Source organism: Motacilla alba, chromosome 12 (assembly GCF_015832195.1).
Source record: "Motacilla alba alba isolate MOTALB_02 chromosome 12, Motacilla_alba_V1.0_pri, whole genome shotgun sequence".
Classification (NCBI taxonomy): domain Eukaryota; kingdom Metazoa; phylum Chordata; class Aves; order Passeriformes; family Motacillidae; genus Motacilla; species Motacilla alba.
The window spans coordinates 18,173,913-18,318,091 of record NC_052027.1 but is presented as its reverse complement, the minus strand read 5'-3'; the positions used below and the strand labels follow the sequence as shown (position 1 = coordinate 18,318,091).

The window sequence follows — 144,179 nt, the reverse complement described above, 5'->3', positions numbered from 1 at the left end:
AGCAGCACAAATCCAGGCACACCAAGTGGATTCTTTGTAGGTGACAGAGCAAGAGCAGGAATCATCAGTTTAGCTGTGCTGGAGAGGAGTCAGGCTGGTGACAGGACCCAGGGCTGGATCCGCTCCATTAGCAGTCTGACAAGCACAGCCTTACAGCCCCTGGAAGGATCCTTATTTATTCCTTTCTGAAGCAAATGCAATGAAGACTTTGAGGCTGCAGGGGATGGGATGGCTGCAGGCTGCTGTAACAAAGCTCAGGGCTTGTTCCTGACATGTTCCCTGCAACTGAACCTTCCCTCCTCCCAAGGATATCCAGAGTTCCATGCTCTGACTCAGTCTGGAGCAATCGCACGTTCTCCTGGGATGGCTGGTGGCACTCTCATTAAAGAGCCCCGGGAGCAAGCTGGCCGTGGAGCTGTGCCACAGCCCCCTGGCCAAGCCAGGCAGGCTCTCTGCAGCCCTCACTGCAAAGAGAGAGCAAAGAGGGCACCAGGTGTTCCTGCTGCTCTCCTGAAAAAGGAATGGAGTCAGAAATCACCTTTGATTCAGTCTGTGCTGTTTGAGAGGGGACTCTGTGCCCAGCCCTGCAGGGACTCTGGGTCCATGGATTGCCAGGCAGGGAATGATGCCTCAGGTTTTGGCTTTTCTATTTTCAGATTCTGTGCTGCTTTAGTGTGTGGGTCTGGGCTTCACATCAGGGGATGCTGAGCTCTCTGCACAGAGCAGGGAGACAAAACAATTCCTGCTCCAGCTGGGCACCAAGGACAAATGATCCAAAGCTCAGCCCAGGAGCACAAACAGCGTGGGCTGCAGAGAGACAAACAAGCAGGGTGGGAGTGCCTGGGCTAAAGCTGGAACGGGACAATGAACTGCAAGGTGCAAATGGAGCAGAGCTGATCCCAGGGAGAGCCCCCGGGAGCGCTCGGGCACTTTGGGACCATTTTGGTTCCTCTTGGGTGCAGCCCTGGCTGGGCTCTTGTGCTGCCCAAGGTGCATCCATGGAGGAGATCCTTTCAATAAATCCCTGCTTTATTCTTTAATTCCATGCAGCCTCTGTTCTAGGGCAGCCCTAGAACAAGGCATCAGGAGCAAAAGGTTCCTTATTCCACCAGGGAAAGCTCTGTCTCTGCAGGGGAAGAGATTGCAGCTCCTCTTCACTGGAGCAATGATTTCCAATCTCATTTCAAAGACCTGGAGTTAAAAGGATGAAGAAGAAAATACCTTAAGTATTCCCACGTGCTCTTTTTTGTCACCTGTAACTCAAATCCTCTGTCCTGCCCATGGGTCCCAGGCCTCACCACAGGTACCCAGAGGCTGGCACACAATCTTCTTCTCTATATTGCAGCAGGAATTTTATTACTCTTCCAAGACAAGACTTCCCAGAGCTTTCCTAACCAGCTGAGAATGACATTTTTGTGGGATTAACAGTTGCAATAAAATGCAGCCCTGGCTCTAAAACTCAGTTAAGAGCACAGCATAAACGAGATGTGACAGAAGAAAAGATGAGATATTAAAAAGATGAAGAAAAGCTTCAACTTCAGCCTCCCATAGCTCCATTAAACACAGAGAGCCGTGTGATACTCAGTCTCCTGTCCCACAGCACACCAACAAACCTGTTTGGCAGAGGTTTTTTACCACATCACCTTTGATTTCCATCCCAGTCCTATCCTTTGAGGGCTTCAAAGCCAGCATCAAGGGTTGCCTAGTGACGGCCCTGAGCCTGGTGGGACCATCCTGCTACTGATTTTTGCACTGATAGTTTGGTTCCAAAGGATGCTTTGGAACAATAAAGGACACTAATAACCCTCTTTTCTTAATTAATGCTTTTGCTGGTGTGAAAGTCACTGCTTTCCAAAAATCCTAACTATTTTTCAGCTCTCTCAGGGAATTTGGGAGCAGCACATGGCACCAAGTCCAGCAAAAGAACCACAGGTTTCAAACAAACAGTGTCTGGAGATCTCTAAATCCACACAAAAGTCACTATTTGCCATGAATTATTGCTGGGTGTGACTTCCGAGGCCAAAGGAAAAAAGCATTTCAGGTTCAGGAGATGACTCCAACACCACCTCAGCTCACTGAAGGTCTTTTTAATTAATTCTATTCCACTCTTGCAATCAGTGTAAGGCCCAGGAGCTGTTTATTACATATAAATGGATTACTTTTAATCCAGACCAAAGACAAAGGCAGCAATGATTTGTGTCTTTAAGAAAACACAATAATACTCTTGGGCTGAGAGGCGAATTCGTGTTCCATCCTGCCCCAGCCCCAAGGCATCACCAGCTCAAAGATACAAATAAAAAGCCTTCAATGATTAAGGACAGGACTTTATTCCCCTTTGTTTCTGCTAATCTGAACAGAGAAGTCATAGCTGTTGCTACAGTAAATGTTTTTCTTCTATTAATATTAAAGTGCAAAATTTGGGCAAGAAAATCCTGGGGCTCTTAAATCCCTTGGGCAGCACAGTAAGAGTCAATGAGACAGAGAATTTATAGACCTGCAAATAAATCAGCAAGGTGTGAAGTACATACTAGAAATCGGTCTTAATTTGCCTTTGGGGAAAGTTTTAGGATATTCCTACTCCTTCATCTTCTGGTGACTGCTCAGGTAAGAGGAACTTTCATTTCAGGAGTTGGAGGATTCTTCTTCCAGAAGAAAAAAAAATCGGAAATGTGCTGATGTGCAGCTCACACCAAACAGGATTTTTAAGCCCCTGATCTGTGAAGCCTCTGTACCTGAGCAGGTGCTTGGACACAAGGACAGAGAGGGGCTGGGAGCTGGCTGTGTGATCTGAGGAGAGTGGCAGGGACAGGATGGCTCCTTCCCGCGCAGTGGGCCAGAGGTCAGTCCTGTTCACAGCATTTGTGCTCCTGTCGTGCAGCTCCGGGTGAGAACCACACTCCTGACCCCAGACCAAAGCCCAGACTAAAGTCTAAACCTCGCCCAGATGCTCCTGTACAAGCTGGTGTCAGACTGTAGCATTTCAAGGGTACTCCATACCAAAACCCCCAAAGATCCAGCCCAGGCTGGCTTTGCAGTAGCAGTGATGGAAGCATGCCAAGTTTGATGGGAAGCAGGATTCCACTAATTCCACATGGGAATGGATTCATTCCCACTGAAGATTGCTGGTTCTTGGTTTCTTTTCTGCCTCTGTCCAGGCCGGGATTGAAGTGCTTGAGACAATATTTGGTGTTCAGACTCAGGTGTTTATTAGTTTTTATCTATATCACAGTCTCACACACCCTGAGTTCTACAGCATTCTACTAACAAGCCACAAAGTGGGTCACTATCTATCTCTAAAAGGCCTTTTAAGGTTAAACTGCCCAATTAAGAAATGACACCTTAATTATTTTCACTTTTAACCCAATAACCAACCACCCGTGCCCACAATGGGGACTTTTTTATCCAACCACACAAAACCACCCAAACTGTGGAGAAGAAGGAGAAGAAGAAGGTGAAGAAGAAGGACCAACCTCAGCTCTAAAACTTCCATCTTGCTTTATACATATATTACTATATTCTAAAACCCCAAACTCTGTTTTCCACCCTGTGATATTACACACTTACTCCACACCCACAATCCCAGTTCCATCATTCAATTTTGGAATCCTTCTCCAGGGCCTCAGGTCAAATGCAGCGTGCTCTTGTGCGTCTGTGCCTTTCTGCCCAGAAAGTTTAAAATTCTCAGCAGCCAGGGTTCCAACAGAAAATGACTGTCCATCCGTGCTCTCAAACCTGAATTTCAGCCATCAAGCTCTGCAGAGCTCTCCACACACAGATTTCTGCCGCCTCTCCTCAAATTCAACTTTTCCTCTCTGCCTCGGCTCTGGCTGCGAGGAAACTGCAATGGGACCTCAGCTGGCTTCGGGGAAGGCTTCAACCTTCATCCCAAAGAAATCAGCTGGCACCATTCCCTCTATTTTCATGGCAGAGGCAGCTCTCTTTAACAAGCGAATCCCAAACAGAACGAGCGCTTTGACAATTATCATTTTGAACAAATATTTCCAGCTCCACGCAAAACACCGTGGCACAAAAAAAAGCAAACTTTCAATAAACAGAAAATAGATGATTGTTCTCAAATGACAGCTTTCATGCTGTTTATCCCAAAGGATCCTCAGCGCCTATGGAGTGTGAAATAAATTTGCCACTGGTTAAAAATGTAAATTCTTTAAATACATAAAACCCTAATGAAAAGGCTTGTAACATTTCCCTTTTCCTGATTCCCACTTTTCTCTTTTTATCTTCCTAGAAGAAGACGTTGATTATAATTACAGTGGGAACTAAAATGTAGGCTTGATTTTGTGCTTAAAAAAAATTTGGGAAGTAAAAGGAGCTCTTGGTGTGATTGGGTGTGTGTGTGTGCTTCCACACATGCATGTGTGGCTGAATAGAGTCATGGCATTAAAAAATACATAAAAGACCTGATAAATTCCATATTTAAATGCACATAATTTATGGAGAGCACACAGAAGAGAGGCTCTGCTGATGGAGATGAGAGAGAAAAGCTGCTCTGAGCTTCCAGCCCCTCTTTAGAGCTTGCAGAATGCACAGGGATGCAGAAGGCAGGGGCTGACACTGCTGTCCTTGGGCAGAGCGAGGATGGAGGGACCAGATCCCTTCATTGAGGAAGAGCTCAAGTTTTGCTCTGGAGTTTGCAACCCAGATCCTCCTCTGCTTCTTTATCTCTTAGTGAGAAGAGCACAGACACAAGAACCCCCCCAACAGTGGGTTGTTTGTATTTTTAGTGAAATATCTTGCAAACACTTTCTGCCTTTTACCTAAAAAATTACTGTTTTTACAATCAAACAAACAAACAGTGGGAAAAAAATGTACCATCAGCTCCCTTTAGTTGTGACAGAGACAGAAGTACAAAAGGAGCTCTCATGTTCATGTGGGCTTGAATTCAGATTCAAATTGTGCTTTATATAAAATTTAGGCATTCTTCAGATTTTTATAAGTTCTTCACAAGGGAACTTTGACTTACTGGGTTGTCTAAATTTGCTCTGAGCATGAAGCTCACGCTGACTCTGGGACTAAATCAGGCAGCCCAGGTAAATCCTCAGTCAGGTGTCACCCCAGGGTCATGGCAGGGGAAACCAAAGTTTCCCTTGAAAATGAAAACCCACAGTCACGTTCCTGTGCTAGATGGGGCATTTTTCACAGCACTGTTTAATGATATGAAATTCATTCCATTTTCCATTGCATTAATGACAAAGGAGTTGGGAAAAGTTAAAAACAGTCTGAAGCAGACTAAAATATTCATTGCTCCCTTCACATTTTTATGTATCCCTTTTTTATTAGAGCTGGAGATGCTGAGAAGTTTGTTTGGTTTTTTGTTTTTTGTTTTTTTTTTTTTCTCTAAGTGATTTATTTATGTGAAGAATAATTCCCACTCTCCCGCTAATACTATTTCACAGATTGAAAACAGTGGGAAATTGTCATAGAAGAGCTACTAAAAAGATTTTAGCAATTCCAGGGCTGTGATTTCCAAAGGCCTTGTTCCAGCTTTAACTACTTTGAGACCACAAAAGGATTCCAGAGTTTTCCCTGACTGGAAGTTTTCCACACCTTCCTTCCATGTCAATTTTCTTCTGTCAAAAGATGACAGGGCAGCTTTTCCCTCTAGGAGAAGAGAGATTCAATTCCTTTAACTGCAGCACCTTTCATAGGTTGGCTCTTCTCTCCTTGGCCACATATTTCCAGAAACCTTTCAGTAATTCCTTGTCTCAAGCCCTCTGTTCCCTTCTCTTACCCACTGGAGCTTTACCAAGCACAGAGATGCCTGAGGGCACGAGGAGGAATGAGTGTCATAACCTCCCAAGATGCATTTCCTCAGGAACCCACCATGAAGATCAATCAGCTCTCAGATATTTTCAGATGAACCCCTGGCTGGAGAATTTGGGAGGATGTGACTTTCCAGCCTTGCCTGTGAGCTCTGCTGGGAGCAGTGCATGTGGAGTTTCTCAGGCTCCTTCTCATCCCACATCTCATTGTTCTTGTGCCAAAAGAAAAGAGACAGAGGTCTATTTTTAGAGTAGGTTGTTCCAGCTAAATGCATCCATCATCCTCTGAAGTTATTGTACGTGGGTGAACCTTCTCTTTTCATTCCAAACTGGGCTAAATTTTACAAATACAGGCTGCAACTCAGGCAGGGAGCAGCAGATCTGACTGTTCAGAGAGGGATTTGCACAGGCTGGACCCATGGGCTGAGCACCTTTGCGAGGGTCCTGCCCTTGGGTCTGCTGCACCTGGGCATGAGGAGCTGGAAGAGGCCCTGGGGGTGCTGGGGACAACAGCTGGACACGAGCCCAGGGGTGCCCAGGGGTGCCCAGGGGTGCCCAGGTGGCAAGAGGCCAGTGGTGGGCTGTGCCAGCCCCGGGGTGGCAGCAGGACCAGGGCAGGGATTGTCCCCTGAGCTGGCCCTGCTGAGGCACCACCCCAAACCCTGGGGCAGTGCTGGGCCCCTCACAAGAGGGACCTGGAGGGGGTCCAGGGGGTCCAGGGCAGGGAACGGAGCTGGGAAGGGGCTGCAGCACCAGGAGGGGCTGAGGGAGCTGGGAAGGGGCTCAGGCTGGAGAAAGGGAGGCTCAGGGGGGACCTTGTGGCTCTGCACAGCTCCTGACAGGAGGGGATGTAGTAAAGTGGAAGGTGATGTCCTCTCTCAGGGAACAAGGGGCAGGACAAAAAACGGCCTCAAGTTGTACCAGGAAAAATTTCTTCACTGAAAGGGTGGTCAGACATTGGAAGGAGCTGCTCAGGGCACTGGTGGAATTGTGGAATCACAATCCCTGGAAATTTTCAAAAGACACCTGGATGTGGCACTTGTGGCTATGGTTTGGTGGTGCTGGATTCATGACTGGACATTCAGCCCTCAAGTCTTCCCCACCCTTCCCCATGCCATGTTCCATCCCCAGCACACCCCTGGAGCTGCACACAGGATCCTCACAGGTCCTCAATTACCTGATTTGCCCTTCCAATTTCTGTTGTGGATTCACAGAAAAGAAGCAAAGGGGACATTGCACCCTGCTGCTGCTGCTGCTGCTTGGAAGTCTCTGCACGATGGATTTGTCCAAGTTATTTCTGTTAAAGGCAGCTATAAATAACCTGCATAATGCCTCAAGAGTGTTACAGAATTATTGGGAGTTTTGCCTGATTAGAAGAAGTAAGAAATAAAAAAATCTCTGAGGAAGGAGCTCAGGATTTTACACAGCAATAAAGAACAGAAAGTGAAGGGCCATATATCTATTTGTGGGCTTAAAAATTAAGAATATACTCAAGTGTTTTGCTCAGCTGGAGATAATTTAGGAAATAATATTGTTCCTTATTTAGCCAATACAAAAATGGCCACGAGATGTCTTATGTCACACCATGTGTGAGTTTCATTTGAACTTTTAATTGTTATGAAATAATTTATTCAGTTTTCTCACCAAAACCTTGTTTATTCCCTGTGTTTGGGTTTCACTTTTCATGCCCATGATCCAGAAGCAATTTCTCAGGAGCTGTCTAGAGAAAAAAGAAAAGGCAGTTTTAAGGTGGAGAATAAACTGCCAGAGATTGGCCTTGGGCACTGCCAGGGATCCAGGGGCAGCCACAGCTTCTCTGGGCACCTGTGCCAGGGCCTGCCCACCCTGCCAGGGAAGAGTTCTGTCCTAATATTTAATCTAAACCCACTCTCTGTCAGTTTGAAGCCATTCCCCCTTACCCTGTCACTACAGGCCCCTGTAAATATTATAAAATGCACTAAGGAAGTCTGTGTATTTTTTTCTGGTGCCATCATTTTGCTCGAGTTGGTTGTCTCCATCCTTCCCAGTGCTTTTTTATGGATTCATGGAAAGATGTGCTTGTCCACCTCCTCACTCTCATGTGAGTTTTCTTTGGAAATCCAAGTTGCAGGTGGGACAAGCATGCTCACGTGGTTCTTAGGCTACCACATCCACTGCTGGTTTATTTGATAAACAGAAATTTAGGGCTGGACTCACATCTCTGAAAACCTCTTGGAGTTTCTTTTCCCAGCACAGAGTTAAAGCTCCTCACATCCCTCCTTTTTTTCACCTGAGTGGTGTTGCAGAGTGATTTCAGTCTGTGATAACAGGATCAGAAGAATCTCTCTCTTTTTCACAAAACCTTTAATTCTCTTTTGCTGCAAAGTCAGGGCGGTGGGAGAAGCTTTTATTACCCGGGCAGTGAGCTGCTGCTCTGCTTGGAATCTAAATTATAGATTTATCTATAGATAAAGGATAAATAAATCTAAATAAACTATAAATAAATTATGTAAATTATATTACATTGGATTTTGGGTAGGTGGCTACTTACTGGAATAGTTTCCAAAAAGAGTTTTTCATTCCTGTGCTAGAAACCCAGAAATTTTCCTCAGCTGAAAAGCTTCCTGCTAAAACCCAGGTTTCCACTACCTCCTGGAAATGGGGATTCTTGGGAAGAGCTGACCTGGGGCCCTCTGGAGACACTGAGCTGGACCTGTGCCTTCAGTGGGTATTTGATGAGATTCACAACCACCCAGGTGTCCTGCAGAGACACAGATTCCAGCTCAGGCACTGATGCCCCATTCTCATGGATAACGTGGTGGTTTTAATGTGGCCAAAAATGTTACAATTTATTATCCATCTAAGCCAACCAAGAGCATCAATGGCATAAAAGATTATGATCTCTAGTTTACTCAGTTTTCTGAGATGGCCATTGCTCAACCACAGCCTGGTGAACATTTTTATGTTTAAATTTGAACAGTTTATCTCCCATCAACACTGCAAGTCAGAATTCTCCTGTTTTGTCTGACTGAAGGGCAGAGATCAGGAGCTGAGGGACAAGGGAGCACCAAGTTCACCTTCCCAGCCTTCAGAACTGCCCAAAAAATGCCTAGACAGTGATGTCTCAGGTTTAGCTTTTATATTTTCAGATTCTGTGCTGCTTTAGTGTGTGGGTCTGGGTTCACATCAGGGGATGCTGAGCTCTCTGCACAGAGCAGGGAGACAAAACAATTCCTGCTCCAGCTGGGCACCAAGGACAAATGATCCAAAGCTCAGCCCAGGAGCACAAACAGCGTGGGCTGGAGAGAGACAAACAAGCAGGGTGGGAGTGCCTGGGCTAAAGCTGGAACTGGACAATGAACTGCAAGGTGCAAATGGAGCAGAGCTGATCCCAGGGAGAGCCCCCGGGAGCGCTTGTGCATTTTGGGACCATTTGGGTTCCTCTTGGGTGCAGCCCTGGCTGGGCTCTTGTGCTGCCCAAGGTGCATCCATGGAGGAGATCCTTTCAATAAATCCCTGCTTTATTCTGTAGCTCTGTCCAGCCTCTATTCCAGGTCAGCCTTCCCAAGGCATCAAGAGAACAAACTCCACAAGCACCAGTGTCCCCTGAACCCAAAACTTGGAATAGTGAGGACTATATAAAATATCTCATTTCCAAAGAGAGGTTTGGTTTCCTCACTATGGAAGCTCCAGGAAGGCTGCCCAAGGACACAGCCACACAATCCCAGTGCTCCCAGTCCCTCGGGAGCTCAGCATCTCTTACCAAGCAACTGGGAAAGCAATCTGGGAGCAGGCAGCACCCTCAGCATTTGCAAACCTGTCCCAGCCCCAGCCACTCAGTGCAAGTAATCCCCTGCACAAAGGCCCGAGGTCGATGTAAGAAGATTATACATTTCCAGAAATAAAACTGCTTCAACAGTGCTCTAATCTATAGTTAGGGGATGTTCAGTGTATAATTTTCCTCACAACCACGGGATACTTAATGTAACAACTGATCAGGCCAGAGCTGTTTCTAGGTCAGAGACACAGTTTTGGGGAAAACTTTTCAGTTGAATTCCCCTCTTGGTCAGCAGTTGTTGTTCTTGTTGCCACAGCTCCGACTTGGCTGCAGGAGGGCTTTGTCCTGCTTGAGAAACTCCCAAAGATCTCAAAAGTTACTCCTAAGCACACATTATGTGGATCTCCATGCTAGATATTGATGGATTTAATTGAACAATTGGGTCACTCTGCACCAGTCTTTGAAGATATTATTCAATTTACTGGGGGAAATAGCTGGTTTGTGGTGGGCAGAGGCCACAGGCTTTTTATGGGGAGCTACTGGAATATTTACTATGAGAAGGGAAGAAACTCCTCAAGTATTGAAAGTGAAACTCAAGTATTGCCAGTGAAAACTGCTTGTAAAACAGCTGGAATTTAGGCACTAACATTAAAAAAATGATATTAAAGATCTGATGGCGCTCTGGTCAATGCACTGGCTCAGACAAGTGAAAAACCAAAAGACTTTGGGTCATTAGACAAGTGACCTTTCACTGCTCAAACACCCTTTCACCTGAGCAAAAGTTACATATCTTCTAAAGGAGACTGGCTAAGCATCTTTTGCTATCTATTTACTATTAATTTACTATTTTTCACTATTTGTTGCCAATTTTCAATGGTTGGGTGTGCTCAGACATGCAGACATTTAACCAGGTCAGCACTCAGGCAGTGAGAAGAGCCTAAAGGAACAATTGCCAGCAGGAAAATTTCAAATTACAGGGTGGTAGGGGCTTCAGACAGCAAGCAGAAATCAGCTGAGCATCTCAATTTTACCACCAGGCACAGTCAGTCAAGGTTTTGGAGGCTTTCACTTAAGAAGTGTCAGGAAAGGACAAGAGGTGGCTCCAATCTGCTTCCTCCTCTCAAGAGAAGCTGCTGTAATTGGAAGTGTTCAACAGGATTCCAGCAACACCAAGTGCTCTCCCAAAACCAATATTTGTGCTCTGCAAGAGCTCCCTGTGCTGCTTGTTGCCGCCAGCCTCTCGCTGATAAGAGCTGCAGGAAATCTTTATCTAAACCCACAGATAACTGGGCACTTGTAATGCAGAAATTAAACAATCAGGCAGGCAAGGCCTAATCTTGCCTGGCCTTGAGTTTAGACTGAAAACCCCTCTCATTTACTGAGCTGTGTCTCCCATCAGTGACAGCATAATTCCATGTGAGCAAACCACAGGAGGAAAAAACCAGCCCAAACTTTCCACCTGTGCCTAAGCTTTGAGTGATGCTCAGGAAGATTTAAAAAGGATGATGTGTGTTTCCGTAGGGACCTAAAAAAGGGATATCTCTGCTCCTAATGCTGATAATTTTCTGCTTTTAACAGGAAATGGCTGTCCAAACACAACAGGGCTGTCCCGGGGTGGGTTGGAGCTAACTCAGAAGTGTTCCCGAATTTTTCTTTTCATGAGGGTGCTGTGACACCAGATTGCCCAGAGGTTGCAGAGGCTTTGATTGCTGGGAACATCCCAGAGCAGGCTGGATGAGCTCTGATGGAAGCTGTCCCTGCCCATGGCAGAAATGACCTTTAGAGCCCCCAGGATTCCTTGTGCACAACAGGCTCTGGGGCTGTGGATCTGCCCGGACTTCTGACACTATAATGCACATTTAATTATGAAAAACCTCCATCTGCATGAGTTTAAATAGGCACAAGAATACAAAAATCTTTTGACCACATCAGGTTGAGGACAAAATTTGCAGCTCCAGGAGAGCATCCAGGAGAGCTCTTACAAACCCTCCTCACTCCACTGCCGATACAGAATTAAACTTAGCCCAGGAGCACCATCTCCCCACTTCAGGAGCTCTGCTGAATTAAGCAGGAATATTCCCATGAAATCTCTTAAGCAGATTTTCCTAAAGTCGCCAGAAACTTTCCACAGAAAGCCTTTTCCAGACCGCTCACCCTGCAAATTTCCCTTTTGGATGTGTTCATCTGGATTTCTGGGGGTTATGACACACCCCAAGTGCAGCAGGACCGTCCTCACCTAGTGGGAACCTCGCCCCAATCCTGGTTTTGTTTGGAATCCCAGCTCAGGGGGTGTTTCTATGAGCTGCAAAGCTGTTTAGGTGGAGCTGGGGGGGGATTTAAGGTTTGGTGTGACATTCACAGAGCAGACTTGAGGAGGCCAAGCTTTAGACAAAGCCTCTCAAGTCCCTGCAGCAGGTCCCATGAAGAACCACCCCACGCCCTCTAAGGTTTTTGCATGGCAAGAATGCCAAAATACTGCAAGGATTGATCCTAAAAGGACTTCCAGCAAGGGCTTCCATGGCTGCTTCAGGCATGTAAATGATGTTTAGGGCCGTGGAGCTAGCTGTGCTTGGTAAAACTTGCAGTAAAATGCACCAACAATCAGCCAGTGTAATCAAGCTCCTAATCAACCAAAATAGCTTGAAGTGCACCACAGCTACCTGCAAGAAATCAGTTTTTGTTTTATTTTTATTGCTGTTTTACACAAACCTTGGGGAGGTGCAGTAAAAGAAAGACAGAACCAGACAGGGAGCTGCCAAAGCAAGGCCAGGTGTAAATGTATTTATGGCTAATGAGGCCAACATTGCTTGGTGAATAAAACAAGACACATGAATAAACAATTGGTGTTAAAACAACCAATAATCCCATGCAAAAAAGGGAATAAAACCCTTTCACTGTGACACCATTTCCTCACAAGGATTTTTATTTCCCACCCCCACCTCCCCAGCAGTTAAGCATTAATAAATAATTGATACATTTAAGAATAAATAAATAATTAATAAATGAAAGAGTATCAGAGAACACCAAAAAAAGTATCACTGGTGTTGGGCTCCTTTCAGAGGAGTTTGCAGCAGCCTTTCATCTCTGCAGGTTCAGTTTTGGGGCAGAAGGTGGAAGCACATCAAAGCCCCAGTCCCATTTCCTCTCTGGCTCTGCAGGGCTGTGGAGCTGGCTCTGATCTCTGCAGCCTTTTCTCCCCACAAACCTGGGTTTGAAACTGAGCTGAGCACATCCAGCCCTCCTAAAAGGGTGAACATGGGGCTCTGGCTGTGGCCACACGAACCCACGGAGCCTCTGTAAGGGGCACCTCATGGCCATGAGCCGGCACAACCTCAAAAATAAGAAATAAACTTGGTGGGAATATTTTCAGAATAACAGGCATGTCCCCGCTTTGATGGCCACCCTCACACATGGACAGAAAGAGAGAAGATTTGTTGTTTTGTTTTTTTTTCCTGGGAAGGAGGTCTGTGCATCTTGCATTTTGTATTAATGAGCCTTTGGAAACATCCAAGGGCTGCATTTTTCTGCCCATTTACATGAACGATAAAGAGGCACACGGGGGAAATGAAGGCCCTTTCCTGACACTTGTTTAAAGGGCTGAGCTATTTATGTGTCACTGGGGAAGCATTCATTGATTTCCCAGAGATGAGCTGGGAAATGGAATTCAGAGATTCTCACTTGGAGTCACTGAGTCAACTGCAGGTCATTACCGACTCAAAAGAATCAGCCCTTTGCAGCAGGAGCTGTCTGACATCTCTGATCTCACCTCATCTTGTTTCTCCTCTCCCAGAAGAGCCCCAGATTACAATTCCTAGGAGGGTCCCTCTGAGATTTCTGCTGTCATCAAAATTCCAGAGGAACCTCCACCAGGAAACAGCTTCCTGCCTGCCAAACCCCTCTGCAGCAGGGCTCCAGTTAAAAGACAAACTCGTGTGACTCAGTCAACTCATTATGTAATTAAAATTTTGTACAGTGCCCTGACATTCCATTCTGTTGTAATAGATGGGGAAAGGATCCAGCTTGCCACAGAACTTACATTTTGAACAGCATTTACTGGATTTTCCAGCTATCTGTATCTGGTATTAAATACGTTTTAGGAGTAATTAGCAAGTCTATTTAGATTTTAAGCACTGTCTGCAGCCTCTGTGCAATTATTTCAGCACCTTTTCTTACACTGGGAGCAAAAGGATGTGGAAGAGGGAGGGAGAACCAGCCCAGGCTGTGTGACAGTGAATGTGACCAGTGGTTTATAAAAGTTAATCAAGGTGGGAAGGGCAGGAGAATCACAGCAACTCTGCTCAGCACAGGTCAAGATGTCACACCTGGAAAATTTAAAATGTATTATCCAAGTTATTCCTGCAGTAGTCTGTGAATGGAGAGGCTCCTCTGGGGCCCTTAACGCTTGTCCAGCCTCCCAAGCACCTGAAAGGATGATTCTCTATCTTTTTAGGAGCACCCACACTCAATTTATAATTTTTGGCTGATTTGTGGCTCAGGTTCTCTGTGCAGCAGCTCAACCCTGTCACTTGTTGTCCTCAGGAAAGTCACTTCTCTGCAGAGACATTTCATACTTGAATTGTGTAATGGCACCATTCATGGTCCCTGAGCTAAATTAACTTCTGCCTTCTTGTCACTCTTTGAAAATGGGAAGTTGAGGACAGGGTTAGATTTTATTGATTTTTGATTTGATTTGAACACACAACTTCCACACTGCTCAGAAACCCCCAAACATTTAAGGAAATGGGACAGAAAAACAGTCAGAGCTGACATTTTCCTTCTTTCTACACCCCACACAACCCCTGCAGCACTGTGAGGCTCTAGAAAGAAATCCTGAAACATCCAAGATGATACAAAAACCCAGGATGAAACCTGGAATACTTTTGCCTGACACAATGCTTGAGTTATCCACGGGTTCTACGTGGGAACTTCTGGATTATTTCACCCCACTTTTGCTGAGGAGCCCGGATTTACAAGGGAAATGTAAAGATTTGGATTGCCAAAGCACTTTGAGCTTTGTTAGAGTGACATCCAGTGGCATTGAAAGTTTCCTTGCTGGTGGCAGCTTAAAGCAGAGGAATCTCTATTTGAGCAGCAGCAGCTGTGCAAACATTTCTGCTCAGGATCAGGGCAGTGCCCAGGACAGGAGAAGCAAATGCATCAGCTGAACGCTCCAGATTAAAATAGGGCATGGAAACTGATAAAATATTTATACAAATTACCTGGTGGTGTTGGGAAAAGCAGAACCCTCTGCTTGATTATGGAATTTATGGGAATTTCTGAAGAGCAGAATCTGCAAATCCCAGCTCACTGAGTTCAAAGGCACCTCTAAAAGATCACCTCAGCAAACCCCATGAATGCAATAACCACACACTCTGCTGGCACCTGCAGCTAAACCTGGGGAAGCCTTCTCTCTTCTGGCACAGCTTTGTAATCCAGCTGTGCTGACAGAAAAGGCATCAGAACCTCAGAACCGGATCCCTGTGCACATCTGGGCCCCAAGCCCTGCAGAAAGGAACCCACCTCAATTACTTCTTAAGTGGTCAAAAGACCAACAGGGAGATGAAACACTTCTCCACCCAGGACACACGAAAAGCAGGAAAGGCTCCAATCTGAGGCAGATGCCACAGGCCAGAAATGAGGTATTGGGACAACTTGGACAAGTTTTACCACTCCAATATCAATTCTAACCTGTTCTACTGCCTGCTGCTTCTGCAGGGTTCCAGATTAATTCACTGTTTCATTTATTTTATGTGATCATGCAAGTCTACACCTAGTCCAAGCAGGATGGCAGCACCAAGCTCTATCCAGCAAATATCTTTATTTAAAACAAAATTTGCATGGATGTGGAGAATCCACTCCCATCTGAGTCCAGCTCCTTGGTGCAATCTGATGCTCCAAAGGACAGCACAAGAGGGGAAAAGGGGAGGATGTGGCTCAGGGAAAGCCTGGCAGAGGGGAGCCCACGTTCAGGTTTCAGACATTGCCACCTTCTCTGATCTTTGTAGCTGAGCTCCCACCGAGGAGGTGCTCAATCAGATCCCATCCTTCCCAGGCCGATGGGCTGTGCTTCCTGCACAGCCTGGCCCTAAATCCTCCAAAGAGCACCTTCAGCAGCAGCCAGAGCAGCCAGAGTGAGCCCCAGCCCGGGAGGAAGGGGCCAGTTTGGAGGTCAGGGTGGAAGGGGAGGTGGAGCCAATGCAGGGGCCCTTGGCAGCAGCTGGAGGCTCCCTCTGCCACAGCTGGGGCTGATCCAGCTGTGGGGCTGATCCAGCTGTGTGTGCCAGAGCCAGCTGTGGGGCTGATCCAGCTGTGGGGCTGTCAGAGCCAGCACCAAGGGAACAATTCCTGAGGCAATTCCTGCTGTAGAGGGGAGAGAAGGGGTCATCCCCAGGCCAGAGGAAATTCAGTGTTTTGAGCACCAACTTTTCCAAGAAAGGAGGCACTGGAGTGGAGAACCAGAGCTGAGGTCAACAATGGGTGAGACAAAAGCTGGAAATTAGCAGCAGAAGAGGCCAATGGATTTCCTTCTGTCCCCTCCTTCCTTTCCCACACAGTTCTTGGCAAAACAAGGAGAAAAACATAGAAAAGGTATTGAGGGATGGCAGAATTATCACAGAATCATTTAGGTTGGAAATGCCCCCTAAGACTGAGCCCAGCCACTAAGCCAGCACTGTTGGCACATCCAGGCACAAGTGACAGCAGAATTTAGGCTCAGCCTCCATCAGTCTGCTGGGATGCACAAGAAAAGAAATTATTTCTGGTTTAACTGTCCTCCAGCTGGTGCTTCAGACACTCTTTGTCCTGCAAGTTTAATGGTGCTGAAGAGCCAAAAGCACCACACAGACACAGCTTAACCAATGCAAAATCTGCTTCAAAAGACAAAATTGCTGAAGCAATTTCCAACATTTGTCCGAAGCAAATGTTGCTCAGACAGACAAATCTGGTTCTGACATGCTCCCCAAAATAGCCATGTCAGACTCAGAATTTACATCTACATAAAGAAGGTTAATGAACCAGGCAAATTGTACTGCACAGGAAACAAATGCCAAATATTGCTCTTAGCTTTTTCTTGTGAGTCAGTGGCTGCTCTGGGAATGGGGGCACTGAAATAAATAGTACCACAAAATCCTCAGTGCAGTTGGAACATTCCAAAATGCCATGGAGCTGTCAGTCTGCATGTCAGAATCGATGTGCAAGCTTGTCAGGAGAAAAGCAGGGGGATTGGGGGCTTGAAATAGTCACCAGCTTCTAGGGTTTAGTTTAAAAGTTATATTAGTTTAAAAGGTAGAATATATATAAAAGACTGAAACCCATTAAATAAAAATATTTATATTTTTATAATATTAATAATATCCATGATACAACAAAATTCAGTAAAGGTAATAAATCACACACACAAAAATAAACCCTATAACAACAACTATCTATTAGTTTAGAAAGTTATATATTACCTAATAACAAAGAAACTTGTAACTACTCTTAACCTATAACCAATTACTTACTCCTTTAAAATCTCACAACCTCTAAAATGAATATTTATCTAAACAATAAATCATTCTTGACCTAAAAATAATCCCATCCCTTCATTGAAAGCAACAACAATAATAGGTTTACTAGTAGTAATGGAAGCAAGGCCACCTCAGGATTGTAAATCAGACTCTTTGTTCAGAACTGTGCTGTAGGAATTAATTTTTCATGTGAAATGGCAAGACATACATATTTATTCCTGTCTGAAAAAGAAATATTCCCGTCAGAGGTGATGAGACAAATCAGATTATTTGAGGATGTTCAGGGCTCCAATCCAAGACTAGACTTGGGAGCATTAACAAGGTTTGGGAAAAGAAGGGCTTTGAGAAAGCAGAATTTCCACTGCTATTGACAGAATCTCAGCAATGCAGCTCCTTTGCAGCATCCCAGAATTCCCAGGGCAAAGCCTGAGGGTCCACGCTGGGGATTTCAAAGAATTCCCAGAAATTGGAGCTGAAGGGCCTCGAGAATGAGAAGCCTCCCAGTAACCATGCTGGTCTCCCAGCTGAAGCCTCAGTGTGAATTATTCCTCATTTTCCCCCTTTCAGCCATGTCCTGGCCCATCTCAGGTGCTTTTTCCTCTCACACAGCTCTGGTCACACAGAACACGTAGAGATCGGGAAGGCTGTGCTTAAAATTCAAGCACCAACACAATTAAATACAAATTTCTGCTCCCATTTTCCTTTGCCTGCTGGTTTTCACCTGCACCTCATCACCTCACACCTGGATACTGTCTGTGGGTGTTAATTACAGCTGCTTCTAATTAAATAGGAGGTTTGCTTCAACTGTTAATGCTCTGATTCCCAGACATTCAACGAGGAGCCTCAGAACCGTGGCTGAGGATGGGCTGACAGTGGGGACATTTTAGTTGTGCAGACTGGATGTTCTGAGATGGTCTTCAGAACTATTGGGCAGGGTTCAGACAGAGCAAGAATAAAGTGAGGAGAGAAGAAAAGAAAAGTCAAATTTGAATTTGACTTTCCAGGTTCATGTAACCTGACCTGAGCAACAAACCCAGACATTAAATCTATGGCCTTTCCCACAGGATGCCTTGTCATCGTTTTCCCTCACACCACATGGTATTCCCCATAATTTAAACACCTATACCACTCTCAGTGGCAGCTTCAGCCTGAAGTTTTATGGATATGTAAGAAAGAAATTTCATTTTATCTTCTTGTAAAGACCCACTGCATTTTTTTGCATCATGATTCAGATCCAAGGAAACCTCTCCTGAGCCTCTGTCTTCCAGCTCTGGGGACAAACAGATTTTGTGTTGGCATGTGCTGCCACCTAATGATATGGAAACCAAGACTTTGGAAGGAAAAACCTCTGAATTGCATTAAAAAAAAAAAAAAAGAAAAAAAGAAAAAAAAAAAAAGGCAACTACAGAAGGGATTTGTAAATTTTATCACCTGGAAGAGGGAAGGGCACGTCCATGTATGAAAAGCTGAGGGTAGAACTGGGTGTGAGGTGGGGATTGGATCCAAACCCAGGTTCAGACTGCTTTCTAACCAAAAGGTGTCCCCACAGCACCGCAGAAATCCTGTCCAAAGGTCTTTGTGGAGCACCTGCAGCCCGGGGTGAGGTTACCCTGCCTCTCAGAGCAGCACAGGAACCTTCCCCAGGGAGCTGCTGCCTCCTGCACTGCACAGGGCAGCAGCACAAGCAGCTTCCTACAATTCCTGTTCTGAAACGGGACTTTCAGCTGGGAGAAATCTGATTTCCAAGTCAGATTTCACTCACTATGCCCTTGATAAGAAGAAAAAATCTGTCTTGGATAGTTCCATGTAAACGCAGAGTGGTGGCTGCTGCAGGAAGCTGAATTCCAGTGTGCAGAGCTCCCTGAGTTTCAGGGCTCCTCAGACAGTTCTATCAGCCCACCAAGTATCCACATTTATTTAAAAAACAAGCCCAGAGAAGCAGAACCACATTTCCTGCTCCCAGTGCTGCCTCTTCACTCCATCCTGCCTGCAGATTCCTCCCAAAAATGGAGCTAACACAGCTTCCCACAGATTAGATCACTTCACAAAAAAAACCAAAACCAAGCTCTATAAAAATACAGCTGGATTGAACTCCTGCAGCTGAATAGATAAAAATTTGTTTCACCTTGCTGCAACACCTCAAAGGACACTTAGGATGCACAATAGGATTAGTCCAGACTATGTGTTACAATCCCAAAAAAAAACCACACATGGCTTTGTCAACATCTGCTGAAAAAACTCCTTTAATTCCAACAATTTTAAACCACTTTACTTGAATTAGCAAAATAATTAGGACTTTTTTTAATTAGCAACAGCGCTGTACTACGCAGAGCAGGGTTACAATTCAACCTGCAGGGGTGGGATGGATAAAACAGGGGTTTGAGGAGGCTGAGCTTGCCAAAAATAGGAATAATTAAGGAAAAACTTTAGATTCACATTCTGTGAATCTAAAACTTGAAAAAAATTTGTCAATTCACATCACAAAATTACCTCTGAAAACACCCAGAAACACCAAATAAATGAAAAAAACCACAAACTCCAGAAGCAACAACACTAGAAAACTAGTTGAAAAATAAAGCTACCCCTGCTCCTTGCTCCATGCTCAAGGAAAGAAGAGACCACAGCTCTCCTTCCAGCTTCTTCCCAAAAATCCAGCTTCTTCCTGCCTTCTCTCCCTATCACTTCACTCTTCTCCCCCGTCATGGTCATCATGTGCAGCCAAGTTCTTTTAATTAATCCAATTAGCTAATAGCCTCTAATAGGCTCCAACAGCCCTTCCCCTGCTGTTCCAGGAGCAGGGGCTGCAGTGGCAGCTGAAGATGTTGGAGGGGAAGCTCAGATGTAGAAAAGGGGAAGGAGAAAAGTGGTGCTCACAGGAGGTGAGAGGGGAGGAATCTGTGCCCCAAGAACCCAAAAAGTTTCCTGTGAAGTCTCAGGAAAGAGCTTGGCAAACGTGCAGAGACCTTTAAGCGTAACCTGGGCTGGTTTGCTGGAAATAATATCTAAGGATAAGCAGGAAAAATGAAAAGCTGATTTCAGTGTCCCTTGTACCACATCATGCTTTCATCCCTGCAAACAGCACGCAGAGGTTCCCTGTTCTGATCTTGATGGCCTATTCTGCTCTTATTTCTGTTTCCTGAGCTGTTATTTTCTGGTTTTCTGACCTGAATTTTAGGTTCCAAGGTCTTTAGTCTGTGATTTTTGCCTCCATTTCAATCCAGACAAAAAAAAAAAAAAAAGCTGATTTCACTGGAAAAGGAAACCAAAACCAGGCAAAGTGCTGAAGCACAGAAGAATTCCTGGGCAGGTTTCTGTTGGAGTTCACACATTTGCCCTTCAAAGGTGATGTGGGGGCATGCTGGGGGGAGACCTGGGTGTCTCCAGAGCAGCCAGAGCTCAGCTCCTGCTGCTCCAGCCAGGCTCTGCTGCTCCACAGAGGGCTGTGAGCACAAACACAGTGAATAACCCACAGAAAGCCTGTTCTTGTCAGGAAAATGAATCCTCAAACACCAGAGGTTTGTGTCCAAAAAGGAGGCAGAGGAGTCCTGTAACTTTATTCAAATAAAGGGAGAGGCCATGGGCATTTCCTATGGGGTGTCTCAAATTGTTAGAGGATGCAGCCTCCTTTTTATCCCAGTTTCCTGGCTGCATTTCCCTCTCTCTTCCCACATTGGCTGAGATATGTGACAGGTACAGACTTCCCAAATCACCTAAGACAGACCCCTTCTAATGTATACTCCCCCCCTTTTTCTTTTCCTAAGGAATTTCTGGTTCCTCCCATTGCTTCTTTCATCTCTCAGCATCCAGCTTTGCCCACTGTTTGTGTGTACAGACAGACTCCTCTCATCCCTTTCACTGATCAGTGGAATCCTTCCTGTTGTTCTTTCACCTCCCAGTACCCAGCTTTATTTACCAGACCCCCAGTTTGTTTGTACAGACAGACCCCTCTCATTCCTTTCACTGATCAGTGGAATCCTTCCCGTTGTTTCTTTCACCTCCCAGCACCCAGCTTTATTCACCAGCAGATCCCCAGTTTGTTTTTAAAGCCAGATCTCTCTCATTCCTTCTGTTCTGAGCACCGGTGGAGGCACGAGGGGCCACGGCTTGGCTGTGCCCCTGCTCCCTGCCCTGCTGGGCTCCAGCCTTGCCCTCCCCCTGCGTGTGGGTGCCAGGGCTGTGACACCAGCGCTGAGCAGTCCCACGTCACTGCTGCTGCCAAACTTAGCCCTGGCCCTGGAGGTGTCTGCCCAAATAGCTGCTGTTTGCTCTTCTGAGCATGGCATGCCTCAACTGCAGACAGCTTCCAGCCCTTTGGGAAGAGGGCAGGGATGATTCATCCTGAGGAGCAGGGGATGGTGTCAGCCCCGGCTCTCAGTGCTCCTCAGAAGATGTTTTACAACAATATTGAAGGAAAACTGCAGTGTCTCTTCCAGCGTGGAATGGAGGGGCGATTGAGAGCCTGGATTAACCAGCACACTCCAGCATTTTGTCATTAATCACTGCTAGCAAGGAATTCTTGACTGTCCTCAGGCTTCTCTTCTTGTTTAATTGGAATACCACAAGGACCCTAATTCTAAAAGCCATGGAGCCAATCACAGTGTGGAAGGAGCCTCTCCATCAGCTGAGAGCAGCACCTTGGGAGAAACAGGGGCCTGGCTGTGGCTTCTGGCACAGAGTAAAACAGCACAGAAGCACCAGGAGGGGCACAGTCAGAGAGGAGTTGAAAGGTTTTGTCAAAATCCATCGCACGTTGTCCTTATTAGAGCCAGGGTTGCATAGTCAAGATGAGAAAGAGCCTTTAAGAAAAGAATTTCATTTCCTGTGTTGCAGGCTGCTGTACAAGAGGGTGCCTCAGGGGCAAGAGCAGAATTTTTCATGAGTGTGTTGTGTATTGAAGCAAGAATTTCTCCTTGCATGTGGGACAGAGATATAAAAAAGGATCATAGAAAAATTTAGGCTGGAAGGGACCTTAAAACTCACCCAGTGCCACCCCCTGCCATGGGCACCTTCCACTGTCCCAGGCTGCTCCCAGCCCCAATGTCCAGCCTGGCCTTGGGCACTGCCAGGGATCCAGGGGCAGCCCCAGCTGCTCTGGGCACCCTGTGCCAGGGCCTGCCACCCTCCCAGGAACAATCCCTTCCCAATCTCCCATCCATCCCTGCCCCCTGGCAGTGGCAGCCATTCCTGGGTCCTGTCCCTCCATCCCTTGTCCCCAGTCCCTCTGCAGCTCTCCTGGAGCCCCTTCAGGCCCTGGCAGGGGCTCTGAGCTCTCCCTGGAGCCTTCTCCCCTCCAGGTGAGCACCCCCAGCTCTCCCAGCCTGGCTCCAGAGCAGAGGGGTCCAGCCCTCTCATCACTTTTGTGGCCTCCTTTTGACTTATTCCAACAGCTCCAGACCCTTTTGATGTTGGAGGCTCCAGGGCTGAGCACTCCAGGCACCCAGCAGAGCACAAAAGCATGAAATCAGAGCCCTGCCTGCGACTGAGGCCGTGGCTGGGAGGTTCTTTCATTTCATTTCATTTCATTTCATTTCATTTCAGCAGCTGGAAGATGCAATTCCCCTCGCTGTGGCATCTCCTTCCAGCACCAGCCTCTGGCTGGGCAGGGAGCTGGAGGCACTGGGAGCTCGGCTCAGGCGGGGTTTTTCATCCCCAGCAGTTGCTGGAGGCACTGCCTGCATGGCTCTGACTGTGCCAGTGACACCAAGGGACCCAGCAAACCAGCCATGAGGGTGAGGGAAGGGCCAGCAGCAGGGAAGTGGTGGCTGGTCAGCATTATATTTATATTTATATTTATATTTATATTTATATTTATATTTATATTTATATTTATATTTATATTTATATTTATATCTATGTTTATATTTATATCTGTATTTATATATTTATATATTTATATTTTTATATTTTTATTTTTTATATTTTTATATTTTTATCTATACTTATATCTATGTTTATATTTATATCTATATTTATATCTACCTATATTTATATATTTATATATTTATATATATTTATATTATTTATATTTATATCTGTACTTATATCTATATCTATGTTTCTATTTATATCTATATTTATATAATTTATATTATTTATATTATTTATATTTATATTTATATTTATAGGGTTATAATATTTATATTTATGATTTGTAGTTTATATAGTAAATGTTTACAATTTAAAAATATTTTTACATTTATATTTTATATTATAATTTATATAAAATAATCCTTATATTTATATTTACTTTTGCTTTATATTATATCTCGATTTACTTATATCTATATTTTATATAGATATTTAGATATAAATACATATAGATATATTTAGATAGTGAAATTTATTAATATAATAAATATATTATATAATATAATATAATATAATATAATATAATATAATATAATAATATAATATAATATAATATAATATAATATAATATAATATAATATAATATAATATAATATAATATAATATAATGTAATGTAATATAATTAATACATATGGCTGAAAGAAACTGAAGTTCCCTGGGGTCTTTATCTATATCTATATTTTATATAGATATTTATATATTTATAGATACATCTATATAAATATGTATATATCTATTTATATCTAAATATATATATCTAAATATATATATCTAAATATATATATATATCTAAATATATATATAATATAGATATAAATAAATATGGATATAGACCCCAGGGAACTTCAGTTTCTCTCAGCCACAGATTTGCTGCATGACCTCAAACAAGTTGCTAAGCCTCCTCTTGTTTCTCAGTTCCCCACCTCACATCAGGGGACATTTGTTTGCTCTGCTGGGATTATTTAATTCATTAGGGGAGTGTCATGTCCAGTGCATCGATATAAACTAAAATACACAGAATGGGGTTTGCCCATTTCCTTTAATTTTTGAGAACAAAGTCAGCAGACGAAATTTTGTGCCCTTCAAAACCAAGCAGAATCTTTCTGTGTGTAAAATGTTACATAAACCTTAGTGGTTGTTCATTTTTATTGTATTATTTTTAATAATTCTGCAAATATTTCAGAAAAAGGCAGTTTGTTCCTACTGCATAAAAAAATCATCATACAGAGCTGGGTTTTTTACATTTCCCCCTTATATAATTTCAAAAATCCCCCGACCACAATTAGGAAATTTACCCTCCCATTTCCCTCCCCACAAAAAGAAGAAAAAAAACCTGTTTTACTTTTTAAATCAGTAAAGTGTTAAACAAATCAGCGATTAGGAGCACACAGAGCTGAGCACAGCAGGAACACCGGGGATGCTTTAGGGCACAGGTGAAATGTTCATAGCAGCACAGGGGAGCAGCTCCTGGGCACAGCCCAGCCTTCCTGCAGGGCTTGGGAAGCACCAAAGGACTCGCACCAAGCACAGGGAACCCTTTATGTCCTACAGCAGCATTTATCCTGATCCCAACCCATGGGTTTTAGCTTTTGTGTTGTTCCATTCCTGTGCTGCATTAGTGCATAATCTAAACTCCATCCAGGGTGCTGGTTACTGCCTTCACATTTTGGTCAGACACAGCAATTCCCCTCTGGGCCTGGAACTCAAGGACACCTCACTGCCTCAGGCCCCAAAAAGTACAACCAAAAGGGACTGGGGGAGCAAACAGGGGGTGAATGGCTGCATGACCTGCAGCTGGAATTGGAGCATCAACCCCTGCTATGGGAATGCCCAAACTGATAATTGTGTGAGGAACTCGTGCCCATCGCCCGCCTTGGGAGCAGCCTCTGGAGGCCGTGGCTGCCCGAGCTGTGCCTGCTGAAGGCTTTCAGAAATCCCCGCTTTATTCTCTGAACCTTGCCTGCCCTCTGCTCCGGGGGCCCCCAAAGGCAGCAGTTTCTTGACCCATCTGGGGTGCCAAAAACACCAAGGCATCACCTCAGCCCCTGTGGGGTCACTTTGTGCCCGTGGATGGCCCCAGGAGCAGGGGCTGCACAGAACCTCTTGGCACTTCTTCAAAATCCTGACTGCTGAGGGAATGACACTGAAATCCAGGCTGAGCACAACCTAAAGGTTCTCAGGAGTCCCAAAATCCAGGCCCAGCACGACCTAAAGGTGCATCTCCCTTCACTGATCAGAAGATATCATTTGGGACCATAACCCACCCCAGGGCCCACGTGTGGCTTTGGGGACTTGGTTCTGCAGCCTGGGTGGTTAGAGAGAAAGCCCAGGAAGGGTGACTGGGTCACAAATATTCCTGACTTGTTGGGACTTCCAAAAATGTGAATTCCTAGATTTTGGAGTGTCAATGTCAATTCAGTTTCTTCTCCATATGTAAATTAATCTGTGGTTTCAATTCTGGGAACATTTCTCTCCCAGTTTTCCCATGGGACTGAGTTTTGGCTCCCTCTGAGGGAGGCACAAAACAATGGTTCTGTGCCTTCCTAAATCCAAGTTTCTTCCAAATGTCCTGCCCCAAGCACCTCACAATGGAGACATGCAAACAAGACTTAGAGAATTTGAAGTCCCCTGCTAGGCTTCCACCCTGCCACACACAAAATAAACCCCTAAAAATAAGATAAAGTAAAAATGAAATGGCTCTATAAGATTTAATGAAGTGACTCGAGACAAAGCAGTTCCATAAAAATGCTTTTTTAAAGAAGTAACAGCAAGAGCTCAGAGAAGTGCTGACTGCAGGTACAGTTCTAGCCAATATTAAGATATATTTAGTGATTTCTGGGGAAATATTTCCCTGGGAGAAGGTCAGGAGCCATTTCTGTTTCTTACAACTCCAGGTGCTGTGTCTGAGCTCCAGTGGGCTGGAGTTGCAGAGAAGGCAGCAGGTTTTAGGACATTTCTTCTGGGCTGTCTCGTCTCTGCCCCCAAATCCCGTGCAGTGCAGGATGCTGTTCCTCCACAGGTTTCTCACACAACCATCAAATAACAAAAACAAGCCAAGAAACAATTATCCAGAACAAATAATAGCGTTTGGAATTTTATCAGGTAAAAAACCCACATGCCAAGACAGAGTTTAGGAGTTTTCGTACTGGGGCATCTGCACACCTCCTGGAACAACCATCCAGCAGCTGGATCCACGTACAAAACCAGCTTTAAACCCAGGGAGCCAGTCCAGAGCAAGGCCTGGCTGACACACGCAGCACTGCTCCCTCTGTGCCACCGAGGGGTCACGAGAGCCCTGTGTGGACCCCCTCCCTGCAGCACACAGAAATGACCTCCTGGGGCTCCTGCGCGGACAAAGGGCATCACCCCAACCTTCTGCTAAAGAAATCCCTGCTCTGACTTCAAACTCCATCCCACCCAGGGCAGAGGAAGCAGTGCTCGATCTAAGGGGACCCGGGAAGGAGCTTGAAGAGGAATCAGAACCCCCTGAATTGCAGGGATCATCCATTCCAGCTCCTGGCCCTGCACAGGACACCCCAAACCCCACCCTGTGCCAGCAGAGGAGCTGTGTAGGGCTACACATTGGCACTGTAGGATCCTGGATTCCTTTGGAGGGGAATGAGCTGTCCAGACAGAGAGAGCCCTAAACCTGGCCCTAAACCTGTTCTTTTCCCCTCAGGACATCTCCAGCTCAGTGAAATAACCTTGATGTCCTGTTGGAGGAGCACACACAAACACAGGTCACTCCAGGGAGTGGGAAGTGCCGGCCAAACTTCAGGAGCAGCCACCCACAGGGGAAAATGGAAAGGTTTGGGAGCACATCCTGACAGAGACCAGGAACTTACAGCAGCAAAATTCAGAGCCCTTCAGAACCAGCCTCTATCCAATCTTCAGGAAAACAGTGGCTCAGGATGGGCCCATTCCACATTTCCAGCCCTGCTGAAGCCAGTGGAGGATGGAGGGAAGGAGATGGGAGCAGCTGAGGCGCCGTCAGCATCACCAAACTTGCCCTGAAAGGAGATTTCTTCCCAAGCAAACCACAGGACAGGCTGGTCCCCTTTATATACACGCATGGACAGCTGAAATGGGCTGAAATGCTTACAGATTAGAAGGTCTATACAACATTACACCTGCCACAAATCAAAGTAGAAAAGTTTTACAGCACATTATACAGGTCCCTCTAAAGTCTAAAAAAAAAAAAAAAACATTGACTGGAATCACCATATTACAAGAAGTCATCACTAACAGACCATATAATACTATTTCTTTTTCTTTTACAGAATCATTATGGATAGAGTAATTTAAAAAAATCACTTTTTAAACAAGTATACAATTTTCACTTTAAAATTAACTGGTTAATAAAATTCTGTGCAAAACAAGCCAGCCTCTATAATTAAGTGAATTTATTTATTTCTTTATACAAAAAAAATAAAACAAGAAAAAAAGTTCTTTCAGAAATGTGTCTCCTTTTCTGTGATGGTGGAAATGGTGCCATCTCCTTTCAGTTTGGCATCGCAGTCATTTATTGCTGCAATGTAGGCTCCTCCTCCGAGCTTGCCCCGCATTTTCAGGTCTGAGCTAGGTGTAATCAGCTTCCTGAATTTCTAGAAAATTGGAGAAATTGGAAATCATTACGTTTTTCTTGGCCACCGATACACCTCTCTTTAACAGATCCATTAGAAAAGGCTTTTCTCCTGCATGTCTGCCTCTCATTTATTTCCCTGTTGTGGGGACACCCTCAGACCTGCAGGCTGCACAATTCTGGATAAATCCTGCCAGACCAAAGAAGGCAAAGCTCAAACCAAAGTGAATTCTTATGCTGATTTAATCATCCCCTTTCATGAAGACTCTCAGCACTGTGTCTGTTCTACAGGTACATTTTGTTTCTCATTTTATCATCAATGATGTCCACTGGAAAAAGCAAATAAACCAGAGACAGCTAAGGTGTATTGAGCTGTGATAAAGCAAAATCGGCTTTCTCTTTTCTAGCAATGACATCCACAGCAAGGTTGCTGCTCACAGCAGGAAGTTGGCTCCTCAAGAAGCTCCCAGCTGTGATTCAAAGAATGCTCTTGTCATCCTGGCAGGGAAAAGATAACGACCTGTCTGCAATGCTGCAGCTCCAGCAAAGTCTGCTCACCTGCAGGGACAGGTGGGGCTGGTGCATTGAGGAAATATTTAATGTTGAGATTTGTGCAGGCTTCCTTTTTCGACTGCCTGAGACAACTAAATGATGGACAATTCAGTGTTACTTTATAGACCCAGTAAAGATTTCCTAGGCAGTCTCCAGGCTGTGTTTAATCAGCTGAACAGAGTCTGCAGTGTGGACAAAATGAGGCTGTTCTGCAATGTTGGAATCCCAAATGGCTGAAAAAGGTTTGCATTTTTGTTTCTTTCACTATTGCTTCCTTCACTGCCTTTCTTTGGAGCTCCCACAGAAACGAGCAACCTTCCAAGCTTAAATTTGATAATAACCTCAGCCTAGACCTGAGCTAGCCTGACACCAAATGTCAGAAAATTCCACTGAATCTCTTTATTTGCCTTTCTCATTTAGAGAACTGAAATTAGGAAAACTGTCCAAAAAATGGGCATGTGGGCAACCCAGCTCCTGGAGAAAATCCTGGCAGCACAAACGAAAACCATGGAAAAAAGGGAATGGCTGGTACAAACCTTGACGGATTTGGGTGATATTATAGACATTTTAAGCTACAAATTGTGCTGGGACAGAGCACCTTAAATTGGTTAGTTTACCACTGGCAGCAGAAAACCCAACAGGAATTCAGAATAAAGCAGAGAAAGTTCAGAATTCTCTTTCCAGCAGCAGCTGAGAGCCCTAACGCAGGGAACAGGGATGTGGCACTGCTGTTGTGATCAAAGGATGCAGGTGAGGAGTCCCACCCCCTTCCCAGCTCTTTTTCCAGCATCACTGCTCTGCAGCTCTCTCTCACCTCCATGAAGGTGCCTTCTGTCTTCCAGAGCTTGATGCAGATCCACAGCGGGATGCAGACCATGGAGGAGAGTGCCATCATCCACCCGATGCCGTAGCCCCAGTCAGGGTAGATGTACACATTGTTGTATTTCAGGGGCTTGTATTTCACCAGGAAAAAGATGAAGATTCCCTGAAACAAGCAGAGATATTGTCAGAGGTGTTGGGGCAAACCCTGCGTGTGTAACAAGGATTTGGCTGAGTGTTTAGGCCAGGCCAGGCTCCCCGAGGAGGAAGAGCAGAGGGAAGCTCTTCACTCAGAGCAAAAAACCCACCAGCAACATCCTCTTTTCTGTACAGCTTAAATAACACATCTCAGAGGCTCCTGCAGAAACGAGCAACCTTTCAAGTTTAATCCTATTTACCTCTTGATGACAATAAACCCAGCACTTTGATGGCAAACAGCACCTGGGCAGGAAAGATTAAGTTTTGCTACAGTGAACCAGCTGTGATTAAATAACATGAGCTGGGTTCTCTCCAGCCTGTCAGGATGAAAAATGAAAGCCAAAATTTTTGAAGTTGCTTTAATCCACTGTGTGTGTCTGCAGTTCCAATGCTTTCATCCTGCCAAAAACCCTAAAAAATCTGTCTCAATTTCTAATCAGGCAGCTTGGACCATTTCAATGTATGAAATAGAGAAAAGCTACCATGAAATTTTCTCCAAAGTGGTGAAACGAGTGCACAAGAGCAAATGGTACAGAGGTCATTTCAGATTTGGTGCAAATGGGTCAGAAATTTTCCGAAGTTTGCAAATGAGAGCCTGGATCTCGAGGTACCCCAGCTGCTGTGGTTTGCAGTTGCCATCCCTGGAGTCTTACACAGCTGGAAGGGCTGTTGGCATCTCATCCTCAATTTTAAGGGCAATCAGATCATGCTGCTTTTGGAACTTTGTCTCTGGGATGCTGCCACAGCTCTGCAGAGCTGGCACCAGCTTCCTTCCCCTCCTTTGCGCCCGTGGGATGGGCTTTTGGCTCTCCTACTACTTTTAAAAGGAAAAAAATGTCTTGTCTCCTTTGGACAATGTCCGCTCCCCACAAAGAGAGAGGAGAAGGGAGGAGAAAGCAGCAATGGACCCAGCACAAGTCTGGAGGAGCTCGGGCTGTGTGTTGGCACACAAGGTGCACCAGCTACAGGGAAAAACATCTCTCTTGTTCTGGCAAATGTTCATTTAGGGCACTGGCATTACCTTTGTTCCTATGATTGTACAAACTAAGATTTTTCACAGAATATTTAACAACTTTTACATATATTTAACAATTTTACAGATCCTACAGAGTGCTTTTTATTTGAAATACTACATGCTACAAAACAATAGGCGTTTCTCTCAACTATTAGCAGCAGCAAAAATAGAAAAAACATTTACAGAACCCCCTCTTCATATCTGGAACAAGTGTTTTGGACATTCTGTACTTACTGCACAAATACCTGGAGTTAGGACCATCCAGCACCACTTAATCAACGACACAGGTTTGTACCCAATCATGTCTTCAATGTTCTCATAAAAGCGATTGCTGCCTGCCCAAAAACAAAGGAAAAGCAGATGTAGAGTGCACATGGAAGGGGTTGTCCAGGTCAGGATTTAAAGCAGTGAAAGACAGACAGGGGAAGGCTGAAGCTGCTCCTCTTTCCCTGGAAAACTCCTCCCTGCCATCTGCCCTGTGCTCGTGGAGGGGTCGATCTACAATTCCTGCTGCTATAAAACTTCTGGGACTATAAAACTTTTATTTCATACAGATCATTGTATCACTTATCAGAGAGGGAGATTTCATTAGTGTGGCACAAGCTGTCACAAAAATATGAGCATTTCATTTATTCCTACTCTCCTTTTTGCTCCATACCTTGAGTTTTGCTTTCCTTCAGAGCAAGTATAAACCTAATCTATTCTGCTTAGTTGGTTTATTCTCTTTATTGTGGGATCAGGCTGTAAACCACCCCAGTCAAAGAGTACCTATTTTATATATCAATGTATTTGGATGCTCATGTGTGAACCCAAGGATAGCTGGGCACATGTGATCTGCAGTTCTGTGGTGCTTCACAAAGTGAAATTATCCAGTGTGCATCTTTGTGGAGAAAAAGGCATTTATGATTTTTTTGGGGGGGGAATGGGAATGTGGAAGGTCCCATTTCCATAAGGGTACAAGGTTCTCACTTTGCTTTTATGCAAATAGAAAATTTTGACAAGTAAAACAGAGCAATTTTCATCACTCACCGTACACCCAGCCTATACAGACACACTCAAATATGGCCACAAAGAGCAGGCACATCCCACTGGCTGCATAGGAGTCAAAGAGCTGGAAGACATACATCCCACCCTGGAAGAGAAAATAGGAAAGGGGAAAAAAATTGGGTTGGCACTGGTGGGAATATTTCATAGCAAATCTCTTTTAATTACACTGTCAAACTGTTGGCTCCCTGGCAAGCTTCCTACTCAAGTTGGTTCCTTCTTGAACAAAGACTATTAATTTCTTGGGGTTTTTTTTTACCTCTGCACTTCTTTAAGAGTGGTAAATCTGGAGTGGAGAGGAATAAATTTGATTTTTTTTTTCCAAAAATGCTCTCCCACCTCCCTGCTTTTACCTCTGTTTTTTTTATCATCACATCAAGCTGTAGCTATTCCAAGGTGAGTCTGACCTCCAGATCCTGGTTCTGTGTCTTTGTTATTAATAAGTAAAATAATTAATTAAAATGTGGGGAAAGAAGGTAAAATCTGTAGCTGCCAAAATCCCTCTCTGATGGTGTAGGGATTACAAAATGAGTAAAGTGACTGAAAAAGAGTGAATGCAGCTCACAGACTTGAAGCCACATGACTGAAACAAGTTTTTATTATTTGTCACAAAGAAAAAGAAATAAGAATCATCCAATCAATAACATTACGGTTAAAATAATTAAAATTATATGGATAATATTAAATTTTTTATGTGAGACAATAATTTATCACATCTGTATTTAATATTGAAATAATGAGGAGGAGGAGTTCACAAGAGAGCATTTCACTGGAAAGGAATTCTGAGGAAAGAAAGAGGGGCTTGAGATGAGCTCCTCAGTTGGAATGTAATGGTTTTTGGGGAGTTCATGTGACCCATTACATCTCAGACAACTTTCTGCAGATGGAAGAGAATCCTAAAAATAGGGAAAAAAAAAGAAATTTCTACTGCAAAGTCATCATGGTGAGGCTCAGCAAATACCTGAGCAAAATGCAAATTCAGAAATCAACCAACACAATACAAGGTGAGGAGAGCAAAACCCCCACATGGATATTCCTGCTGTTTGCACAACTTGCTTCCCTTTCACTCCTCAGGTTTATATTTCTTTTAGCCTGTATATCTTAATATCCCTCAGTGCTCTGCTCAACATGTGCCCTCTGGAGGGGTTATTCCAAGATTTCCCATCTTGCATAGCAAAGGTGATTTATTTCACTGAGAATAAGAATGACTTACAGGTAAATATGAAGTCAATAAGTATATAAAATTTCTGTTCAATGCATTATTTCACACAGAGCATCATATCTCTTATCAGAGAGGGAGATTTGATTAGTGTAATTAAATATTAATGTTTCAAATTCCAGATAATTCCAAGTTGGAAGGGACAAAAAATTTCTGCTCAGAGGTTGGCTGCACTAAAACTAAAGATGGTTTGATTTTCTCTTTTCAATCCTTCTTTATTGTTCTTTCCATCCAAAATGTGGCTGTTCCTGCCCAGGGTAAGCAAGCAGAACCCATGATCAGTGTGTCAATCAGCTGCACTGATCGACATGGCCTGGTGATCTGGAAACCAAAGATTGTTTGATTTTCTCTTTTCACTTTACTTCATCTTCCTTATTGTTCTTTCCATGCAAAATGTGGTTGTTCCTGCCCAGGGCAAGCAAGCAGAAACCACAATCGGTGTGTGTGGCTGGCTGGTGCAAAGCAGATGGAATTTCCTTGCCTGGGCTGTGTATTTTTGATTAAAACATCTCCCGAGCTCAGCTGATAAAACAAGGCCACTTCTCCCGTTTCAGTTGCTACACAGGAGCTGAGAACAGTCTCTCAAGTATTTTGTTGCCACATTCCTGACAGGGAAATGTGTCTGTGGCAAAGGTTCTTGTGCTTTATCTGTGGTGGTTGTAACCACAAGTCCTTTCCCTCTGAGCAGTGTAGGAAAGCAGGGCAGCCCCGACAATGGGGGGGAGAAAGTGATGCGTCTGCCTCCATTGATATCAAGGGCTAATTAATTACTTTATTATACTATATTATTCTATATTATATTACACTACATCTAAACTGAATATGCACAAGCACCCAGCTCAACTCAGTCACCCAGAATCTCGTGACTGTCTGCTGGCAGTCCCGACACACGCACGCGCTTGGCCCTGACAGGCCAAGGACACAAAACCCCCTCGCTCTGGGTAAACAACCTCCACATTGCACTCCAGCTCAACTAGGAGCAGCAAATGAGAGAGGAATTGTTCTGATCACTCTTTTCTCTGCGAGAATGTGAATCCCACCGAGCAGGGCAGCTCTCACCTCAGTTAACATGATGAGGCCGAGGAAGTAGGACACGACGGAGAGGCCGAGGATGAGCAGCTCCCTCCTGTAGCCCCTGCGGAACACCTTGGGGTACATGTCCACCACAGCTGTCACAATGCTTTCCACACACACAAACTGCAACAAATGACAGCAAAGATCCAGTCAAATCTCTCTCCTCTGCTGCTGGCATTGGGATTTGCCACCTAAAATTTTAAATATCCTCCTGTGTTTTCATCACAGAGGGTGGGTGATCCCTGGGGATGCTCCATAAGCAGAAGCTAAAGCTAAGAGGAACATCTCCCAATGAAAAAGTCCAAAGTTATGGATTTCCACCAAATTCAAACAATTGGATGTTCTAATATTATCCCAGACTGCATTTGCCCTGTAGCAGGTGGACTAAATGAAAATTAAACCTTTCAAATGTGGCTTGAATGGGAATTAAATATTGTACAAACCCTTCATGGGATCATGTCACTCCAGGCACTTTTGCCAATTTTGCCATGCATCCTCCAACCTGCTAAAGGAGCAGCAGGGTTTGGGGGAAGTTCTCTCCATTTACCAGAAGAGAGAAGTTCCCCAGAGCTGTTGAGTGCCCAAGCCAGATACCTTTAACAAAGGAGGGCAGGAACATGCTCAGTGTCTTTAAACACCAAAAAAAGCAAAAGGCCTGAGCTTCTGACTCAGGGCTCTGGACCAAGGTTTCTAAAACAGGCCCCAAATTAATGGCCCTAAACAGACACTGGAATAGTCAAGAGCAGAATCCAGGAACTGCTCATTCAAAAAAAAAGAAAAAAATAAAAGACTTTTAAGAACCTGTTAGACCATTAAAAAGAGCAGTTATTAAAACATTAAATTTAAGGATTGGAAATGTCACGCAGAACGAGCACTGCTGAGCTGTAGCATCATAAACTCTCTGCACCCAGTCATGCCAAGGGCTGAGCTGCATGCTAAAAATCCCAGGCACGTCACGTTTTTTCTTCGAGCAGCTTTTGTAATCTTTACAGTCACACAGGGACAACGACTTCTGTGCTGCCCCTTTGCTGCAGGATATGACTACACGTTCCTTGCTATGGTATCTTGCAGTAAAAATATACCACGGAAAATTACATTATCCTTATCTGATATTCAGCTTCAAAATTCAATGCCAAGTGCTTTAAAAATGGGCTGGTATTTTACTGAAGCGTGAATTTTAATCAGCCCTGTTGAAGTTCAGACTGATTTCCATGTTAATAATGAAAGCTGGAGTCAGGCTGAACCAGCCTTTGCGGTGAATCATGAAGGAATATCCAGCATCACAACTAAGATTTAAAATAGCAAAGAATCAAGTTAGGGTTCAGTCTTTCATCAGGTTGAGGCTGTTTAGGTGTGATTTCCACCTGTTGGGGAGGCTAAAAGATCACTGCCATGGGGTTTGTTCCATACCTGACTGTCCAAGCCCAGGAAGATGAGCATCATGAAGAACAGAGCTGCCCACAGAGGAGACAGAGGCATCATGGTGACAGCTTTAGGGTAAGCAATGAATGCAAGTCCTGGTCCTGAAAAGGAAGAAAGAAAAGGAAAGTTTATACTTGTGTGGGAGTTTGAGATGGAGTTCAGCTCTGCCAGAGCAGCCTGAGCTGTGGGAGAACAGCATTGCTGACACCAAAAGCGTGGCTCTGGCTGAGCAGGGCTCACTCAGCATCACTTTTGAGACTGTTTTATCTGGACAAAGCCATTTTCTCACCTTTCCTCTTCCTGCTCCCTTCCCCTTCCCCTGTGGAAGCTGTGAGAGTGCACAGCAGTGTGGATGCCCAGCTGCTGCTCAGGGTCACCCACCACAACCTGATTCTTCTGCCATGGCAGATAAGAGGAACTAAACCCAAGACTGAACTCCTTGACAAAGTCTACATCTCTCATAGTCTAAACAATTGGTGATGAGGCTTATCAGAGATGGCACAACCCTGCCTGCACCCTGGCCAAAGGATGCTCAGCTTCTCTTCAGGCATCCCTGTGCTTTCTGTTCCCCTTTTTTGTGTGGATGTGCAGCTCTACAAACATCCCTGAATAAATCATAGCGTGTGCTCCTGTGATTGCCTTATATAACTTAGGAACATATCCTGGAGTCTTTATTTTTCTCCTTGTATTTTGCCTCCTTTTTTTTCCTTTGTATTTTGGTACAAGGCAAAGGTTGGTTCCCATCCTGCTCTGTGTTTTGTGGTGCTGCTGCTGCTGTGTGACATTGGCTACATATTTAGAGAAATCTTCAAAACAGAACATTTTTGTAACAGCACTGATAACTTCTCAGATCTGCTAAGATACCTTCTCACCTTGCTCATGTTTTTCTGGTTTTATTTATCAGCTGCTTTTTATGAAGCCAGCCAGCTTTCAAAGCAGGGGCACAAAGGCCCTCTCCCAGCCACTAAAGCAGAACTCTGTGCTCGTGCTGCAGTAACTTCAGTGCAGATCTGTCACCCTCTGCTGCTTCTTCACTTAGAGCAGCATTTATAAGCTCCTATAATGAAGTACAAGCCAGTTGCATGGAATTTGGGAAAAGATAAATATTTTCCATGAGAGCATCAGTGAAACCCTGCTTGTTTTGCAGTTTTCCTGGGATTAACTCGATGAGAGACAGTTCTCCTCCTCAGCAGCTCAGCATTATATTGGGTTTTTTTGAGGGGTGCAGCCTCCTGTTCTTTTTCTTCTGCTTGAGAATGTTACAGCCACAAAGGTGTGGAGTAACTTCCATTGGATGCCCAGCACCAACGGTGGTTGTAGATGGTTATGTTTTCATAAATCTGGGCCTGTGTGCCCTTCTGATTTCTCATTTTAACAGCTGCAGCTTTTTTTATTTAATATCCTTTTTCATTCTTTTTCCCAGAAGGAATAAATATTTGTGGATTTCAGTCTGTCTCATTGAAAGAAGGTGGAATGCAGATGAGGATTAACACTCACAACTGAGTTTATCTCTGCTAAACAACATTCTGGACACTCAGCTGGAGAAAGCTGGAGAATTTTTGACTCCCTGAATTCATGAATTTGGTTCTATGCACAGCAACATTCATCTTTTTCACACACAAATATATGGCTGTAAAAATAGTTCAGAACCTTTCCTGCAGCAGTTATTCCATTGAGTCATCTCATCCACAGGCCATGGCACAGACTGTGAACTCTGGCCTCACCCTCTGGGCCAGAGGTTAATTTCTTGTTAACTCAGAAATCTGCTTTTGGAACTCACCTGATTCTGCAACTTCTGCAATGGGCACGCCTTGTTCATAAGCCATAAATCCAAGAACTGAAAAGATAGCAAAACCAGCAACAAAGCTTGTGCCACTGTTCAAGCAGCAGAGCATGATGCAGTCTCTGAAAATATAAATAAAAAACACTGCAGTTGATCTCCAGAGCTGGGGTTTCTTCCATCCCCTGAGCCAGAGGACTGACAGAACCCTGGGCTGCAGGAATGGAAAGCAAGTTGTTCAATTAACAGTGAGGTCCCAACTCAGATTATTCCTGAGAGCAACCAGGAATTAGCTCATGCAGGAGGACACCATCAGAATATCTTTGCTTGTGTTTTAACTGCTGGAGTTCACTTGTTGCAAGTCACCTGCTGTTTTCCAGTAAAATCTTTTAAAAATATGTAAAACTATGCCAAACATGTAATAATTGTTAAGAAAAATTTCTCCATAATAATTATACTAATAGATTCCAGAGGGTATGAACTCATTAATAAACTCTATAAAATGGTAATGTTTGTTTGCTGGGGAAAAAAAACCAAAACCAGCCCTGTGGTCAGATCTTAGCTCCTTCTATCCCTGTTAAAGAACATTGGAAAAATATATCCATGTAATATATTGGCAAAATACATCCATGCAGTTTGGTTTCCAGACATATTTAAGAAATGAAAAGTACTGTGCATAATCTGGAAGTGTGTGCATGCCTAAAAAGGTGTCTAAAAAGAGGCAAAGGCAGTGCAGGGACAGAGATGTCTCAGACGAACACATCCCACACTTCAAACCTCAACAAGGACAAGGCCAAGGTCAAGAAGGATTTCTTTGCCCAGGCTGGAAACATCACAAGAGTAAATCACTTTACAGAAAGGGAAGATCCTCCTGCAGAAAGGTGTGATTTCCCCCAGAGCCCAGGGAAATACTGTTGTTCCTGCTGCTCTGACAGCTCTCCAGGCGTGACAGATGATTGATGCTGACAGACACTCCTTGGAGACTGTTTGCAGAGACAGCGGTGTGCTTGAGACAGTGATAATCTAACCTGGATGTCTGGGGTAAATTAGGGTGCTAACCCACTGAAACACAAGCCAAGCCTGGAGATGTCTCGAGCCCATCCCTTAATCTGCCTTATCCCCATCCCACTGTGGCTCTGAAGCAAATTTTTGTGCAAGCTATCAATAAGAAGAAAGGACCCTGTAAAATCCAGCAGATTCCTCATTCACAGCTTCAGTAATTCAGTAAAGGATCACATCTTTGTCACAGTTTTGCTGTTGAGAATCAGAGACAATTCCTACTTCCAAGTCCTGGCAATTATTCCCTCCAAACTCCTCTGCCAATCCCCCTCTTTGCTGTTTGTCTCATTTAGTGTTTTTACCCTGTAATATCTCATCCATTTTCGGAGCTCAAAGTGAGGTGAGCAGTTCCAGCAACTTGTTCCTTCACTGATGAGCCTGGCAGTGTCTCCCAGATGTGCCCAAAGCTCTTCTGACTCCCCTAGGACTCACCTGAGCACCAGGCACACACATTGCCCTGGCAGGGAGCACCTGGACATTCCTGAGCTGCAAAGCCAAGGACCAGCTCAGCCTCTGGGCCATGGGAGGCTTTGGCTCCCTCTCATCACCTCAGCTACACTTCATTTTAACTATTATTTTGGGAAGGTTTTATGTTTTCACAACAATTTCAAAGTAAAAATAATCTCTGGGGCACAACATCTACAAATTGCTAAAATGTGCCCAGCAATGAAAGAGAATGAAGATTCTCATTTGTAATGGAGACTCAGACATGGACAAGTGCAGTGATGTTCATACTTCTTTCATGCCTGGACTCTCTCTAACACTGTTCATTTGCAGTGAAATACTTGCTGAAAATACAATTCTAACCTTTATTAATTTGCTTTTCATATGAAATTCTCCCCGTAGTTATGCCCAGCTAGGCCAGTTCTGCATTTTGGATGTTTTAAAGCAAAATAGCAATCCAAAATAAAGGACTGAGGAGCACAGAGGCCGTTGTCCTTAGCAGAGATACAAAAAAAAAAAAAAAAAAAGAAAAACCAGCTCCTTCCTGACCTTCTCAGTGAATTTCAGCCCTGAAGAGCTCTGGAGGGACTCTCACCCCACCTCTCTCACCTCAGGAACTGGTGAGTTCAACACCAAGAAATTGAAACTGAGTGTGATGAAACCCTGTTGATAACAGAGGTCAGAAATAAGAATTTTATAATCCTCTGGGGGGAAAAGAGAGCTCCTGCTTTGGGGGGATGAAGCCAGATGATGCCTCCACTGGACACAGGCTATTTTCTTCAGATAAGATTTGGTTTAGATAATTCCCTGCTCCAAATGCAGTCTGGACAAGACATTTCCTTCTGAGGAATGCAGTGGCACATTTGAGAGCTGCTGGTTCCTGAGTGGGAGATAAAGGCTGAAGTCCCTGGCAGTGATGCCTCAGGTTTAGCTTTTATATTTTTCAGATTCTGTGCTGCTTTAGTGTGTGGGTCTGGGTTCATATCAGGGGATGCTGAGCTCTCTGCACAGAGCAGGGAGACAAAACAATTCCTGCTCCAGCTGGGCACCAAGGACAAATGATCCAAAGCTCAGCCCAGGAGCACAAACAGCGTGGGCTGCAGAGAGACAAACAAGCAGGGTGGGAGTGCCTGGGCTAAAGCTGGAATGGGACAATGAACTGCAAGGTGCAAATGGAGCAGAGCTGAGCCAAGGGAGAGCCCCCGGGAGCGCTCGTGCATTTTGGGACCATTTGGGTTCATCTTGGGGGCAGCCCTGGCTGGGCTCTTGTGCTGCCCAAGGTGCATCCATGGAGGAGATCCTTTCAATAAATCCCTGCTTTATTCTGTAGCTCTGTCTGGCCTCTGCTCTAGGGCAGCCTGCACATGGTATCAGCAGGGGCTGCTGCTCCCTCCTGAAGCAGGGGCAGAGCCCAGCTGGAGAACCCCACAGAACAAGGGATCTGCTCTCTCAGGGAAGTCTGGCAAACCGCAGCAGCATGGTACAAATTATCAGCAGGACAGGTACACATTTCTCCAAGGAAATAGGAAAACGGGGATTTTCATCCCCCCGGCCAGTGAGTTCCTGTTCATTTCAGATAACCCCACCCCAGCTGAATGGTTTCATCCCCAGGGAGGCAGTTGCAGACTGAACAGAGCTTCTCTGGGGACCCTCACAAAAATATAACCTCCAGTTTCCCTTCCCTTGGCTTTGCAGGAGTTCTACCAACCCCTCAGCTCCTGGTTTTTATCCCATAGGCAGAAGTACCCTGTAGTTCAGGGGTTTTTTTCTGCTATGGGAAGAAAAACCAGAAGGGGGATCTGGATGCATTGATTGTGAAACCGATGAGTTTTAAAACACAAATGCTCAGGATCCATGGGAAGGGCAGCATGAATTTTTTATGTGCACCCTTGGCAGGAGGACATCAGAGCCTGACTGAAGCCCAGACTGATTTCAAGTGAAAGGAAAACTTCAAATTTTTATGAAAACTTCACATTCTTCCAAATTAAACTCCTGCCAATCACCTGAATAATTCAAGATGTGCATCACTTCTCCTCTCCCTGCCTGACAGACAGGACACTTCTGAAAATTCATCCTGCCTTCCTAAGGAGCTTCTCTCAGCTCACAGAGCCCCTGGCATCCCTCCAGTCCCTTCCTTGCCTTTATGGATTCCTCAAGACCCAAATGAGAAATTCCCATTTCTCTTTTGCTCCTAGACCAGAAACTTGACAAAGGACAAATCTTCAAGTCTTAAAAGTTTTGTCCATGTGTGAAATCACTCCTTTATCTCCTGCTCCACAGTGGGAACGGGGGAGCTGACCCTGGACTTGTACCTGGGAATGGATTTGTGATTTCTGAGGTGGATAAAGATCAGAGGAAACATCAGTACACCTGTCTGGGATCCCTGTGGGGAAACACTGCCAGGGTTTCACCTTCTCAGAGGAGTCACTTGGGATCCAAACTCTGGGACATCCAGGGAGGGGCAATTTTTATGTTTTTCAATGAAAGATTCGTAAGGATGATAAAAATTCATTTCCTATTCAAAGACATGAAGTGACTTCTGCACTTCATTTACCACATTAATGAATTAAATCAGGTTTAAATCTTTAAATTCTTTAAATTAAAATCTTTAAATTCACAAGGCCCACGTGCAGTTCAGACTTTCCCATTTCCCACTGAAATACCTCTTGCCATTATTTTCCTTACAGAAAAAATAAATGTAGTAAAAAAGAGCAGAAAATGTTGATGTTATGATCAGACTGTGGGAATTGCAGGAGAAAACCCCCCCCCTCAACTTGATTTTATTATTTTAAGGAGCTGGTTAGAATACAAAATTGTGGTTCTCACATCAGAACTCTGTTTATGTCTTGCCCTGCCCTGCCCAGCCCAGCCCAGCCACGTTCTGCTCTTCACTGCTGTCCTACCCCTTCCCTCAGACTCATTAAAAATCACATTTCAGGACACATTAACCTCTGTTTCCTAGCTGGGAAATTTGGGAAATGTTTTGTGAGAGGAATTGTGGAACCTGGATGGAGTAAAAGGTGTTTGGCTGCAGCATCCTGCTCTGGAGCTTCAGAGCAGAGTTTTACCAGCAAAGGAAAGAAAATTCCATAAATCCAAATTCCTGCTTTTTGTAAAAAAAAAAAAGAAACCTCAGGAAAAGCATCCCTGCACTCCTTGAGGCACTGACAGTTTCTAGCTGGGACACAGCTGGAAAGAATATAAATAAAACTGAGTAAGAGAGGAGTGGTGTCTTTGCTAAAGCTTGTGCTAATTGGGGAAAAGGTTCATTAGCAGCAGCTCAGAAGGTTGTAGGGCACTCACACCACTTTCTGCAGAAAACATTTTGTCTTGCTAAGACATGGAAAGAAGGAGCATTTCCTAAAACTGCCTCCTGAGGTCTCCAAGTCAAACTGTAATTTACAATTTAAATAAATTTGGGGTGTTGGGGGTGGTTTGTTTAGGATTCTTTCACTTTTGGACTGTGTTATTTCCTTTACAGAAAAATGAAATGTTAATTCTCTGTCTAGAGATCTCAATGGAGTCACTGCAACCAAACTGTCCTTGTAGGAATTTTAGGAGAACTAATTCAATAACCATGAATTCCACAAGAAAAGACTAGTGCTCATATTGCTGCCCATGCCAGAAATGTGGAACAGGGATTTTGTGCAAATCAATCCTTTGGGCATTGACTCAGGAGAGATGAAAACCTCCTGAAGTCATTGACACGTCCCTCCTTGGGAATACAGAGATAAGCCATGAAATGTCCCCCATTCCCTCTGGGCTGGGGACTGCAAGCTTCCCAAAAAATGGGGAAAGTGGCAGTCAGAGCATAGACCAAACTGAGGTGATTTTTAATGACAATTTCTGGTCGTACTTTTTAAAAAGCAGCTTAAGCAATGAACACACAGTCAATGAAACCTGTCTGAAATCCTGCATTTTTACGTGGAATTTCTATCTCTGTGTGTACTGAGGGGTTGTGGAAGGCTCAGATTTGACCAAAAGGGATGAAACCACCACATTTTGGATCAGAGCTCCTCTGGAGCCATTCCAAGAAACATTACAGGTCTTTGTCCTACAAAAACACATGTGTGTGCTAATGGTTATCCACAGCAAAAGGGGAAGTGATTCCAAATGCCACCCCAGGAGCAGAATTCCAGGGTGGAGGGCGTTACCTGTAGCAGTTGTTGTTGTAGTTGTTGTAACTCCCCAGGGCTGTCAGGCACCCCAAGCAGATGGCGTAGGAGAAAAAGATCTGTGTGCCAGCATCCACCCACACCTGGAGACAGAGAGCAGGGAGAGCTTCAGAAAGCAGCCAGGAGAAATCACCCTCCTGCCAAATGCGGGCTGCAAATCTGCACAGGTGGCTCTGCAGGTTAAGAGGGTCTGGCAGAGCTTTTACAAATCATAACCTTAAAAAAATAATGTGCTGAGAGGGAAGTTCCCTTCCCCATCCCAGCTGGTCTTTACAGGCTCAGCCTAAAGGGAAACAGAATTCCTAGAAGGAAAAGGGAGACAGAATTTCCATTCCTAGAACGGTAAGGGAGACAGACTTCCTAGAGAAGAACCTCATCCATTACATTCATTAATTGCTTTTTGATAGTTTTAGTAATTACAGCCTAAATAGAATCACCTGCATTTATCTCACTCCCACTGGACAGTTATTTATTCAAATTTAAAAATTTAGTGCAAATAAATGCTCTAAAGACAAAATGTGCTATTCCTAGATAATCCATAAATTAAGCTGGGGAAAGATGGGATAACTTATCCAGGGAAAGGATGTTTTCAGCAAAATTTAATGGATCCAACAGGCACAAAGTTACAGTTCTGGTCACTGTACAATCAACAAATAAAAGTTCTGTAGAGCTTAACGAGTCAGTAGCTTTGTAGTGCCATTGTGGGAATATTTGTATCCTACAGTGATGCAAACAATTTTAAATCAGAGAAAAGGAAGCCTGAGTTGCCACAGTGAAATTCTTCTCCTCAGAGCAGCCTCAGAACACTAATGAGCAGGTTCATTTTATTTAAAATACTGCACCAAAGCCATTTATTTCACTTGACCAGTGTGGGTGTGTTCCCACTGGAGCTGAGAGTACCCCTTGAAGTCCTGGATATGGAGATGTGGAGAACCCAAACCCACAGAGCTGCCATCCAATAAAATCCTGCTCCTGTTTGCCTGGCATAAATGATCTCTTTAAGTCCTTTGTCAAAGCAGAGCAACCAAAACACCAAACCCTGAGAGATGATCAGAGGCTAACATGAGAGGGACATGGAGAACCCAAACCCACACAGCTGCCATCCAATAAAGTCCTGCTTTCCTGGGACAAATGATCTCTTTAAGTCCTTTGTTAAAGCAGAGCAACCAAAACACCAAAGCCTGAGTGTTGGTCAGAGGCAGTGGCTGTGCAGCCATTCCCTGCTGAAGTTGGAGCCAGGGAAGAGGGAGCACAGGAATGATTTCAGTACTAATAACAGCCATCAAATCCTCCTAAACACACAAAGGGGATGTGTTTGTTTTACAGCTGATCAAGTGAGACCTTGCTCTCTGGAGCTGTTGAGTGTTTCTGTTTAGAAATAACATTAAGATCACATTTGATTTACATCAGAGGCTTAAAGGGTTTCGTTGCTGTCACCCCGAATAAGACACAGCTGGTTACATCCCAGAGCTTCACCAGGAAAAGCTGCACACAGAGAGGCTTTTGACAGACAGGCTCTTTAACAAGACTGGAAGCTCCCAAAAAGCTGTGAGGAGCGTGGGTCAGCTGAAAATGCTCTGTCTGCTGGGGCCCAGACAAAAGCTGGGAAAGTGGATCAGCACATGGATCCTTCCCTTCCCTCCCTGCCCTCCCACAGCTGCAGGGCAGGGCACTGAGAGGAGCAGCAGCCCTTGTGCTGGCACAGCCCCACAGGGTGATTGTCCCTGGAGTGCCAGTCCTGCTGGACATGGGGCCCAAGGAGAGCTGTGTGGGGAGGGAGCAGCTCCCGAGCTGCTCGAGCACAGGAGCAGAGAGCACATCCCTCTGGACCCCCTGCGCCCAGACAGAAAAGCAGATCAAACTCTGGCCACAAGTGATGCTGTGTCCTTCAAAGGAAAAAAAAAAAAAGACCATCACATCCCACAGGGAGTCAGCCTAAAAAGTGGCAAACACTCTGAGAAACCTCTTCTGCAAGGAAACAGACACATATTCCCTAAAACTGGAATCAGACTGAAGAGAGGTTTTGTTGCACCCTATGACATCAGTCTAGAAATTCCCTCAGAACTTAGGGCTGATGCTTAAATAGGAATGGAGAAGCAATTTTATTTGCTGAATGGAATAATGCAATCTGTATAGCTTCTTTTGGATTGTATGCTCAGAGGACAAGTGACATTTAATTCTTTCTGGTTTCTAAAATGGCAAGAAGTGATCAGCAAAGTGGCAAACAGGAAGATAAATTCAGAAACCACAGGTAGATTTTCTGTGGCTGGAAAACCCGAGAGCTGGAAGAACCCTGGTGTAAACTGCCAGACACACCAACACTTTCAAGCCCTTGAAGGTGACATTTCAGATCAGTTCTCCTTCCTCATTGTGGGGTTTCCACCCCCGGATTGGGGTGACCCCAAAAGATGGAAAAGTCTCTCCTCCAACCCGTGCCTTTAAAGAAAGACTCAGTAGTTTTCTGTTGTCTGTTCTCAAGGTTGTTTATTGTTGGTTATCTAAAAGATTCTTCTCCTGAGCTGCTGTGGCCCGTTCAGCAGGTCAGACAAAGGCACACTGCCCTCCCAGGGGCTGCTGCCATCTTTTATATCATATATTACGTACTACATGTTTATACCTTTTCCCCAATGCCTACTATCCATATTGAATGGTGACTTTCTACTCTAAACCAATCTGTGAGTGCCAACATATCCAAAGACATGGAGGCTAGGAAGGAGAAAGAAGGAGGACAGGGCACACCCAAATCCTTCCATCTTAGATCCCCTGACCCCCATGTACAAAACTCGGACCCCTGCGTACAAGGCTTAAAACCCCCCTGTACAGCACTCAAAAACCCTTCCTTTCACTTCGTGACTACTTCTACTACAACACCTAAACTTGTGTGTGTGGCTTGTAATTCTTCATACAGAGTTGGTAATTTGCTCCATGGGCTAAGGTCAAAACCCCACGTGTGTCTTTGGCTGCATGCCAGGGTCTCAGAGCCCCCTGCCAGCGGCTCTGGCCATCCAGGGCACCCAGAGGGATGTCCTGGATTCTGACACCCCAGCAGCCAGGGACCATCTGACATTTAGCCTCAGACTGCAGTGCTCAGTTCGTGGCGGGAGGATTCGGTGAGGTCTCAAGCTGTTCATTAGTCTGATTGTTCATTAGTCTGTGTCACCACGGTTGGGTCACTCCCAAAGGGCACCTCAGGGGAAGCTGTTCTCATTCCAACTTGAGGGGCTCCTGTAGACACCAATCCCAAATCCAGGTGCCATCCAGGTGCCACCCACCCAGTTTACCAAAACCATTATGGGATATTTCTGAGAGTGTTGAGTCTGCCTTAAACCAGAAGTTGTTCCCCTTTCCATGCAGAGCAATGACATTCTGAAGGGCAGGGACACAGAGGAGGACCTGGGGCAGCAGCTGGGACCAAAGAGCACATTTGCCTGAAAGGTGACACAGCTCAATACTTCTCTACCATGAGGAAAGGACCTGAGAACACCAGAGAGCACCCCGTGGGTGCCTCATGAACTTTGGGCCTTGAAAACCCTTAGGTCAGTGATAATAAATTCAATTTAGCCCGCACAAACTTGGGATTGGAACAGTTTTCTAGTTTCTATCAACTCCTACCTTAAAGGGTGGAAATAGACTTTTTAAGCTTTTTTCAACTCATTTAAAAGTTTCCATGCCAAAACAAGATTAAAATTAAAGCTCAAAAACTTTGATAACTAACCCTAATATTTGAAAAATCACAATTTCAAAGGACAGAACCTTACAAAACAAAAAAACAGGAGCATTTTCTACTAAAAATGGAAAGTGCTGCTCCGCAACATCCAACTCTCAGGTTTGGCAATGCACCCATTTTAAGTCTGTCTGGGTAACCTCAATTTGGCCTTCTTGTGGCAGGTCTAGGGCACAATCTCCATTTCCATGGGTGTTTTCTCAGCCCAGGGAGATGAATTGAGCTGGTCAAACACAGGATGCTGCTGTCTGGAGGATGCCCTGCCTCCTTTGCAGCTCATGCAATGAAAGCAGGAGAAGGAAGAAAGAAGAGGGATGTGCTGTAGTGCAGACAACAGAGCCCTGCTCTGGAGAATTAGGTTCTTTTCATGTCCCTGCCATAAAGTTTCTATGGGATGTTATGTCCATAAATCACTTCAAGCAACCTTTTCTCACATGCTCCTTGACTTGGCTGTCCCTTAATGGGTGTCCAAAGCAAAGGAGAAAGTTACTGCTGCAGATAAAGTGAATTAAAGTCGCTTCTTGAACAACTAAAAAACCCCACAGTTTAACAAACCAAACTGAACATCCCCAGAAGAGTGACAGCCCCTCATTTTAGTCTCAATATAAATGCCTTTCTGTCAGTAAGATGGGGTCATGCCATACACCGAAAATAAAATAAATGAGGTGTCTGAAGCACACAGCCAGTGCAGAAATAAGTCCCTTTGCAAGGCTGAGCCAGATTTTTGTGATGATCAAGCCTTATGCAGTGAATTTAGAGGGCCAAGTAAGGGGTGAGAGGGATAAAACAAAATATTGCATAACTGTCCTGAGATGAGCTCAGTGCCTGAGCAAAGCAGAGACCTCAGGGACAACCTGTGATGTGTTGATGCTGATTATTTCCATCATGCATGGAATAAAACCCAATTCCTTCAGGTGGAATAAAAAAAAAATATGGAATTGTTGTTTCTTTTGGAAAAAAAACAAAATCACGGCATAAAAACCAATTCCTTCAGGTGCTCGCCTGAAGGAATAGCTCAAATTCCAGGGCTTTCTCTAACTTTGCACCTTCCCTTTGCTTTCAGTGCTCTCTGTATATATTTTGAACAAGCCACAGTACAGCTGTTATGAAATCCCCCTGTGGATACAGGAAGCATCTCCCAGGACACTCTGACTTTAACTGGCACTTCCTCCATGACAAACGGCTGAATAACTCAACAATTCATTTCTAGTTGTGTAAAAATACTTTGTGTACAATTGCTCCATGTCTGGGCAACATGGGAAAATCAGGCAGCTATTTTCAGTCTGATCCTCCCAAAAGATAGGCAGGGCTTTTTTAAAAAAGGAAAATAGATTCTGTTGTCACCTGAGAAGGTTCATTTTACAGCCCAGGGGCTGACGTGCAGTTTCTCTCGTGGGGGTAAAGCAGCACACACATCCCCCTCTTCTCTTTTGGCAGCACTCTAAATTCCATTTCACAGATCCCTGGGACACTGCTCTGGTGACAGTCTGGGGGTCCAGTGCCATGGCTGAGCTGAGGGAGCTGCCACATCCAAGGGTCTCCATGCAAACAGGAACAACAGTGGAGCACCAGGAGGGTTCTCCCAGAAAATAAAATCCATATATTGGTTTTATGTCTGTCCCTGGCCTTTCCTACAGCCCACACAGCTCTGTTTGCTCCCTTGAGATTTGCTGTCAAAATCAAGGATATTAATTTCACATTGAAGCCCAAGCACTGGCTGGGATCTGCATAAATAGCCACTTTTTTTTTTTTTCTTCTCATTCTTAACAGCGAGGTTGAACACCAAAGCTGAAAGCATCCTTAATTCTAGAGTGTAAGTGACAGTCCCATCACAAAGCACTGCCTGAGAATATGGGGGAGCTCACAGATCAGTTAAAACCTGTGCTTGCTCTTTAAAACACGATGTTCCAAATGTTGACAGTCATTTATTTCCCATTTTGTTATCAGAGAACAAGCAATCACTCCAGGTTTTCTTTTTGTTTAAATTATTCATTACTTTTTGATGAACCTCAGCAGTGTTTGTATTTTAAAAAGCAGTTTGCCTTCAGTTTCAAATGAGAATTTTAAAAATAAAGCCGTGGCTGTCAGGAGACAATAAATGAAATTTCAAGGTTAGGGCATAGAATAACTGCAGAATTTTATCACAAATGCCTGAATAAAACAACCTGTTGCCAGATAGGTTTAAGTATGACAGGACTGTAGGAAACCATCAAAATGTGAAGTCTTGACCTTGAGGTAACACCTGCACTTAAAGAGTGACCCCCATCAGACATGGGGCAATTAGCAACGGGTTTAATTAAGAGCACTAACAGAATCAAAGCATTTCAAAAGCACCTGCCAGACCTCTCCCTACCAAAGGCTTCCTTCCTCTCCTGAGGAATGAGGTGGGAGAGGTTCAGGGAGTGCTGCCTTTAGCAGCTCCAAGCACTGCCGGAAGAGCTCGGAACAATTTCTGACATAAACTATAGGAAACCCCCAAAATAAATGCTAAAAAAATAAAAATATTTTAAAAATGCAGTCTCTAATAGCTTTGGGAAGAAGACAAAGTCCCAATTCCACCCTGTGCTTTCATCTCCAGCATCCTGGGACGTTCTTGTCCATCAGTGGATCATTGAAGCTGCTTTCAGTGCCCAGCTGGCATTGAAAACCAGGGGGAATTGCTGTTTCCACCCCACAGAAACATGGGCTGTAAACTTGTAAACCTCCCCAAAAATTCAGGCTTCACTCACATGGAGGAACAGATCCCGCCTTGCTGAAGCTACCCACACAGTGAGCTTTAATATTTCCTATTTACAGCACTCCTTTTTCCAGCCTTACATCCCAGGTCTCTCCAATAAGGGACAATTTTATCCCCAAGCTGAACTTTTGGTGACACCAGGGAACTAAGAGTTATTCTGCTGTAATGTGCAATGAAAAAGCCATTCCCTAAATTGCATTTTATTACACTCCTCTGCTACAAGTCCCATCTTTATGTATATATATAAATATATTTCCAGGAATAATACTAAAATAGAGAGCAGTGGAGGACTGAGCAGTTTACCTCTGTTCTTATTCCAATAAAGTGATTTTTTTTCCTGGCTTTTTCATTATAAAGAACATCCAGCCACATCACAGCCTCCTCTGTTGGGCCTGGTGTGGCAGCAGCGGGGAGAGAGGGAGCTGCACACACTGGGAGGGAGACAACAGATCTACACCTGGCTGCTTCCTTTAACACTTCCCGTGTTCCTCGGGCTGAAATAATGTTATATATTCCCATGACACCCCACGAAGGCAGGCAGAGATGCAGTTTGGGTATTTTCAGTGCAGAGTGCTTTGGGGAAGGGATGGAGGGGAGGCTGAGGCACCACATCTGCCCAGCTGAGCAGGAAGGTGCAGCACCTTTGGATTCTGCACAAAGAACAAACCACAATTCACGGCCAGCAACCCAAATCCCTGTGCAAAGGCAGGAAAATGGAACCAAGAGTTTGCATTTACTCTCCAGTCACTCTCCTGCAATCAAGAGAAATTTTTTCTTAAATAGCAGCGAACACAGAAAGCAGCTGAGTGTCTGGGCTGTGCAGCTGCCAAAATACAGAACGCAGAGGTCAAGGTTCTGTTCTATTCACAAAACAACCCAAACACTTGGGGGATGCAGACGTTCAAAGGGAGTAAATCCATTCCTTGCATGCATCCTGCTGTTCCCTGACTAGCAGCACACTGATTATACCTCATTCCTATCAATCCTGCAGGCAAATTCAAACAGGGAAGAATAAACTTTATTATTTTCATTTTCCCACATTGTCAACACAGTTGTTGTTCCTGTATAGTTTATCATATTTGACTAAAAAATAGTCAAATATGAAAATTTGTCTATAAAATAGTCTTGGTATATGTTTAATTAAAAAAAAAAAGACAAATCTTCTGAACAGAGTTAATTAAAGAGACACTTTGTGTTTAAAAATCAGACAAAAGAAGTTATTCCATAAAATTAAACCAGTTAATCCCTGGGGTCCCCATGAAAACCTTTTTGCTGAGTATGAAAATACAGTTTTCCACTTGGAACTAGACCCTCGAAACACCCAGTCAGTAAAACAGACTGTTATAATATGATTTCAAAGTGAATATTACTTTAGCTACAGGCACAGGTTAAAGCCCTGAGAATTTTTAGGATGCTCTTCACAATAAACAACTCGGGATGTCACTGCCTCAACAAATGCAATCTCTGATAAAACTTATTTCTGATATATTTATTTTCCAATAAATATAGCCCTTTAAAAGATAGCTTTCAACTTCTTTTATCCTCTCTGCATTTATTGAACCTCTGCTAGGAGTGTGAATATGGAAAAATAAGGATATAAATCAGACTATCCACTGAAGATGTGCCTGGGGCTGCTTGAAGTGGCAGCATTGTGACAGCCATCCATGTAGAAATGTTTGGTGTGATGTTGGCCAAGTGAAGCTCAGCTCCTCCAGGCTCCTCCAGATGGCAAGAACAGCACAAAAATATCCCTCAGTTATCTCCAAGCAGCCTCAGCTCCAAGGAGTTGTGGCTGAGGGCAAAGCTGGGGTGCCTGGCTGAAGAAAATAAAGGAAAAAAACCAACTGGATCCAAGCAGCCTGGCACCAACCACGTTACCTAAAATAAATTAAGCTCCTTAGCCCCTGCCCCTGTCCCCAAATGCCTTCTTGGAAAAAAAAAAAAATTATCTCTCCCAACTCAGTGGGAAATGCCATTAAATGGGGAATTAAACCCAAACAAAATATGAGCTGTGCATTGTGGGGAAGCAGCAACAGAAATGGTGAGTTTTGGATGCAGGAGTGAGTTTGTGGCTGAAGTTTACTACCCAGGGCTTTCTAAACAACACAGCTTCTGAAAGCAGAGCCTTCATTAGAGCAGGAAAACAGCACTTAAACGGCCAGGCAGAAAATGGCTGAATTAAGCCCTTTTTCCCTCTCTTTAATGGTAGTGATTCTCAAAAGATTCAAAGTAGGTTAGGGGAAGAATAAAACAGCTATGTTTCTAGTGTCTACCTGACAGCAGCTTTTGTAGGGGTGAATAATTACATGAAAATCACTTCCTTTCCACCTCTCTTTGGGGTTTCTGTGGGTTGCTAGGCAGTCTCTCTGCTACCTTCTGCTAATGTCACTTCCAGAGGGCTGAATACAGTAAATTCATTGGGAGAATGGAAACTGGGGAGAAGAAGGACCTAAATACTCGGAGGAGTTTTGTTTATTCATTGCTGCCTTTGGAGGCCAGCACTATAGCTGGGATCACTTTACAGGTATTGAAATGCTAATTTCCCAGGGGGTGTTGTCAGCCAAGTACCACCCAGTTAAAATGGGACAGGACCTTCCTCCATACTGGAGCCACACCAGTTGCATGTTCCTGTGGCAGCATCCAATTTGGAAAATCAAGTACTGGAGCACAGCAGGCTTTGAGGATCCTTCAGGGACTCACAGCAGCATTTCTTTTCCTTCCTCTCACTGCTTTTCATGAGTAAAATATTCCTACACTCCTTAACCCAAAATGTAGGGGTATCTTGGTTGTCTTGGTGTGATTCCAGGAGGAGCAGCCACAAGGTGCAGTTGTACTCCCCTGAGTAAATCATGAGGGTGTTTATCACTGAAGGGGTATCAGCTAAAGATGATACAGACTCCATCATCAGAAGGCATGAAAAGACACTTTATTATTAGAAACCTACAGTTCTTATAGAAACAACGGTGGACCTAAGACCTGATTGGCCTTTAGGAATCATCTCTCACACTACTGGTGAACTATAGCACACTTTAGGGACCCACATCTATAAACAATGGTTACAGAAAGAGAAATAATAATTGTTTGAATTCTTTCCTCTAAGTTTCTTACAGTTTCTTTCCTCTAAGTTTCTTACAGCTGCTACACAGCTCCCCAGGATTTTCCTGGGAGAAGCATGTGTCTCTCTATCCAGAGGATATGTAATTACTACAGGTGTTCACAGAGAGGAGGGGGCAGAAATTCCTGACACAGGTTCCCAGAGCAGCTGTGGCTGCCCCTGGAAGTGTCCAAGGCCAGGCTGGATGGAGTTTTGGAGCAACCTGGGACAGTGGAAAGTGTCCTGCCCATGAACAGGGGGTGGCACTGGATGATCTGTAAGATCCCTTCCAACCCAAACCACTCTGTGATTGTGCCTAGGTTAAAAAAGGAAATAAACTTTATCCAAAGATCCCTCTCCAGTGCAGAGTGCTGGCTGAGCAAAGAAGGGCTGGAATGCTCCCTCCAGAGAGCAGGGATGAGTGCCCGTGGGAAGGGCAGCAACCAGACCCAGAGCAGGGTCCTGAGGGGTCTGAAAGTGTCTTTGATTTCCACTTTCACTCTCCTGAGCCTGGGATTCTCTTTGATTCATTTTCCTCCTCAAAGTTACCTCACTCAGCCTGGCACAACAGAAGACAGGGAAATCCAGAGGCTTTGAATTCACTTCCCTGTCAGCATTTTCTCAGGGCAGGATTCAAATCCCTTGAAATATGTACCAGCTTTCCATTAATTTAGTTCTGGAGCACATGGAAGGAGATACCTGCCAGTATAAAGCACACAGAATATCCCAGAGATATTATTCATCTAAAATAATTTATATCCTTGTGATAACATGATTTGGTGGGGGGGAAAGGTATCCAGAACAATTTTGTGTCTGAGTGATGGGAAACAAAAATTGTCTTTGGTGGATTGGTAGCTTGACTTTGGGAAACTGGCAAGCTGGCAACATTTTTAGAAAGGTATTGATATTTAATCACAATATCTCCTTTTAAAAGGCACTGATAAGAGGCCAAGTATCATTAAATCCCAATATCTCTTGGGAGCAGCACCTTTTTCTTCACTTCTTCATTTCTCTGAAGTGCAAAGGTTCAGGGCAGGAGGATGCTTTGCATTATTGTTCTGGGGTGTTTTGGGTATGGAAAACCATCCCACCCTCTGGGAAGGTAAAATCTCTGACTGCTGAGCCTCCCCATGGTCCAGTTTGCCGGGGAGCCCTCTTGCCTTAAAAGCATCAAAAGTTCTGCCTTTTCCTACACTTTCACTCTATAAAGCTTCAGGCATTTGGAAACAAAAGAATTTTTTATTTTCATTCTGTATATGGTAAGGAAAAAGCACAAAGAATAACCATTGCCTTTCTTTCTCTTTTCATATTTCATTTATTCCACGTATATTTCATATATTTTCAGTCCCAAAGTCACCAGAATTTACCAGGTCTTTTAGGCAGCCTGTTAATGTCATTTCCTATAAAAGATAAATAAAGATGCTCAATTTTTTAAAATAAATGCAGGAAGTGCAGTCGACTAATTTTTAAAATGAGGGTGTTGATTAGAGTTCCACTTTACTGAAACACTACCAACAAGTGCTCTCAGGATGAGAGATTTGGCAGCTCCCACACCCACCAGAATGCACTCACAGGGGTTTCAAAATATTTACACTTCATTCAGCTCAGGCATTGATGGGAGAGGTGACCCTGAGTAATTTCTGCACCACTCTGAATCCAAACCAAGGTGGTTTTAAGGTGTTTTTTCTTTAGATATTCTATTTGTGTTGCATTTACCAGAAAGCAAGGCTCTGGGGTGGGTTTGAAAGCATCTCAGGGGATGCAGGAGATTTAGCAAAGGCAGTGAGGTTCCATCTCCTCTCACCAAGCTGATCACTTCAAAATATCCAATTTTTATTACAGATCTGCTCAATTATAATATGCCATTGACAAAAACTCTTCTCCAATGGCTGTTTAATTAACTCCTCTTACTCTCTTTAGTTTTTTCACCACCCTTGAAGCCTGAGGAACACTGGACATGCCAAACACAGCACCCAGCCCTGATATTTGAAGTATTTGCAAAGGGGAAATGCTTTGGTTATGATCACTATTCACAGACTTCATTCAGAAATGAAGAGGAAGCTGAACTTGGGTTATATAACATCAGGTGAAATGTTATTTAATCTAACTTCTTTAAAAATAATAATCCTCAAGGTTTCTTTTCAAGGCACCTGATGAATACATATCTATAAGCTGAACTCCTAACAAAGGATCTAAAAGCCCTGTTCAAAACAGAAGAAAATGCAGTTACAGAAGCTGAGGATAGTTTGATCTTAAATTCTTCCTTTTCTTGAAAGCAGCCTAAGCCTTGTATAAATATCTGACACCAAAAGATCCTCCCAGAGTGGGTTCAGTTTCTGTTGGGAAAACAGAACTGCTGCCAGTAGAGCAAAGCCCTTGCACCACCACAGAAGGTCACACATCAAAAGCATTGGTTTTTACCCAAAAGTCTGCAGTTCCCTCCTCCAGAGGAGCCTGTTTTCTCTGTTTCTTATATGAGGAATGAAAACCACTCCGTTGGGGTTTTTCCTGCTCTTCAGGAATCCCTGGGGATTTTCAGTGAGCCCTGAAGATCCCAGACCACTTCAAGTTCTGCAGTTCTACTCCAGCTCCATATTTCACCTATTTCCATAACTCATCACATGCAAATGTCTCTGTGTAAGGTAAACTTACATTTAGCTCTGTGCAGTTTTAAAAAAATAGAGAAAAGGGTGCTCAGAAAATAAAGAATCTGCTGCCTCACTACTGAATGCTTGAAAATCGTGCATTTTTGCATTTCAAATAGGTGAAGCTTCTGCCATGTTAAGGCACAAAATTCAATGGAAATTTTCTCATCAATTTCCAGGAGCCTGGATTTTACCTTGCTAGATTTTGCAGAATTAGAATTCATGAAAACAAGAAATGCAACTAAAAGACTGATTTATCAGCTTCTTTTGCTTGCAGAAATATTTCTTAAGCTAAATTAAATACGTGAAGAGTTAATGTATAAATATATTCTACTACTCCAATGTAGCATTTGGCAAAGTATGGGCTTGAGGACACAATATGCAGAGTAAAGAATTAAAAAAACCAAAAACTCATTCCCTACATTATAAAGACCTTAAAATTGAGCTGGGTTGGAATAATCAATGTATGCTATAAATACTCATCTAAATAAAAAAAAAAAAAAAACAGCCTGCAGGATGATATTTAAATTTTCTAAGCAGTACATCAAAGTTTGTCTCACCAAAGTTTAACTGTGTTCATTAGAGCTTTGTTCTCCTCAGAAATCCCTTAGAGGACAAAACTGCCAAAGGAGCCCTGAAGCTGGCAGTGGGGTATTAGGCCAGTTGGAGAAAATGGGGAAAAATAAATTTATCCAGAGACTCTCCCCTTGGATAAACTGTCCCAAAGACAGAGAAATTTCCTGCTAAGATCCCTGCATGACCATAGGTCACACGAGGTGTTAATTGTGACTTTGGGTATGCAGCAAACACCTCATAACTCCTGTTTAAAAGAACTTTCTTTAGCTGGAAAGTTTTGTCAAGGGATAGCTGAGAAGTGGCTTGGTTTTGCATACCAATAATACAGGTTTTTTCCCCCGGGTTGCATCCTGCAGTGAGCTCTGACAACTCTGCTTAATTCCTTGGATGAGGATGTGACAGGCACCAGCAATCCAGGGCGAGACCAGCCCTGGTGGAAACAGCTCTCCTAAAATGTGCCCTTGATGCCTTGTGCAGGCTGCCCTAGAGCAGAGACCAGACAGAGCTACAGAATAAAGCAGGGATTTATTCAAAGGATCTCCTCCATGGATGCACCTTGGGCAGCACAAGAGCCCAGCCAGGGCTGCGCCCAAGAGGAACCCAAATGGTCCCAAAATGCACGAGCGCTCCCGGGGGCTCTCCCTTGGCTCAGCTCTGCTCCATTTGCACCTTGCAGTTCATTGTCCCGTTCCAGCTTTAGCCCAGGCACTCCCATCCTGCTTGTTTGTCTCTCTGCAGGCCACGCTGTTTGTGCTCCTGGGCTGAGCTTTGGATCATTTGTCCTTGGTGCCCAGCTGGAGCAGGAATTGTTTTGTCTCCCTGCTCTGTGCAGAGAGCTCAGCATCCCCTGATGTGAACCCAGACCCACACACTAAAGCAGCACAGAATGTGAAAATATAAAAGCTAAACCTGAGGCATCACCCTTCATGGTTATACATTTTTTTTCTTGTTTGTTTGTTCTCACATGTTCTACAGCAGCAGCTCCAGCACTAAAGGCTGTTAGGGGCAGTAAAATTTCCGTTCCCACTTTCTCAGATCAGATCAAATCCCTCCCTCAGTAGCTCCTCATAGGCTTGGGGGAGCTGGGGGTGTTTAGCCTGGAGAAAAGGAAACTCAGAGATGACCTTATCACTCTACAACTCCCCAAAGGGTGCCTGTGCTCAGGTGGGGGTTGGTCTCTTTCTTCAGGCAGCAACTGAGAATGAGAGAACACGGTCTCAAGCTGTCAAGAGAAATACAGGCTGGATATCAGGAAAAAGTTTTTTTTTACAGAAAGTTCTGGAATGGCTGCCCAGGGAGGTGATGGAGTCGCCATCCCTGGATGTGTTTAAAAAAAGACTGGATATGGCACTGGGTGCAAGGGTTTAGTTGAGATGTTGGGGATGGGATGGACTTCAAGGTCTCTTCCAACCTGGCGATTCTGTGATTCCTCTGTGTTGGGGAAGATGTTGTTGATGCTGAGTTATGTTTCTCCTGCCTGCAGTTTGTGCTCACACGCCTCTGCTGTCAGAGCCTGCAGCCAGCAGGTGATGGTGAGGAAATCTCTGTCTCCTGCCTCCCTGGAAAGCAGAGGAACCTTCCCCAGAGCACAGCTCCCAGCTCCAGCTGCCACCAAGAGCAACCCAAGCCCAAAGGTGAAAAGAGCTGGATTTGTCAGCGTGGCCCTGGCCGGAGGGCAAGAACAGATTTCCATTCTCAGCTCCCCTGGCACAGTGCCCTGGGTGGGCACCTCCACGCTGGAGCCTGCCCAGCTGCTGGAATGGTGCCACTGGCAGCTGCAGTCTGGAAATTTAGAAACCAATGGAGTTTCTATAGTGCTACCAGAGCAGCATTCACCTCGCACTCTCTGCACAGCCTGCACCTTCTGTGCCTTCTACACTTGGAATTGGAACCAGCACAGAAGCTGCTGGTAAAGCTTAGAAACTGCAAACAAAAAAGATAAACTCCCTCCAAGAGAGATTATTGTTCCTAAAGGGTTCTTTAAGTGGTCAGCAACCACGTGGTTGAAGGTGAAGGAAGCCTGGGTTTATATTCAAAAACACTTTGGAAAAATTTGTCACTAAAATCTCTTTAGAAACTTGAGCAATTGGGGTTTAAGAAAGTCACTGCTGGAAAAATCTCTGGGGAACAACCTCCTGGAAGGTCCCAGGGGACTGACTGACCATGAGCCAGCAGTGTGCCCCAGAGCAAAGAGCAGCAGCTCCTGGGCTGAGGATGAGGAGGAGTTACCAGCGCCCTGAGGGACGTGGGTGATCCCTTTCCTCTGCCAAACACCACAAATTCAGTGCTGGGATCCCAGTTCATGAGAAACAGGGACTTCCTGGAGCCCAGTGAAGGGCTGAAGATGTGCTTGAGGGACTGCTGCATCTTGAAAAAGGGGAAAGGTTTGAGAGACTGAGAGAGCTGGGACTGCACAGTTGGAGAACTCGGGATTCTTGAGTATAAATAAATGTGTATACATAAATAGCTGTGAGGGAGTACAGGACAGGGAATCAGTGCCTTCTCAGAGGTGCTGACAGAAGGACAAGAGGCACAAACTGAAACACAGCAAATCCCATTTAAATTTAAGAGAAACTTATGGAGAGAGTAGCAAAACCCTGGAACAGGTTGCCCAGAGAGCACTTGTGCATTCACCACCCTTGGAGAGCTCAGAACCTGACTGGACTTTGGCAGGGCTTGCAGTGCTGGGTTTAAGGTTGGACTTGATGGTTTTAAAGGTCTTTTCCAACTCAAGTGATCCTGGGCTTGTTCTGGTTGAACCTGCTTTGGGGGGTTCTATTCAAACAGGAATTTTCTGACCTGCTGCCATTTGCTTCACTTTAATTTACACTTTATTTTACAGCAGGGACACTGAGACTGCCCCAGCAGGGTGGACTCCCCAGGACAGGGAGCCTCCCAACAAAAGCTGCACAGAAACCAGCCAGAACCCCAAGTTAAATCTGGACTCTTGTGTTTAACAGTTCACAATTGGCCCATCTGTAATTAATTGAATTAATTGATACTTTCAGCCTCCCACATCCTCCAGTAGGGAGTTCCACCATTTAGTCATTCATTGTGTGAATAAGCACATTCTTTTGTATTTTTCTAAACCCACTACATCTCCATTTTTATAGACTTTTGCCAAAGCCAAGGCAGGGCTCCAGGAGGACCTCCTGAGTTCCTGGCTGAGTGCCACCCAAACAGGGAATGGTGCCTTGGCTGTGGAATCAGGAGGGCTGAGCTCCATTTCCAGGTTTGACAGTGGGTAAAAGCTTTTTTTCCTTTTTTTTTTTTTTTCTTTTTTGCCTTTTCACAGAATAAAACCCACCAGTAACTGTTGGGTGTATAGTGTCCTACACTGCTATTTAATGAGCATCACAAATAAACACAAATCTCTGAACAGCCACTCCAAATACTCAATTTTCTACAATACCACCAAAACTGTTGCCTGGCTTCCAGTTATTATCCACTAAGTAACTCTACTATAATTTGATTTATTTAAAAAACCCAATTTATTGCCTAAAGACCGAAAGGAAAAAAGGGAAAATGTTTTAAATTTGACAGAAATGTCTCTACAAAATCCCTCAACTAAACCCAGGGTTTAATAGACCCATTAAAAAGGCCAAGTGACAGCTTCTGACCCACCATTGTGTCACACAAACTAAAATTAGTTGAAGGCAGCATTGATTTCCTGCTGCCCACAGAACAGTCTAAATATTGCCCTTCATAAGCAGAATAAAAACTGAGTGCTTAGGCAGAATAAATACTAAAGACACAATTAGAAGTTAATTATGTTTTCTAAAGTAACCTCAAAACAATGAAATAATATCTGGGGCAACACATTGCTTCAAATACTGGTAGTGACAATATGGGTCAACAATCCAAAAGGACAGACAAGGAAGTATTTGATTTTATTCTATTTTAATCCCATTTCAGTCACTCAGCCTTCCTCAAAGCTACTGATGTGGATAATCCCACGCTAACTCAGCAAAAAACTGCCCAGAATCTATGAAAATCCATAAAGCCAACATAGAGCATTAACCATTTTATTAAAATATCCTTTTCCATTTGAGAGCCATCATTTTCTGTTTAATAAGACTTACTAGAATGGAAAGTATTGAAATCACTATCAAGACATGGAAGTAAAACTGGTTTTTCCCCTTTGCTAGTGGTACTAGCAAAAGCAGCAAAACTAGAAAAAGTGAAACTAGTGTCACTTGCTAGTTTCACTTTTGCAAAGGATACTCATTAGCTATAAATACATAAAAATGTGTTCAGCCAGTGCAGAGGTCACACACTGTCTTTTTTTTTATTGTTGCCAAAAGCAGATATTTGGGGAAAGAGTACAGCAACAAATCACAATTTGAATCAAGGCAGTTAAAATGCGTCCCAATTCAAATGGCTGGAGCACAGTGCCATGGGAATGCTCCCTACAGGGGGCTTCCTCTTCCCATTGTCCCCTCAGGAAGCCTGGCAATCCCAGCACCTCCCCTACCCTGCCACACGCCCTGCCTGGGGGTCACAACGGTTCAAGGACACCTCAAGGAGCAGCCAGAGATGGAAACCAATAGATGTCTGCAAACACCACTTGGGGGTGGGTGGATGTGTCCCCTCAGAGCACAGCAAAACCACATGAGTTCCACCACCACTCGTCTCCCTCAGCCAGAACAATCCCAGGGAGCAAAAGCAGGAACCCACCGGGGCTGCCTCACCACTAGACCCTCGGCAGATCAATCCTGTGGCAGCACAAGCAGGGAACTGATTCAGGATCCATTGCAGTGACCTCCTCTGAAATGTAGGTCACAAACCTTATAAATTTATTTACTCAAAACTCCATAATCACTAACATGTGGTATTCACATTCTCTGAACAAAGAGAGACATAATTCTCTCTCCCAGGATTTTTCCTGGAGAAGCACAAAGAGAAGAAGAGAAAACAGTTCTTATCTCTATTCGCTGCTCCTGTTGTTTGGCACACATGGAATGTGTTATGGAGATTGTTTACCCAAAGTGGTTTGGTTATTGGACACCAGTGAAGGTTGTTTTGTTTCCTTGGCCAGTTGGGTCAAAGCTGTGTCTTGGCTGTCTCAGACAGTCACGGGTTTTTCTTTAGGATTCTTTAGTAGAGTATCTCTTTAGTACGTAATTTAGTGTAGTATCAGTGTAATATAGTATAGCTTAATAAAGCATTTGTTCAGCCTCCCAAATCATGGAGCACATTATTTCCCTACATTGGGCTCATCCTGAATCGATACAAACACACACTCTGCTTTCTTTTTTTTTTTTTTCCCTGTAGCCTCACCCTCAAATTCTGCCAATGAAAGTACTGAGCAAGCAACAGTCATTAATGTTGTCATTATACAGAATTGCAGAACAACTAAATCAAGCTTTAGATTCATCTCTCCCCCCAGCTCTTAGGGTGGGAATTCCACAAGCACAGCTATGGAGGGTGTGGGACCACAAGCCCCAGGAAGGAATTTGGGGCGGCACCTGAGGAGAGCCTCAGATTCTGTGGCTGAATGAGCAGAAGCCCAGCTCTGGGACTGCTGGGGCAGAGATGATAACTCAGGGTGGCCCAGCTGCCTCTGCCTCAGAGTTAATTGCTGGTGAATGGTGGCTGGAATTTGCTTGGAACCAAACCAAGAGCTTGGCACCCACCCAGGGTTATGTGCCAAGAATCTCTGAGATTTCTCCAGCAAGCTCAGAGCAACAATTTGTCCGACCAATCTCTGATTTTAAGAACTAATTTCTTTTTTAAAGGGGCATTTGGGATTTGTGGTTTCTCTCAGTTACAAGGCACTGACAGCCCCCTGACAATTTAGGGAATTTAATGAGCTACTGACAGCACCCAGGCAGAAAAATCAGAATGAGCTCCCCAAGTAATTTTTATAAATAAATACAGGGAGGGATCAAAAAAGACAAAGCAATAAAGCAAATTTGGCTTAGACCTTCAGGCACAAGCTTGTGTTCTCTGCCCTGTGACAGATTTGTCCGGGTGAAGTTAATTAAGAAAACAAACAAAGCACTGCTGATGTCCTGGGCTTGTTGTGAAGGCTTATGTGAAGTGTTCAAAGAGTGGTTTAGGGGTGGTTGCACCCCAAAACCATCCCTGGTGTGGTGTCTGTCCCTCAGAATCACTCCTTGCATGTTCCCCTTCCATGGGAAGGACTTTTGGCTTCTCTGTGGTCCCTCTAACCTGCAGCACTTTCTACACAGAATGGAAAAAGACAAAAAGGGACCATGGGTTGGTTTATTTCTTTCCCTTTCTCACTTGCTGCCAGCTCGCTTAGGGTTGCCTTCTTCAGCTCTATGTTTTGGAAACATCCACTCATCCCTTCCTTTTCCTTGCACACACATGACCATGGAACTGAAGTCAAAATTTAAGCCAGACATAAAATTTAAAAAAACAAACAAAAAAATCCCAAGCAAGCAAACAAAAAACCAAACAAAACAACAAAAATCCAAAACAGAAACAAAATACCAAAACAGAAACAAAAAACCAAAACAGAAACAAAAAACCAAAACAAACCCAAACAAAAAAAAACCCCAACAAACCACCTAAACGACTTAAAAACTAAACAACTTAACAATCTGCAGGTAAGTGGAGCTCTAGAAATAAAAAGTACATTTACCAGCAATATACCTGTACTGCAAATCATTGTCTGCTCAGTGCCAAAATGCACAAGAAAGTCAATTAGGCCCTGTGTTATTTAACTTCTGTCTGATTCACTCAAGCTGAGGCATCTCTGCTCTGGCTCTTGGGCATTCCAAGGGCTCCACAGGACCAGGGCAAAGAGGAGTTTTTTGGGATTGATGATTTATAGACCCAAACAACACTTTTCCCTCCCCTGTTCAATACAATCACCCTGAACCACCTCACCTACTTTGTTGTCAAGATCAAATTACCCAAGAGATAATTTCAATTTGGAATCCTTCCTCCTCTGGCACATTTCTTGCCCTCGTAATCAGTAACTCCCTGAGGGCTACTTCTCCCCAGTAGATTTTTGGTGCTGCCATCATTTCCCACCTCTCCTGTGCTCTCCTTCATGGCTGGATAAACAAATTCCCTGAGCCCCCCAGGCTGGGAAAGTACCAGGAGCTTTTTGTGAGCATCCCCCAGAGCACCCATGTTGTTTTATTGTTTTACACAGAGGGATTTAGAGCATTTTAAAAGCCTGAGTTGTTTTTAGAGTGGCAGGAGCTGTGTACCCAAGTGGTGAATTTTAGTAAACAAGCCACTCAACATTCACTGGAATTCTGCTGTGAGCCTGGGCCTTTTTCAAGAGAGCTGGGCAGTGGAAAACCTTGCATTTACACCACAGAGCTGGCAGAAACATAAAGTAAAACTGAGATTAAGACAGAAAAAAAAGTGCTAGGATAAAAAATGCCATTTAGAAACCATATTCAGGACCTTACTTCTTGACATTTGGCCTACTAAATGTACTGACATTGATCAAATGTTTAATTTTGCAGAAAAAGGAACCTTCAATTTAATTTTATTTGCAAATTTGTATGAAACATAAAAACATTTGGCAAAAAACTGGAAGGCTGTTTAAGAAGCCAAATGTTGTAGCTCCATTTTTTAAATTAAGCATTTGCTTTTTAATTCCAACACAAGATTTTGATTCAAAATGTAGTAATAAGTAAAAATAAAGAATTCAAATGTTTAAAAATAAAAATAATTTTTAAAGTTCTGGTCTGTGTGAAATGTTTTATGTTTGCTCTGCTAAAATATCAGTGTGCAAACAGATCTTGAGTGCAGAATCAACAAGAACCAGATCCCATTTCCCATTTTCAGGGGTTCAGCTGCACTTTTTGATTCAAATATTCGTTGGAATCGCCCAAAACCAAGTGAGAAATCAGTGAACCCTTACCCCAAACTGCAGCAATACCTGCAGATTTCCTGCCAAATTTGTAACACGTTTTCTCAATGCATTTCATTCCCTCTCTACTTGTAACACCCCAAAATTCTCTTCTCTTTTCCTTATTTACAGACCTAAATTGCAGCAGCACTGTGGGGTTGGTCCTGGTGGGACAAAGCCCATTTTATTATTTTATTTATTTCTGTTCCCCAGTGGCATCAGAAGCTGTTCCTGCAGCCAGGATTCTGGGGGGAATTCTGGGAAAAACTCAGTTTATTGAGCCTCAGTGTTTAAAGCAGCTGCCTACAAAACTCTATATGGGAAAATCTGTTTGGATGTGGAAACTGAGACTGTGCACACAGCTAAGGAAGGTTTTCCTTAAAATATCCATGACCTTTATAGGAATTCCTGTATTACAAAGTTTTCTGGGACTTAATGTTAACACCTGACAATTTAGGTCTTTAAAGACTCGTCTCAGAGGAAAGAATATGAAACCACATAATGCACCACAGCCAGATGGGAAATCAGGAAAATGCTGATTTCCCATCCTGTCATTTACCCTCACAGGCAACTTTGGTGATGCCACATCAGTGTGAATATGTGGGTGTGTGTTTTATCAAGCAGAAGGGAGAAACAAATGTGCAAAGGGAGGCACTGAATAAATTTGGGACAATAATCCAACAAATAACTCCACAGCCTAAGCCAACCCTACACCAACACAGTAACTTCACCCATAAGGAAGGAAGAGGCAGCATTGCAGTAAATCCCATGTTTAAGCAGAAATGTCCCACAGATTTCAGTGGACACCACAACCTTGGCAGTGAATGAAACCTTCCCTGCTGAGGGAAGAACCTTTCCTCACAGCCACCCCAGAGCAGGCACCTCTCCCGGGGCAGGTTTGGGGTGCACACTCTACTTTTCAGCACATGTTTGCCCAGCCCTTTTTTGTTTGGCTTATTTTGAGAGTTCAGCTGTTACTCCAGCTCTAGGGTGGAAATAAAAAGAGTTTCAGAAATGCCAGGGGGATTAGAAAGCATTTTGTTGTACAGGTCTTGAAAGAATAATCTTTAGGAGCGCACAACTTTGTAAAGAGCAAATTCCAGATTTTCTGCAAGCAGCACGTCATTCCACCAGTGCAGTAATCTTATCTTCTCTTTTTTACTCTCATTCCTCTGGAATAATGGGATTAGGAATCCTACTAGCAACTCTTAAAATAGCTCTGTATTTCCAGTGCTTCTATTTATATGGCATCATAAACCCACTTGCATCACAGAAATAACATGGAATATTCATTTTCTTCAGTTACTGACCCCCCTCCATTGAGTGCAAGTTCCCTCGTTATTATTTCCTCATTAATATCCATCTGTCACTTAGCATTTTATTTTACCAATTCTGAATTTCACCTGAAAGATGTACTTTTACCAACAGCTTTTCTCTGCTAGAATACTGGACTTCTAAAATAGCTGACAGAGTGAAGTCATTCATATTATTTTTAATCCTTTAAATGCTCAAATTTATGCAAAAAAAGGCTCTCTAAGTTTCTCTTGTATTTCTTCTCAGGTTCCATCATGAAAGCAGTGGGAAATCTCTGGCTGTCATGCCCATACTCTGAGTTAATGTGTGGATCCTGTCTCCCTCCAGTGGCAACTGCACCAGCCATAAAATCTGATATTAAAGTGCAATTAAAGCCTCTCTGACATTCAGATGATGCCTCCCCACTGCCAAGTTTGCTAAGGGGTTGCAGGGACAGCTGGAGGAGCTTCCATGTGGCCCAGAAATCCCAGAGAAATCCCAAAATGAGCCCATTCTTCCAACAAGTCTCTTCTCACTGCCCAAACCTGCTCCGCTTGCTGCTGCTTGAGCAGCAAGAGCAAGAAAGCCAGCGAGAAAGCATGGGGAGAAGGAGGCAAATCATTTCTTCAGGGCTTGAAATAACACCCCAGAGCCATAACTGAAGTTCAGAAAGCACATCTGGCACATGAAGTTAACAGTCACAACAAGATGCTGGTGAATAAACCAGACTTGTCGAGTGAGCCATGAAGAGGTGACTTATATGCACTGACACACCCCAAAATTTTTGTATGGAATTTAGACTGAGCCTTTCCCACAGAATACTGAAATTAACCCAAAACCTTTCCTCTTAAATGCACACAAAAAGCTTTCCACTTAAATGCACACAAAACTTTTGCACTTAAGGATTCCCAAAACATTTGCACAATATAAAACCCAATGTGGTGAGCAAACACTCCAGGCACCACAGGGAGTTATTTCCTGTCCCGGGAGAAGCCCCTGGGTGTCTCCATCCCATCCTTTTGGGATGTGTGTTCCCAAGCAGATTCCTTCAGCAAATGGGATGCAGCTGCCTTGGAGCAGGGAAAATGCAATGTGCTCCCAGGTTGGCCCTTCATCTGGGGAAATACATCCCCTTGATTTGGGGAAAAAGGGGAATCCATCCCAGGAGGGATTTCTGCTCTTGTTCAACACCTCTGCCCTTTCACTGCATTTGGGAGTTGTTGCTCTCTCTCCCCTTTAAAGCCACATGATCCATAGTGCAAAATCTGCAGGACATATTAAATGAAATTATTCCTCACTGAGGAGGCTATAAACAGCATTGTGGGGAAAAATGCACTCTAAACATCACACTGGGCTGTATTGTAAGGAATTGAATGCCTTACAATTTCAAACCTCGGTAATTTGTATTGATGGTGCAAACAGCAGACATGGAGAAGAATTCATTCTTTTCCCAGTTTAAATTTGCAAATTTAAAGTTTAAATTTGGGTAGGGTATTCCTACCTAACAGCAACTCAAGACCTCACCTCCAGCAGCAAGGCTTTCTCCTTTCACTTGGAGAGAAGACTTGGAAATTTAGATTCAAAGGTCCACGTAAAGGGGGAGTTGCAGTTATAGAGATAATAAATTTGGCTGAGGATTTTCATCCTTGCAGTCTTTGTATGGATTTCTGACTTCCACTCGTGTTTTAATTTACTGCAACTCACACCTGGTTCAGACTGTGAATACCTGCTGAGGGAAACAATCCAGAGAATGGGAAGAAAGTGGGAGGAAAAAGAATAAATTCCACCCCTTAGCAGAACTGCACAAATGTGAGAGGAGCTGGACATCTTCCTCCTCTCATTGCTACTATTTTTTCCCAGTTAATTTTTTTGTTTGTTTGTTTTTTATTGCTGCCCAAACTCTTACAAAAGCCAAAAATGCAGCAAATCACTGAAGGGTTTTCTAAATTATTGGTGCCAAAATTCTGGTAATATTCAGGATATTTGAGCTGTCTCTGAAGCATTTTTCTAAGCACTATCTTTAAAAACTCACCAACCAGTATTGAAGTTATCTTAATGGAGCAGTTTCTCATTCCACTGCAAGTTTTTCCCTTAGGGAATCATGGAATTATTAAGGTTGAAAAAGACCTCTAAGGTCATTACCTGTCACATTTCAAAAAAAAAAAAAAAATCAAAAAGCATCCAAAAATTGTCCAGCAATCAGAGATAATTTCATTGCCAACATCTGAAAATCCCAAGGTTTCCATTGTAAGGATCAGCAGGTTTAAATGCAGGACAGGTCTGAAACCACTGCTCAGCAACCTGGATTTTCTGAGCATGAAAGCACACAAAAATGAAATCCAAATTGATGTTTGAATGCAGCAGTTTGCTCCACTCTCAGAGGCAGAAAAGAGGATTTTCCTCTGCCTTGCAAAAAGGCTTCACTGGCCTCGAGGTGGCGATAGGATTGTGGATTCCAGGGCTGCAAATCCTAAAATTGACTCAGTCTGCACCATTTCTTCTTCCTAGAGCAACTCAGCCCCCCTACATTTTGGCAATAAAAAGTTAAGGGAAGAGAAATTCTCAAATGCTTCTGCAGTTTGGGTTTTCAGATCAGGATTTAAGGAAATACCACCTCTACCCTGATCCAGTATTCCCAAATTTCTCTCATCTGTATGTATATTATAATTAGACTGATTGGAAAGAAATTGTTTGCAGTTTCGGTGAGCAGCACCTTTTTAAAAGAATATTGTTATTTATTTGCTGAAACAGATTAATATCATGTGAAGGAGGGGGAAAAAACCACTACAATAAGCTCATGCTAATACAAAAATTAAGGAAATGTAATGAAAAATTACAATTTCCAGGAGAAAAATAAACAATGTGCATTTATTTTAGAGTGACTTTCTACCAGAAAAAAAGTGTTTTCTCTGAAAGAGATGGACTAAAATTCTCTTTTTCTCTACAATTACATGTGGAAACAGCCTAAATGCCACAGAGGAAAAAGGATTTCTTGATCCAGAGGACAATGTAAGGAAGAGAGGGATCTCAGCAGTATAAAACCTACCCAGAGTAAGTGGGTTATCAGGTTAAGCTGATGCTCATTGCTGTGCACTCATGTTTTGGTACTCATTTTCAAGCAGAAAAATCCAGTGGGCTTCAAGCCAGCCAGCCAAGTCTCAATGCCAAGGAAATTGATGAGCAAAGTCCTTCTGGAAGCCATCTCCCAGTTGTCACCTGCCCATCCCAGCTGCCTAAAAGTGAATTCTCCTGGCTGAGCTACAAAAGAATTGCAGAAATACTTCTGCCACCACAAATTTTATTGCAATTTCTTCCCCCGCTGCAAATAAAAGACCTGAGAAACCTAAAACCAATTTACCTGTCATGGCTCTGATTTTCCTGTACTGATTAATTTGGCTTTGTTCCTGAAGCTCAACATTCACATGAGAGTTTATCAGAGATGATCTGCAACGTGTATTCTTCCCACAGAGAAATGGAAATTTCTCCAAGGTTCTGGAAATCAGCTGTTCAGGGCAATTGTGGCTGTGTTGATAGATGCCCTCATGGATATATTCATTAAAACAATTCACAACTTTAACATTTAAAAAAAAAACCAAAAAAACCCAACAAAACAGCAATTTGGCCAATTTTTAGCATACAAACATACAATAAAGAAGAAAGCTTTATTCTTATTTTCCTCCCCTTTTTAACAGCCCACTGTTACAGCAGGGGTTAAATTGATGTGATTTTCCATACAATTATCCATACTGGTACTTCCTGACCCATCAAACTGCTACATCTGCCCCTCCCTAAACTTCTTCCAGGCACAATTGTTTGCAAAATCCTCTTACAAAGACCCAAATGTTTTGCCCAGAAGGGCTCAGTGAGCAGCACACACAATTACAATCGCCTTAAATCTGTCCAGGGACAAGCAGAGCCATATTCTGAGTCAGGCTTGCACACAGACCCCAGAACAATCCCATTAACTTGCCGAAGCACTGTTTTTGTGTGAGCTATAACTCAGCAAAGATCCCTTATTTCAGCGATAACCAGCACCTGTATCTCCCAGATTAGGGCAGAGGGATAGATTTCAAGCCAATTTGAGCATGAGGATTATTGAGACCTTTTTTTGTTGATGAAGGAAAACACTTCCGAGGCTTAAAGAGAGCTCCAGACTGTTGCAGCTTCCACTGATGCAACACTTTGTGATTGGTATGAGGTGTACACATGACAAAAAATGGCATTTTCAGAGCAAGGGGACTGGCTCTGCTGGAAAGATAGAATATAAAAATGAAATGGAGACCAAAGCCCTTGGAAGCTGAGGGGGGCTGCGAAGACGAATAGCTGCTCACAAAGCTTTAACCCACCATGGAATGCAAATTGCACAAAGACAAAAAAGTCCAGAACTTCAAACTGAAGTGAGCCTTGAAGAGAAATTTCATTTATTTAATCCCCAGTAAACATAGCTGCCTGTGGGGCTCAAATACCTCTCTCCTCATGCAGACCCAGCACCCTCCCTGAAGTATTATCGAAACAGGCCAGCAGCTGAAGAGGAGAACAAATTCTGCTGGTCCACATCATTTATGCTTTGGCATTCGGGAGTAAAGCCACTGAAAGGAGTAAACATGGAAACTGGAAGCACGAATCTCCAGGTAGTTTCAGTTGTGCTACTTGGCAAAAAGCTCCAGAACCAATTGGCAGAGGTTTATGGAGTGGGGGAGGTTATCCTAATATCTGTGGCTTTGAACATGGAATTCTGCATTTCCATAAGATGGAGAATGCCTCTAAATCCATCCTATTACCATTAGAATTTGCACTAAAAGCTGAAAAAAACCCCTATTTTAAAAATAAAACTAGTTGTGCCAAATTCTAGTTTTAAGTCTGAAGAACTGAGCTTCCTCTGTTTCTTGAGAAGTGACTAAAGATCACACCTATCTGTCTGAAAGCTTTCTTCAAGAATTGCATTTATTATTCTCAACAATGTATTTCCGTTTTGGTGGAATGACAGTTTTTTCCAACACAAAAATAGTTCTCTAAAACCAACGAATGCTACATTTCAATTACCTGCACTGGTGTTGGCCATCTATTTATGGCACATTTCTTTCTACTAAAAGGTGTTTAAATTCCCACTGAAGAACAAGAACTTGTCCGTGAAAGTGTTCCTGAACCTGAGGAGGAATTGGCTCCTTAAAGCACTCCCCAAAGGAATTCCAGCCCCACGTGTGAGGGACAAACAGACACAGCCCACGTGTGAGGGACAAACAGACACAGCCCACGTGTCTCCAGCACTTTGTGCTTCCCAGGCTGCTCCCAGCAACCCATGGGCTTTGCAAATTGTCATGGCAACACGAATTTCTTTACAAGTGGCACCAGAAGGGTAAATAAGCATATAAACCCTCCCTGGAGCTGGCAATCATGTCCCTTAAGCTGGCAATCATGTCCCTTAAGCTGGCAATATGTCCCTTAAGCTGGCGTGCCCTCCCTCAATGACAAACACGAGCAAGGGTGTCAGTGGCACGTGGGAAATCCACAGGCAGGGCAAAATCCTGTTAAGAGCCTCTAGAAAAGCACTGGGCAAGGGAAGGAAGCAGCTCTTAAAGAGCAGCACTGAGCCTGCTCATACAGAGAGCTCAGCTCTGCTGGCAGGAAAGGCTGGCACAGCTGGGATTGCTCACCTGCACAGGAGAAGCTTTGGGGAGACTGAACTGTGGCCTTGCAGGGCCTGGAGGGGCTGCAGGAAACATGGAGAGGGAGTTTTTACAAGGGATGGAGGGACAGGACAAGAGGAAATGGTTTCACATAGACAGAGGGCAGGGCTGGATGGGATATTGGGAAGGAATTCCTGCCCGTGAGAGAGATGAGGCCCTGGCACGGGGTGCCCAGAGAAGCTGTGGCTGCCCCACCACTGGAAGCGTCCAAGGTCAGGCTGTGATGCCTCAGGTTTTGGCTTTTATATTTTCCCATTCTGTGCTGCTTTAGTGTGTGGGTCTGGGCTTCCCATCAGGGGATGCTGAGCTCTCTGCACAGAGCAGGGAGACAAAACAATTCCTGCTCCAGCTGGGCACCAAGGACAAATGATCCAAATCTCAGCCCAGGAGCACAAACAGCGTGGGCTGCAGAGAGACAAACAAGCAGGGTGGGAGTGCCTGGGCTAAAGCTGGAACGGGACAATGAACTGCAAGGTGCAAATGGAGCAGAGCTGATCCCAGGGAGAGCCCCCGGGAGCGCTCGTGCATTTTGGGACCATTTTGGTTCCTCTTGGCTGCAGCCCTGGCTGGGCTCTTGTGCTGCCCAAGGTGCATCCATGGAGGAGATCCTTTCAATAAATCCCTGCTTTATTCTGTAGCTCTGTCTGGTCTCTGCTCTAGGGCAGCCTGCACAAGGCATCAGTTCGGGGCTTTTTTACTGCCATGGGAAGAAAAACTGGAAGGGGGATTTGGATCCACTGACTGTGAAACCAATGAGTTTTAAAATACAAATGCTCAGGAACCATGGGAAGGACAACATGAATTTTTTATGTGCACCCTTGGCAGGAGGACATCAGTTGGACAGGGCTTGGAGCAGGCTGGGGCAGTGGAAGGTGTCCCTGCCATGGCAGGGGTGGCACTGGGTGATCTGTAGGGTCCCTCCCAGTCCCAGGTGCTCCATGCTCCACACAGACACTGCAAGGGGAGCAAAGCCCAGGGTGTGGCACAGCATCAGGGCACCAGAGCACTGCTGGGGAAGGCAGGGGGCACCTGCAGCTTCAGCCCCACACCCAGGGGTGAAACACCAGATCAAACCAGGCAGAACAAAGCAATGCCACCCCTGTGAGCAATAAAAACAGCACACAATTCCCTGTCCTGGCTAGAAGGGATTTGGGCACCTTGGGCTCAGCTGGACCCAGGCTGGATTGCTGGATTGCTGGATTCTCTGCAGGATGAGCCTGTGGGGAGGTGCTAACAAATCTCTGGGAGGGAGTGTGCCAGAGAATCCTGCCCTTCCCTGTGTGCCAGGGCTCATTTCTCTGCTGCCCTGGGGCCACCTCTGCTGCAGGTGCAGTTGGAATTCATCAGCCAGCACTAACACCACTCCCACAGCCCTTCCACTTCCCATCTCCGCTGACACACAACACAAACACTGTCAGGTCCAAAAGACACAACATGATCAAATTTTCATCTAAAATTTTCAATCTTTTAAAATAATCTTTTCCTTTTATTTTTTTTTGGTTTGGTTTTTTGTCTGGGTTTTTTGTTTTGTTTTGGTTTTTTTTCCGTTTTTGAGGTTTTTTTCTTTAGAAATATTATTTGTTTAAAGCAAACATTACAGATATTTCAGATGCCTCAAGGAAATTACCTGAAGAAGCCCCTCTATTGTCTTTTGTTTCATTTTATTTTTTATTTAAACAAAATACATGTCTAAAGTAAGCAGAGATTTAAAAAAATTATGCTGACACATCTTCAGTAAGCAGATTAAAAAAATTCATTTTGACAAATACTCCCAAATTCCTTTCTGTCTGCTTCTCAGGATCCATTTAATAATGTAATAGCCTCAGGAGAAACACTCTGTAATGTCTTTTACAGTGCCAAAGCAGATCAGTAAAATGCTGTCTGCAACCTGTCAGGTTCTATAGAGATTGTGTCACTTTCCCCCTTCAATATCACACAAATGATGGACAATAACTGTTCTATTGTAATCCTCTGTCACTGGAAATTAGGAAAAAAACCAAAAAAACAACAACAAAAAAAACCTTAATCTGTTATTTCCATGTTCTGCTCTACATTAGAAACAACAAAACAGGCAGATTTCCTGGTTTCAGCACTTTGTTCCTCCTCGGTTACATGTTCTGCTATAAAGAGAGCAATCATCTGAATGAATAATTTCTCTGTTAATTCTGCCTGAGATTTAGATTTGGAACAAGCAAAGAACCAAAAAATGGCTCAATCCCAGCTAAATTTGTTCCCACTGAACTGGTGGCAACGCTCTTGTCCCTCAGTGGCAGAAGCACCAACTGCAACTGGCTCTGAAAATCCTCATTTATCAACCAAAATACTACCCAATTTAAAAACTGATCTGTTCCAACACACAGCATGGCTTTACAGCCCCATCCCAACTCCACATCTCCAGCGAGGAGCTGGGTAACTTTCATTTATTTAGTTCTTTGCCAGCTATTTTTTCCTCCTTGTTTTAATCTGAAGTTGCATTTAACAGAGGGCAGTCAGCAGACACATCCATGTGATGGCACTGGAGGCCTTGCACCTGAATACCTGCAATATTTCCTTGCATTTCCCTCCTTCTCTGCGCTGCTGTGCAGCACACCCACTGCTCCCTGCGCATCCCACGTGCCTGGAACGCTCTGCCTGAGCACACACTGGGATGAGGCAGAGGCAGATTCCTTCCCAGGTTGTGTTGGGAGCATTTCCTCCCTCATCTCCACCAAGGAACAGCCAACACCATTCATCTCTGCATCAAGAGAGGCCAGGCAAAGAGAGGGGTTGGATTAAGCTCTTTTCTGACCCAGAGATGGGGTAAGTGAGAGGTGTGTTAAGAACTTTTATTCCATTTTCAGTCTCATGAGAAGGGTGAGACAATACAGATGGTATCATTCACTCTATCACAATCAGAAGCTGACTATTTCTCTAATTATAAAACACTATAAGCATTTCTTGGCTATCAGCTTTTTGCCACACCATGCTGTAGATGCCTGAAAGCCAATCATCTAAAACTGCCCCTCACGGGTCCTACATCTTTCACAGTTCTATTTCTCCAAAGTATCCAGTCTTATTTGCAAGGCCATCCTTTGAAACTTGTTCCTAGTTCCATTTCTCTCCCAACAATGTCTGTCCTGTTCCGTGGCATTTCTAAGTCAGCATTTCTTATCTCAAGGTTTGCATGCAGATGCACACACTGCGTGAGATTTCTGTCAGGCTCGGAGAATTCCCTACAAATTCATTTCCCACAAAGGGATCTGTGCAATCCCCCAGCAGTCGCCTGTGTTCAGACTTCAAACCCAAGGACTCTTGCAGTTTTTCCCAGCCAGAAAGGCACACAGAGATGAAGCCAAGGTCCTACCTGTGGGTCGGAGAGCCGGGAGATGTCGGGGTAAAGGTAGAACTTGATGCCCTCGGAAGCGCCGGGTAACGTCACCCCCCGAATCAGGAGGATCATCAGCATGATGTAGGGGAACGTGGCTGTTACATACACAACCTGGGGGAGGAAACAAACAGCAGAAAAGGATTTTGTGAGTTCTGTGAGTTCTGTGAATTTTCTTCCAGCTGCAGCAAAACCACCTTCTTTTCACATCCGCTGAAGGAAAAGTGCTTTGGGTGCCTTTGTGCAGGTGGTTTTTGTCCTCCAACCATATTCCCTTCTAAACTCCTCAGAGTCTGAGGGAGATGTCAGCGCTTTCATAGAGACTGGGGAGTTCTCTGTAAGTGTATTATTTCCAAACACAGGTACTCATGATAGCAAGTAATTAATTACATCTTGTATAACAATACAAGCAATGGATTCTCAGGCACCCCAGAATTACTAAACTGATTTCCCTTCAGACTGCTCTGCCTCCATGTCTGGGTTTCAGGAATAAGCATTTCATCAAGCCCAAAGGTTGAATTCTATCCATATCTCCTTGGGATTTGATAGAGAACCCTTATATTACAAAGAACCTTCAGGCAAAATTGCTAAGGTGCTGAACCCCAGCACCTCCTGAAAATTTCTGTTTTCATAGACATGGCTGTGGTTTTTTTTTCCCATAAATCATTTTGCTCTCTGCATGGGCAGCAACAGGAAATCTGCAAGAAGTCACATTTTCCAGAGGAAAAATGGAGCAGAATTGGTCCTGTTTCACAGTCCCAAACCTGACAGCAGCAGATGGCTACTCAAACTCAGAGAAGGAATAAATAATAAATTCCATGGCACTATCAATATTTTCTTTATGTGATAATAATCTCTCTATAAATTTAACTCTCTTTAATATCCTGTGCCCATTTGCACCTGTGTTACTCTTACACCTGCCTTGCACCAGTCAAAATTAGTTCAGCTGCAAGAAGGGAAAAAAATCATTTGGTGAAAAATGCAACCTCAAAAATATGTGTTTTAAACTGAGGAGAGTCCAATATCTGTCTCCTATGTAAATGAAGAATGGACCCGTGAAAGGATTCTCAGACATATTTTTGTAATTAATGAACTGGAATTGGATTTTCAGACTATTTAACCCCAAACATTAAATGATCTTATGTGCCTCATTCTTCAAAAATGGAGGAACTTGAGTTTCCCAGGAAATGGAGAGCACCTTTTTATTCCTATGGGTCCCAAAAGCCTGAATTGATGAATTCCTGGGTCTGTACAATGCAAAATGGGAGGTTTTATCCCAGTGCTCACATTTGTTGGCTATTAGTGAGCACGCTGTGACTGGCTGAGTTGAAATAGACCTTGTCTCTCCACATTTGGGTTTCAAATAAAAAAGGATCAGCAGTTAATGAGAATTAAAAAATAAACACATGGGATGGACACGGTCCTGCTCCAAGCCTTAAATTAGGTGGAAAGGATGGAGTGGCCAGCTAATGGTTCTCATTTATTTAGTTCTTTGCCAGCTATTTTTTCCTCCTTGTTTTAATCTGAAGTTGCATTTAACAGAGGGCAGTCAGCAGACACATCCATGTGATGGCACTGGAGGCCTTGCACCTGAATATCTGCAATATTTCCTTGCATTTCCCTCCTTCTCTGCGCTGCTGTGCAGCACACCCACTGCTCCCTGCGCATCCCACGTGCCTGGAACGCTCTGCCTGAGCACACACTGGGATGAGGCAGAGGCAGATTCCTTCCCAGGTTGTGTTGGGAGCATTTCCTCCCTCATCTCCACCAAGGAACAGCCAACACCATTCATCTCTGCATCAAGAGAGGCCAGGGCCAGGGATCTGTGCAATCCCACAGCAGCCAGGGCTGCCACCACAACCTCTAATGAATTTTTGGGCCATCAGGGCAGCCCTGCCTCAGCTCTAGAGGAACTGGGGCTCTCCCTGCTCTCTGGCTGCCATGCAGAAAGGGGACAAAGAGAAAGCACCACTGGTTCAGTATTTCTGGTAATAAATATCAATACAGACATCCAGAAGCACGATGAAAGGGACACCAAGGAAGCAGGAGTGGGAAAGGTGGAAAGATCCCCTCTTCCCGAGCCCAGTGGCACTGCTGATAATTGATCACACAACCCCTCCAAGCTCCAGCTTCTCTTTTACTTCAGCAGGTGAGTGCACTGTGCTGGGAGAGAGCCATTAATTCCCATTTTTTTCTCCCTTCCCCAGGAGCTCCTGAGGTGAGGCAGGATGGGGAATTTAGGAATCAGTGCCACTATTAGCATCATCATCGTGTCTGTCAAAATTAATTCAGCTGCAAGAATGGAAAAAAATCATTTGGTGAAAAATACACCTCAAAAATATGTGTTTTAAACTGAGCAGTCCAATATCTGCCTCCTATGTAAATGGAAGGGATACATCAAAGGATGGCCTGTGAAAGGATTCTCAGACATATTTTTGTAATTAATGAACTGAAATTGGATTTTCAGACTATTTAACCCCAAACATGAAATGATCCCATGTGACTCATCGGGTACCCTCAAAAATGGAGGAACTCTTTAAGTTCAGCAGGTGAGTGCACTGTGCTGGGAGAGAGCCATTAATTCCCATTTTCTCCCCCTCCCCAGGAGCTCCTGAGGTGAGGCAGGAGGGGGAATCTAGGAATCGGTGCCATTATTAGCATCATCATCACATCTGTGGGGCATTAAAAGTTTCCTGGATTGTTTTCTTTTCTTTCAACACATCGAACCTCTCTGAATATCAATGTGAACACAACTGTTTCTAATTACACCACATCCTGTTTTAATTGACTTTAATTGCTTGGTATGTTAATTTGCATCCCAATGCTCAAAATGCTTTTTTTAAACCCTTGTCAGAGCCATGCCAATGTTTAAGCAGTTGGAAACAAAATAAAAATTTCTGGCAGGCGAGTTTTTGCACCAAGTTCTCCTCTCACAATGTGCTTGAAAGAAAAATTTACAATGATATTTAGACATCCAAGTAGGTGGAAATACACCCAGCAACTCTGAACTATCCTTGGGTGCTTAACTGAAAGTGCATTGGAACCAACGATACTGAAAACAGATATTTTATTGACTGCCACGAGCTTTAAGTATCAAAGAATAGGAAATAAGTTGAGTAGCAAGTACTGGAAATTTAAATACCAAGACCTTAAAGAGGCTTAGATGTCACTCAAGGTTAATATATAGATATGCAGGTACCTATGAAATGATTTCATGAGTGAGGCACCACAAAGATTTTGAGAACTGAGCTAGATTTCAGTTTTAACTTTTCATACCTAAATATCTCAACAGCACAGATCTGTGCCCGTGGTCCAGTTTGTCCCCTGGGACTGCTGAACTCCTTGTCCTAAATGAAAAGGTGGTTTTGTGACACTGCAGGCGGATCATGCTGCAGGGTGGAGGGATCTGGCTTTTGCAGATAAGTAGAAGAAATTCAGGATAACCTTGCTGAGAATGAGGAAGATTTCCATGCAGTGAACTGAGCCCCAACCCATGGAGATCTCAAAGCCCCACGTCAGGTTTCTTTGGCCAAAGCTCCTGCAGAGCACCGCAGCCTGAGCTTCAGACACTTCCTCACAGCAGCATGAAGCAGTGAGCCTTCCTCCTTTGCTTGGCTCTTGCTAAGAGCACACAACCAGAATTCCTGAACTAAATATCACCTGGAGGCCTGGAAGGTGATGGAATTCTCCCCTGCAAGCTGCAATGTTCAAGCTTGTTTGCACTATAAGGAACCAAATGTGTTTTATAAATGGGATAAAATTTATCTTGATGCTTCAGGACATTCCTGGCTTGCTAAGCCCTGTCCCCTGAAATCCTCTATTGCTCCACTGGGCTGTAAACATGAGGAATATCAATGCAGGAATTGCCAGAGATTTGCCAGAACTCACTGTTTAACTGTGTATGGAAAAACAGGCCTGCCCCCATGCCCTGCTCATCCTTCTTTTTCACAGAGTGTTTTAATCTGGGTGTAGTTTAACTTTATTTATTTATTTACTTATTTATTTATTTGAAACGATGAGCATAGAGAACCAGAGTGAAACCCCGGCTGTGCCCACGCTGCACTACACTCCTGTGTGGAGAAACTGCTCAGGAACCAAAATTTCACCCAGTGATGCGAGAAGGAAAAGAGTAATTTTTTATCCAGGGGAATAAATTGGCACAAATATAGAAATATAATTATCATACCCCTGCCTGGTAGCTCTGCTCTCTGGATAGCCACACTCAGGAACCACCAATTAGGGCAGGATTTCCATCAGAAGTTTCTAAATTGTCCCACAAGCCACAGTCAAACCAGACTTGGCCTCGCTGATATTCGCCTGTTTCACAAATTCTGATTTCCTAGATGGTACCAGCCTAGCTAGATGATAAACAAGATAAAAGATTTTCTTTTTCAACTGCCATGGGATAGTGTGAAATGTTCCATGCAGCGCTGTTGGGAAAAGAGGCTTTTGTTCATCTGACTCTACACCATCTACAGAGCTACAAGAGACACCTGAAAAGGGAGATTTTCCACATTAATTGGATTTACAAGTAGAATGGCATAAAATGGTATAAAGGAATGACAGCTGATTCACAAGGTTTTTAAAAGGATGTCAAAAGGGAGAAAACATTCAAGGTCCACCTACATTTTACAGGTAAAATTTCACATGCAGAGAAAGAAACACAACCAAAACCCCAAGAGAACACCAGGTGAGTGGATTTGTATAAGTGGAATGAGGGGAGGGGTTAGAATCAGCACCATGGCTGGTTTTGCTGTTTTCCCTGTGTGTTTCATGGATTTATTCAGCAGCATCTTCTCTTTGTCATCTTTGTTTATCCACAGAGGGAATCTTGCACCAGAATAATTCTGGTAAACCAACCTTAACCAGATTGCCTATGAACTGCAGAATTCCTTCTAAATTACCACTGAACCGTGTGTGAGTGCAGGAATGAATTCAAACCCCAACAGCTAAGAAAATGTCATGAGATTTGAGGTCTGAGAAATAAGGATCCAAAAGGAAAAATTCATTGGGAATAAAAATTCAATGAGGTGAGCGAGAAAAGAGGGGCCAGGAGAGGACACTGGGTGAAGGGATGGGAGACCCTGAGTGATCACAGGAAGTAAAAGTTTCCACATGAAATAATAACTGCAGAAAGAAAAATTCCAGCACCACATCACACTGAGGTCATTGCCTAGGACACAGAAAAATCCCTACCTGGCAGAGCTATGCAAGTCACAATTCTTTTTCCACACAGTGGTGAAGGCAATAAATAAATAAATGAAAGTCTGAGCCCCACTGGAATGGTTTCCTTCACAATTAAATGAAAACGTCACTCCAGAATTCATCGAGTCAATTAAAAAAAAAAAAAAAAACAAAAACAAAAAACCAAGTAAAAATGTTCTGCTTAATTTTGTTTGACATTCTTTTAACTGAATGGGCAGAAGGGAGTTCTCTCTTGAATGAAAAATGCTTTAACAAGCCAGAGTTGTTATTTGGAAGCCTTAATCCCACATTAAAAATGGGTGAAAAAACCTATTTTCCATATTTTTTGCAGCACGAATTATTCTTTACATTGGGTCTGACTTAACACACTTTTCAGCACTTCCCAAATTCCATTTCAAATATTCTGTGTTCACAAAACTGCCTGCCTGTGGTCCAAAGTTCCGAAAGAAAGAGAAGTTATGGTGGAAGGCTGAATCCAAAGTGCTCTATTAGAAACCCAGGCATGCAGCTAAAATTGGAAAACAATGAGACAGCACCAAGGGCAGACAATATCCATGCACAGCAGCAGCTCATTTTTCCCAGCTGAATTGAGAGAACAATTCACTTCCATGATGAGCTCCTTCTCCCCATAAATATTCCTTAAGCAGCAGCAAGTTTTCTAAATATGTGTAATTTCCCAGCTCGTTCCAACAGCTGGGTTTGCTTCCAGCTTGCCCAGGAGCATTAAAATCAAGATCTGTCTTCTCTCTGCTGAAATTGCTCTTCAGGCTTGGTAGTTCTTTTGATGAGGTCTACAGACCTCCTACTTAATAAGAAATAAAAAAATCAGTGTACTGTCTAGAGCTAATGTAGAGTTCCTTTTATTTGAGTAAAAATTCTCTTATTACCAGATCCTGCCCCAAAACATTCATTTGTAAGACTACCAAGAACAGAATTTGCAGACATATCCAAAAATCCCAGTCACGGACAGCAGGACACACAAAAGTACCCCTAGAAAATGTAGAAACAGTGAATTTTATCCCATTATTGGAATCATTTATGTGAGCACCAGCATTTAAACACCGTAATAAATTGAATTTAAAATAAATAAATAGTAATAGCAAATAAGTTTATTAATAATAAATTATTAAGAATAAATAAATAAATAATGGCAAATGCAGATAACCAGATTAATTCTTGATACGTGCACAGCTTCATAATGACCTAATCAGTGACAATAATGTGCCAAGAGCTTCAAAAAAAGGGGAGTGATCATAAAAAATGGGCTGTATCCTGAAAAAATGATTTTAAGACAAGTCCCTTTTATTTCAAGGATTAATTCCAGCCAGAATAGCCCTTGGACCAAATTCACAGTAAAATTTATACATTGATCAAATCAGTTCAGATTGTGGTGACTGCTCTGAAGTGTTTTTAAATGTTCACTAAAAAAGGACCAACCTGAACTAAAAACTGAGCAGCTGTTGGAAATGTTTCATTCATGTTAGTACATTTTTGCTGCCACTATATACCAGGAAGAAAAGCATTTATCTGTCTCACAGATCAATATCTATAGTAAATACAACTCAGGAGCTCAGTGCCTCCTCCCAGTGCTTCCTCAGTCTCCAAAATTATATTTCCCACACTCAACATTAATCCTCCACTCACCAACTGTTCTTAGAGGAGATATGGTGATGAAAAAATTGAAGGCTGCAGCAACCCTCAACACCAACAGTCCCAGAAATGTGCTCTCCATTTGTTGGGAAGTGTGCTCCTCACGTTGTGAACGTGCTGTCACCACACTGCTCTCACTAAAATCCCAACAGTTGTAAACACTGTGCGCCCAAAATAGCTCTGGGAAGCAGGAGAAGGGCTGTGCTGGAACTTCTCAAAGGCAGAAAACCTTGAGCAAAAGGAGCACTAAAATTTGGCAAGCAGACACAGCTCTCCCAGTGGAAACACAAAAGTAGATTTCCAATGCTAAAATCATGGTGCTATTGTCCCTAATACTGTCCAAAGACCTGGAATGTCTTTGTTGGAAGTGTTTTCTTTAAAAGCAGTGGATGTTTTGGGGTTGGAGGGGTTTTTACCCAGAAAAAAATTCTTGATTGAAGTTTATTGTTTTATCTCCACCATTAATGGTGCTGATAAACCAGTGCAATACCAACATCCTCTAACTGTAATTTGATTTTTTGTTTAACATTCAAGGGCACAAAGAGGAAGAGCTGCCCTCTGGTTGTGGGGAAGGGCTGTGCTGGAACTTCTCAAAGGCAGAAAGCTGTAGAAAACCTTGAGCAAAAGGAGCTCTACAATTTGGCAAGCAGACACAGCTCTCCCAGTGGAAACACAAAAGCAGAATCCCAATTTCCAGTCCTGGTGTTATTGTCCCTGACACCTGGAATGTCTTCCTTTAAAAGCAGTGGATGTTTTGGATTTTGTGGCTTTTTTATCCAGAAAAGACAATTGATTGAAGTTTATTATTTTATCTCCACCATTAATGGCGAATAAACCAGTGCAATACCAGCATCTTCTAACTGTAATTTGATATTTTGTTTAACATTCAAGGGCACAAAGAGGAAGAGCTGCCCTCTGGTTGTGGGGAAGGTCTGGGCTGGAATTCTCAAGCAAAAGGAGCTCTACAATTTGGCAAGCAGACACAGCTCTCCCAGTGGAAATACAAAAGCAGAATCCCAATGCTAAAACCCTGGTGTTATTGTCCCTGGCACCTGAAATGTCTTTGTTGGAGGTTTTTTTTAAAGCAGTGGATGTTTTGGGGTTGGAGGGGTTTTTACCCAGAAAAAATTCTTGATTGAAGTTTATTATCTCCACGATTATTGGTGCTGATAAACCAGTGAAATAACAGCATCCTCTAACTGTAACTTGATTTTTGTTTAACATTCAAGGGCACAAAGAGGAAGAGCAGCCTTCTGGTTGTGGGGAAGGGCTGTGCTGGAACTTCTCAAAGGCAGAAAGCTGTAGAAAACCTTGAGCAAAAGGAGCTCTACAATTTGGCAAGCAGACACAGCTCTCCCAGTGGAAACACAAAAGCAGATTTTCCAATTTCCAGTCCTGGTGTTATTGTCCCTGACACCTGGAATGTCTTCCTTTAAAAGCAGTGGATGTTTTGGATTTTGTGGCTTTTTTATCCAGAAAAGACAATTGATTGAAGTTTATTATTTTATCTCCACCATAAATGGTGCTGATAAACCAGTGTAATAATGGCATCCTATAGGTATAATGTGATTTTTTTGTTTAACATTTTGTACAAAGAGGAAGAGCTGCCCTCTGGTTGTGGGCAGGGAGAGGAAGACTGATGGGGAGGAAGCAAATTTCAGCATCCTGGCTGAGCTCATCACTGCAAGCAAAGTGTTTATGTAGAGCTCCCATCAAGGAGGGAATTTGCAGAGCCACAAATATCTCAGAATTAAAGACTTCTATTTAATCAAGTAAAAGTCAACTTTAAAAATCAATCAGGAAGAATTTTAAATATAAATTAGGACTAATTAATCAACTGAGGGTTGGGGTTTTTTTTTTCCATTTTGTAAAGGTGTTTAAAATGTACAAGCTTTTATAAAACAAAGCTGTCCCTTTCCAGAACCTTCTAGGATTTTCAGAGCTCTCAATGCCATCTAGTTTACCTTCACAGACAAAGCAGATACTGTGAGTTACACATACACCCAGAAGTTTGCATTTTGCTTTAAAAAATGTGTAGTATGGGATGACTATTCCTCATAGCACCCCCATTTCTGTGAAATTAATTCAGAATTATCCCACACTGGCATCTGAATTTCCAGCTGTGTAATTGATTTTACGTAGGCAGAAATAGGGGCTCAATAAGGCGTTAAATGAATTGGAATTTTTACTTGTTCTAGACAGACTTTCCAGTTCTCACTCCTCAGGTCCTGACCCATCCTAAAAATGTTTAACCTTCAAGCAGACAGAGATGCAGGGCAGGAGGTGATTTTTCCTGTCACTCCAAAACGGGTAAGATCTTAAGAGTGTGGGTTGGAATGGACTCAAAATTTTTGGCCAGCTCCTTCTGCAGGCTGAGGGTTTGTTTGCCCTCTGATTCTACCTGCAGAACATGAAACTGGGTTTCCTGGAGAAGTGTCCTCATGGAATTATTATGGATTATATTATATCATGGATTATATATATATATATTTAATTATTATATCATGTATTCCCTTCAGTGATTCGTTTCAGTGAATCAACATTTTCCAATAAAATCAGGATTTACCGGAGCATTCCTTATCATCTCCAGTTTAGATTCCTGCTTGATTTTCCTCACTTGTCATTCAAAAAAACCCCTCAAACAAACAAAAAGAAACAACAAAAAACACACTACCAAATGAAAATCAGCACTGAGGCAAGAAATTGCTGGATGAGGTCTGGGAAATGCAATGACCAAAGGATTATAGGGGAGGTTTTCCAGCCAGAAAAAAAGTTAAAAAGGTGGCCTCAAAAGGTAAAAGGTGGAAAAGATCAGCGTGTCAGCCAGACTCTGCTGTCACCAAATAAATGCATATCAAGTAATTGCAAATAGGAAAAATACAGAACATTGATTCAATGGTAATAATATTTTTCCCTAGAATTTTGCACCAAAACTAGTCACACGTGAGACTTTCTTTGAAAATTATCCTATCAATCCTCCAAGCACTCCAGCAGGTTTGGTAGTGGCCATCTCTAAATCTAGCAGTCACTTCTGCAGTTTTCTGGGCGCCACAGCACTATTTAATCTTGTGCAGTAAATTCTAGGGAAAAAAAATAATTTGTAAACTGGGAGGCAAAGATATCCTGTAGCTCAGCCACGCCTTTTTGTCTTTGGATGAATTTTGTAGTCATGAAGCTGAAGGAAGTGGGTCAGACCTCCCCAGGAGGGGCAATGGAGAGGCTGCTCTGATTTCTGCTCTCTGGGACAGGGACAGGAGCCAGGGAAAGGCTGGAGCTGGGCCAGGAGGGTCAGGCTGGAGATCAGGGACAGGTTCAGCCCCAGAGGGTGCTGGGCACTGCCCAGGCTGCCTGGGGAGGGGTGACATTCCCAAGGCTGCCAGAGCTCCAGGGGAGTTTGGACACCACTCCCAGGGTGGGATTGTTGGGGGGTCTGTGCAGGGACAGGAGTGGGACAGGGTGATCCTCGTGGGTCTCTCCTAACTCAGGATATTCCCTGATTCCATGAACTGTCCTGTCCCTTCCAACCAAACCATAAAAACCATATCTGGCAGACCTTAATCTTTCCCTAGATGATGCATCTGTTAAACAGACAGGCCCTGTCTTGGAATGTTCTGTTTCTTTGTAGTGCTCATAGGGTCACAGAAATTTAGTATAATTCGGGCTGTGAATTATAGGAAGGGCATGTGAATGGCATTTAGAGCATTTCACTGCACAAATCAGGAGGAAAAGATCAGGTGGCTCAAGGACTGGCTGAATTTGGAGTATCTCCAAATATGAAGACTCTGTAACCTCTCTGGGCACCTGTTCCAGCATCTGAGCATCCTCAGAGTGAAAAAGTGATTCTGTGATTCTATTGGGAGTCCAGGACTTTTGTAGGAGAATAAAGAGCTCACATTTCTTTGGGAAAAGGTGTTTGTGTGCCCCCAGCATGACAGCCCAATTCCTGTCAGCCACTGAGCAACACGAGCTCTTATCTCCATGGTGACAGCTGAGAGATGGATGCACCATGAAGCATTTGCAACACCCCTTGTGCATTAGGTATAATAACAAAAGTATAATAAACAGTCTCACCACTCAGACTAACCAGCATCCCTATCATCCTGACCCTGATTCTCCACGCTTCCCTCCCCTGTGGCTACTCCACCCCCTAATGCAGTTAGTCACACCTTGACCGAGGGTTTATTGCTCTGTAACTTGCCCTCCAAGCAGCCTCTCAATGTAGCTGCTAAATCACCCCAAGGCTGCCTTGTAGGACACCAGTCTGACACTGCTGCAATTAATTTGTGGGTTTGAGAAGAGAAGGTGATGTGATGCACAGAAAAATGAGAGGGATCTCACGATAAAACCCTTGGGCTGAAGACAGGGTGGCTGAGGAGTATGTGACTGCCACTGACTGATTTTCTCTCTTGGGGAAATGCTTTGATCTCTCAGCTCTCCCTTCAAGCCCTCAGCTCAGCAGAGATCCCTGAGTGGCTGCTCTGGGGATGTAAAGGAGCTCTCCCTGGGAGCACAGACCTCTCCCTGTGCTCATCCCACACTTGGAGCACTGAGGTTCCACCCTCAGCAAGGCACTCCGGGGACAAGGGACACACAAACCAAAGCACAAAAATCCTCACTGACCTCGAGCACTGCAATTCTGCCAAACACATTTCACACCCACAGGAAAGAACCCAGAACTTTTTGCTACACTTAATTAAGAGCAGTGCCTTACACTTTCTACAGCACCACTATCTACTAATTGTCCAAAGTGTCCACTTTCCATGACACAATCCAGCTTGCACAGGATGTTTTGAGTTTCTTCCTTTCTTTCTTGGAGCACACAGGTTTTTTTCCAGCAGCAGGAGTGAATAGCAGGTGCACAGCAGCCAGCTCCCTCCTGGGGATGTGTTTTAGTTACCAGCCCAGCACCAGCAGCTGCCTGAAGCTGCCTTTGTTGCTCGTGAGGCAGTTTATTTCATTTCATTAAGCTTTGCCATTCTTGGGAGTCAGTTTGGATCTGAGCCACAGGAGCTGACACTGGGGTGGGATACAGGACTCGAGTTTGTAAATCTCACAAGAACAGCCTTGTAAACAAAACTTGTACTACAAAGACATCTTCACGCTGGAGATAAAGCCAGAAATGTGGACTTTGCTGGCTGCAGAAAGCAGAGCCTGCCTTCCCACCGGCAGGAATTTGGTTTAATATAACCTTGGCATACAGGGTATGGGAATGGATACCTAAAACTGCAGTTAAGGAGCCAGTCCTAAAGCTGGACAGATGAGCAGGAGCTGTGGGAGAATATGGAGTTGTGGCTATTCTGTTTCATGGGAAGAAATGTGACATTGGAGCAGCATTAGGAGAGTCAGAGCTACAAATGTTTGTGTAACCCATCTTAGGGACCCCGTGTGCTCCTGCAGAAGAAAAGGTGCAAATAATATTCCAAACACACAAAGCAAGACTGAAGAAAAGCAATGTTCATTGCAATTTCTGTGCAGAAATTCTGTGCACACATAGAGACCAGGACGTGGCAACCACAGAGTTTTGGGAAGGGCAGCTTTGGAAACCCCTCAGTTGTAAATCCCAGCCAGCAGCAGTGCCCTGCACCTGAAGGAATAATACCTTAACCCTGACACGTGCATCAACAATGATGATAAACTGGAAATGCTCTATTTTGGCTCCTGTTGGATGCTCTGCTGCAGGGAATCGTTCACTGATTACAGGGAAGTGCAGAGGAGGATGGGCAGGTTCTGAACCATGAAGAGCTCATACAGGAATAAATGAGTGCAACTGTCACATTCCCAAAGCCTCTTTGTTGGGTCAGTGTAATTTTGATAATGAGCTAAAAGTTCCTGGTAGCCTCAATGGCAAAAAGAACCTGAATTTGTCGCCTTTAGCCAATCAGTGCATTTTTCCTCCAGGGATTGCTGTGCTCATCTGTGCCCTGGGGCTTTCCCTTTTATTTTGCAGCCATTTTCCCTGCATTGCCAGGGCAAATATCCCAGCTGGCCTTCCACCCTCTGCTCCTCCCTGCCCCTTCTGCTTTCTCATGCTTTAAGTTCACAGACCAGGTGATTTCTCTGCCCAAAACCTCTCCCACCTGTATGTGCCCTGAGCTGTCCCTCAGTGCCCTGAAACACTTTTTACTCTCTTCAGCTGTGGACCAGGGCTTAGATTCGCCCTAAAGATTCACATAAAAGTGGATTTCCCCACTGAGGTGCAGCTGGGAAGGACTGAAATCATAAAAACACGATTTTGATTGAAGTTTCCTATATATGAAACCTTCCCCAACAGTCAAACAGATCAGGAAAACCAAGGAGAAGCACAAAAATCCAATTTTTTTAAACAAACCCGAGGTGTCCTTAAATGCTCAGAGCACGGGAGAGTGGAGAAAAAAATTAGTTTAAAACCTCAGAGAGAGGAGGCGGAGAGCAGGAACTCTGCATGCATCTCATGAATGTTCTACTTTCCCCCTTTGAATCCAGACATCAGCCTTGGCCACAGCTAAAGCCTCACCATGAAGGGCCATTCTTTGCTGTTACTTCAGCCTGAAACAAAAGACACTTCAGGAGATACAATCCTTGCTGCCCAGTTCCTTTTCCTGGGCTCTTACAATGGGCCCTAGTTCTTTCTTTTTTTCTTTTTTTTCCCTTCCACACATCTTTCTCTAATTTTTTTTTTCTGTCCTTTTGCTCCTTCTTTCTGCCTCATTGAATCCATTAAGGCCTTTAGATGGCCTGCTATTGAGAAATAAATTTTCTTTGGGACTAGTGACTGAGTCTTAACTGCTGGCAAGCAAGGCTTAACTCCTGAGGGGAGGGAAATTGATGGGTAAAATATAGAAAAAAACCATCTCTGAGTTTGGGCTCTTCAAGCACACTGGTTACCTAGCAGTGCCTTGCTCCTCAAGGAAAAGGGATCACCTAATCCCAGGATTTTTCCCACTTCTCTCATGCATTAATCTTGACACACCGAGCTCTCTTCCTGCTTGTATTTCCCAGCAGATGAATGTATTCTCTTATTTTAGGGCCACATGCCAGGGATTTTTGCACACCTGGAAATGGCAAGGCCTCAAGAGAGGCTCTGCTGTAGGAGAGGTCCTCAATTAACACAAAATTACCCCCACTCAGAAATATAAGCACTGTTCAGGCCTATTTATTTTAAATTTTTTTTTTTATTATTTCCCATCACAGAATTGTTGGCCCAGCTCCATAAGAGTAAATCCAGTGCCTGTGCATGCAGAAACAGAAATCCAAATCTCACTTGATTCTCTACCTCAGCTTATATCCCACAAGTAGCAAAAGACATATTAGCTCCCCTTATTAGGGTTTTTTCTGCTGTGTGACTCAGGGCCTGGAGACAGCTACGGAAATTCTGTGACTTTTTCTGGCTGCTGTCACAGACTTGCTGCAAATCTTGGGCAGAAGAGATAGGCTCCAAGCCTTACAGAGAGGTCAGCAAATAAATCCAACCAGCTTGAAGCTTAAAAAGATGTTGTTCTTTGGAGAAACCATTGCAACTTACTGCTTGGTATTTGAAATTCTTTGTTTCAGGCAGGAAAAAGATCACATTTGCAAAGGACAGATATAGGGCTGAGTTATTTGGTTCCCCTCTTTACATTTTATGATTTTCCTATTATCAAAATATTATGAATAACAATAAGATTGAACACAACTGGGGGACACATTGTGGTGTGGTAGATTATATCAATGCCACCAAAGCCCAGTTCAAACCAAAACAGCTGAAATTCATTTCAGAACCAGGACAAAAAACCTTGGGGAAAAAAAAACCCAAACCTTCAAAGTTCTGAGAGTGACAGAAATCATTCACAATATAAAGAAATATGAGCTGCAAATGTGTGGGGGGTGCAAAAATAACTTTTTATGTCTGGATAATGAAGTTTTCTGGGGATGTGCATCCATGAACCATCCCCTGCTCCCATTCAGGGGGAGGAGGGAGCAAAGCTATAAAAACAGAGCCAAAGGGGAATATTTGGAGTTCAATAGTGAGAGGTGACACCACACTCAGCCAGCAGGGCCTGGGAACTCCTATTTTGCATTTTAAATAGTTCACAAAAATTCTGGGCGTTTTCCTCAACAGCAAAATGACAAATAAATTATAACCAAAAGTTTACTACAGTTGCAGCTTTATTTTATATCTTTAATTCATTGTTGCGCAGTGTAGAGCTTAATTTGTTGGAATAAACTCCCAACAGGTCAGGTGTCTATTTTATACTGAATTATTCAGAACTGCAGCCTGGGACAGGTGGTCCTCAAAAGCATCATAAAAAAAAAAAAAAAAAAAAAAAAAACAGAAAAAAACTACCTTTAGTGACACCTTGTTAAATGTGACTGTGAATTAAGGATTTTTTAGTACATTTCCTTGGCCACCTCAATTATTCATTACAAATGGTCCAGTTTTTTCCTGCCCATCACAGATTAACAATAATGCCAAAACCCCTTTTCAGAACATTTTCTGTTATTGTTAACAGCATTCTATGTCAAGATGTCCCAGCCAACAGGCTGTACCTGTTCTCTTTCATCTCTGGGTTTTTGACAGATATAATTAATGCAGACTTCCAGAAATTTCCTGCCACTTCCCTGGCCCTTCAGTGCCTCCAGCTCAGCAAATCAAAGCGATCCATGGCACTGATCACCAAGGGAGGAGCAGAGCAGCATTGCAAAGGACAGCAGCCGTGCAGGCAGAAAATGAATTTCAGGGAATCACGGAATAATTAAGGCTGGAAAAGACCAACCCTTAACCCAGCTCTGCCAAAGCCACCGCTGTCCCCAAGTGCCACATCCACGTGTCCTTGGAATGCTTCCAGGCATGGTGATTAAACCACTGCCCTGGGAGCCTCTTCCTGTGCCTCATCACCTTTCCAGGGGAGAAATTTTTCCCGGTATCCAACCTAAACCTGCTGTAACCCGAGGCCACCTCCTCTCATCCTGTCCCTTGGTCCCTGGGGGCAGAGCCTGACCCCACCTGGCTGTACCCTCCTGCCAGATCATTTCAGAGAGCAATAAGGTCCTCCTTGAGCCTCCTTTTCTCCAGGCTGGACATCCCCAGATCCCTCAGGAATTCATCTTTAACCCCTCAGACTGATCAGAGCTCTACCTGCCCTCAGCAGCCTCTGCAGGACTCTGGTCTAAGTTTTGTATGTAAAGGTTAAATTAAATGCTCAAAGCAGGAAATATCTGGGGCTCTGAATGGAATCCAACTAATTTTTCTAAATGTAACTTTTAGAGAACATTACAGGTGAAGGCAATGAGCACAATCACAGGGAAAAGAGAAAAAAACTCACTATCAAAAGAGTAAAAGAAGAAATGATGCCCTCATTTGCACATATTCAACCCCAAACCCTGCTTCTTGTGGTACCCACAGCAGCAGAGTTGTTCCTTTGAGAAAACAAAAAGTTCTCTGCTTTGCTCTGGTGTTTGTAACTTTTCCTGTGGGGTTGTGTAGAAAGTGGAATATTTTAATGAATGATGAAGGTGACAAGGACAGTATCAGAGCCCCTTGTCCTTTTATGTTTACATTCACCAGCTACACCCCCCAGAAATCCTGCTGGGTCATTCCTCAGGGTTTACAACGATGAGCTGCAAACTGAGAATGCCCTTCTAGAGCTGCAGGGCAGACCCAGTGATAAATCAGGTGAGAAGTCATAAAGGGGATCCTGTGCAATCATGAATCTATTTTTTTTTACTGCCAGGAGTATTTAATCCAGCATCTTAGCTCGTGTTCCTGTAGAGGGAGGAGCCACATCAGAGCTTTGGCTCATGTGGCACAGCAAAACCTCCCAGCAGAGCTCTCTGGGCTGCGGGCAGCAGAGCATCTGCAGGGTGCAAAGGGGTACAAAGTGTCTGACAGAGCCCCAGTTTTATCAAAGGCTTGATGAGAGCGTGCAAGACATTTGCAAATTTGATTATGACCTGAAAAGCCAAACAGATTCATTTTAAAGCAATATCCACAGCCTCTTGGCTCTGGGTCTATAACATCCCTGCTCCCAGCTCTCACCAGCACCCTCTGTATTTCCCAGCCTCTGCTCCTGGGCCAGCTCTAAAATATAAAATATTGAGAGGCAGCTTAAATTCAACACCTTCCAACATCAGCAGGAAGTGGAAATGTGGGGAACTGAGCACAAAGAGAAGGAAAGGATCAAAATATTCAGAAGTCAGAATCAGACAGAATAATATTCAGTGATTATGGCATGTAGAGGAGTTCCAGGAAATGTTGAAGAATGGATTCCTGTGAGATTTTCCTCTCTTGCAGCTGGTTCTGCACAATGAGAAGGATTTCTCATCACTTATTAACCAGTAACTAGCAGAGAAGTAAAAATCACTGAGCAAGAACTATTTGAGTTTAGCTCTGGCAAAAGAACATTTGCATGTTAACAAGAACCCGTTCAAAAAGACCCAAAATGTCTGAGAATTGGCCTCAGTGTTCATTCAGTCAGTGTGATATTCTAATACTCAATAAAATCCTGGAGAGAAAATATTCTTTTAACACTTCACATCAGAAAATGCTGGCTTGGTGTTGAGTCATAACATGACAAAACCTCACCCACATTTTAATTAACGTGCTGTTGGTGGGATAAAATGTTCTGATAGCAATAAATTAAAAAAAAAAACACAAAAACTGTGGGGGTTTTAATACTTTTGATTCAACTTCTCCTCATCTACAGCACAAAATCCTGAAGCATCTCAGTGCTGATTAGCTCTCATTCCACCTCAAGAGGTCCAGGCAGGAAAGCTAGATTATTTTTTAACTTGAGTCTGTTAATTTAGATTATTAATACAGAAGTCTTTTCAAATCAGTAATTGGAGACACTCAAACCCATGCTCCTTAAAGACACAGATGATACAAAAGCTGGGCCTTGATTTGGGCTGGATAACAGAAATGTAACAAGGTAATAAGAAAGAAATAATTTTTAAACAAAATTAAATATTTTAATGAAGCAACATGTAGGGAATAATTGATTAATGGAGGGAAATTAAGCATTGGAAGAGGTTTTCTGAAGACATGAGCAATCCCTGTCCTTGGAGGTTTTTGAGATGCAGCCAAACACCAAGACAACAGTTCCAAGTTCAGTGCTGAACCTTCCTTGACCAAGAAGTTCCACCAGAGACATTCCAAGGTCCCTCCCAACCTTTACAATTTTATAACTCCAAGATATCAGCACAGGACAGGGATGTGTTGATGCACCCAAAAATTAACAAAGAGCAGGAAAGAAAACTTAAAATGCTTTTTCTATAGCTGTGAGTCCAGCGGGCTCCTCCCTTCAAAAGGAATTGGGCAGAAGTTGCAGAGAGACACGACCGAGCTCAGTGGAAGGCTTTGTTTGCAAAAATTCTCATGAAAATAAAAAATTTAAAGGAAAATATTAGGGTTACTGTTTTCAGCAAGTAATTTAGGAAAAATATGTTGGCAGCTACTGGCGTTGTTCTCTCAAAGTTTAAAGGACGAGGACATTTAGTTAAATGAATAAATGGATAATCAAGATCCATAAAAGAACAGGTTCTCTTCTACCTGAAGATTTCATTAATGAAATAGGAAGATCAAAAAATTAGGGCGATTTGGCAGCTCTGTGTACAATATAGAAAAACTCAGAATTGTCATAGCCAGAAATCAAAAGTATTTTGGAAAAACCAGATACTGAACCAAACCTAAAGATCAGAGAGTGGAATGATAATTTAAATGTTAAAAAAATTAACTTTCTTCAATCTTCTAGATAGTTCTTACCTCATCTTTGGAAGCATTTTATCTCAGCTACTGAAAACTCTTCTCCATGAGGTGGAGATGGATATGATCAAGCAAGTCTCAAAATGCACATCAAATGATGGTAACTGCACTGGCTATTTTTCTCCTTCTGCTTTTGAGTTTCTCACTGAAGGATCCTGCATTTTGCATACATTTAAAATGGGAAAGCTGGCACACAAATACCTTGGGATCTAAGATTGGATAATTCAGGGCAAGAAAAGCTTGAATAATTAAGGACAAAGGGCACAAATCTATTTCACCTGAAAGCTGCCAGAATCACCTGGATTTATTCTGCTATTTCACATCTGTTGGAAGGGAAAATGGCAATGCTTTGTGAGGAAGCGATGAATTTCAAGACCAGTAATGGAAAAGTTTGGAGCATCCTGTTAACCGTGTAGTAAGCACTTCCTCTGGAGTTAAACTTGATGTTAGTCTTAATATATTTAATATCCTGAAATATTAAGTATTTATGATCTGTGGTAGTGCTGGTTGGAGAATGATGGGGTTATTTTATAACAGCTTTTAAGGCTTGGATTCTTTTTCCACCGTGCATTAGAATTCAGAGTAAAAAAGAGGAAAAGGGTGAACCAACCTCCTGAATATTTCACAAAGCACAAGTGTGTGGAGAGGACACACCTTCTCCACCTCACCTCTGTTTCCCCTGTCCTCTTTCTCTCCACTGTCCTGTCCCACAGACACCTCCCTTTGAAAAAGTTTCAAAGGTGATAAAACTTTAAGAAGTTTTTTGCTTTGAATAAATGTATTTTTTTCATTGAAATTATCCAATCCAATTAAAGTATGTCATAAATTTAACAGACTGTTATATTATTATAATAAAAACCCCAGAAGTCAATTTTAAATGTTTCCTGGAAATGAGCATATAATAAATTCAATTTAGTGGAAAGGCTTATGGATGAGCTTAAATATTAATTTTAGAAATGGCATTGGATTTGAAATGGAAACTTCAGCTGAGAAATCTGCTCCATCATTTATATTTCAGAACATTTAATCCATTTATAGCATCCCCAACACCTGAGTGCTGCCTTTGCTTTTAAGCTGGGAAGTTTTCTGCTCTGGGAAGGCAAAGCCATGGCCCAGATTTCCAGAGATTGGGCTGGAAAAAGTGGCAAGTGGAAGAATATTGAATAAACAGTGCATTAAAAAAATTAAAAACAGTAAATGTATGCCCAGGGGAAAAACCTGCGCTGCAGAAACAGAGCTGGAAACAGGAATTAGCAAAATTAGCTAGGACAGATCCCTCCTGAGAGCCACGGACCCTGTGGAAAGGCAGATTCATGGGTACCACAGGGTCTCCTGAGAAATGTGGGAATTTGCCAGACCTGAGGAATTCCTCAGGATTCTGGAAACAGAACAGCTGCTCATGGCAAACTGATTTAAATGGTGCCAGTGTACCATGAGTCTGCCTCTCACAGAACCCTGGTCTAAATGCTTTGAGACCTAGAAAGCTGAATATTTGGTATGAATTTCCTTCTCTTTGCACTTCTGTTGCAAGACTAGAAGTTATTTCTGCTTGTTGAAAAGTTTATTATCCCATTTCTCGTGCCCAAGACAGGCTGCTCTTTCCCAGGCTGACCTCATCAGAGAGGTGGTTATCAAAATCAAACAGAAATAAAATCAATTTATTCCACCTACCTAAAGCTGAGGGTTTAGCTAAGCCATCAGAAAAAGAATAAAAAAAAAAGGGTCAGAAAGGTTATCCACCTTCAAAGCACAAGATCTGGTACTGGGGAAATGGTATAAACTGAAAGAATGGAAGAACAATAAAATCCTGGATGTAAACTCCAGAAATGTAAAAGAAATCTTTTCCAAAGTCACTTCAGCCCCTTCCGAGCCCAGGCTTGCTCCCACTGCTCTGTCTGTGAGTGCATCTGGCCCAGCCTCGCGTGCGTGCACACACGTGCAGCCACAGAGCTTTTCCCTGCACCTCTGGGGCAGATTAAACCATGCTAGAATACATTTCCATCCTCAGACATTCCTTCTGATGGAGAAAAAAAAACCCTGTTTTGCTCAGTTTCAGTTCTTCCCCACCAGCTATAGCCCCTCAGAACACTCCAAAGTGCTCCTTCACCTCCCTGAGCCCGCGTCAAAGGCGTGAGGACATTTATCTTGTCATTCCCTTGGATCACTTTGGCTTCTCCAGATTCCTCTCTTTAGGATTTTTCCCTTCCCTCTAAACTATTCATTTTCATCTTGATGCCTCAGGTTTAGCTTTTATATTTCCACATTCTGTGCTGCTTTAGTGTGTGGGTCTGGGTTCATATCAGGGGATGCTGAGCTCTCTGCACAGAGCAGGGAGACAAAACAATTCCTGCTCCAGCTGGGCACCAAGGACAAATGATCCAAATCTCAGCCCAGGAGCACAAACAGCGTGGGCTGCAGAGAGACAAACAAGCAGGGTGGGAGTGCCTGGGCTAAAGCTGGAATGGGACAATGAACTGCAAGGTGCAAATGGAGCAGAGCTGAGCCAAGGGAGAGCCCCCGGGAGCGCTCGTGCATTTTGGGACCATTTGGGTTCCTCTTGGGTGCAGCCCTGGCTGGGCTCTTGTGCTGCCCAAGGTGGATCCATGGAGGAGATCCTTTCAATAAATCCCTGCTTTATTCTGTAGCTCTGTCTGGTCTCTGCTCTAGGGCAGCCTGCTCAAGGCACCAATCCCTGTCCCTGGCAGCGTTTCTCAGCAGTGATTTTCCCTGCACGGATGAAGGTGGGGCTGCAGGAATCTCTGTGAGTGGGGAAAGACTCGCACGGCAAACGCAGCAGCAGGCTGAGTGGCACAGCTGGCAAACACACCCAGAATCAGCAGCTGGGAACAGCCAAAATGTTGTCAGTATCAAGGATGTGTGCAGTTGACACAGCTGAAAAATTTCCCTCTGGCGTTTTCTAAATTTCAACAATCCATTGTTTCAAACATTTCATTTATGAACAGAGGTCACTAAAACAGAAATAAAAATATCCTCAACCACAACCCAAACTACATAAGAAACATTTGAAAGTTAGATATTTCAATGCAGCAATTCTGTTCCTGGTTTCCTTTATTTCCAGCATGAGAATCAGTGATTTTTTTAGATCCTCCCTCCAGATCTGTGGTTGTTTTCCTCTCTCAGTGTAGTTGATTATTCACAGATTCTGCTCAGAGCTGTGGCTGACGCCACTCCAGGGGCAGCTTCTCCCTCACCCCATGGCTGCTCCCAGGATTGAGTGGAATTCACTCAAAAAGTGCTAAATATTTTTATTTTCCCCCATAATATGCTTGTCTTGGCCCCTCTCTGAGTGCTTTCATTATTGCTGCTCTTTGTGTTCAATCCGTATTTTTAAATTCTCTTTTCATGTGCATCAAAACTCTCAGTGACTCTCTCGTGGGACTGAGAGTTTTGACTCCTGACAGTTTGGGGCAAAATCCAAATTTTGCAGAATTTGTGCACAGAAATCAACACAACCTGGTTTCTTTCCAGTAAAGCTCCTTGCTAAATTAACAAAAATAAAATAAAACCACCCAGCCTCACCTCAGAGAATTAGAGAAAAAACAAATCACGAAACCAAAAAACCACAAACAACTCGTAATTACAATTAATTACAGTTCCTCACACGTGTGAAATTCTCCCGTTCTGGTGGAAATAAATATTCAGCCTCACCTTTCCAGTGGATTTGGTCCCTTTCCAGATGCAGAAATAGCAAATAGTCCAAGCAGCCAGGAGGCACAGGGCGAGCTCCCAGCGCAGGTTCCCAATGTGCTCAATCCCATCGGAAATTGCCAGCACCCTCCGTCTTCCATGGGGAAAAAGAGGGAAAAAAATTATAATATTGAGCTAAAACAGCACTACATGGGAAATACTGGGATAAAACTAAATTAATTACAAAAAAAAAGAGATTATATTATTGAAGAAAACAGCATTACATATGAAAAACCAGGATAAAACTGAATTAATGACGAAAAGAATTATAATATTAAGCTAAAACAGCACTACATGGGAAATACTGGGATAAAACTGAATTAATTACAAAAAAAAATTATAATATTGAAGAAAACAGCATTATGAATGAAAAACCAGGATAAAACTGAATTAATTATGAAAAAAAATATAATCTTGAGCTAAAACAGCACAATGTGTGAAATGCTGGGATAAAACTAAATTATTGCAAAAAAAAGAGATAATACTGAAGAAAACAGCATTACATATGAAAAACTGGGATAAAATTGAATTAATTACAAAAAAATATGTAATATTGAGCTAAAACAGCATTACAAGTTAAATATTGGGATAAAATTTAATTAATTACAAAAAAAAAAAGATGACAATATTTGAAGAAAACCAGCATTACTCAGCATTACTTGTGAAACAATGGGTTAAAACTGAATTAATTGGATTCTTTACTCACTGCTGAAAATACCCTGTGCTACAATGGAAAGGAAGGCAAAAGATAAACCCAGAATATTCCAGGTATTTTGTATCTGGTTATAAATGAACAAATGTTTCACTTTTTCAGGTCAGCAACAAAATTTTAATTTTAGAACAACTTTTCCCTAAAGTCAAAGAAAAGTAAATTATTTGAATTAGTTACCCACACATATGAGCCAAAAATAAAACACTTCCTAAATAAATGGGTTTTTTCCAATTTGATTCATTTTCCTGAAAAAAATTTTGAAAAATTTTCTTTATTTTAACCTCTTAACCTTGAAGTTCATGCATTTCCTTTTTTAATTAGAGCTATAACATTAAAATATTTCTTTTCAAAACCTCAACATTTTGAAGCATCTTAAAGCAACAAATGCACACATAAAGACATTCACATAAGAATTTTTTAACACTCAACCTGAAAGAAACCATCCTGAGAACGGATTTCTTTAAAATCTGTTTTTCAAGTTAAAAAATAAAGATATAAATTAATAAAGATAAAGTTTTAAGTTAATAGATAAATAAATATAAGCTACAAATTATTGTAACCTCAGACTTGTACTCCTCCCCCTCCATATTGTGACTGAAATCAAATTAATAGTTTTTCACTGGTTTCAGTGATTATATAACTATATAATATATAATAAATTATATATTATTTAATTATTAATATATAATATATAATAATAAATAATAATAATAAATAATATATATTATATATAATATATTGTCTACATAGGTATACACATAATTTAATTACCTTTTAGTAGAAAGGTTAAGTATTAAATTCAAACCAAGCAAACTACAGTTAAATGTATAAAAGAATTCTTCCTTTTGTATTTAGTTCAGTTATTGTCTGAGTCAATAAATTTAGGGGTGTAAAGTCTGATCCTGTAATTCCAGCCAATAAAATATAACAGTTAAATGATATGGACTATTTATATGAAAAATATAATATTTCTAAGAGATATAAATGTTTAAATGAAATAAAATGAAATTTAAAAATGAAAAAAAGGAGGAATCTGTTCTCTCTCTGCCGTCACCCAGAGCAGGTGAGGATGAAGGGAAATTCCTGGAGTGATGGAGAGGGAGGCTGGAGATGCCAGGAGGGAAAATGGAAATATTGAAGCATGCCCAGGTTTCCCAGGTGCCTGTGCAGATGCTGCAGCACCTGGGCAGGTTCCACACCTCCAGAGCTGCAGCTGCTGCTCCTGATGGAGGCAGCCACTCATAAAATATGTGCTTAAAATTCCTTTTTAGCTGGGGAACGACAGAATTAACAGGGTAAACAAGAATCACAATTAAAACCCAAAATCACAGAATTTATCTCCACATTTCCCAATTAATAAAGACAGATCTTCCCATTTAAAAATAAAGGGGGGCAGGAAGTCAACACAAACTTTCTGAGAATTATCTGCTGAAATATAAAATTGCTGCCACCTCATCCACATCTCCTCCCCATTCAGGAACTGGTTTATTTCTTCAAATCTTTACTCTTTAGATCTTTATTCTTTAATTAAATATTTATTCTTCAAATCTACACCAGCGAATGTGGGAGAGGAGTGATCCAGCACGGAGCACCCTCAGTTAGCCAAGCCCTGCAAAGTGCCTGAAGCTCTGTCATCAAAATGCACCCAAATGAAGAGAGGTGGCTTTTAATGAAGGGTTATTTTAATCAAGAAGAGGAAGGACATAATTGATACCTGCACACAACATCACTGAGACATAATTACAGACAGGTGATGAAATACATCGTTAAAATTCAAATTCTTCTAAGCTGTTTGACAGATGAATGTGGAATTTTACCCAGGACAAAGTCCACCCTACTAACAAATTCTCATCTAAACCCAAATGAAGTCCTTGAATTCTTAGATCACCCAGAAGAGGAATTAACTGCAAGAGAACCAGGAGAAAAATTGGCATAATATGATATGAAAATGAATAAATAATATAGGACAATAAATAATAAAAGGCCTTTTAAAGCAGTACATATTTAAGATGAAATCTGAGACAAAATATTTATGGTTGGGCCACAATAATAGTGAAATGGAAACGTTTTTCATTTAGCTGTATTTTCACTGTGAACTAATAACGAAAAAAAATCCTTATGTTTTAATCAAACCAGTTTTTTTAGGGCTATTTGGATTTATTTATGTACATGTGAACCTAAACATGAGTAAGGTTCCTTTTCCACAATGGGGGTGCAAGTCACTTGAATTCTTACACCGTTCTTCCCTATCTGCAAAACCTCATAAATAAATGTTCTCTCTCTCTCATGATTGAAATTTCTCACCCACCAAAAGATGCCTTTGCCTTAAGAACTTAATTTTGAATAAAGGCTTGAGGTGAAGATTTTTAAAAGCAACCAATTCCTGGGAGCAGAAAGAGCTCAGAGTTTTCTGGATGCTCTGAAATCCCAAAGAACAGAGACACCTCCTTCACCCACGCAGGACTCTTGGCCAGATATTTCTGTAATGTGTCACTATGGCAAATTAATGGGCTCGCCACAATTAATTATCCCCGCGGGTCCTATTGAAAACAGACACGTGGTGCCAATCAAGGGCAACTGTCAGCACCATAATGAGGACTTAATTACCCTGAAGCGCTGTCCATCGCTTTGGGTTTCCTTTGTTCCAGCAGAGCAAAGGGGTGGTGTTCCCCTCAGAAAGGGAGGGGCAGCAAGTCCAGAAGTGATAATTAATCTGTAACATAAAATATACGCGAAGAATGGATCCAAAGAGGGGAAAGTCCTGCCCAGGGGCCAGCAGGGAAATCCCTCTCAGCTCTCCCGAAAGCCAGACCTAAATTCTGCTGCTGGAAGCATCGGAACAGCAGCAGTGGATGAAGTTTTGATAGGAGGGAGCAATCTAAACATGAAATTCTTCTCACAAAGCCTCAGTTCAGTCACATCTACTCCTATTCTTTTATTATTTGACTGAAATAAAAGGGGGAAGCATTTTGAAAATATATGATTGTCCCCTGCATCTGAGACGTGAGGTTGATATCCAGGAGGCAGATCAGAGCTCTGCTCCTCAGCAGTGCAGCTTCTACCCAAAACCTACCATAAATCACTGAAAACAGCAACAAAAAAGAAGTTGTGTAGCTTCTTCCAGTCCTTCCTCCTCTTACCTACAAGAGCCCTGCACTGCCTTGTTCTCCTCAACTCTTCATGCACAGAACACAGAAACAAGCAGTAAAATCAGCACTCAATGTGCTCCCCTCTAATTTGAAGGAGCAAACATTTGAAAAGCTCTGTAGTGAATCTATAGCTCAGCTGCTTTGCATCACACTTGGGTGAAAAGAAAGAAATCATTTTATTCTGTGTATCAAGACTTGTTAAAGCTGAGCACCTTTAAAACCCTCCTAAATCAAATGAGAAATAAGAGACATTTCACTGCAATGTCTTGACTCTTTCTCACTAGAATTCACTGCTGCCACTTCTTTATTTGAGGAGATGATTATCAACAACTTTCCTGGATAGATAAAACTCCCAGGTTTCCCAAGAACCTGGGAGACCACGCTAGCTGGCAGAACAACTACAGGTAACCATTTGAATTACTCCAGAACAAATCCTTTCTTGGTACAAGCCAGTTTAAGCAGAATTTGCTGGCAACAACTTCAGGCTGTGTGAAACTTTGCTGTGAGAAAGATTTGTCCAGCACTGAAGACACAAATCGTTAATTACTGTTGGATCTCATTGAAAACAGAAAGTGATGAGGGTTTGAAAGTATTTATTGTAGGTATTGAACTTGTTTTGTTGTTGTAGCTGTTTGAGGAGGGGGTGTTGTTTTGTTGTGTAAAAACACTCAGCACTTCAGCTCCTAGAACCCACCCAGAGCCTGGGAGAGAGGCCAAGGGATTGGTGGCACTTGAGCTTCTTGGGCAGAATATTGAGGGAAACACACCCCACTGCCATGGGGGGAGTTTGAAATCAAAGGTTAACTCGAACCAGGGCAAGGTTTAATTCAGTAGTACCAAAGTATTCATTCTCAACAGCATATCTTGCTTGTAAGTAGAATATTAAACCCCAGCTAGAGTGGATTTGGGGGGTCTCACACTGTGCTTGAAGGTTTCATTGCTTCTGATCACACACATTTAAATTGGCTAAATGTTAGTGAAGATTCTTACATTTCTTCCTGTAAATAACACAGAATAAAAGTGGCAAAAGTTCCAGGAATCTAATGAATAAAAGATCAATTTGGGGGGAATGATAGGGCACATCTCCAAAGCGGGGCTGTCAGAAATGCTGAGGTCTGGTCACAAGGGTCTGTGCAGTTGGGCTGAACAAAATCATGACAAAATTACTACAGTGTAGATTAGTCCTACTAGAGGAACAAATATTGCAAGCCTGGCTTAAATCTCACTTGAATCTAAATATAAACGTGGACTAAAAAGGAAAGAAAAATGGATAGTCAGGAACTGTCTAAATAGTTAGAACTATAGAACTAATAGAACTATATAAAGAAAACTTTTGGCATTTTTTCAGTACACATAAAATAATAAAATAATAAACCCAGGAAGAACTTAGACCTTGTTCAAGGACCTGGTGCTCCCCACATGTCAGGGACACCCCATTGCCAAGGGTTACCTCTGTTCCCTCAATTCACATCACTGCAGGTGCAAAATTCACCCAGATAAAATCCCACTGGGAGATGATTTCAGCATTAGATACCCACTGAAAATTGGACTAATTTGTTTGAGAAAGTACTAAAGCACATTTCAATTTGGTGCCTCAGGGCACGGGAGAGGAAGAAGGGCTCCTCTGTTGTTGGAATTGTGGGAGAGGGGAAGGTTATGAGATAATAGAAAAGCAACCTTTCCACCCAAATTTGAAAACAAACCTTCTGAAAGCTTACACACTATTTATTGGCTATGGGAATACTGGATTTCCTAGGAAAGAGTGTCTTTATTAAAAGTTGGAGGAGCTGGAAGAGGCTCTTGAATAGAGGGAGGATCAACAGCTGCCAACAGTGTTGAAAGGAATGTTCTGAGGTACTTCTTGAGTTATTTCATGATTTGGGAAGCTGAAGAACAGCTCCAGTCTATTTGAGGAAGGTCCCTTCATGTTCCCACTTTGATTTGGAGCAGTTTCCAAGCCACTTGGCTTTAAAAAACCCAGCAGCAAACAGAGGAGCCTCTGGAGGTGCCCTGTCCATGGGGATGTGCCCAGCCAGGAGCTCAGGGGCAAAGGTGCTCCCTCTTACCCTGGGCCAGGCTCTGCCTTCAGGGCATCCTGAGGGCATAAAAACAACAAAATCATGCAGTGCCCCTGTACAGAGCCCTTTTCATTTTATGTGTTGGTGCACTTTGATCCCTGCACTTGTCAAACCCAGCCCATATTCACCTTGTGAACCTCGTAACAGAGCTCCTTGTTCAAAAATCCTTACACACCTGAGGGTGTGCAGATTCCTCACCAGTTTAGGGGAAAAGGATTAAGATCTTTTAGACGCCCTTTATCCCTGTGTGAAAGTAAATTTAAGTTTCCATCTAGAGATATTTCCTGAACTCACATTGTTCACTCTCTCATTGCACTTTATGCAATTAATATTCATTTATTTCTATGCAAATTTATTGGTTTCAATAGTTCATACCCAAATGCATTCAGGTATCCTGTGCAAATACAGAGTTTCTGACTCAGAAACTTGAATTCTGAAAATTCTGTATTCCAATTCCATGCACCAGAAACCTCTGTGGATCTTGAAGTGCCAGGAGCTTTCCCCTGCCAAAACACCTGTCAGGAAGGTGGAACGTTTCCCTGTGGCTGTCTAATCTGAGCCAATTGCTGTCTAATTTGGGAGAGGCAGATCCATGCATCCAACTGCAGAACTCCAAGGTGGAAAAGAAAGCTGAGAAGGATCAAGTTGTTTTGAAAGAACCAGAGAACACAAGATATTAAAGGTTTGAGATATTCTCCACTGCCTTATCTACTTAGATGATAACTTTGGAAAATTATACTGATAAACTCAAAAAAATCTATGCTGAATGCTAAATATAAAACTGTGAAACCAAAAGGCTGGCAGCTTGCTTTGTGAAATTCTTGGATTTTTTTTTACTTAAGATAAACATGTTTTATATAGATCAAGGTAAAAAACTTATCATTCAGTGAAAGGAATCTAAAAAGAGTGTTTTTAATTCTTCAGTCAATTCATTACTGGATTCCATGTACTGGTTTACAAGATTTCTCTTCTCTGATGTGGTTTGTTATCTTTTGACACTGAAAATGTAAAGAATGGTGCAACCTTGTCTTAGAGAACAGGTATAGAACATTCTGTGTCCTGGAAATATCAAAGCTGGGAAACATTTTTCAGCTTTAACACCTAAATCCTCTTCTGTACATTACAGGACTGTAAAAGATAACTGTCAGATTAGAGACTTTTGGAGTTTCACTGCAGAAACAAAAAGTAACAGTTAGAAGATCACATAGCTCTGATGAGGGACTTGAGCAAAAACGTGTGGGAGAGCTCTCCCTTTTCCAGGAGGAGAGCACTTATTTGAGCAGTGATAACCTTTATGAGTTTTAACCCCAGAGTAGCATGGAATCATAGAATGGTTTGGGTTGGGAGGGACCTCAAAAATCACCGAGTTCCACCCCCTGCCATGGCAGGGACACTTCCACTGTCCCAGGCTGCTCCAAGCCCTGTCCAGCCTGGCCTTGGGCACTGCCAGGGATCCAGGGGCAGCCCCAGCTGCTCTGGGAACCTGTGCCAGGGCCTGCCCACCCTCACAGGGAGGAATCTCTTCCCCATATCCCATCTAAACCTAATCTCTGCCAGCCTGAAGCTATTCCCACTTTTCCTGGCACTCCATGCCCTTGTCCAAAATCTTGTTGGATGTCTTGTTTCTAGTTCAATTTCTCTCTCAACCATATCTATGCTATTCTACAACGTTTCTAAATCAACATTTCTTTTCTCAAAGTTTACAAACAATTACACACTGCATAAACCTTCTATCAAATTTTAAACATTTTCTGTAAATCCATTTTCCACATCCCTTCATCTTTCCTGCAGCCCCTCCAGGCCCTGCAAGGCCACAATTCAGTCACCCCAAAGCTTCTCCTGTGCAGGTGAGCAATCCCAGCCGTGCCAGCCTTTCCTCCCAGCAGAGCTGCTCCATCCTCTGCTCATCCTGGAGCCTCCTCTGGGCTCCTCCAGGTCCCTCCTGGGCTGGCCCAGGGCTGGACACTGCTCCTGCACTACACAGAGCACACCCTGAACCAATGTCAGAATTCAGAATTCAGCAGGACCCCCCTCAGGCTGCAGTAAATTGGTTCTGACCTAACTTCCACCCAAATCCTGCAATCTGGATTAGCAGGAGAGGAGGAGGAGCAGAGTCACACCGGGCACTGCTTGACCCTGCTCTGAGGAGCTCGGTGATGTGATGATGACAGGGGCAAGAGTGGCACAGTGACAGCATTAACACCCTACAGATGGCAAATATCTGACAGAGAAAAGGCCTTAGAAAGAAATTATTCCTTTTAGATTTTCTTTCCCCTCCTTTAGAGTCTGATATTTGGGAAGCTAAACTGAACAGGCTGGTTGTGCCAGGTGTTTTCCCAGGGCAGTGGTGTGGTAACCACTGAAACACCTCCAGAACAAGCACAGCTACAACTGCAAAGTTAAATAAATCCCCGTGGATTTTTTTTTGCACATTTAGTCACTAAAAGTGTTTAAAATCAAGAGAGAGAGTCTGGATGCCAAAGTCTCCCTGCAAGTAAACATGGGCTGACACTTTGGCTTCTCTGGAATATCCAGAATAAGAGCTACAGGCTCTGCCTAGTGTCCAAACCTCTCTTTTGAGGGTTTACTGGAAACTCTACAATAGGAAATATACCCACAGGTTTCTAAGAGAGCTAAAAATGGTCCTTGACAGATATTGCTGGATACCCACATGTACTCCCCAGCCATCAGTGCTCAAGGATTGGAAAGAAGAAGTTCAGCTTTTAGAAGATAATCCATGTGTTACAGGTTGAGAGAAATGTATTGGAAATTCTTTAAAGTGTAAGACTTAATTTCTGGAAATCCACTGAGTTCCATACTTGGCTTGTTTCTCCAAGCAGCAGACAGACAATTCCCTGTGGTCACATTGGCCAGAATCCCTCAGCTACAGCATTATTCTGAAATATTTACCTCTTCCAGCAGATCCAGTGTGAATTACACATTACAGAGTGAATCACTCCTGGTTGAGCCACATTTGCTGCTATCCAGCCCAGCTCCTTCTCCTTAAATTCCTGCCGGGGCTGAACCTTGTTCCCTTCACTGCCCATTTCTACACACCTCCAATTTAAGAGTGGAATTAGGCTTTCCTCTGCAGGTTTTTCTCTGAAATTTCTAGCACAGCTTGCAAAACATGAAAAGAACGACACATTTCTTGTGTCAACCCCTGGTTCATTAAGGTCAGTACAGGCTGATGGTATAAATGATAATATAATGTATAATAGTGTATATCTGTATAATAATTATGTATAAATATATTTTTTTTCATTTTTACATGTGGGTATCTGTGTACCTCTCACACTGAGACAGAGAGGGATAAACACAGAGAGGGATAAACACAGAACATCCAATTCCTGACCTATTTTCCTTACCCCTCTTTCACTGAAGTCATGGCAACTTCTCCTTAACCAACCCCATGGGTTTAATCCTGTTAAATCACTTTTTGTGCTGTTCCACTCACCTCAGCTCTACAGTCTTTTTTCTCAATATATCCAATGACTCCTTCAGGCTTTTTTTTTGTAATTTTCCCTCTTCTCCTCTCTGAAGAAGTCATCCAGCAACAAAAATCTCCCTTTTTATTCACCTTGAGTGGTGTAAATTAGCTCAGCACACAGCACCAGCTGTGAACTGAAAGCACCCAGAAGAAACCAAGTCAAGCTGATGCCTCTCAGAATTTGTGTGGAGCCTTTGAGAAAGCCTGTACAGTCGTACTCAGCTTTTCACTGTTAATTAAATGTTCATCAAATGAGAGCTACTGAGCACAAAATATTGAGAACTACTGCATGATCTTGTAAAACAGACCTTCACCATGCGTTTTTGGCGACAAATTCATGTCACAAATGAATGGTGATAAGCTCTTATCTCTTCCTCACAGAACAGGCCAAAAGAAAACCATTACCTGACTGGCAAAAAAAATTTAAAAATTGAAAAGATTCCTCTGTCAACATATTTCTTATCTCACTGGCCTTAAACTCTAGTCACAAAAAACCTAAGATGTGTAAAAGAGCGGGGACACAAGGAATAAAAAATAACTTACAGCCCAAAAGGGAAAAAAGAAAGCTGCAAATGGACAGGAGTTATTTTGGGAGGTCTCAATGCTTTGTCCACATTTGCAGTTCCTGGGTCTTCATAAAATATCACTCTGCTGTAGCACTCACAAATTACAGATTTTTAATAAAATCCAGATTCATTCTACTGGATCAATTTTCCACGTATGGACTGAAACCCATGGACATCAGCTATGGAATAATTAAAGAAGAGCTGTTGAAGGGATCTGGGGGGATTTCAGTGATTTCCTTGGCACCCAGAGGACAGCAGTGCCCATAGTGCTGTGTCAAGGCCTGCACTGATTGGTGTCCTGGAGCCTTTCCAGGAATTCCAGGGCAATATTTAATGAGCTTCCTTAGGAAGTCCTCCTGACACAGCAAAGCAATTTTGCTGCCATATAAGAATATAGTGCAAAGCAGTGAAATAATAAAAAAAAAATAATAAAAAGTTGTTTTGTTTTGTTTCTTCCAGCCTGTGCTTATTCTAATTTTTGCACAGTAAAAACACCTCTCCTTTCAGCATTTCATTTGATTTAAAATCCCAAGCAACCACCCTTTCTGTTAACACCCTGAATCTACAAAGCCATATTTGGGAAATACGCTTAAAAAGTGTCCAAACGTTTGATTTTTCTTATGATGATATTTTTTTTCAAGAGCCAAAAGTAGACAGAGGCTTGATGAATGGCATGGAAATAATTTGTCCTTTACACAGAGTCCATGCTGAGATAACCAAAACCAGAGGAGTGTGATTCCTGTTAAATGATGTTTTCAGCTACTTGTGCATCTCTAAAATCCCTCTCAGCAAAGCCCTTCCCATTCCCAATTCCAAGACAGGGAATAAATGTACTGGAAACATTCCTGGACAGTTGGAAATAAAAGTCTCTTCTTTACTTGGATATTTAAGGGATTATAGAGGTACGAAAAATATGCCTTGGAAGAGCTCCATGTGATTTGTTGGCACTTCCAGTCTTGCACATCTCTTTCCTGTGGTCAAACAGCAAAGAAAAGAATTCCTAGAGTGGGAAACGTTGTCAAACACGGATGGGACTTGACTTTTCAGCTTGTCCTGTGGGGAGCTACTGGAGGGGACTAACTGGTTTCAGCCAGCAAATGGCACCAGAAGTATCCTACTTTCAGTTTTCCAAATTTAAATGTTTGTGCAGACACTTCCTACTTTCACTTTTCTAGATTTCAAAGTTTGTGTAGACAGTTCCTACTTTCAGTTTTCTAGAAGATTTCAAAGTTTGTGTAGATACTTCCTACTTTCAGTTTTCCAAATTTTAAAAAATTGTGTAGACACTTCCTACTTTCAGTTTTCTAAAAGATTTCAAAGGTTGTGTAGATATTTGTAGGAGGCTGTACATAACAACTCAGGAAAAAAGGGGATGAGCTGGTTTTATAATTGCATAATGCCAGATATGGCTGAAGGGAGCCTTTCAATGGAAGAGTTTTAATAAAAAAATTATTTTTTAAAATAAAAAAAATTTAAATTTAATTTTTAAAGATAATTAACACAAAATAATTTTAAAACCCCACACAAAAAACCCAGCAAACCAACAAGTTATGAGAAGCCAGTGAACCCCTGGCAAAGGCAGAAGAAACACTCCTGGTTATTTTGGCTCGTGCTGCTCCTGGCTGGTTTGGCCAAGCCCATCGTGGCATCACTGAGGTTTTGCTGTTTTAGACCTTTCACTTTATATTAATTTCACCCCTTCAAGCAAAATATGCTTATCTCATGTCATTCTTTCCCTACAACAGCAAAAAGTGCACATATAGATGTACAAGTCTGAACACACATTCCTATCTTAACCCCAATAATGAAAATGCCCTTATTGGTTACAAATAAAACAGATTTACCATTTTTCAGCAAAATCGGATGTCTAAGCCACCAGTTTCTAAAGATCATAATTTTAAGCACCTCACTCAGTTTCTGTGCATGTTTGCCTACCACTAGGAGCAATAATAGCATTTCTAGAACTTTAACAATTGTGCAATTAAGGGATATTTTAAGTAGCTCACGTATGATATTTGCTACAAAAATGTAATTCCTGGTTTTGACATCACTGCAAGCCAAAACTTGACCGTGTATTAACACAGGAACCAACCAAATGCTACAAATGCCCAAAGCAGGAGAATTTGCAAACTTGAAAGTCATTTTTTCATCATCCACAGCGAAAGTGTTACGTACAACGGGAAGTGTAAAAATCAAAAACCACAGAAGTTCATCCCCCTGGCTTAGGGTCCAGCCCTCAATACAGGAAAAATTGGCAGCGTTTTGATACCCATCCCATTTGCTTTTTTCAGCTGAAGTCAGGCAAAGTCAGTGATCTTGAGGGAAACCCAGATGGAGAGCTCACGAGGCTCCAAAGAAAAAGCAATTTTCACACGGCCCCTTCTGAGCTGGGCAGCAAGGGGAGGGTCTGGCACTGCTTCATGTCCTACAAGACACCCACAAAGGGGCTGGTTCGGGGTGGTGCTGGATCCCCTGGGCACTGAGCAGGCTCAGCTCACTCCTGACTTTTCAGTGTGCTGGGGATTAACCACAATGTGACTCCTGCACTCGTTTGTAGCCTGAATGAAACAGGAAAAACCTCTTTTTTGACTTTGCAAGGAAAGGGTTTGCGCCTTTTCCTTTTTGCTGAGAACAGCCCCTGTTCTTTTAGCCCAGACAAAACCAATGTTTTTTCTCACTGGGCTTTCCTTGGAAAGGCTGGGGATGTGTCACCCCCTCCAGAGAGTGACAGGCCAACAAGCAGACCTCCTTGAACAGAGCACCGAGTTGTTGCTACACAGCCAATAAAAAACCATTGAGGTGGAATCAGCCGCAAAACCGTGGCTCCTCTTTCTGTCCAGCTCCCTTCCCAGGCTCTGGAAAGCTCCAATTCCTGCCCATGGGGACAGACTGGAGCAGCAGCCAAAAGGGCACAGGGGCATGGCTGCAGCCCCCACACCTGCCAGGCAATTTCCTCTCCTAGGAAAGCAGAAAAATGATGGAGTAGAGCATCTCCCCTCTGTTTGCCAGGCTGCAAATGCACCCCCACCCACAGCCACAGTGCTTTTTCATATCCTGCTTTAATTTATCAGTCATTAGCAGCTACCAGTATTAACTGTTCAAATTTTGGACGCCAAATATTCTATGTGCCACACCTTGAAAGTGTGATTATTACTTTTTCTTAGAAAATCCTTAAAAAAACTTTACAACTGGGGTGAGGGAGAGGCCATAGATGGGAGAAAACAGGTCAAGTCTCTGAATGCTGGCATGAGTATGAAGGGAAAAGTGGAAATTCAGGCTCTTCTCTGTCCTTTGGAACACAGCAGCAGTGAGTTTGAAGAATAAAAAGTGATTTTTTAATCAGTTTAGCTGCTTCCCTATACACACAGAATTTGGAACTTCTCAAGGCTGCAGCTTGCAAGGCCTTCTTGTGTAAGAAATCCTTTAATCCCCTAATTTTGATCAGTTGTCAGTGGTGTCTGCTCACTCAAATGAAGCCTTAAAACACTGACAGAAATAGATATTTCTAAGCAGGAAAAAAAAAAGAAAAGAGTGTCCAAACTGCCAAGTTTCACAGCACTTCCAGCAGGATCAGCCCTTTTCCACTGTGTGGCTACAGGGAAGTGGTCATCAATTACAGCCTCACAAAAATATTTACAGTTTTGAAGTTTAATGCGGTTCTTTGGAGTGCACCAGAAGGGAAACAGCACCTAGGACCTGCTGCAGGATTTCTCTCTGAATCCTTTTTTGGTTTGCTTTGTTTTGAAAAAGAAGGAATCCATGCAAGACAAAAATGAGACTTTCACCCTCTGTGTGAGGCGGTTATCAAAGCAGGGAGAGATGAATCCTCAGAAGTCAGAGTATTCCTGCCAAGGGAGCAGCATCCTCGGGGCACGCCTGAGGAAGGGGAGCTGGAAAAGCTTCGTGGCACTGCCAGGTGTCCTCTGCCACCTCTGCCCATGGCTCAGTCCCTGCCTGACTTTAGCCACAGCTTTAGGAGTTGCCAAGGCTGCAGAAGCCGCAGAAGCTACAAATATTTCAGCAGAGAGGCTGGAGTTTGGGTCTGCAATCCTCAAGCCAGCTGAGGATTTGGATTTACTTCCAGTCAAGAGTAAATAAGGGCTGAGCCTTGCAGCCTAGCTGGTGGAAAAGACTTAGCAGCACCAGGCAAAAGAGAAAATTTCCTTTCCAAAGCCAGAAATAAAGATGGTTTGGGCCTGGTGTATTTATTTATACACTTAAACCCAAATCCAACTTGTCCCCCTGCTGCCAACCTCTGCTGGCACTTGGAGAATGTAAATCCTGTGTGAAACCACCTGAACCTGCCCAGCACGAGGAGCTCTCAGACTGGGAGCACTGGGCTTGAGAGCAGCACAGAGCACTGCAAAGCCACTGGGGAATGACTGAGTCTCTTCTTGTCAGGCTGGGTTTAATTAAAACCATCTGAAGAAAGCGTGATTACTGTAAAAAAGCTGTGGCAGTGGGATATTGTTGTGAAAGGAGAGCTGCAGCATCAGCCTGACACTTTACAAATGCAGGGTTCAGTTTCACGTGTAAACAAGCTCGCTCACAAAAAGCAACCAGGATCACTGGGCACAACAATTACCACTCTAATCCACAGATTCAATCAACAGACAAAAAAATCCCACACACACACACTCACAAAATAATCCCACACAACCCCATTTTTTCCCCACAGCCAACCCTTCACACAATAAACTGGCTTTATGTGGCCACAGCTCAGAGGAGTTTCAATGGCAGCCTCGGCTTTGCAGGGAGCAACGTGTGAACGTTCTGAATGGTTCTCCTCAAGAAACCTGGAGCCTCCCCCTTCCCTACACCAGCAACTCTCCTTTTTACTATTTGTTTCAACAAGCTTACAATGAGTTTATGGCTCCTGGCAGCAGAATTTACAAAATCATAAAGCAGCATCAGGAGAACACCACCTCTCGCTGAGGGAGATAACGTTGCTGATAACACTTATCTCCACAAAGTAGCTCTTTGTATTAACTGCTTTGTATTAATTGCTCTGTGATCTGCTCTTTATACAGAAAGACCCTGCTGTGCTTTTCTGTTTGATATTTAAGACATAATTTAATTATAATCTTAATTCCAATTAGTTATTTCAAGGCAAAATCAATCCTGATTTTTAATAAAGCTCACTCTTCCACAATGGAACTAATTTTTCATGGTTTTGTTTTTCCATTTTGAAGCCATGCAATATCATAACTACTTAAACTTCAAACAAGGCAAACACCTTCCTTAGCAGGAAGAGAGTACATTTATTTCCTTGGGCAGAACTATGCAGCTCCAGTTTTACTTGGACAGAGAAAGTAGAAAAGTTTCGTATCTTAAGTTATTTTGGCCAGCAAACTGTTAGTGTTACAAAAAGCTTGTCTGTGACACAATAAAGAAAGACATTCCAAATAAATAACAGATTATTTAATTTACCTTTTTTTAAAGGTTTGGAATGTGTATTTTCAACTTTTTGTTGAGAAGACAGTAAAACCAGCTAGAGAAAAGGCTAAATCTGATTCTCCCTTCTAGTTTCATAACTTATCCTTGATTTAGCCAAAATCAGGTAGGGAAATATGCCCTGAAATTGAAGGGATTAAAACCCACTGCACCTTGATTGAAAGCTGAGCTACAGAATGTGGTTTAGCTTCATTTTCAGAGATCTCTGAGAAGGGACATCCTTAAAATGGATTTGTGTGTGCTTCAAAATAACACTGACCCAGGAATTCAGGCACCCCAGAGATGAGCACTAACACAAAACCCACAAAACCACAGAAATATGAGAGTGTAAAACCATAGCAATATAGAGTGTAAAACTTACTCTGTGCCCTCCATAGAACTGAACTAAACAGTTTCTACTTCTCTGGATAACCAGAGCTACCATCAGGGGCAGAGTTGGTAATCTTGTTGAAAAATCATATAAATGCAGAGGGTGAATTGGCCAATACTTGAGAAAATATATTGTTTATTTATTCCACTGATGTTAAGTCTTAATTCTTGTTATCCTAAAGAACCATATAAGATTTTTGATAAAATAAAATCAAGTTGGAGCATTAAGTGATGCCACCTGAGAGACTCTTGTTTATTCTGAAATATTATCTGTGGGTAGATATATTTTGATTTAAGATGTTAGGTGTTCAGATTAGTGAAAATTTTAACAGAAAATAAAATTTCAGTTTTACCCAGAGAGTGCATATATCTCTCATCTTATCCAGGTTTAATTTAGTTTGGGGGGGAGGTATTTTATTCTTAAATAAAATAGTTTTATTTGCTGAAATAACTCATGAAGTCTACGTTTACTGATGTAGCAAGAAAATGAGATTCAGGCAGACAAAAGCACGTCCTAAGATTAAAGGAAATTATGTCAATGTAGAGTTCTTCCTTCAAGAAGTTTTAATTCCTGGTTTTTTTAAAGTGTAGCTGTTGCTGTCCTGAACACAAAACAGCCTCAGAATAAGGCTCAGTCTTAAAAATAAAATTAATGGGTCCTCAAGAAGTTGTAGTAACCCAGAATTGTGTAACAAGCTTTGAATTGTGAAATCACTCAGAATTCAAAGTAACATTCCATTTCTCTGATTGGCTCAGCACACACTACACCCTGCAAGGAACAAATGGGAGGCTACACTGCACTGATTAAATATTTATAGTCAGGAAAAATATGTCACCACAAAAGCAGATCATCTTCTGCAAACATCTGATTTTCTTCCCTTAGTCTAACAAGAAATCAGAGTCAGGGGGACAGGAGAGAGTTAAACTCTGCTGTTATTCTAGCTGAATAACTAACACTTACACAGTCCTTTAAAAAATAATGAGATCCAGAAGCCAGAGTATTAGTTAGCTGAAACAAGGATGAGGATGTAGCTCTCCAACTCCTAAGGGTAGACACATTTAGGGGGAAGAAAAAAAAAAAAAAAGGGAAAAAGGAATATTGTAAATCATCTTCCTTCTTTCACCTTTGCCTCCTCATTAGTATGGGTTGGAGGCTCTTTCCTCCAGCAGCAGGAGCCAAGCTCCCGAGCAAGTGGCACACTTTGTTCTATGTCCTTTCAGGATATGGAATTCCTTTCCTTGTATCCTCTTAAAAAAAGAGTTAAAAACTCTCATTCTGACCATGGCAGGATAAGAAAATTTCCAGCTGAACTCACATCCCTAGAGCTATAGGGGTACGAGGTGTAAGTGGTCAAATCATTGCAAAGTAGTGAATAGTCTGATCAAATAGAAAGGTAGTGAATAGTCTGATCAAATAGAAAGGTAGTGAATAGTCTGATCAAATAGAAAGTTTTTGTGCACTTACTCCCAGAATTCCATCACTGGAGAAGTGGCATTTTGTAAAGAGACTTGACTGCAGTTGCTCATGTTGAGTTTTTGAAATTCCACACAGTGTTCTAAAAAAGAACCAAAGAAAAGGAGTTTGTTTTGTTGACATGCAAGTGCAGTTCTTGTTCATGTCCCACTTTGTGCACCTTTGAAAGCCCCTACTCTACACCACATTTTCTGGGTGAGGTTAAAGGGTTTTTGGGGGCACTAAAGCTGCTACTTCTGCAACACCAGCTTATGATAACCCAGAGAAACATCCATGAGGACTCTCCTACAACACTTCCCAGAGGCACCGGCCCAAAAAATCACCTCAGGCAGAAGAAAGAAACATTGAGGCAATGGATTGGGAATTAAAATTACAACATGCTCCTACTCCAGCTGCTGGTTCAGTGGTTTATGGCTACAAAGGGAACATGGCCAGCCATAAACTCCCACTTTTTCCTGGTAAGAAAAGTGGGTATTTGCTATTATTATCATTATCATTATTATCTCTAACACAAAGGCCAAAGCAGCTCAGCACTGTGGAGCATTTGAGCAGTGATACCACCGGCCAAGCTCCTTTGCAGGGCTGCCAAAATTGATACCAAAGCCTTCCACATCTACTGGGCCCAAAATTACATCCCTAAGATTTCAGGAACTAAGATTTCAGGCAGCTTTAGGTGTGCTCAAAGAACACGAAAAATGGCCAATTATTGAAAACTATGAAAGACAGCATGATGGGTACTTGATTTGAAATTGGAGTGTATATAGGGGATAAATGCAAAATTTCAGGCAGAAGGAGAGTGGGTGAGATCCTCCCCATGGATGTTTGGGATCTAGAGACTCAACAAGCAGAGCATGACAGATATAAATATCAACGAGAGGACAGATGCAGAGCCCTGCCCTGCAAACCCTCCTGAATACATACCTCATCCTTCATGCAGGAGGCTACTTTACATGCAGCAAGGATTATTTATGAGACTACATTTCCAGAAGTAGCTTGATGAACATTATCCCTCAACATCTGGCATTTAAAAGAGCAATTCCAAAGATCCACATTTAATATTTTTCCCTCTCCATTCAAACTCGTCCTGATTTCATTAGAGTGAAAGAGCAAGATTGCAACCTGTCATCAGGTCATTCTCTGCTGCAGAATTCACTCACTGTGTTCAGGGAGAATAGATATGATTGCAAATGAGAATCTTGGGATTTAGCCAGAAGATCTTACAGAATTAACAATCCATAGTCTTTTTCTGCTGACATTATATTCTAGAGGAGTAAAAAACCTAACCCAGAAAAGGTCCAAGGCAGTTTCACGCCAGGTTTCCTTTTTTTTTGCTGTAGTGGGATGAGATTGGCCCATTTGCACAGATTTTGCTACACCAATAGCTTTGTTCAGGACGTTTGAATATAATAATCAATCACCTGGAAGGATTTTATAGTGGTAATCTCTGCTGAGGTCGTACCTGTATTCCATTCGTGGCCACAGGAAGCCCAGGGAAGCTCTGTAGTAAAGCAGTTGAACAAATAGAAGATAGCCCATGCTAAAATGATGATGTAATAAACATTTAGGTGTGCCTCTATAACTTGGGTAGCATAGCCAATGCCTGGAGGAGCAAAATAAAAAAGTGAGATACAAAAGAAAACTTCTGCTTTTCAGGCTGTATTTAATTTAAAATCAAAAGCTTACTCTGAAGTATATCTTAACTTCAATTTTGATACAATTAATTTCATTTTACTTCAAATGGAATGCTTTCTTTTGCAGTAGAACAGAGAATTGTTACCTTCAAAGAGGGGGCAAACTTTCCTCCAGCATGTGATGCCTCCTTCACTTGTGAACTGTCCCAAGGCCGTCTCCAAGAAAAATACTGGTATTCCACAGCAAATAAAAAAGACCACGTAGGGGATGAGGAAAGCACCTGGGGGTGGATATTGAGGGGGTGTTGGTTAGAATGAACAGGGCTCCTCAGTAGCACAGCGAGGGTTTTTCCATTAAAGGAAGGATCAGCTGGGAGCCATCAGTGCAGTGCAGGAAGGGTTTACTCCTGCCCCAAATATCCAAAGTTAACGTGTAAGCCAGGGCCATGGACTAAAACAGACCAGATCAAAGTTCCTCAGCCTAAAGTCAGCTCAGGAGTCTCTCAAACACAGAAAAGACCCCAGCCACACTCAACTCAAAGTTCTGCTCTGCCCAACACCACAGCAGTCTGCATCCCCATCCTTGTTTTTCTCAGGGGTGAGGAAGTGTTACAGATATTAAATCTGAGAAATCCTTTTCAGGTTATTTACATGATAAGGATTGCAGAAAGGGAAAGAGGAAACAAACTTCAGAACTACGTACAAGGACAAGAAAGCAGGGCCTGGCCTTATCAGCCAGAAATATTGATGTGGAATTCTAGGAAAACAACAAAGCATCAACATTCTGGTTGGATGCTGACAGTAAACTCCAGCACAGGTAGTGAACCACAGCAAACCCAAGCACCAAGCACACCCTGCAACAGCTGCTGTGCTTCAGTCACCCTGATTAGGAAGCTGAGACAACTACATCCACCTGCCCTGGCTGAGTTCCTTTCATCTCATCACCGGGAGTCTCTTCCCTCAGCCAGGAAATTTCCCTAGAGATGAATCCCAGGTGCCTCTCAAGCAATCCACAGGGATCCACCAAGAATGGAATGCTTGCATGGCTTCTCTGGATAATTTACTGGCCAGTATCATCACACACACTATCACAGTGAGTTTAACAATGCAACTTGTGGAAATCCAAAGTACCAGCTTGTTTTTCCAACAGGCGTACATCAGGAACATTAGAAAACATCAGGATGCCCAGCTTGCAGAAAGATACTATTCCAAGAAATACCTCATTCTAAACACACAAAGAAATTAATTTTCCTCAAAACCTGAACATCCACAGCCTAAACTTACAGATGATTATTCCTACACTCCCTGTTACGACTTGGAGTAAGTGCCAGAGAGGTCACACCTCACAAGTTCCAAACTACAGCTTCTGTAAAAATCAATTTATTTCACAACTAGCTCAGATATTCACCACTGTCTTCCCCTAGCACACACCAAGGAGTTGGATGCATCAGATTTAAGCATTAAAAACAAACTCTGGTCTAATTCCAGCAGGGGGTTACACAAGCTCACAGACTGAGCCTTCATTGACTTAAACTGGTCAATGGCAAATGTCCCATGGTGCCAGGACATGAGCAATTAAATCACACCCACTTATTCTATTCTCAAAGAGTACAGCAGTGATTAAATATGATTTTTAAGTAGTTACTTTTTCATCAATCGCCCAAAACAATGATGGAAATTCTTTCTAGCTCTTGTTACAGCCTTTAAAATGGTAGCATCACCTTTTGACAAGCTGGCACACACCTACAAATGGGTACCTACAGCTGCAGGAACCAAAAAATTACACACCAAAAATTTATTCCTGTCATTTCCTCTGCCAAAAGTTCTCTGGGAACACTTTGACCATCAACAAGAAAGGGTTGTGTATATGATGTGCAGCGTGTTAATATTCAGGATCTGGTAGCAGCATTCTCTAAAGAGCTGAACTCTTGTTACCTAAGTTTGGCCAAAATACAGAAACATAAAGAAAGGAACTTCCAACAATAAACACGATTTGCACAGCAGGATTTGTCTTGTAGAAACAGCACACAAAACTGGCTAAAAACCATGCCTGAGTTCAGATAAGGAGGGACAAGGAATAGAAATTTGGCACAGCAAACAAACCCATCAAGGAGCAGATCAGTGCTTATCAGCCCTGAACATCCTATTTTTCTTCCAGCCTCTGTGTTTACACTGCCACTGACTCAGGCCTTAAGTGGGAAGAATGTTGAACCCAGTGCACAGAATTCCAAACAGAGTTTGTAATTTACTTTCCTTTCTTCATTGCTGCCCAAGACCCAGCTGATGTGCTTATTCTCAACTGTCTTTTATCTTATACAGTTTACAGTTGGCTATAGCCAATACGTGCCACTTGTTATACTCTGTACAAGTTGAGTCTGCTCTTTTCTCTCAAATAACATTCATATGTTATATTTATTAGGGCTTGCTCTCTCCCAGTAATCTGTAGTCTTACATCTTTCCCTACCTTGCTGTAGGAATTGGGGAAGTACTGAGGGGAAAAAAAAAAAGAACATTGAGGTATAAAAAATTTCACGCGACAAAGAAAATTAATTTAGTCTTTGTGGCATTATTAGAAAAAGAAGTGTTCATCCTCTCCAAAGTACACTGTTGTGACAAATGAAGTGCTGCCTTCTTTTCTGTGTCAGACAAACTTAGTTAAGTATGCCTGGGTGTGTATTCACATGCAGAAGACAGAGTGTACTACTATAACTGAACGCTGGCTTCTCCTGCATGAAAAATGCTCCTGAAAAAATATGTCAATTTACTAACGTTACAGCAACTTGTAAAAATAAACCACACAGTGTTTGGAGAGAAGGAAAGAGAAACACAACGATTTTTCTTAGTTGTCAGATGTTAATGCTTCCCTGTCTGCACATGCACTGAAATCCTGAACACGTCTCTCTTACTTGTGCAATAAATCACAGCAAAGCACTCTTAACTGTTTCATTCCTGTGTTTAATTCCCATGTAAATCCACACGTGATGCCATCTTACCTCCTCCGTTCTTGTAGCAAAGATATGGGAATCTCCAGACGTTTCCCAGCCCAATAATCTCCCCTGCCACAGAAAGCACAAATTCAACCTTATTGTTCCAGTGACCTCTTTCATGAACTTTCTTATCATTGCTGTGGACGAGGTTGGTACTTGAGGCTTCTGGGTCCAAAGCATCTTCTGGCTTGCCATTAATTATAGGAATAGTCTTTTCAGCTGTCATGACTTTTCAGCCTAGAGGAGAACAAAAGAAAAACACACAGGTGTGTTAAGACACTTGCTGGCACTGATCTTCAACGACTGAAATCTCCCAGGGTGGCACTGGCTTCTTGTTACCTATGGAAATCTGCCAGGCTGAAAATGAGGGAGGCAACTTCACAAGGCTGGAAAAGTTGTAAGGCAGGGGAAAAGGAAAAGAAAGGGGTGGGGGGAAGAGAGAAGGCTCTGTGCAAGGGAAGGAGTAATTCCAAGTGGTGACAGGTAACTTGCTAGCAGAGAGGGAAGCCTTTCAAAAATCCCTCCCCAGGCAAGGATCCCAGCCTGCCTGACCTACCAGAGGGCAGGGATCTGCCGCACCTTCCGGGCGCGCACCTGAGCGCTCGGGGCTGTGCAGAAGGGCTGCGGTGGCCGTGGCCCGCCTGCAGGAGCTCGGGGTTACTCACCCAGGGCTCTGCCCGTGCCTGCGCGCCGGGGACAGGGGCCGGGCTGTGCTCAGCGCTGCCTGCGGGCGATGCTGCGGCTCCGGGAGCGCGGGCAGGGCACGGCCGGCCGGGGAGGAGGCGTTCGGGATCCCCGGGAGCCGGGAAGCCTCGTCCTGCCCTGCCGCAGCTGGCGGCCCGGCGTGGGTTGCAGGATGCTCCCCGCGCTCTAGAGCCGGAATTTGCAAATGCTCAGCCCTCCCCGGAGCGATGGTTTAACACCCGCCTCCCCCCTCCGCCCACCTCAGGCTGTCCCGCCAGCTCCCCCCTCCTTCTCTTCCTCCTCCTCCTCCTCCTTCTCCTCCACCCAGCATCACCGCCGAGCATCACCAGGCGAGCAGAGCATCCCCGGCTGCGCTCCCCGCCCGCGGGCAGGGCCGAGCCCGGCAGGTTGGCAGCCGCATCCCCATCCCCGGTGGGTCCCATCCCTGCTCCGCAGCCCTCGGGCAGGGATAGGACCGCGGGCAGGGCCGAGCCCGGCAGGTCGGCAGCCTCATCCCCAGCTCCCAGCCCTCGGGCAGGGATAGGACCGCGGGCAGGGCCGAGCCCGGCAGGTTGGCAGCCTCATCCCCAGCTCCGGCGCTCCCATCCCTGCTCCCAGCCCTCGGGCGGGGATGGGACCGCGGGCAAGGCCGAGCCCGGCAGGCTGGGAGCCGTGCTGCCATCCCCATCCCTGGCGGTCCTATCCCTGCTCCCAGCCCTCGGGCGGGGATGGAGCCGCGGGGACAGCCTGGCAGGTTGGCAGCCGTGCTGCCATCCCCATTCCCGGTGGGTCCCAGCCGTGCTGCCATCCCCATTCCCGGTGGGTCCCAGCCGTGCTGCCATCCCCATTCCCGGCGGTCCCAGCCGTGTTGCCATCCCCATCCCCGGTGGGTCCCAGCCGTGCTGCCATCCCCATGCCCGGCGGTCCCAGCCGTGTTGCCATCCCCATTCCCGGCGGTCCCAGCCGTGCTGCCATCCCCATTCCCGGTGGTCCCAGCCGTGTTGCCATCCCCATTCCCGGTGGGTCCCAGCCGTGCTGCCATCCCCATCCCGGCGGGTCCCAGCCGTGTTGCCATCCCCATTCCCGGCGGTCCCAGCCGTGTTGCCATCCCCATTCCCGGTGGGTCCCAGCCGTGTTGCCATCCCCATTCCCGGTGGGTCCCAGCCGTGTTGCCATCCCCATTCCCGGCGGTCCCAGCCGTGTTGCCATCCCCATCCCCGGTGGGTCCCAGCCGTGCTGCCATCCCCATTCCCGGCGGTCCCAGCCGTGTTGCCATCCCCATTCCCGGTGGGTCCCAGCCGTGCTGCCATCCCCATCCCGGCGGGTCCCAGCCGTGTTGCCATCCCCATTCCCGGCGGTCCCAGCCGTGTTGCCATCCCCATTCCCGGTGGGTCCCAGCCGTGCTGCCATCCCCATTCCCGGTGGGTCCCAGCCGTGCTGCCATCCCCATCCCCGCGGTCCCGGCCCTGCCCCGCAGCGCTCGGGCGGGGATGCGGCCGGGGCCAGCCCCGCACCTGCCGCGCTCGGGGCTGGCGCAGGCCCCGCAAGTTAAAAAAAGGAACCCGCCGGGAACAGATGACACAAACTTCAGCTGGAAAGGGCGGCGGGGAGAGCCGGGGGACAGACGGGATGAAAAAATAAACGGAGGGGGAACATTTGGGAAGTGTGGAAACAATGTGGGCGCTTTCGAGTTGCACCAGGGAAGTGCAGAAGCGAGCAGCCCATGTGGGCATTGCTAGCTGGGGCTTGGCTTAAAATTCAAGCTGTAAAAGAGACAACAAGAGGGAAAAAATATTACAAATGGTTTTGTTTCAGGTTGAATCAAATATTTTGAATAGAGATTTTTTTTTCCATCTAATCCTCTCCTTTTTAATTTTTTTTGTAGGTCAGTCATTTTCTCCCTAAGTTTCCAAAGCCAAACTAAATACCTCCTCTTTCTTCATCTCTGCAGCTTCTCCTTGGCAAATGGCAGCACCCAAGCCAGGTTCCTGCTTCACATCTTCCCTCAGCTCCACACTCTGCTGCAGTTATGATCAGCAAGGCTTTGCTCTGCAACTCCAGCGGATGCACTTTGGAACTCACAGGCTCCTAAATCCAGGATTCTCTGCTGGAAATGTCCCAGGGACAGCCAGATCTTCTTGCATGGGAATCCTCTCCCTCTCACCCTCCAGCCCCAAGGGCTTGTCCCACTGCCTGGCCACGGCTAGCAGTGCTCATGGAACACAATGGAAAGGTTCCCATGGATAGATTTTAAATTAACTTGAGCTGACTTTGTACCCTGCTTGTACATTACACAGCGGAGCTTCTGCTGTGGTTAAAGTTTTCACGATTTTGCATTTCAGTGACGCCTGTCACAAGAGTGGGTGCTGGGGCCTCACCCTGTCAGCTCTCTGTCACATCAACCCTTGCACCTAACAGGTGCAGGATGGGCCTCTCTCTTTTCATCTTGATGTCAGCCTTTAGAGTTCTAGTCAAGCCTATCTTGGGAAAGGAGATCTGCCAGTGGGGAAACTGAAAAAATGGCAAAATTCTTACATTTTTAATTTTTTGAAAGTATCCTTACCACAGATATTACCAGAGCTAGGTTTGATTTTGGGTGGTGCATTTGTTTTTGTTTTTAATGCAGCTGGTATTCATTAATTGAGGATGGAATAGATCAATTTTTCCCAAGCTGACTTTGCACAAGCTAAACTCAACTTGGAGGGCTTTTTTTGTTGATTTATTTTTACCTCCTTCTTCATCTTGTTTTCAGCAGGGATCAAAACAGACCCTGTTTTTCTGTCTCCCAGCCAGGCCTAGCAGACTCAACAGGATACACTTACACATCAAAGCTGACAGTGAATTCTCATTTTATTCCTGAGAGTAATTCTAAAAACGGAGGGAAGCTGAGGGACAGTAAACATTTGATGATTCAATATAGAGGAGAGACCAACCTTCATCAAATAGATTGATGATCCCAAATTGAAGGGCCTGCTGCAAGGGACAGTCTGCAGGCAGATGCTGAGGGTGTTTATTTGCTGATTTGTTCAGTATTTGAAATGATGAATTCCTGCTGTCAAGTGTTTTATCCACTGCTGTGTTCCTGCACCAATTCCCATTCAGTCTCCTCCCAACTGGAGTGTTTATGGAAGTAATTGCTGGCTGCTAATCCTTGTGAGCACCTCCAGTGCTCTGCAACAAAAAATGACAAATTTTAGAGCAGGTTGAGAACCCTTGTTTTTAAATCCCAACGGAACCTTTGCTGTTGCAATGAGGGAAATTCCCTGCATTACAGGCCAGGTGTCAGTTCATGCTCTCACTGTGTCTCTGGTGCTCCTCATCAGGAATTCCTGCCTGCTCCACTCAGCCTGTTGGGAGACCTTCCACAAGTTTCCTGGCCATGCCTTTCAGGCCCCACATTAAAATGATGTGCCCTAAAAAGCAATTCAAGCTCTGCTTTATTCAGGTTTATCTCCACACTCCCAAAGAGTCCTTTACAACTCTGTGCAGAAAGTACAGGGGTGGGGGTGGAAATCAGATGTTTCTGCTCACCAGAGAATGGTGCTGCGAAGTACCAAATGTTCCAAGGCTACATTTATTTAGATTTATAAACTAAAATTAATCAAGAGAAGTCATTCATACCTAGAGTAACTTGGGAAAACAACCTCCAAGAAAAATCCACACATCCACAGGATTCTGCCAGGCTGCCAAAATTAATGTCAGCCAAAGTCATGTGATATAGCTTTGGAAATTTAAAACTGGGGCTTAGCTCATTTCTTCCCCTTATTGTAACTCTGAATTTCTGTGTTGTTTCTGCAATAGAAAATCCTGTGACAATATAACTGGGGGGGAACAACAATCCTCTCCAGATTTAAAACCTTCAATTTAGATTTGCTATAAGCAAAATCTGCACAAGCCTTCTATAAAGATTTCATAAAGCTGGACTCTTCATGGGAAATAACTACACAAAAGCAAAGAAATTCAATCAGAATTTCAGCAGTGATAATAATCAGACAATATTTTGGATCAAAAGCCTAAAATCACAAAGCAATTTGTGAACAAGACCAACACATTTAGCTGTTTTATTAGAGGCTGACTTCAAACAAAAATAAGCTGATTTGTGCCTAATCAGTTTTCTGTAATGGGAAAAAAAAAATTTCTTTGTTGCAGATAATGTTAAGTAAAGCAACATCTGATTGTTTGGCTTCTGTTTAGAAAGGCTTAACCCCTATCACTGTAGGTATCTCTCCATCCAATTTATTGCCTCACAATGGGTGAGATGCTGAGTTTTGGGCTGAGGAGAGCTGCAAAAATCACTTTTCCATCTGTTGATGCTGCCCTTCCCTTGTCAGTCTGAGACATGTATTTTGTTACCTGCATTTTATCTTCTACCCTCTCCTCTAGACGGGAGTGGGTGAGAATATTCCAAATAGGGGATTTCTGCTGCAGACTTAGCTGATTCCCTGGAAAAGGTTGCACAAATTGGGTTTTCCTTGAGTTACTTCATCCATTCCCACTGTGCTTTAGGGACACAGCCTTCTGCTAATGGGTAATGGCATCCTGAGTCTCTTAAAAATGAATTTTATGAACAGACAACACTTGGAGAGAACCTCCAATCCTGGGTTATCCACAACTTCCAAGAGTTAGCAGTCACCCATCCTAGTGAACTAAAATCTAGGAAACAGCAAATAAATGACAGCACTAAATGAGAAGACACCTTTGAAAGGTTTTAATGGCACTTACAAGTGAGACCAAATAAAAGAAATACCAAAGAGACCTGAGAAGAGCTCGACGCCACAGCTGCCTCTATAGTCAATCATTGTTGCAGATTAGGAGCTGAATTTGCAGTCCTTATGCAGATACAGATATTATCAGCATGCCCAACTCATAGGAACTGGGAGCTGCTCCAGCCTGGAAAAGGAACGAACTCTGAGGAGAGTTTGTGCTCAGCTCCTCTGGATATATTGTCAACTCTATTAAAATATTTTGTATTATTAAAGGTACTCAGTGAACAATGTCAGAATTTAATTCGGTTTACAGAAGCTCTCTGCAGACACGTGAAAGCTTTTGTTTTATCCCAGACACTCTTTTTCCCTGTTGTAAAGTAGGCTAAGGGGTTGCTTTGTGCACTGGATGGTCCTGGTCAGTATGGGAAGATTGTTAGGAATTAGGTTTCAAGGAATTGAATGACTCTCACAGCTCTGGTAGGAAGAAGCATCTCCCTCCACCCTTAGGTAGTGGGTCCAGTGCCCTTTGTTTCTACAAGCACCCCACTGAGCCAGGCTTTGGGTTAATCCTGGAATTTCACAAACTAAGTTGCCTTTAGGTTGAGTCTATAGCACAGTAATTAAAAAAATTAAATTCCAGCTTGTATATGCATATGATCATTCCATGCTATGAGGGGTCATGCTCAGCAGTAAAAAATGGGGCCAGAGGGAGGAAGGATGATAATTTGAGTGATGGCATTTGTCTTCCCAAATATCCCATGGGATGAAGTGCTGCCCTCCTGGAAATGGCTGAACATCCACCTGCTGATGGGAAATAGGGAATTCATTCTTTGTTTGGCTTTGCTTGCACGTGCTGCTTTGCTTTACATGTTCAACTGCCTCATCTCAGCCCCTGGGCTTTCTCATCCCATGAGTTTTCCCACTTTTCCCTCTCTGATTCTCTACCCTGCCCATATGGGAACCTGTGCAATATTCAGGTTCAGTGAGGAGTGGCAATACTGCACACTCTGCCAAGTGCTGCTTTAAAATACAACAAAACCAAAAGCAAGTTACCATTAGAAACACAATGATGGGTGTGAATGAGGGAGTGGTTTGGTTCTGTGTCAGACCTGAAGTAAGAAAAAGGCTCCAAAAGACAGGTCAACCCAGAATGAAGATAATTTATTTTTCTCCCCAGTGCAAAATAATAAGAATTATATATAACCCCCTAAAATTTCAACTCAATCACGTTTTACTTTTGAGCTAGAGTGCAACAGCAATATATTGCTTCAAAATTTAAAAAAGAGGTCCCATATTTTCAGAACATTTCCTTTATTGAAGTCTTTTTGGCTGAAGTTGCATGTCAGTAAAGCAAAGTAATTGCCTGGAAAATATTGATTAGCTCTTGTCAAACACCCCTCTGCTATTCAGTATTTCCATTTCAGCACTGTCAGCATTCAAGCGCTGGCACAGGAGTTTAACTGTGTGTGTTAAGTTCTCTAAAGCAGCCCCAGTGCAGTCCCACAGACACTGAGCCCCTGCAAGGGCTCTGCCACATAAATTACATGTGACAACTTGGACTAACTCAGCAAACAATCCTGTCCTGAGCTGTCTGCTGGCACATTGCTAATTAACAATTAATTGCCTTCCACAAGACTCCTGCAGAGCAGATGATGTGATACTGCAGATGTTTCAGCCAACTTGTGTTTCTCTGCAGTGTTGCAAAGTGCCCAAAGATTTCTTTTACTGTTTTGCTTTTTGTAATGGCATTTTTAATCAGATATATATACTTCTTTTGTTGTTTTTTAAAAAATATTTTGTAGTATTTTAATGCTGAATCTCCTCTTACTAAAATATTTTCTTTGCAGCTGAGAATCATCAGTTGTTGGTGACACCTGTAGGTTTATAACCTGAAAATTGGGTCAAAATAGAACTTAGCTGGCAGACCAGGAAAATTAATTATTGTGAAACCGCACCCAATTATGCCCAGCAAAAGCAACATCTGTCCTTCAAGAGCCAAAAGAGAAAATACTCTCAAATTTTATTACATCCACTTTACTAAAAATGCATGGACTTCTTTTTCTTTCCCAGCTAAAAGAGGAATATTTTATTATAGGCTAATCCACTGGGAAGGCAAATGGAGAAGACACAAAGATTATCCAGAATTTCATCTCTGCTGGACAATAATTATTCCCAATGACTTCTTAAAGGTGAACAAAGAAACTCAGTGAGAGAAGAACCCTCCAGAAACGAGGCAAACCTCACATTTAGGTGCACAAAGCTGGGCCTGGAGGAACAAAGAGCAGCAGGGAGATCCTGACTTGGCTGGCACAGATTCCAGGAGCCTGACAAAGGCTGTGGTGGGAGGGCAGCAGGAGATGTGGGAATTGCTGCCTCACTCCTCTGGAAATGGAGGAACAATTCAGGCACAGAGGACAAAACAGGCAGATTCCTGTCAGTGGGAAAAGCCTTCCTGGAAATTGTCAGATTTGGGTTCTTCCCCAGAGGGTGCTGGGACTGCCCAGGCTCCCCAGGGAATGGTGACATTCCCAAGGCTGCCAGAGCCCAAGGAGTGTTTGGACACCACTCCCAGGGATGCCCAGGGTGGGAATGTTGGGGTGTCTGTGCAGGGCCAGGAGTTGGACTGGATGATCCTTGTGGGTCCCTTCCACCTTGGGATATTCTATGATTTATTTTTATTTTTCAGGATATTTCTGACCACTCCTACTCCCTCTCCTCTCAGTTCCTTTCCTATCCACAGGAAAACTGAAACAGATCCTACAGGGTTTGACGATGTTGTAAAGAAAAGCTTAAAATACACTTGTCTCCAATTCTTTTCCAAGTGCCTGGCACTGAGGAGAATCATCACTCTACCAGAAAGACAGAGCCTAACCCATGAATTCAGGAGAGGAGAAGGAATTTTGCTGGAGGTCATTTTATGCATAACTTCTGCCTGTTTTTGACTCCCTCAACACCCTGATGTTTGTAGGGTGAGTTACAGGTAATAAATCAGGAGACATCCCATATTACCTTGGACATGGCTTCACAACAGCAGGAAAAAGAAGTTGGCCTTGTTTCTTTTTGCAGTCTGTGATAAGGAAGGCAGTAGTAGAAATAATCAGTTGAGATTCTGTGCTCCCACCATGTTTTAATTTAAGCACAATATCTGGTGAATGGAATTCCCAAAGCAGCACCTATTTCTTAAACTCTTTCTCTAAAATTTACTTGCAATCTTTGCAATAAGAAATAAATCCCTATGCTGAGGAAAGCTAGGCATCAATTAAAAAAAAACAAAAAACCAATTTTTTAGAAGATTAACTTTCCCTGGATATTGTTCTAGCCATCATTTCCTCACGATTAGAAGTGTGTAGTTAACTAAAACAGGAAGAACACAAAGATCTCCTTATTCAACGTCACTTTTACTTGTCCCGCCGGGAAAGGAAGACTTTGCTGACGGAGTCAAGGCAAATGAGGCTCCCCTAAAATGTCAGAGGACGAGTGACAGTGACACATCCCCAAATATCACATCTTTACCAGCCCTGGTATCACAACATACAAATGTTGGGAGCATCATTCTGTGCTTTGCAGTCAACTTCTCCACCTGCTCCTGAGATAAAATATCAAATAAGAGTAGAAAAATTGCGCCCAGAAGAGGAAAATTTCCTCTGCAGAGGTCTCCCTAATCACAACCTTTTAACTTCTTACCGGCTGCAGAATATGCTGCAAATAAACACAATACAATTTTCCACCAGTGCATTATTTACAAAACTTTAATCGAGTTCAGCCTGAAATTCATTTCTAAAGATACTTTGCAGATTTGGGGCTTAAAGGTCAAGTTTTCAGGAGCTGAATTACTGATGTGGCCTTTTCTGCTGAAGAGGGGCAGAATATGGCACTTGGTTCATTGTTTGCATTTCAAAAGGGGTTTGTGCACCTCGCACATTGATTGTTTTGATGATTAAAGTAGCTGAGACTGAGGAGATAGGGCTTTATATCTGTAAGTGCTTTTATCTTTCCAGAAAGTGTGTTTCATCAGTTCATTTCTGACTTTACACGCAGAATAGAGCTGTAATCCACATAGTCATAGAAATAAAGGTTTTAAATCAGGCAAGGTTTTCTTCTGAGGTTTGTTTTGAAACCAAGCAGGGAGGGTGTGGAGCAGCCAGCTCTTTGTGCAATTAATTTCAGGTCCTTGTTAGTCATGATAAGAAAGTATTAACTTTCAGATGATAAGAAAGCATTACATTGCAGGTGATTGTGTTACATGGATTTTTGATTCTAACTCGATTCCTATTTTAAGTCTCTTTAAGCTTATTAAGAGTTTCCCAGTTCAGCCCTGGGTTTTACAAGAGCCTTGAGCAAGGAGCAAAGTGTCTCTTTCCTCCAGCCCTTGGACACACAGGGATGGTTCAGCTGCTTCCAATGAAGGCAGAACTTACAGGTGAAAGACCTGAGTTTATACAGAGTTTTATACTGAGTTTCCAGCTCCTCTGGAAACTTTCTCCTGTGCTGTTGTACACCCAGAGAAATAACAATTTATGTTCATTTACTGCATGGCAAATAAATCTGCCCCAGACTGCACTTGTTAACTGTGGGGTTTGTGAACTGTAACACAAATCATTATCTACCAAATATTCCTATACTCTGCAATGTTTCTGCACGCTGGGGTTTGTGCACTGACCTTTTGGCAGGGCTGTGTCTGTGTCACAGCACACTGACCTGTGGAAGGCAGCGCCATCCCTCAGCAGGAGGACACAGACTGAATTTTGTGTTGATTCATGAGGGGCAATCATGGAACCGTGACATATCCTGAGCTGGAAGGGACCCACAGGGATCAGAGAACATCCAGAGCTGGAAGGGACCCACAGGGATCAGAGAACATCCTGAGCTGGAAGGGACCCACAGGGATCAGAGAACATCCAGAGCTGGAAGGGACCCACAGGGATCAGAGAACATCCAGAGCTCGAGGGACCCACAGGGATCAGAGAACATCCTGAGCTGGAAGAGACCCACAGGGATCAGAGAACATCCAGAGCTGGAAGGGACCCACAGGGATCAGAGAACATCCAGAGCTGGAAGGGACCCACAGGGATCAGAGAACATCCTGAGCTCAAGGGACCCACAGGGATCAGAGAACATCCTGAGCTGGAAGGGACCCACAGGGATCAGAGAACATCCAGAGCTGGAAGGGACCCACAGGGATCAGAGAACATCCTGAGCTCAAGGGACCCACAGGGATCAGAGAACATCCTGAGCTGGAAGGGACCCACAGGGATCAGAGAACATCCTGAGCTGGAAGGGACCCACAGGGATCAGAGAACATCCAGAGCTCAAGGGACCCACAGGGATCAGAGAACATCCAGAGCTCAAGGGACCCACAGGGATCAGAGAACATCCAGAGCTCAAGGGACCCACAGGGATCAGAGAACATCCAGAGCTGGAAGGGACCCACAGGGATCAGAGAACATCCTGAGCTCGAGGGACCCACAGGGATCAGAGAACATCCTGAGCTCAAGGGACCCACAGGGATCAGAGAACATCCTGAGCTGGAAGGGAGGTCCAACCCCTGCACAAACCCCCAACAATCCCACCCTGGGCATCCCTGGCAAGTGCTGTCCAAACTCTCCTGGAGCTCTGGCAGCCTTGGGAATGTCACCATTCCCTGGGGAGTGCCCAGCACTTTCCTTTCCCTGATCTCCACCCTAAACCTGCCCTGGCACAGCTCCAACCCCTAAAACTCTTTGTTCACACTTTATACCCTTGTGCATACAGGATTTTTTTAAGCACAGGGGCTCTCCATGATTTCCTGAATGGATTCAGTGCCCCTTTGCTAACAGCATCCTGAAGTCCTGAGTCCCCTTTTCTATTTGCAAATCAGAATCCTGGCCAGACACAGAAAACAACCCATCTATGAGTCCATTTGATTAAAACAAAATTTGGCTGCTGCCTAATGGCTTGCTCAGGAAGCATTTGGGTTGCATTAAAATGAAGAGGCCAAAGTAAGTTCCTGAGCTGCATTTAAAATCCAATGTTAAAGGTCAAAATACCAGAGTGAATGGCACATAATCTGTGGAACAGCTTTCAGGAACTCTTTTTGCCACCTTCAACATTTACCACTCCATTCTTAGCTGAAGCAGATGTAAATTATGGTCTCCTATTAAAACAAGTGAGATATTCAAGAAAACTTCTTTGAGGAAACTGGAATAGTTAAATGCAATAAACTTAAGGCACAATTGATTTCTATAATTAATCTTATTTTCCCATAAGTAATTTAATCTTAATGAAGATTGTTGTTTTACAAGATATTATTCTAACATAGATGTTGTTATTACCCTTTGTTAGGCGCACTAAAATATCTGAAAATCTGCCCAAATTACCACTTCAACTCTACAAACATCATCCTATTCTAATTCTAGGCTGAAAATGAATTTGCACTCTGCATCTACAACTATGAAGAATCTAAAATAATTCATGGTGCTAAACATATACTGTAAAATTTGGGGAAAAACCTAAGTATTTAGGTATTTGTTATGCTCCAATTCCTAATTTACACTTTTTAGAAGAAGGAAATGCATCTTTCACCTATGTTTGTTTATAGGGTTACATTATAGTGTTTGTGTTATAGGGTTACATTTTAGTGTATGTTGCTTACAGTTGGTTTCTTCACATCTTCCTCTTCTGTTTGCAGGCTTTAAGATTATTTAAAAATGCCTTTTCCCAAATGATTCCTCATCAGTCATTCGTGACCCTGTGATACTACCCCCACAAACCCTTTACAGCAGGGCAGTACCCCAGTGGAAGGATTTCCACATGATTACAGCAAGTTAATGTTCTTGTTTTCTTTAAGGACTTGGGGTGGAGTGTTTAAAAAGCAGCTCCTGGTAAAATTCCCTTTCAATAACAAGAATGGCCTTTCCTTTCTCATTGGTGCATCCCTAAAGTATGGAAAAATGAGTCCCTGCAAACTCCAGCCCAGTCCTGAATATGACACTGAAAACTAAACAGCAAAAGTAGGACATTTCAAAATATTCCTAAAACCTTGTAGAGAACTTCCATCCCTATTGTAGAAGTCAAGCCTTATTTTCCTGGGATTTTCCACAGCAAGACATCAAAACCCTTGCACACCTAAAACTCTCCTGACAAATTAAGGCTCATTTTTCTTCTGCTTTGAATTAATTTCTCTCAAAGCTTTTGGTTTTTTTTTCAAAGTAATAACTTCCAAGATTTCTCAGTTCACTGTTTTGAACTAAAGGGTTTGAATGGAATAGTCCAGCTGGATTGCCCTGTCAGCATTTTATCTTTATTTCTCTTAATGCTTGATAATGCCTCGCTAAAACAATTCTTATTATTGGTTTGCAAGGCAGAATTACCTGAATGTAATCAGATACAGCTTTTCCATTAACTGAAATATGTCTCTGGGCCATAAGGAGCTCTCTGTGGTTTTACAACATTATTTTATTTTATTACTTAACATATTTAATGTTATTTATTGTATTATTTAATGCATTATTTAATATTTTAATAGATTATTTAATGTTATTTACATATTACTTAACATGAGATTTACTTTTCTTATAAATACAATCCATGACTATTTTATAGACCATTTTAACTCTAGCATTGTAATTTTGAAATTATTGTTCAGGTTGCATCTTGCATTTAGTGCCTTCACTGTAGATTACCTTAAAATATAATGACAAATACAAAAAAAAAATTAAAACATCCCACACTTCTACATGATTAATGACCTAAAGTTTTCTGCCTATGGCAGGAGGTGAGAACAAAGTAATTTCTAAGGTCCTTTCCAACCCAAACCATTCTGGAATACTCTGAAAGTGGGTGTCCCCTTCCCACTGTCCTTTTTATTAGTGTTGACTGAATTTCTAAATCATGTTCCAAATCAGGCTGTGTTTGCTCCACCTCTGGATGAAACAGGTAACTATTTCCATAGAACATTTCTAATTTTATATATTGTCCCACGCTGTTTCTACAGGTGCTTTCTAAAAATTGTAAAAATGGAATAAACAGCAAAGATTCCTTGCTGAGGAATGGACTTGCTCCATTTGCTTCTGTCATTAGCTTGGGAGCACTGTGCCTAATTGCTGCAAGGAGGGACTCACAGAGCTGAACAAAATCTTGGCACTTCAGAAAGAAACTGGGCCAGGCTCGCCTGTTTTCCTGAGCAGCTCTGAACTCTGCCCAGATGTGCTGTGATCCAATCAACTCCTGAGGGGATCCCTGCAAACAGAACATTCTGGGTCACCAGCAGCTCACCCACTGCAGTGGCTGCAGCTGTTCCCGCAGCACTGCTTGGATGCTGGCAGAGAAACTGATTTCAAAACCTCCCCTAGACTGAAATAGGTGATAGAAATGGAGATGCAGGAATCTTAATTCATCAGGGATGATGTGCAACAGTGGATTTGTGAGAGAGGCAACAGCAAGGAGGAGAGAGAATTCCCACAGGAATTTTTTCATCTGGGTGAACCATGAGAGCCCCAACACTACATCAAGGAGGAGAGAGAATTCCCATAGGAATTTTTTATCTGTGTGAGCCATGAGTGCCCCAACATTACATCAAGGAGGAGAAAAAAATCCCCCAGGAATTTCCTCCTTTTTTTAAAAAAGGAGAAAAGAGAAATCTCCTGCTTGATTCCTCCTTGATTTTTTATCCGTGTGAGCCATGAGTGCCCCAGTGTTACATCCCTGTTTTATTAAGCTTGGTTCAATCTCCCACTGACTCTAGGAATAGCTTAGAAAATTTTTTTGTATGACTACTCCCCCAAAGGCTTCAGATCTGTGATTTATAGCTGAACCTTCATGGCTTGAGTCCTTTTTCAAAGAAAAGCCTGCTGTCATCACCTTGTCCTGTGTTGGCAGAACAGAAAGGTACTGGGGTTTTTTAAGTGTGTTTTCTGCAGCCGTGAGTTTGAGCTCTCAGCTGTAAAAGTTGCTCCTGTGTCCCTGAAACCTGCTTGCTGCAGCTCTGACAGGCATCCCAGACTGCTGGAGATGCACAAATTCCCCTGAACTTGCAGCTATTGAAGGAGAGACCTTTCCAAGGAGCAGCTTTCCTCCACCCCCTCCCATCCTCAAGTGGGCTCTCTATTATTACAAAATGGGTTTCTCAGCAGGAGCTGCTCGACAACAAAATGGGCCCTTGGCTCAGCCACCCGATGTTGTCAGAGCTGAATATCTGCCTGGAACAGGACTTGGTATTCCTTAAAATCAGTTCATTAACTGTTTGACCTTTTCTACTTCCTAGGAAGATAAAAGTATCAATGCAAAGCCAAAGCACAGCCCTGGACCACCTAGGATGCTGTGACATGGTTTATAAGCAGGGAGGTGGGTGAGAGCAGAGCCAGGGCTGCCCAGAGAGGGCAGGGCTCCAGTGAAACTGCTAAAAGTCATTAACATTCTCCAGGACTGTGCTGGGAGCCTCAGTGCCTCGGAAATGCCCTGGCTGCTGAGCCAGGGCACAGGCAGTCCCCGCGCCCAGACATCCCCTGTGCTGGAGTGCCCAGCTGCCAAGCTCCTCCGTGGTTATCACTTTTACAAGTGAACAAAATGACTGGAAAACAGCAAGAATTCTGCTCGTGCTCCAATAATGCACGTTTGGTTGATGCTGTTAATCTCAGTAACAGGGTACTGTATTGGCGTTCCTCCCAGAGGAAGGGAGGAACGATGAATCTGGCTCCATGTTCTCAGAAAGCTAATTTATTACTTCGTGATACTATAATATGTTAAAGAATACTATACTAAGCTATAATAAAGCATACAAAAAGGATACTTACTCAATGCGAAAAAGATAATAATGAAAACTCGTGACTCTTTACAGAGTCTTGACACAGCTTGGCCCTGACTGGCCAAAGAGTCAAAATTCACAGCAGAATCCAATGAAACAATGACCTGTTGTAAACAATCTCCAAACACATTCCACATGAGCAAAACAGAGGAGAAACGAATGAGATAAGACTTGTTTTCCTTTTCTCTGAGGCTTCTCAGCTTCCCAGGAGAAAAATCCTGGGCGAAGGGATTTTTTCAGAGAATGTGAATGCTACAACAGGGTAAACTGAGCAACTGTAAATCTGGAGCATCCATTAACTACAATGCAGTAATGGCAATAATTATGTTCATAACAACATCATTCAGAGCATTTTCACATCCAATGACATCACTCATATATGAACAAAAAAGTATAAAAAATTCTTTTCACCCTGAGTGCTTTCTTGGATTATTTTCCAAGGGTTTTTCATGCAGACCATTATGAATTTGTCAACTACTCGAGCAACCAAATGACTGTGTGGCCTTGCTCTGTACAAATCCCATTCTTCCTCTGCCTGCTCCTTAGCAGTATTCCCTAAAATATCAGCAACTGCAGCCTCAGGCCTCCAAGGCCTAACCCATGCTTAGTTTCAAGCATTTAAGAATTCCAAATAACAACATCTCTTAACAACCAAAATCTAAAATCCTGTTTTTACATGATGATTACACACAGACGTGACCAGTTCTGGCCGCCCACGGGCAACAGATCCTCCTTTAGCCTCTGGAACCACTCTGCTAAAACAAACAGAAAATGAGTTTTTACTGGTGGCAAATCTGAGTTATTTTGATCTCATTTCAAGTTCAGGAAGAGATTATCTTCATCCTGTACAAAGTGTGAATGATTAAGCACTTACAGAATTACATTACAGTTCCAGAAAGACTTCAGAATGACTTCTTCCAGCATAACCAAGTGTCAGTTCAAATGACAACTGAGAGGATCCTGGAGTTAAAAACGGTTTGGATACAAATATGAGAGTTGTAATAGATGCTGATCTACCACACTCCTGTAGCCTAAAGTCATTGATCTACCTATGGCAAATTTGTGTTGTCCAAATACCACTGAGAAAAAAATGATTTTTTTTTTTTAAATCTGCAATGCTATTGGTTTGAAATGCTATTATACAGAGAGGAGTTAGGAACTGGGGTCTGGACTTCGCCTTGAAAAATGAATTTTAGAGGAGGCCATGTGGGTGAAGCTGAAGTCTCCTAAAGCACTTTCATCTCTAATGCAAGAGGAGTTCTGCAGCACAGAACACCAACTGTGGGGTGCTACAATACCAATACAATAAAATATCAATACGATAAATTATCAATACAATATCAGCCAACAAAAACATGAGATCCTGCCTGTGCTTAAAAATAATTAGAGAGATCCTAACTCCACTCCTGGATTTGGTATATAAAATTCCAAAACCAACTTTAAACTAAATTCAAAGGAAGAACAGCCAGGAATTTGGCAGCACTGTCAAAGCTGTGAGTCTTGGTGGCATCCCTGGGTTTCATTGCAAAGGGAGAGGTCAGAGCAGGTGATCAAAACAGTTCCCCTGGCTTAATTTGGTGATTTAAATCAGGAGTGATGGCCTGACCCCAGCTGGCAGATATATATTGCTGTATTGTCTTGATGAACTCCATTGGCATGCCAAAGAAATCTTCTGTTTCTTCACAAATGTTTCCTCTGCTCTCAGAAAATGCATTTTTATGGACGGATTTAAACTGACTTCATGATATTGTGGTTTATGGGTAAAAAAAATACAGCTCTTCTACCTCTAGAAGGCTGAAATATATTCTTTCCATCAGAAGAGGAAACAGGCAGAACAAAGTTACTCCTCAAGCAGAAAATTACTAGATAAAAAATGCCAAGCAAAGCCAACACTCCAAAGTTGATGTGTAGATCAAGCATTGCTCATGAATATCACCTGATGGAAGGATAGGGATTCATATCCTCCACTAATTTTGTCTATTTATCTTTCAGCAGAAGCATCTTGTTTTCATTTGCTCTGGAAAACAAAAAGGTTGAAGTTGTTATACTAAAAACATGTTAATTCTTATATAGAATTAATATAAGAATAAAATATTTTAGAATAAAAGCAGTCACAGCCAAGGCAAGTGAGTGCTTTTATTGCCCCACACACCGGACTGAGCAGTCAGTGCTTTGGAGCCCCTTTTTCCACTTTGAAAAAGGACATTCCTGCTCTGTCATGGGGGGTTGGCCCAGTAAAGGGGCAAACCCAGCAGTAACTCTCAATAAAAATAAAAATAATATATTGACAATTACAATGTGACAGAATCAGTTAGCTTGATCCTTCAGAAAATATCCGCTTTGCCTGGCCAATTCAAGGAGAAAAAAGGGATTTTTTTTTCTATAATCTTTGGAACATGTTGAGTGCTAATCCTGCTATGCCGAGCAGGACTTGGGGGATATTTTCTCTCTAAATCCACACATTTGCTGTTATAATCTCAGCCCTTTTATTGTATATTTGAGTAGCTTGCTGGAGTTTACAAGTAATTATTCCCTGGCCCAAACTCTATCAAGCTCAATTCTACATAGGACAATTTTTGGTCCATAAAAATAATTTTATCTGTTTATAATTTTATTGCCTGGCCCCATTTATCTCCTTTCATCACAGTCAAGATGCTTTGTGACTGTTGCAATTGGTTAAATGATTTTGGTAATAGTCTTCTGAGTTATCAAAACTTATTTTTCTGCAGCACAACCATTTGAAATCCACAGGAATCTAAGAATACGTGCAGTTTCTTTAATATGTAATTTATTTTTAACATATATACTAAAAAAATAACAATATGTGGATAAAATAGCCTAAAGAAGAAATGGAATTTGCTTTTCTTTTTGTCTTTTCTAAACATGGTTGAATGCAGCAGTTGTTCAGTGAGGATTCACTGGGTTTTGTGGCTTCTAGAATGCAGATTTTCTACACACTTGGGGGAGAAATTACAACAAAATAAACTGCTTAGAAAAGTTTAGCTGAGGTCTGTTAAAGGCAGTTAAGTTTTATGCTTTGGCTGATGAATACCTCATGAAAGATAAGCACCCTTGGCCTTCTATAGCAGATTTCAGTCTAGATCTGCACACAAACTGCAGGAGAGATTTTTAATAATTCATCTGTAATTTCACATCACTGCAGAAATATTTCTGAATGCTGTTGCTATCCACAAAGAAAAATGTTATCACCACCCTCATAATGTTCTTTGCAGGTTATAATTTTCCTTGCAGCCAATAAATAATCGCTGTAATAAGCAGTAGGTGATGGGAAGGCAAAGAGAGTTTGATTTGCATTTATTTATAGCATATTTAGACAGTGGTTAGAGCAAGTTAGGAAAGGATAACTTGGTAAGGCAGCACCATATCACAGATAAACAGTTTGGAGAGAAAGGATGTGGGAAATCATGTTCAATTAAAAAAACCAAACCACTAAATGTGGTGGCACTGCTGAGCTTTAACGAGTTAAAACACTCCACTATTGATTGCTTTGGAAATCCATCATATTCCACTGCAGTAGCAGCAGAAAATCTGTGGGTGGAGGTGCAATATCAACTGTGATAAAAGAGAATAGCCACCACAAAGATCCCAGGAGATTATAAACCAAAGCCTGGCCAAATGTTTGCACAATGGAGGAGCCTCCTTTCACCTCTTTTGAGCATCTGTATGTTGCTCTAAAATATTCAGCACGTTATGATTTCACCTGCAGCTTTTGTTGTGAATCTCAAATAATCCTGATCTCAATCTGGGCTTGAGTGAGGAGCTTTCATGTTCTGTATTTTAATTGCCCCTAAAAAAAAAAAAAATTGTCTTACTTTTCCTGATTAGAAAGAGCTTCTTCCCTCTCTGTTTTTTTCTCTGAAGCTGCTGGTACTCATTTAGGAGTCCACTGTTACAACAACAACATACAATGTTTTTTCAGATTTCATTAACAGGATTTTAGTCTGGATGTGAGCATTTTGCTTAATTATTTTCGAAGTTGTTCTCCTCGTGCCCAGGGAAGAGCAAGTTTGCCTTGTGGGAGTTACTCTGTGGTAATAGTTAGTGTGCAGATGAAGGTTCTCAGAATCTATCTGAAGTTTCTTTTCCATTTTTCTTCTGCAGAAATATTTAGAAATTAGCTATCCCACTACACAGATATATTCATATTTTCCTTGTGGTTCAGTTGTGTCTTTGAGCACCAGCACCCCAAACCAAAGGGATTTTCCAAAAGTAAAAATAAAGGGTAAGATCATGGTGGAACTAGAAATCAACACTTTTTAAATATAGACTGTGAAAGGAAATGCTGCATTTCATATGAATCTTCTCTGGAAGAGAAAATCCGTGTGAAGCCATTTGAAAAACAATTTAAGTGTACCCATGGGCACGAGAAAATTCACAACCAAAGTTACCCACCTTACGGAAAAGCCCACACCTAATGGCCTTGTGGGAAAGATGCATGCATCTGCCACAAAAGAGATCTCTTCCAATAGTCCTTATGGAATAATCTGATCTTTGAATGTTGAAAACATGGAGATCAAGAGCTGCAGCCTTACAAAAAAATTTTAAAAATTAGGAATTATCCGGGAAACACAAAAGTTTGTGAGAGGGTACATTCACTATGAGAAATGAATTATTGCTTAGCCTTGGTACACATGACCAGACTGTAGAAACTTTCAATCCCAGTGAATCAATTAATCTTTGTTATTTCTCCATAATTAAAAAAAACCAAAAACAAACAAACAAACAAAAAAAAAAGTGGATGGAAACTTGTATTACCACACTGAATCCAAAGACAGTGTCTGGAAAACACACACAAAATTACTCAATGTTAAAAAAAAAAGGATTAACATTGTTCATAACTTCCAGAATTTTTTGTTCCCAGTCTGGTCAACAGTTTGTTTTACAGACATGAGACAGATGAAGTAATCTATATTACATGCACTGATTTTTAATGAAAAACTAATTGAGTCACGGAGTTAAAAATTATCTGTTACAAACAGAAATACCTTGAAGGAAATGCCTGTCAAGAAGTTAGAGCTATGTTCATCTTCATATTTTTTTCTTTCCCATATCATTCTCCTTTCTCAAAAGGAGAAATGGAGCAGCTTTACAGTGATCTAGTGCAGTCTGCTACTGTGTTCTTGAGTTAGGTCTTGGAAAATGACTGCTAGCTACCTGATGGGGTTATTTTTAGGAGCTGAATACATCACCAAAGTCTGTTCTGCATTCCCAGAGCCAGGCCCAGGTGTCACACGGAGACTGGATGCATTCCTGAAGCCTGTGGGCAGGGATCCAACGGTGACGGTGCAGATCAGGCTGACACGGAGCAGGAGGGCTGCAGTGCTCACTGAAAAATTGCTCCAGGCAGCCAGAAAACATGCCAGAGAAAGGAGAATGTTGGAATGGCTTCCTTTGTGCTCATCCCTGTATTTCTTACGGAGAAAGGAGGAATGGGAACACACTGCTAGGAGTTTAATCTCTGGGATGAAAGCACAGAAGCTTAATGGGGCTGATTAGAGGAACAGAAGCTCACACACACTTTGTCCTCTGAGCAGGAAGAGCAGCGCTCACCAGAGGGCAGCCAGCATCTGAAAGGCATTAAAATAATTTAAAAAATAAACCTGTGGGGTCTTGCACTCATGTTACAGTTCAGGCACTCACAATAGTGCCCAGAGTTGGTTCCTGAGAACAACATCAAGGACAACAGAAACACCTTCAAGTGCTGCCACCAGGACTCCAACTGTGCCACAGAGCATCCTGAGTGGGGAGGGATGCACAAGGATCATCCAGTTCAAGCCCTGGCCCTGCCCAGACACCCCAACAATCCCACCCAAGCGCTGTCCAAAGGTTCCCGGAGCTCTGGCAGCCTCGGGGCCGTGTCCATTCCCTGGGGGAAGAACCTTTTGCTGATATCCAACCTGAACCTCTCCTGACACAATTTCTGGTCATTCCTCCTGGTCCTTCCCAGAAGCTGCAGATCCGTGAGGCCTCCCCTTGTCCCCTCCAGATGAACTGCCCAAGTGCCCTCGGCCGCTCCCCTCACACGGCTTCCCCTCACGGCCCTCTGCCATCTTTGTCTTCTTCCTTTGGACACTCTAATGCTTTAATATTCTGTTTATATTCTGGCACCCAAAAATTCACACAGTGCTCAAGGTGAGGCTGCCCCACAGTGAGACATGGGGGGTCAGAAAATTAACTTAGAGTAGAGCAGGACAATGCCCTCCCTGGCCCGGCTAGCCATGCTGTCCTCAGGACACTGATGTCCCCTTGGCTGCCAGGACACACATTAGAGCCTCAAGGGAAATGATTACGCCTCAAACCCCATCCAAAGCACTGATATGTACTCCCAGTCCTCCTCTGGGACCTTTGCTAAGTCACCTCCCTCCCTCATCATTGGGATTTTTGGTTCAGATGTCAGTCCTGTTACGAGCCAAGCCTTTTCCTTCCATTGGAAGCTCCCGGGGTGAAGGTTTTGCTGCAGACACATTCTGGGTTTAGGGGAGGAATCTTCTCTCTCCCAGCACAAGGTCAGCCCGTCCCAGAGGGTGGGAGACCCTTCAAGCATCCATCCAGTGCCACTCTCTTCAAAAGGCAAACTGGAAACTTATCAAAGCCGTGTCGTTTGCGGCAAGATGAAAAGAAGTCTAATTTAGTATAAAATGTTGCTATTTGACAATAGTTAATTAATCTCAGCACTAATGAATGTGAAGATAAATTGTTTGACTGTCTGTTATGTCCACAACTCTGGTAGTCTTAGATGAGATGCTCTGGAATTGCCTCTTTATGGAAATGATCCTGATAGAACTGGTGGTGTGAATTTGTGAAGAAATGATTCACACCAAACATTACATTAACTGCTGTAACCACATAAAAAGGATTAGTACAGGGGTAGAGGCACAATACCATTCCAGATCACAGCTAACCATTCTTGAGCCTTGAAATTCAATTATCTTCAGTACAAATATGTGAATGAAGCACAAGATTACAGGGTACCTCTGTATCCTCCGCTCCACAAAACCACACTAACAATTTTTGGCCACATACTCACATTTAACAAGAATTAAAGTTTTGTTTGTATAGTGAATTTCATTGTGGATGATCTAGTCTAAATTTTCAGTCAACCAGTACTAAAACGTGCGTTTCATATGAATGAACTGTGCAATAGAGCTTTCCAAACTCGAAAGGCTGTAGCTCTGTTACATTCTAGGACTTGCTCTTCCATTTGTTTTCAAGAAATTTATAAAAACGTACTGGTTTAGCTTTCATATCCCAGAGTTTGTTTGAATGCAGTAAATTGGTTTAAAACCACTGGGGCAGTGATTGAGCTCCTGTCAATCACAGGAGCACAGGCAGTGCTGCAGGATGAGAGAGGAGCAAATCTCCAGAGGGCAGGAGCTGTGATTGTGAGGATTAGCAGACTGAAGGGGTTTTTGCTGTTTTCCTGATTTTAGCATCACAAACCCCCCGAAACACATGAAATATTTGCCCTTGGAAGCAAAGCAGAGTAACTAATGACATAGTAGAAGCAGGAAAGTAAATTGCAGACCCGTTTAAGAAGCCAAGCTACAGACAAAGGCAGTGCTACCGCATTCCAAGAGCTACCAAAGAGTAACAGGTAAGATGTTCAGCAAAAATTCCTTTTCTGACTGCCCTCCAAATCAGGGTGATCTACTCAGTGTGCTACAGAAATACTTCCTCTGCTCACCTCTGGCTCCAGGTCACTTGCTCACCCAGCACAGTGTTAAAAATAAACCAAACTTAAAGTGAACAATCAAACCACTACATTTCCAAATCCCTGTGGTTTTTGTTGAGTGGCTATGAGATTTAAAACTCAGTTAATGACCTATTGATCAGGAAGCCTTGCTGGACAGGCTTATCTCCCAATTTATAACTCAGAAACGAAGGCCAAACCACTTGTCAGAGGTCCTGTGTATAATTAAATTATCAGAGTCTATCAAATTCTAAAAATGTTGTGGAGAACAAAAGATCTCTTGCTCACAGAAAGACAGGCAGCCCTTGGCAGTCCTCACCATCATTTATGGCAGCAGTAGAATCCCAGCAACCATGCTTAGAAAACCACGTGCTGAATTGAGTGAGAAGTTCCAGCATTATTTCAAACTACTATGAAAATAGAAGGGTTCATCCGTCTCATTTGTAAGTGCAGTGGAACCTCAGCGGGTCTTCCTAGAAAAAGCTGATTTTACCTGAACTTTAGAAACATAAAACACCCAGAGTAATCTCCACCCTCCCTTTGATGTTTGTCATGGGGTACCAGCCTAGGAGATTCAGCATTTTCAGTTCTGGGGCGGGAGAGGGGAGGCCCATTGTTTATCTAGTCAGACCAGGATCCCTGTTTGGTTTGGATGAATTACATAATGACTATAATCAGAATTTGGGGATGGTTCATAGACAAGAAAACACAGGCAAAAGCTTTTGTGCAGCAGTAAGTGCTGGTAATTATGTATCACCCATTCTTCCCTTTATTTGGTGAAACTACACACTGAATATCAATTAAAATTCCCAAAGATACCACCATGGAATTCAGTCCTCCCCCTTCAACCAAGGTGACCTAATTTGACTCATCTCAGTTTTACTTTAATCTCCACAGTGGAACCAAATCTATCCAGCAAGTGGGGCAGGACATCTGTTCACACAGGAACATGTATGAAATCCAAACTCACGCCAGGTGTTCGCATTTGTCTTTTTGTAGCAGGGTTAGGAAGGGGTTTCCTTACACAACTCATAAAGGTTTTTACTGATGAAAATAAAGGTGCCCGAGGAGCTGCTTGACAAATGTGAACTGACAGGGGCTTTTGGAAAACATTGTTCAGGTATTTGGTTTAAAGAACAGAAAGGGAAAGTTGGATTATGTTGAAAGTTTGCCTGGAAAATCTTCACCTCGGGTCTCTGGGAATGAGAGGAGACTCCTATTGAGGCAATGCTTCTGCAGTCCCAAATCCCTGCCCCATTTCCTGGGAGTGGGCTTGGGAAGCAAAGGTTTTCCTTGTGCCCACTCTGCAGGTACAGGTATTTATATGCGGTAAGATTTCTCTCTTGGCTCCGTCAGTCCTTCTCACTTTGGAGAGGCCTTGGCAACATTTATTTGGGCACAGCTGGGTGGGAGCTGCTCCCTCAGGTTGTGTGAGCCTGAGAAAAGAGAGGCACAATCCCCAACCTCAGCTTTCATCTCCTCCTCACGTTGGGTTCTAAGCACAAGTGTTGTGGATTAGGGATAACAAGGAGCTGTCCCTGTGCTCCCACCCGACGGTCCCCTCTGGTGCTCCATTTTCAAGTGTCTGATGGCAATTACACCAATTAACCTCAGGAAAAGATGAAGGCTTGCTGGGGCTGGGGGGTAATTTTTCTGAAGCCCCAGTGTAAAGGTGTGACTTTGGTAGTCTCTTACATTTGAGGTATCCCTCTATGTTCTGGAAATTTACCAGCTTTGTGGCCAAATAGTTTTGATCCACACAAACAATGGATCGTGGATGGAACAAGCCCTTTAAAAAAACTTCTCAGTGCAACCTTTTTTTGCTGTAGTCTTTATTAAACATAACCCGTGTATTAAATATATAAATGTAACCCATTGGCATTAAATATAAACCCATTAAATACATAAATGTAACCCCTGGCCTGGCTGTATCAAGGCATTCCTGCAACACTCTCCTTTTATCCAAAAGATGCCTTGAGGCATGGAGAGGAGGTTTTCCCAATCCCCTTCTTGCCCTGGCTGCTGTTCCTAGCTAGTTTCCATACTCCTTCCAGGCTGTTGGTTGAGGAACAGACCATGAACAGCCCTGTTCCAGGAAAGCAGAACATACAGAGCATCCAGGAAACAGGGGATAGAGGTCTGGGGAGGAACAGGGCAGTGGAGCTCATTCCTGATGGTGGCACTTGTCTCACCAGCTGAGAAAGGCAGAAGTCTAAACTGGGAATAGAAAAGGGACAGTTATCCAACTTTTTATCACCAAAAACTGAAACTGGCTGCTGCTGAAATCGTCAGTTTGTAGCAGGGGTGTGCAGTCAGCGTGGGAAGCATATTTAACACAAATCTATTGAGCTGAGAGCAAATCTGGTTTGGCTTGAGGGAGTTTTTTTCTGCTTTGTTTGGAGTTTTTTTTCTGTTTGTTTTGGAGGTTTTTGTTGTTGTTGTTGTTTTGGTTTGGTTTTGGTTTGGTTTTGGTTTTTTGGGTTGTTTTTGGGTTTGGGGTTTTTTTGTTTGTTTGTTTGTGGGGTTTTTTGGTTGGTTTGGGTTTGGCGTTCTAGAGCAGCACATGTGTAGGAATCCAGCACAGGAATAGGCTCCCTCTGGTGGCTCATTTCCATAGATGAGAGTTTTTTCCGTGCAGTCCAACCTCTTGGAGCTGGCCGGATGAGGTGGAACCTGTTTGAGAACACGTAGGTTCAGGAAGCTCTAAGGTTTTTTTGTAAGGCACTGAACAATTAATTCTTTTATTTTGAGTGAAGACTTGGGGGTTGTGCAGGCTCTTTGTTGTTGCTATGCAGGCTGTGAAAGCGTAGAGGAATCTTCATTTTGAAAAATGAAAGCCTTTTAAAACAAGTATATTAACTGTGAAACAGTGTAATTTTATTTAATAACGCTTCAAATTGCTGATTATTAATTCCAACCCTGCTTTATTTGAAAAATTACATCCTTGTGATTACTTCAAAGTCGATATTTGCCACTTTTTGGAGGTACAGGAATAGAATGAGGCTTAGAATAGAAGACTGAAAGACTTTAAAAGAAACAAACCAAAAGCATATACACTTGGAAGAGCTGATATTGGACATGTGCATGTCTTTTAGCTCAAAAAGATATCAAAAAACATAAATAAATAAATTTTAAAAACCCAAACCACATCCCACCTTAAAAATAAAAACCCAAAGGCCCTGTGATTGTATAATCAACATCACTGCACAGCTTCCAGCACTTGCACTCTGCTATTCAGCCTTGATCCCATGTGGTCCTACCCAAGACCTACCAGATTTTGACTGAAGCAGTTAAAATTTCATACGTGGCTAAATATAGCCTGCCAGTCAGGAAATACTGCATGGATGGAACCTTCCAGCAGGGCAGGAGCAGGCATGGAGCTGGTCTAGGTAAACCAAGCACATCCAGAACATTTTACACCAGACTGGAGTTAACTCTGGTTGTGTCTGACAGCTCCTGGGGCTGCACCTGCAGTGAGCAGCAAATGGTTTCTGTTCACGCTATCTCCATGTTGTGTTATTGATATACATCTCATCCAGGAGAACTTTGATAGTTCCTAATTCTGCCTGGAAATATTTTGGCTGCAGCAGAACAAACTCTGGGTTTGAACAGGCTTCAACAATTTTTGGTTGCTTCAAGTTTTCACCTCACCAAGCATTATTCTAAAGGATTTGTCCCTGAGTCTCCATAGGGAATGGTCCCTAGTTCTGAGGTAGCCCTTTGTGAAGCTAAACCCTTCTTCAGCTTAATATTTCATAGAGTTACAAACTGTTGGAATTTATTCCAGGATTGTTCCTCTGCTTCTTGTCCCCTTTCCCTTAAAACCTGTCGGAATTGTCAGAATGGTA

General features: G+C 43.1%; 1 protein-coding gene across 3 annotated transcripts; it reads right to left on the bottom strand.

Annotated features, from left to right (window-relative positions):
• Positions 1-23,934: 23,934 nt before the first annotated feature.
• On the bottom strand, positions 23,935-120,346 carry SLC6A11 (solute carrier family 6 member 11). 3 transcript variants are annotated; one of them, XM_038148872.1, is made up of 15 exons: positions 120,062-120,346; positions 117,456-117,686; positions 114,609-114,743; positions 114,291-114,431; positions 112,823-112,913; positions 95,501-95,633; positions 73,237-73,371; positions 42,277-42,380; positions 36,620-36,744; positions 34,828-34,940; positions 33,403-33,540; positions 31,110-31,212; positions 30,315-30,415; positions 28,863-29,033; positions 23,935-27,518 (listed from the first exon to the last, which is right to left on the bottom strand). In XM_038148872.1, exons 2-15 carry the CDS (start codon positions 117,673-117,675, stop codon positions 27,366-27,368), a joined length of 1,863 nt encoding a protein of 620 aa, XP_038004800.1. In that variant the 5' UTR covers positions 117,676-117,686; positions 120,062-120,346; the 3' UTR covers positions 23,935-27,365. The 3 variants fall into 3 exon arrangements, with proteins under 3 accessions (XP_038004800.1, XP_038004801.1, XP_038004799.1); XM_038148873.1 differs by lacking the exon at positions 120,062-120,346 and adding an exon at positions 118,006-118,335; XM_038148871.1 differs by lacking the exon at positions 120,062-120,346 and adding an exon at positions 118,115-118,248.
• Positions 120,347-144,179: the final 23,833 nt, after the last annotated feature.

Excerpts from the sequence above, each read along its gene's own strand:
- SLC6A11 (XM_038148872.1), bottom strand. The coding sequence starts at position 117,675 with ATGACAGCTGAAAAGACTATTCCTATAATTAATGGCAAGCCAGAAGAT. Across the intron at positions 36,745-42,276 it reads TACAACAACAACTGCTACAG|AGACTGCATCATGCTCTGCT; the intron begins GTAACGCCCTCC and ends TTATATTTTCAG. Across the intron at positions 27,519-28,862 it reads CAGAAGGCACCTTCATGGAG|AAATTCAGGAAGCTGATTAC; the intron begins GTGAGAGAGAGC and ends CCAATTTTCTAG.